Below are 144,179 nucleotides of genomic sequence, written 5' to 3'. Positions count from 1 at the left end.
AGACTGGGATACGCCTTGAGAGGAATATATCGCTCCTAAAAAGAACTTCCGGTGTAAGTAAGAGAGAAAACCTTTTGCTTGGTTCTTTTTCTTCGTTTGATTTGAAAATTTCTGTGTTCCAGCTCCTATCCTGATTTGATGTGAAACATCTTACCGCAAGTCATCTGATCTTCCGTTTGGATTCTAGCTTCAAAGCGATTTCTATCTGCTACTGTGATACTACACTTTGTGTCTCACTATCGGTTCCTTTTGGGACATTTATCTACCTTGGTTTTATTTTATTTTCGATTTTACTTTGTTTTATGCCTTTTGTCTAAATATACGTCTGATCAGCGTATTCTTTGTAATAAATTGTGCTTTTTGATACTTTTCATACTTGATAGTTAGCCGTATTTCTTGATTTGCAACATATTGCTACTATTTAAGCTTTTAGCGCTGTGGTTAGAGTCATCTATTACTTTGTAGTAGTTTTCTCATTAACAAGCAGAGAAATATGCAAGACAATTATCTAAAACTCTATGGAATGTTCTAATAAATGTTGCCAGTGTTATGAAGTCCTTGTCCTAATCCTCTAAAAGCAATTTTTACTTTGAGAACAGTGTGTCTCACAATGGGGTATTCCCTACTTTTAAAGGGACACTGAACCCAAATTTTTTCTTTCGTGATTCAGATAGAGCATGCAATTTTAAGCAACTTTCTAATTTACTCCTATTATCAATTTTTCTTTGTTCACTTGCTATCTTTATTTGAAAAAGAAGGCATGCCATCTAAGCTTCTTTTTTTGGTTCAGGTTATTCACCAAAAATGGGTCAGCATCTAAACTAAAAGTAAAGATACCAAGAGAATGAAGAAAATTTGACAATAGGAGTAAATTAGAAAGTTGTTTAAAATTGGATGCTCTGGCAAGAATACAGTTCTGATAACTGTCTTTATTTAGACAAACCCGAAATTTTCTGGGAAGCCGCAAAGGCTTTTTTTAGAGGGCAGATTAAAGCCTATATGATTATAGCTAAAAAGAAGTATAAAGCACGCGAATTGCAATTAGCAAGCACTGTTACGAACACTTATAGAAAATATGTGAATACTCCGCTAAAAAAATTATGGGATAAATATAATTTAGCTAGACAAGACAGGGATCTTTTTTTAAAATCCAAATTGTCCTATGAAGAAATGCGAATGAATGCCCTTTTCACCGGTCACTATGGTAAATCTACCAAATATCTTGCCAGGCTTGACAAAGTTAGAAAGAGGAATAATACGATCGAGCAGATTGTAGTTGGAGATAAGAACTATACTTCATTAGAAGATATCAAGAGTGTTTTTTTTAACTTTTATCAAAAAATCTATGCAGGGAAAACTATAGATGCAGAGGATAACGTGAGGTTCTGGAATAATATCAATTGTCCAGTAATCTCCTCTGAGGAGATTGAAATAGTAAACCTCCCTATAACAATAATCGAAGTCATTAAAGCTATAGAAGAATCCAAACTTGGTAAGGCTCCAGGTCCAGACCAGCTACCTGTTGAGTTCTACAGACTGCTCAAGCTTGAGATAGCCCCTATCTTGACCATGTTGTTCAATGAGTATTTCATTAAAAAAAAGGCCATGTCTAGATTCTTCTCAGCGTCAGTCATCACTTTGCTACTTAAAAAAAATAAAGAGCCAACAGATCCGGGATCATATAGACCGATTTCCCTACTAAACGTAGATTATAAATTACTTACTAATATCATTGCGAACAGACTTAAAAACGTTTTACAGGGAATTATCCACACAGACCAATCAGGTTTTATGATAGGTAGATCCCCTACAAAAAATATCCGTAGAACGTATATGATTCTTGAATACTTCTGGAACAAACTGCATAGGGACAAAGCAACTTGTAAACAGGACTTTGCTTTGGTGATGATTGATGCTGAGAAGGCCTTTGACTCTATTATATGGCAACATCTTTATAATTCTTTGTCTAATTTTGGCTTTTCCGGGAATATAATACACTTTGTCAAATCTATATATAATTTTCCTATTTCGTCCATTTTGATTAACGGTAGTCAAACGCTGTATTTCAAATTAGAAAAAGGGACACGACAGGGATGTCCTCTCTCTCCCCTCCTGTTTAACATTTCCATAGAACCCCTGGCAATTTATCTTAGACAGGAACTGTCTGGAATAAAGTTTGGATTGCAATCCTGTGTTCTTTCACTATATGCCGATGACCTGTTACTGTATTTTAAAAATACTAAAAGAAGCATACCTAAAGCACTAAAAATTTTAGAACAGTTTAGTCTAATTTCCGGTTACAAAGTGAATGCTCTCAAATCAGAGATATTATGGATCCACAAACACCAGGAGAGCTTTACGCAGCATAACTTCAGAGAAGTAGAGAGTTTTAGATATTTAGGGATACAATTGCATAAAGACCCTAAGCTATGGTATAAACTCAACTATACTGTATTTTTCTCTAATATTACTTCTAAATTTCATCGCTGGAATCTCTTTCCACTCTCAGCAACCGCTAAGATTATGCTCATTAAATCTATACTCTTTCCCCAATTACTATATATTATGAATAATTTGCCGTTATTTATTCCGGACAAGAACATTAAGTTATTCAATCGAGCCTGTGCGAATCTTATCTGGAATAAAGGTAGATATATGCTCTCTATTAGAAAGCTTTGCCAAGCTAAGGAGTTTGGAGGTCTAGCGCTTCCGGATATTAAGACATACAATATAGCTATTCTCGCATGGTTTGGAGTAGATTGGTTACTTTCTTCTGATTATCTGACAAACAGTAAATCAGAGGAAAATCTTATAAAGCCCTTCTCCATTATAGCGGCTCTACACTGTCCTCATAAGCGACTTCCTGGAAAAATTAAAATATTGACTAGTATATATAATGTTGTTAAAGCCTGGCAACAATTCTGTCTTCGATTTAAGATTAATTTTCATTTATCCACCTTTCTCCCAGTTAGAGGTAACCCGGAATTCCAGCCGGGACTCCAAAGTGCAATATTCAGTGGGTGGGCCAGCAAGGGTCTAACCCTGATAGCACAGCTACTAGATGATGGCCTTGGGGTGCGCACCTTTGAGAGTATAGCCACGCAGTATAATCTCTCGAACAAATCCTTTTATGCCTATCTCCAGATACGGCACTTTATACAGGAAAAGTTACAATTGGGGCCCTGGCATGGGAAATATGATAGAGTTGGCGACTATATCAATCTCTACAGTCAGGGGAATCATTCAATCTCGCTACTCTATAAAATCTTGCTTGCAAAACAGGGCCAGTTAATTTTGGATCTATGTCTAGTATACTGGACCAAATACTTTGACGGGATGGATGTTGAAACAATTAGTAGAAGTATTAAGTGGGTAAACAATGCTCTCCTTCCCTCCTCCTGGAAAGAATCTCACTTAAAACTTCTTAATAAACGTATATTTCACCAAAAAGGCTTATACGCTGGTCTCCAGAAACGCAAGGCCAGTGCTATAAATGCCATTTTCCTGCAGCAGATCTACTCCACTGTTTTTGGTTTTGTCCGAAAATAAATCAACTATGGTGTAAGGTAAATCACTGGTTAAATAAAAATACAAAGGAGAATCTAGTGCTTGACCCAAAGTCCATAGTATTCTTAGTATCGGATGTAGCATCTCATAATTTAGCGAACACTATTATCCTTATAGTTCGGAACTTAATTCTGAAGAACTGGAAAAATAATAAACCTCCTCTTTTTAGTATATTTTTAAATGCGGTTAAAACACAGATTATGTTTGAGCAATACAATATATGTAGTACATGTGATAAACAAATACAAAGTTTCTTTAACAAATGGCTGAAAATCATAAAGTCATATCCTCTCTCCACACAATATATACTCACTAAATCATTCCATAAGTCTACATATTTCGAAGGCTTAATCCTACGTGATATTTTTCCAGTAGCATGGTATTAATAGGGGGAAGGAGTGGAGGGAGATGGTGGAGTGGAGGAGACATTTTTACTTTCCCCTTCTTTCCTGTTCCCTCTTTTTTTTTTTTTTTTATTATTAGGATTTTGATAGAGAAATGATGTTGGTAATATTTCTTTTCTTTCTTTTTCTTTTTTTCTTTTTTTCTTCTCTTCTTCTTTTCGACCTCAAAGTAAGAGGCTTATAATTATGTTTAGTATTAGGGGTTAGTCCAGTATTTAAAAAGTTAAAATAAGAGAGATTGGGTATCAATCAAGTGAGAAAAGATCCGATGTCTGAGCGGGTCAAGTATAGGCCGTAATTAACTGTACTATTATGGAATTCACTGATTGACAACTTAACACCTGCTGTGAAGATATTCTGTATCATTATATTTAATTTTGAATTATATGCATGTAACTGTTAATATGTTGTAAACCTGAACTCTCTGTAATAAAAATATATTTAAAAAAAAAAAAAAATTGGATGCTCTATCTGAATCTGGAAAGAAAAACATTTGGGTTCAGTGTCCTTTTAAGTATGTGATACATACTTTAAAATAGGGCTCATAAAAAAACGTAATTTAAAAATGCTCTAAAACTAATCAATTAAATAATTAAATAAAGATATGCAGTATAAAAGGGCGCCGTCCATCACAATCTATTGGCTATTTCCTCCTGAAATAGCTTTTTTGCTTTACATCCAAATTGGTCAGTGTGTTTGTCAAGCGATTACGATCCAAAATGGTTCCGTGCGTAAAAAGCCTGAAGTCGCAAACATGTTCTTTCACTAGAAAAGTTCTTGAAAAAATATTTTCATGTGTTGAGTACTTGATATCAGGATAGAAACTGAGAAGCCAAATGAAACTGACATATACAATAGCCCTTTCACACCTCTAAAGGTTACAGTAAAATACTTATGAATTAACCCCTTTGTTCAGTGTGTAAAACAAATACTCATTTACATGTGTGAGATTAACCTATTGCAATCCAAATCCATCCTCACTACTAGTAAGCAATCTAAATGCCGTTTCTATCTAGGCATGATAAGAATACTGGGCATGTTTGATTAGTCACAATATTAAAGGGACAGTATACTGTAAAATTGTTTTCCGTTTACAATTGCTTTTTTTACCAACTGCAGAGTATAAAATGTATGAAAATTAGCTTTTTAAGGATAATATGTGTATATTAAAGCTGTGATTTTGTGTTTTGAAGCCACAACCTAATAAAATGGGTTGAGCTTGTAGGTATAATCAGATCTCATTACTTTATCACATTGTGTACATAAACATGCTTCTTTATCTTATATCTGTCCATAAATCAATCACCAATACTTGGAGAGAACAATGGAAAATTAAAATTTTATTACCTTATATCTGCTATATCCCACTGGGAATGTAATTTCTTCCGCTGGCTGTGTTTACAAAGCTTATCTATAGCTTGGACCAGCGGCCACAAACTTTCAGCATAGGTGGGGATAACAAATGCTAAATCAACTATTTCAAATGCCAATATAAGGGTAAAGGAGCTATTTGTAAACAATTTAATACACTCCAGCAGGTAAAGTGGATAATTGGGAACAAATTAAAGGGGAGAGAAATTTTGAGTAAACTGTCCCTTTAACACTTAATTTTTTTTTTCTTCTTCTTAAACTGGATTTTAACAGTGCTGAATCTGTGAAACCACTCCACTGCAATGTTGTAGCTGCAAAGAATATGACACACAATAATGTTTTTTAAATGAAATATGCCTTGGTGTGCGGGCTTTCAAAGGCGATTGCATCTTTGTGGACGCAAAGTCCAAATATGTTTGTAACAGTTCATTTTACAGGGCTTGTGCCTACATTATTGAACTTCAAAATGAGATTGCCAATTTGTGAGCAGGAGTTCAACAATGCAAGTGCATGTAGTGAATGTTTTTAGACTTTGTGACTTCAGGAAATAGATGGAAATGCACTATAGCACTTGTTTTCAAACCTGCCTTCAGGCCTCCCCAACAGGCCAGGTTTTCAGGATTACCTTTGGTGAGAGCAGGTAAAATAACCATGTTTACTAATCAGCTGATTATTTCACCTATGTTCCAGTTCAGATATCGTCAAAATGTGACCTGTTAGGGAAGCCTGAGGACAGGGTTGAAAACCAGTGCACTATAGTGATCATGTTGAAACTAAAAGTGGCCTTTTCAGTCGGAAAAATAGAGATAAAAGGCTCCAGCTAATAGAATGTGATTGACCCCTGTATTGTTTAACTGAATAAAAAATCTTAATGAAATAGTTCTGTAAATATATTATTTTTTAAAATATTATAAATCATATTGAAATCATGTAGGATTTTTTTTTTTTAAAGTAGCACAGTAAAAATAGTAATACAACTATACTGCACATGCAAAAATATAATTATAATAGACAATTCAAAGGGTTTTGTTTTCCTTATAAAAAAACGAGTTTCCTGTTTTGCTAGTGGGCTAAACATGAGCGTTCCATGGTAGTTACTGAAATTGCTATGTCAGGTCTAGTGTATTCTGTGAACATTCTCCCCCTGCATATCTTGCTGTTTTCTTGTAAACTGAAAGGTGGCAAGATTGTGTAAAAATAGCCAAAACCCATATTACCTAAGTAGAAAAACACATACATATGAAAAAGAGGTGATTGTAAGGTACTATACGCTGCAAGCTAAGTAACCTGATTTTCATTGGCTACAGTATTTTATTTTTAAATTGTGCCCCCCCCCCTGCTAACTTCTCTCTCTCCAGTGTATTTTCCCTTTCCAGTGAGCAACATTACTTTCTATTGAAGACATCTTGCAACTCGCAGGGACAAACTCTTTTTGGATTATTCCCTGCGAATGTCAGCTTGGATTTCCCATCTGGCCCAGCAAAGTTTTGACCATCATAGCCTTAGTAAGAAAAACCTTGTAGATTAACTTAATCACATATTGCTATGAAAATAAAGGGGCCTATTGATTAATGTGGGAGTGGACATGATCTGATATTGTGGCTCATGTCAGCTTTACATTGATAAATGCCGACAGCATACGCTCTCTGCATTTATCATTGCACCAGCAGTTCTTGTGAACTGCTGGTGCAATGCCGCCCCCTGCATATTCGCGGCCAATCGGCCGCTAGCAGGGGATGTCAATAAACCTGATCGTATTTGATCAGGTATATTTCTGGCGATGTCTGTCCACTGCCTCAGAGCAGGACGGACAGGTTATGGAGCAGCGTTCTTTAGACCGCTGCTTCATATCTTCTGTTTCCAGAATGCCTGAAGGCTCGCCGGAAACACGGGGCATCAAGCTCCGTATGGAGCTTGATAATTATGCCCCAAAGACTGGGCATTTATCCCAATTCATCTCCCTACAAAAAGTAGAGTAACGTAAAGTAAAATAATTTATGCTATAAAAAGATTTTGGTTTTTTTTCTTATCTGCAAGTTTTCATATTTGCCTATAGGTCTGCTTAATGCAGAATTTTATTAAAGGGATATGAAACCCAAAAATGTGCTTTTGCGAATCAGACAAATCATACAATTTAAAAACAGTTTCCAATTTACTTCTATTATCAAATTTGCTTTGTTCCCATGATATTCTTTGTTGAAGAGAGACCTAGTTAGGTGTCTGGAGCACTACATGAAAGGAAATAGTGCTCTTGCAAATGGATAACATTTTTGCAAAACTGCTGCAATATAGTGCCCCAAAATGGGCTCCTAAACGTACTTCCCTGCTTTTCAACAAATGATTCCAAGAGAACAAAAATGATAATAGAAGTAAATTAGAAAGTTTTTTTATTATCTAATGCTCTATCAGAATCAAGAAAGAAAAAGTTTGGGTTTTATATCATTTTCTTAAGAAGATCTTTATATCTTTATATCAGATATGTGGGCATATGTATCATGCTCCGAATGGAGCTTGATGCCCCGTGTTTCTAGCGAGCCTGCAAAGACCGCTGCTCCATAACACTGTCCGTCTGCTCTGAGCGGACAGTACGATCGGGTTGATTGACACCCCCCTGCTGCCGGCCTATTGCCCACGAGTCTGCAGGGGGCGGCATTGCACCAGCACCTGCTGGTGCAATGCTGAATATGGCGAGCGTATTGCTCGCCGTATTCAGCAAGGTCTGGCGGACCTGATCCACAGTGTCAGATCAGGTCCGCCAGACCTTGATACATATGCCCCATGGACTAATAGGGCATCTTCATCCAAATGGGTCATAATATAAAGGCTGGTGGTGGAGTTGTGCAGGATAAAAAGTGAATACATTTCTAAAACTAAACAAAATGCAGCATGTTTTCATCCAGGGTAAAAAGTAGCAGACATTTGCTGTATATCATATTCTATACCTGAGATGTTGTCACAAAAAAATGTAAATCTCATGTAATATTAAAATATATTCATTTACATGACTGATGGACATTTTGGGAAATCTGTGCAACTTTACAGTTGATTCATTGTCAAAACTCGATTATTTGAGTAGTATGAACACGCACAGCAACTTGATTTACATCTGGAATAATGAGATGTCACAGATATTTAATCAAACATAAACTATTTCATTAGCGATAAAAGCTTACATCGGTTCTGATTTATTGCTTCCATATTTACAACTAAATGCTATGTATTTGACCAATGTCTATAGGGCTTGATTTTCCTATTCACCAGCACAGCATGATATGTTATGACACATGCTGTATACAGCTAATTATGTAAGTATTTCTATTGAACCTAAATTATTCTGCAAGATGAAGTGTTATTAGTATTATAATTATAGCCAATGCCAGCATAATAATTTATAGGCTTTGATTTCTATTTCACAACTTGCTATGATGCTGTAGAACATTTTGTATGTTATTGTTTGGTATAATATTCTTGCCATACTTCTATTAAAATATCATTTAATCAAGGTATGGTTAATGTTTATATGTGTAATATCTGTACATTATATGGAAGAGTAATTTGTTTTTAATTTCTTTGTGCTGCAATTTGCAATATTTTAATGTCCAATTAGGAAATTCCCTTTTATTCCAAAACAAAATATTTTGTTTCAGATGTAATAAGAATACATTTTAGATTTCAGTATGCAGTGATTACTTTCTTATTATTCAGATTCCTTATTGAAAGCATTTCTTGAAGGTTCATGAAACACAAAAGTCTCTTTCATGTTTCAGAGCATACAATTTTAAGCAACTTTCCAATTTACTTTTAATTTCAACTTTGCTTCATTCTCTTTGTCTCCTTTTTTGAAGGAGCAACAATCTACTACTGGGAGCTAGGTGAACAGAACACATTGGTAAGCCAAAGATCAGAGGTATATGTGTGCAGCCACCAATCAGCAGCGAGCAGCTCCCAAGCTACTGAGCATACCTAGGTATGCTTTTTAACAAAGGAAACTAGGAGAATGAAGCAGTCTCTTTTACTGAAAAATAATCTTAATGAAGTTCCCAACTCTATAAAAAATAATTATGTTAAGACAACAACCTATATTTGTTCAACTTGTACTTTGCTTTTTAAATTTTATATAGCTTCATATGCTATTCAGTTCTTTTTTTAAAAAGTATAAAGTGGCTCATTTCATATTTTAATGAGCCTCCTCATTACGGGCCGGATTTACAATTTATAGACAAAGAAAGTGGTGCTTACCCTCAGGCTATCCGGCGAATGGCTTTCTTCAGCGACCCTCCAGCGCGTCTTCAGCGTGTGCACTCACAACACTCCTACGGACCGGATTTACAATTGATGTGGTATTTGGTGCTTCCGCTCAAGCATTAATTCCGCTAAAAGTATTTTGCGTGCGTTGGGTAACGCTCGTATTACAAGTTGAAAGTAAACTGTTTTCGCTCGCGCGCTAACCCGATGTGTGTATGCGATAACGTATGCCCCTATAGAAGTCAATGGAGTAAAAAAAAGTAAAAAAAAGTCTAAAAAAAACTAGCACCCTACAAACCTGATAGCATATTCCTAAGTGCTCTAACCGACATGAAAATATTAATATTTCACATTCCAATGTTCTTCACATAGAATAATAGGTTCTATTTATCCAGAAATACATATTTCTACATATATCTATATTTCCACATATATCTGATGGTATTTTGGTACAATATATATTTTATACCTATATGTATATATAATGTATACCCCCTTAAGGACCAGCGACGTACCCTGTATGTCGCTGGCCTTTTTTTGGGACTTGATTGTTTTATAGCGCGGTCTTGCCACCAGCTTTAAGACTGCTCTATTCCACAAAGCATGCTGGAGGGAGGGCATTAATAGTGTGTTCTTGCTAGACTTGTGCTATTATGTCCTGAAAAAACCCTTAACGACCAGTGACATACAGGGTACATTGTGGTCATTAAGGGGATACTTAGAACATATTCTGCTATGTGCAGAATATTGGAATGTAACTTATTTACAGTAAATGCACACTAATAACACTTTATTAAAATTGAATATTGCATAAATATGAATTTTCATGTTTTCATCTACTTAACAGCAAAGGTCTCTAACATACTTTTATATATATATATATATATATATATATATATATATATATATATATATATATATATATATATATATATATATATGTGTATACATATGCATTTATGTGTATATATCTCTGTAAATACATATATACACATAAATACATCTGTATACATATGTAGACATATAGATTTACATCTTTAGACATGTATATATGTGTATCTCTATGATTAAGCCCTTTGCCTGTTTTTTTTTTCTTTGAGTCCTTATAACATTTTTGTGCAATATATTTTTTTTTAAAATAACATTAGATGGTGTTATTATGAGTGTAACTATACTTTGTAATGTATTATTGATATGTTTTGTGACACTTTTTTGTTTTGCGAAACAGCTAACCACAGCTCTGAGGATGCGCTAACCTGACAAGCGTTAACTTGAATTGCGTTCAAGCAATCTCATTTACTTTCAGCTTGTAATACCAGCGCAATATAACCTGAGCGCAAACGATCGCTAAAACCTGATATCGCTTGCGCACAAATGTTTGCGCTCCACTTGGAATCTAGCCCAAAATGTCTACACAACTGTTTTCAAACAATCATTTCCATGCCACATCAGTAACATGTGTTACATGTATGTGAAACTTTTTACTCCATAAATAGCAATTTCCAAAAGTTGTGTTTCTTTTTATTTTATTTTTTTATTTTTTTTTTATAACTGACTCTGGTTTAAGAAAGATACAAAGATAGAAAAAATACTGTTCATAAAATAGACACATTTTAATGCCACCTGCTATCCTTCTGCTAGCCAGACGTTCTTGATATGTCTCACTGCTGCCAGTGCTATCAACAATGTCTATTTCAATTACAGCTTCTTAGACATAAAATGCCATTTGCAAAATATAAAAATAGGATTTATTTAGGTGGCCAGACTGGTTGTAGTCCTTGTCAAATCTTCATTTTGAAATCTTACTTTTTTTAAAAGCATTTTTTCTATGGCTAAACTAATATTTCCTTTTTTTTGTAAAAAAAAAAATATTTAAAGTTCCTTGTGGTATATCTGTTTTTTTTTTCTTCCTTGCATATATTTATTATTAATTTGTTTTTACTTTAGTATTTTCCCATCAGTCATGATTCTGATAGACCTAACAATAATAAAAAAAATAAAAAATACAATTTTCTTTCAGTCATCAAATTTATCTTTTTTGTTAAAACTAAGCTTTTTTTCCATGAAATAATACTAAGTTAGACCCCTGAGCATTCATGTCTTTTACAATATAGGGCAACAGTGTTTGCAATAATCTTTTTAACAATGTTTTTCATATATTACTCAAGTTGTGTGCATGCTCCTGAGCCTACTTCAGTATGTTGCCATGGAAATGAGAACGTTTAATGTTGACACCCATGCATGTCTATTAAGTGAATGGTATATATATATATATATATATATATATATATAATATAGGGGTAGATTTACCAAAGGTCGAGCGGACATGATTCAGTGTAGCAAATCATGTCTGCTCGACCTCGCTAAATGCAGACAGCATACGCTGTCAGCATTTAACATTGCACAAGCATTTCTGGTGAAATGCTCATGTAATGCTCCCCCTGCTCACTCCCGGCCAATCGGCCGCTAGCAGGGTCTGTCAATCATCCCAGTCGGATCGGTATGATTTCAGTCCACCACCTTTTACGACCGTTGCTTCTTAACTTCCGTTTCTGGCGGACCAGAAATGACGGGGCGTCGATGCATCATCCACTGCTTAATAAATCGACCCGATACTTTGAGTTAACCTTGCCTTTCAATTATACATTTGATTTTTCAAATTTAACTTGGGTAGGTAGTAGATTTTGAGATATATTGGGGCTGATTTATCAAGGACCGAATGGCCCCTGATGCCCCTGTTTCTGCGCGAACCTTCAGGCTCGCCGTAAACAGTAGTTATGAAGCAGTGGTCTTAAAAGGAAATTAAACCCAAATTTTTTCTTTCATGATTCAGATAGAGAATACAATTTTAAACAACTTTCTAATTTACTTCTATTATCTACTCTGTTTCATTCTCTTGGTATCATTTGTTGAAGGAGCAACAATCCACCAATGGTTTCTAACTGACTGCATGGGTGAGCCAATCACAATCGATATATATATATACAGACACTAATCAACAGCTAGAACATAGGCTCTCTGCTGCTCCTGAGCTTGCTTAGATAAACCTTTCAACAACAAATAGCAAGAAAAGGAAGCAAATTAAATAATAGAAGTAAATTAGAAAGTAGTTTAAAATGTTATTCTCTATCTGAATCATTAAAGAAAAATTTTGGGTTTCATGTCCCTTTAAGACCGCTGCTGCTTAACTGGTCCGCTGCCTATGAGGCTGTGTACATCAATCCACCCGATCCTATATGATGGAGTTTATTGACACCCCCTGCTAGTGGCCGATTGTCTGCAAATCTGCAGGGGGCAGCATTGCACAAGCAGTTCACTAGAACTGCTTGTGTAATGTAAAATGCCGACAGCGTATGCTGTCGGCATTCAGCGATGTCTGGCGGACATGATACGCTACAGCGTATCATGTCCGCCAGACTTTGATAAATCGACCCCATTAAGTGATTTCATCACAGATGAGGATGCAGTATCTGCGTAAGCTCGGTTGGAACATTTTGAGTTACTGTGCCCTTTGGCCAAAAGATACTGTGACAAAGCATCTTGTGAATTGCCTAACTGCCAATAGGACAAGATCGTGTCAGCCTAAGGAGGGAAGATTAATGGTTTGGGGGTGTAAATATTTATCTGTGCAGTTTGAAATATCTAATGTGTGACACATGGTCAAGAAACACGGTTGTATTTTTATTTCTTATGTATTTTTTTGAATCTATGTTAATTGTTTTAGTATTAAAACTTGTCTGCATTTTTATTGAAAGTGTAGGGAATCTATGAAAAGGGGGACATTGTTCCTTATTAAAGGACATAATACTCATATGCTAAATCACTGATGCAGTATAACTGTAAAAAGTTGACAGGAAAATACCACCTTAACATCTCTATGTAAAAAAGGAAGATATTTTACCTTGCAATCTCCTCATCTCAGCAGAGTAAGCCCTGTGTAAAAAGTTATACTCAGCTGATGCCCAGCTGCAGGTAAAAAAATAAATAAAAAAAAAATGAAGAAATGAACAGCAGCCAATCAGCTTCAACTTTGCTAAGGTTATTAACTCTTTAACTGTGATCTCATGAGATTTCACTTAACTCTCATGAAATTTTATAGTAAACTTCCTTAAACTGAATAGGGAAATAAGATGAGTGTGCATGAGGTTCACTCCCTTGCTTGTCCCAGGAGAGGCATACTGATTTGCTGCTTAACTTCCTTTACAATGGGGTGTGAATACTTAGGACAAATTTTGAGGTAAAATATCTTTCTTTTTTACATAGAGATGTTCAGGTGATATTTTCTAGTCAGCTTTTTACAGTTATGCTGCATCACTTTCAAGTGTTTCAACATTTGGGTATCATGGCCCTTTAATACATTTGTGAAATGTATTTAGAGCAAAGATTTAATGTGCAAAATGTATCCTTTTTCTCTTCCTTCTCTCTCCTATGAAGAATTAGCAGCCTGCTTTTATTAGAAGGTATTGCTCTACATTTAAAGTGAGTTTAAATTTTAATGAATAAGTGCCCGTTTTTTAAAAATACTATTAAAAACAGGGGCACTTTTATTTATTTTACATTGAAGTGTTTTTTTAAAAAAAAAAAAAATACTTACCTTTTTCTTTAGGAAAACCAGAACGGCGATCCTCCGCCTGCTTCTCATGCTGTAGTTAACATATGGATGGCGAAACCGTCTTCCTCTAATAGCTCATGAGCTTGACGCCTTGGGGTGCTCACAACAATTGTAGGAAGCCGGTTTCGTCATTGCGGTGCTAAGTACAAAGGAGCTGCGGGCAGAGGATTGCTGGTCTGGTTTACCTAAAGAAAAAGGTATTTAAAAAAAAAAACGCTTCAATGTAAATTTTAATGAATGAAAGTGCTCCTGTTAGTATTTAAAAAAAAACGGGCCCTTATTTGTTCAAATTTACATTCACTTTAAGGTAGGTTTTGCTCTTTTAGTATTATTACTTATTAGGAAACAATGTTGTTGCTTTCTTAATAAATATTTTATCTCCACTGCTCTGTCTACATGCACAGTGCAAGTCTGGTGCGTTGAGCATAACATAGTAACATAGCAGGTGTGGTTGAAAGAAGACAACATTTAATTGAGTTCAACCTATACAGATTGTACCTTATTTACAATAAAGAAGCTGCCAATTGCACTTACATTAATACAAAGCCAACCCATTTTGTATCTAAGTTATTGACATTTACTACCTCCTTATATAAGGCATTCCACAATTTGATTGCTCTTACAGTGAAAAAACATTTATGCTGCTGGAGAATAAATATCCTTTACTCTAGTGTAAAATATGACCTCTTGCCACTAATACTTGCCTTGGAATAAACAGCGCTTCTTCCAATGCTGTATGTGGGCCTTGAATATATTTGTATAAGGTAATCATATCATCTCTCTACAGTAAACAGACCCATTTTGCCTAACCTTTCAACTTTTTCTAATTCTGCACTCCATACTCAAGGTGAGGTCTTATTATGCTTTCTTGCCTTGCATCTGTTGGCGCTCTACAAATAACCGATAATAATAATCTTTGCCTCATTTAAGACATGCTAGTATATTATTTGCCTTAGAAGCTGCTGTCTTGAAATGTGCACTTCTGTTTTGCTTTATATTTACAGATACACCTAAATCCTCTTCCTCCACTGTTTTGCAAAGTCTTCACTCATTTAAATAATAGGAAGCCTGCATATTTTGCTTCCAAAATAAGGAACCTTACATTTAAGAGTATTACATTTTTAGGATATTCTTCCAATTTTTGTAAATCTTTTTGCAGGGCAATTACACCCTGCTCTGATCTAGTAACCTCACACAACTTTATATCATCTACAAAAATAGAGATGTTGCTATTTAACCATTCCTCCAAGCCTTTTATAAAAAAATATTGAAAAGAACAAGGCCAAGTTCTGATCCTTGTGGGAGCCTACTAAATAATTACTTTTATACAGTCTGAGTATGCTCAATTTACTACAACTCGTTGTGCTCTGTTATCCAGTTGTTTATCCATGGGCTAACATTATCAGCTATGCTCAGTCCCTTAATTTTGGGCTATAATCTCTCATGTGGCTGATTCATCTTTATCTATATTCTTCCTTCCTTCCTTCCTCATAAAATCTAATTAAATTAATTTGACATGGTCTATTTTTCATAAAACATACTGGTTTTTAACTCGTAATTGTATATTTACAAATATACTCTTGAACATAATACCATTATAATCCTCTCCATTATCTTCCCCATTACTGATGTCAAGATTACTGGTTTATAGTTTTCTGGATCATCCCTGCTTCTCTTTTTAAAAAGTGGCACCACATCAGCTTTACTCCAGTCCAAAGTAAAGGTTTGACTATGAGAGTGTTAAGTTCCAGATCACATCATCAATTGATTTATCTAGTCTGGGAACTTCAGTACATTCTAAATATTCATACATAGCACAGCTTTTGAGTTACATCCCCAGTGTTGAACGCTCATTGATTGTCTTCTCCTGTCACTCAGGTCTATGCTTCTCTCTAGGATATTATTTTTTTCTACCTGTGCTTACAGCCCCAGTCTGCTGTATAGTACAGTGTTAGATAACTGCACTCGTCTACAGGCATAAATATTATGAAAAGGGTCCCTTTAAAAGAATATTAAAAAAGAATGAAAGGTTTGTAAAACACATTTCTGTAGTCTTGGAACAAATAAACATATCAAGATAGTGGGGATAACTTTATGAATACATTAAAACATATAGAGGGGGCTACAAGGGTGAGCAATAGCTGGTACAAATGAGTAAGGGGGTGATGAGGGTGTTGTGTGTGAGGGAGAGAATGAGAAAATAAAGGGTGAGGTGGAGACTACTCACTTTGTCAACTTCCCTCTCTCTTGCACACAGTTTTCTCCTCATACTCTTATACCCTCTCCCTCTACCCTGTGCTAACACATTTATCTTTTGGAATCAAATATACTATTAAAAAAGTTCTGAGTGTTTTGTTTAAAATATATCACATAGGCTTCTGCACAAACCTTTATATATATATCAAGGATGGTGCCACTAGTGATGTCACTGATGTTATAGGTGATGTAATTAGTAATGCCATTGATAGTATCATACAAAGATCCTAATGGAGGAGTGAGGGCAGTGAGAGAGACCTCTAATGCACTTATCTGATGACAAAGGCAGTGGAGGGACCAGCATGGGACTGAAACAAGCTAAGGGTTAATGCTGAAAGGAGTGAGATAGGAGAAGAGGCAGTGTGGGGTTAGTTGCAACAATGTTGCTAGTGTAGGGAGGAGCTCCCCTTCTTACCTTAAAAGTGTGCAACACAGATCACTGGCCCTCTTCTTCCTGGATCCTGAGCAGAGACGTTTTTGCAGTACTTGCTGATTCAAAACTTCTTCATGCAGCGTCCTAGAAGAACCAGACTCCCTCCTCAAAGATTCCATGCACTGACTTTTGCAAGACCTGGAAAGGAAAAGCAGATAAGTGACATGGATAATGGGGAGGATTTAGATGATTTTGTTCCTGAAACACAACCTGATAGCTTAGTTGTTACAGCTCCTAGCCATTTACACACATCAGTTACTACAGTTGCTGAAGTGCATGACTTTAGCTGCACCGGATCGGCCTATGCCACTGAGGCACTGGTCAGGGCCCCTAGCATAGAGGCCTTAGGTGCAGAGGCTGATGGGACAGGGGTAGAGCAGGGAGATTTTGTTTTGTAATCTAATAACTGAAAAACAGTTTATTTAGTTATGAGGTTAACAATGTTTTCTGTAGTGATAGTATTGGTAGTTTAGTGTAGTGGTATTTGTCATCCATTTCCCAAATTGTGGGATGTTCCCATTTTTATGTTGTAATAGAACACTGTCAACAGCAGTCTTTACTCAAACATAAAGAACAACAGGAGAACAATATGAACAACTAATTTTCTTTACTTCCTTATGATGTATTTTTTGTTTTAATTATTAAATCCATTATCTAGCATTATATAACATTTCTCTGTAGAAGTCATCTTTGACCATGGCCAGCTATCTGTTCTCATTCTAAAAAAATAAATAAAATTGCTTTATGCTCAATAGCATGAACAAAAAAAATAAAAAGAGTAAATCAAAATTTTATCTGACTCATTCATAACAGAATACTGTGATTACTACAGCTTCCTTCTAACAACCTCCTCAATCAACTGTCATCACTCTAATTAAAACAACAATCTATCAACTGACTCATCTAAATCAACCAGTGATCTTGATCAATTGCTGCAAATCCTTGTACTGCTTTCAAGGACATTAAGAATTGTTTTCAAAGGGGCTTTAGTGTTTTAGCTAACATCACCCTATATATATTTTTTTTTCAGAAATTTGTGGCTGTTTTCTTAATGTATAAAGTGTGATTCCCCCATCAGATGGGGATTTGAGGACACCCAACTGCAGCTGGAAAGGAGACCTATTGCTGGTTGCAGTGCGAACGCTCTGTGACATTACCATATGCATGGAAATAATCATCATCAGCATTTAAAGTGCTGTTTTCCGTGTGCAATAGGGACAAGTGATGTCTCATTTGAAGTGGCAGACTACCCTCTTTAAAATTAATTATTTTGACCCCCCAGTATGCAAAAGACCATTCTGGTTTAATTGTATTAGATCCCTCGAGAAAGAGATAATTCCTCTCTTTATAATGATGGTTCATATCTGCTGTGATTCTCAGGAGATCAGTGTGGTAATGGTGAACACTGGCACAAATAAAGCACCCATGCAGTGCCTTATAGTGGAAGGGGCACTTTTAAAGGTATGAGAGCCCTTTTTTTAAAAGAGGAGAGTCTGTCTCTCCAATGTGATCTCTCATACAGCGGCCATTATTAGGTGATCCCCTACCTAATATATATATACCTAATATATGTACTATATGAGGTGCAGTAGCTCAAATGGAGCCCATGTCTTTTAAAGGCAGCATACAACACATGCACAAAACTCCTAACATGAAAGTGTGGATTATCTATTTTCAAATGAGTCATAACATTTTCAAAACCCTGCCTAATAGATGACGTTTACAGTGATCTGTGCTATTAAAGAGAATAATTTTTGGCTTAATAGGACGAGTTCCAGCCCATGTAAACATAACACATACCAATAGGTGTTTTGTTCAAGACTTTTTCACATGGTGAATGTGGCAGGATAGAAGCTGACACACCTCTTAGTCTATGTTCTAGATGTCTGATAGTTTTTACCACATTGCTAAGCCACTATTTATATGAGGCTTTAATTCTTTTTGTGAAAGACAGATAACAGACCAAGTTTTGTTGGTTACAACAGTTACAACACAGTCCCTAAAGTCCCCACATGATAAGGAGATAATTGCCATTTTGGGGGCATCAGACCTTGGGGCATATTTATCAAGGTCTGGTGGACCTGATCCGACACTGCAGATCAGGTCCACCAGACCTCGCTGAATACGGCGAGCAATACACTCGCCGTATTCAGCATTGCACCAGCAGGTCACAAGAGCTGCTGGTGCAACGCCGCCCCCTGCAGACTCGCGGCCAACGGGCCGCCAGCAGGGGGTGTCAATCAACCCGATCGGGTTGTATTGTGGCGATGTCTGTCCGCCTGCTCAGAGCAGGCGGACAGATAATGGAGCAGTGGTCTTTGTGACCGCTGCTGCATAACTGCTGTTTCTGGCGAGTCTGAAGACTCGCCAGAAACAGGGGCCATCAAGCTCGATCTGGAGCTTGTTAAATAGAGCCCCTTGTGTATACCTAGTTTTAGTTTCATTGGTCTAAGGCGTATTTTATTATTAAATATCAAGTAAAATATGTTACTGACCTATCGGCCATATTATATCTTGAGGGTCTTGTGAGAAATGTACAATCTCCTTAGCCATTTTATAGCTCTGATCTTTGTGTCTAGTGAGTAAATATTTACTGTCATGGTTCTGATGTATAAATATGAGCAGTAGTAAGGAGCTGGAGACCCTGACCCTTGACCCAGGAATCAGGATTGTGGACAAAAATTGTAGTTATGTTGCAGCTTAATTGCATTAGTTAGTATCGGACACTGGAACTGAAAATGAAGCATGAATATGAGTAATGCAAGAATATATTTAGAGTCCATAGAAAACACAGTAATGGATTAATAACAGAATATTGTACTTACAAACTGAAAAACTCAGCAGATAAGTAGTTCTTAAGAAATTGGCAGAATTTCATAGATACTAGAGTATGTAGCAAATACTAAGTTCTTAGGTAACTGTAATACGTTGCAGAGTTCCAAATACAGCAGTTCATAGATTTTGGCAGTCATGATAATTGTATGTCTAAAAGAGTGATTTCTGTTCCTGCTGCTGTTGTGCATACTGTACCTTTAAGGAGGCCTAGAAGATTAATTAAGCCTTAATTGCAGTAGTATATATTAGATCTGTGTTTGTAGCATTTTGTTGCTTGTGTATGAATTTTCTGAACCTCTCTTGCAATTACTACTTGCACATACTAGTCTGACTTTCTGCTTTCCCTGACTAGTGACTACCCTTTTGTATTAACCCCTTGTTTGTGACTGACTTGGTATTCGACTTTGGCTTATTTGTGGACACGACATTTGTAAAATGATTTTGTGCTACTTTTTCCTGAGAGGCCTAGACCTGGACTGTCTGACCTAGTTTACCTTTACCCTGGATTTCTCTGCTATCAGGAGAACTGTGTAAAAGTATCTTATGCAAGTTTATACTCTGGATAGCGAGACTAAATTTATACAAAATGTATGCCCTTCTTTGAGATTCAAAGTTTTAAACTTACAGTTATATCCAAGAACTTAAGTGGTTTGTTTTGTTTGAGGTGATTAAAGTACCAGAGAGAGTTCAGCTACATAATTTTGTCTAATAGCTCTCTTACCTATGGCCCCTATTGAAACACTGTGTTAACCTTCAGAGCATCAATAAGGGTATGTGGTGAGCTGAATCTCTAAGCCATTGATTCCATTTTGTTACAGTCGAAACAACAGCACTCCACCTGACACTGACAAGTTGTGTGCTCAGACAGGAAAGCGGTTTGCTGTTTGTTACATAATGCACAAGCCATAAAATAGAATCAGCAGAGATGGCTCAGACTATTAAATCCCATGCTATGCAAATGGAATCTGTTGCTAAATCTGTGCAAGGTTTGCAAGTATTTTTCAGTACTTTAATTTCAATCCTTATGTGTCTTTGAAAGCAACACCTCCTCTGCCTCATCCTGCTGGAAACATTTACAATTCCTATAAATTAGCCTCCATTATTATAGAACCTAATTTGCCTATGCCACTTCAATTTAAAGGGGACCGGCAACAGGCTAAAACATTTATTAGGGCCTGTAAGGTAACATTTTCTTTGAAACCCAAAACTTTTTGTTCAGGTTTTGTGAAAGTTAGAACTGCTATTTCTTTGTTATCAGATGAGCCTCTGAAATGGGCCCATACTTTGTTGTTTATTGGAGATAAAGGCCGTGATACATGGGATTCTTTTGTGGATGCAATAAGGCTTATTTATGATGATTCATTCTCTGTTGCAACAGCCCAGATTTCTGTTAGAGATCTTTCTCAAGGAAAAATGCTAGGATTGGTTTGTTATCTATTGATACAGGGTGAGGTGAGGCTGCATTAGCTAATCAGTTTAGAATCGAATTGTCAGAATAACTTAAAGGGACGTTAAACACTAAATACATGCTAGATAGAATGATGCATTCAAAGAAAAGATTAGTCCATGACTAACATGTAGATGTATTTTTTAAAGTTTCATTAGTTGTTTAAAAAGTGACAAAATAAGTATAAAGTTTTAGTGTCTATAAAACACTGGGAGCTGCCATGTTGTAATTTGTTAATTCATATAATCCACCAACACTTATGGGTATAAAACTTTCATCTTTTATTGAAGGACCAAGTTAAAATAAGCAACGTTTCGTGACCTTCTGTCACTTAATCATGCTCTCTGTTACATACTAACAAAATTCCTTTTTAAACATTTAAAAAGGAATTTTGTTAGTATGTAACAGAGAGCATGATTAAGTGACAGAAGGTCACGAAACGTTGCTTATTTTAACTTGGTCCTTCAATAAAAGATGAAAGTTTTATACCCATAAGTGCTGGTGGATTATATGAATTATTAAGTGATTTAGAGGAGTTGCAGTTTTTCCTCTACACTGTGCACATTCAGTGGTGCTGTATTCACACTAGCAGGCCCATTTATCAAGCTCCGTATGGAGCTTGAAGGGCCGTGTTTCTGGCGAGTCTTCAGACTCGCCAGAAACACAAGTTATGAAGCAGCGGTCTAAAGACCGCTGCTTCATAACCCTGTCCGCCTGCTCTGAGCAGGCGGACAGGAACCGCCGGAAATCAACCCGATCGAATACGATCGGGTTGATTGACAGCTCCCTGCTGGCGGCCGATTGGCCGCGAGTCAGCAGGGGGCGGCGTTGCACCAGCAGCTCTTGTGAGCTGCTGGTGCAATGTTAAATGTGGAGAGCGTATTGCTCTCCGCATTTAGCGAGGTCTTGCGGACCTGATCCGCAGTGTCGGATCAGGTCCGCAAGCCCTTTGATAAATGGGCCCCATGGTGTTGGATGTTGTAACTTGTGTTACCTTCTCTGCTGTGGCCAATTAGGGTCAGTTATAAATAGGTCACTAGAGTGTGCAGCCAATGGTTGTGCTGGATTTAACAGTGTTCTGCACTTCCATTTCTAACAGGAACTGAAAAGCTCACAATTTCAGAATGGAATTACAGGCAAAGAGGACAAAATAAATAATGAAAGTATATTGCAGAGCTGTTTTATTATATACAATTTATAATTTTATATTACCATCTCAAAGTGTTTAATGTCCCTTTAAGGATAAATTAGTCCATATTAATATTCATAGATCTCTTACTGATTTGATAAGGCTAGTTATACAACTTGATCACAGATTTTGTGAAAGAAAGAGAAGGGAATTAGGCAGGCTTTATTAAAGGAACCCTCTCTTGATTTGGTTTCCTGTTTCTAGTGAACCTAAGTCTGAGGTAACAATTTCTATGGAGCCTTTTGAATCAGTATGTGAATCTATGCAAACAGGGTTAATAAAAACGTCATTAGCCCTAGATGAACGCCAACGCTAAACTTTGTTTCTATTGTGGTAAAGCGGGACATAGGCTTAAGAATTGACCTGTTTTGTTGAAAGAAGACCCCAGCAAAAGAATAAAATCCCTAGGGCCATATATATGTATATATATATATATATATATATACATACATATATACTGTATATATATATATATATAAAAAGAAAGAGATGGTCTAGCGCAAAGCAAAATATTAGCCAAAACCACAATTATAGCAAAGGGATAACTTGTATGATATACAGTACCTGACTAAATATCAAACACCCCTAAAATAAATTTGTAAAATATTCACAGTATATTCAGTGTACACAGAATTAGATATGTACTATATGAATATTGTAGAAAGGGTGCAGGATATTAGAATGCAACTATAACAAATACATAAATAACCACCAAGAGACTAAGCAAGCTTTATGTCTTTTCCTATATATGGACGAGATAACTCTGTACATTTATCTTAAGATTGTAAATCTTTGAACCCAAATATTGTTTCGCAAGTCTATAAATGTACTATGTAATGTTTGTCAGTGTTTCTGGAGATAATAAATAAATAATTAAAAAAAAAATACATAAATAGTGGTATGCACATGAAAAAATATAATAATATAATAAAATAATATAATAATATAATAAAATAATATAATAATATAATAATTTTAAAATAAAAAAAGATTTCATGGCATATGACAACGAGTACATGCAAAGAGAAGAGCAAAACTGCAAATATCTGCCTAAAGTCCCAAATAAGTAGACACGCAATCAGGAAGGGTTTGAGAGTGGTGTTATAGTTGTTATACGAAAGGTCAATATAGCCCGGAATCCTCCCCCTACTGGTGAATCTCACTTACTAGAGGTAACCTCAATCATATGATGTAAGTAGAGGCCCACAGAGAAGCAAAGATGACCACATGTACGTCTGCAAAGAACCCCCAGGAAAGGAAAGGAGTCTGGAGCCAGGAGGATGATTTCTTGGAGCTGGCTGTGAATCTTATTCCCAGGAGGATTTCGCTTACACGTCCGGATGTATAAGAAAAAACAAGAAATACACACTGATAGTGCATTATTGTTTATTAAACACAAAGAGGATAAAAAAGGAGATCCTTACATAAAATAACCTCAATCATATGAGGTAAGAAAACTGCTGCACCATAGGTAATGCGTCTGTAAATTGCGAGGTAGAACCGGGAAGCCCACCAAAAACCTTACGCATTTCAAAGAACTACATCTTCTTCATCAGAACATCCGGACTCGTAAGTGAGATTCACCAGGAGGGGGAGGATTCCGGGCTATATTGACCTTTTGTATAACATCTATAACACCACTCTTAAACCCTTCCTGATTGCGTGTCTACTTATTTGGGACTTTTTGCAGATATTTACAGTTTTGCTCTTCTCTTTGCATGTACTGATCGTCATATGCCATGAACTCTTTTTTATTTTAAAATTATTATTATATTATTATATATTTTTTATGTGCGTACCGCTATTTATGTATTTGTTATAGTTGCATTCTTCTATCCTGCACCCTTTGAACACTATTCATATAGTACATCTCTAATTCTGTGTACACTAAATATACTGTGAATATTTAGGGGTGTTTGGTATTTAGTCAGGTATATCATACAAGTTATACCTTTGCTAGAATTGTGGTTATGAATAATATTTTGATTTGCGCTAGACCATCTCTTTCTTTTTTTACATTTTGTTCTATATTCACTGTGGGTTGTTCTGTCCCCAGTGAAGGTCTCCTGTAGCTGCATTTCTTCAGTATTAGTCACACCTTATAGGGTCTTAGCGCTCCTTTTTCTTTTGTTTGTTCATATATATATTTATATGTATGTATCTCTAAGTTAAAGCCCTTTGCATGCCTTTGTTTTCTAACACGATCCGACTATCTACTACTATCTGGGATAGCAAGGAGAGGGGAAAAAAGGCAGCACAGACACAGCTTATTTTTATTAACAACAAACTCTGAATCAACATTAACACAGCAAAACCCTTTGCTTCAATCTTTGTATTGCAATCTGCCAGTTCTTTTTCTATCAAAATACATATTCATTGCAGTACAAAGTAATGATATGCTTTCAATTTATTTTTTCAAGATGATAATTTAAAAAATTTTCAACACTACTAACACAAAACCTTTCAAAGATGAGCTTCTAGAAAGTATAAATTGGAAGCATAACATTACTTTGTACACCGACCAAACACCTAAGCACTGCAATCTATAGGCCACATTACAAGTGGAGCGTTAAATATCGCTTTTGTGATATATATGAGTAATACCAGCGCATGCTAATGTGCACTGGTATTACAAGTTGACAGCAATGTGAACGCAAACTCACGTTCATATTGCTGGTAAGCATTGCGCTCATGAGAGCGTGCTTCCATAGACTTCAATGAGAGTCTCATTCTGATGCCGTTAGAGACAGCACAGAACCTAAGAGAAGCAAAGGCGGTAAGTTGCACAGCGATGGCAGCAATATCAAATATATATGTATATGATTATATAAATATATATTTATGTTTTAATATGTGTGTATACACATATTAACACATACATATACAGGGAGTGCAGAATTATTAGGCAAGTTGTATTTTTGAGGATTAATTTTATTATTGAACAACAACCATGTTCTCAATGAACCCAAAAAACTCATTAATATCAAAGCTGAATAGTTTTGGAAGTAGTTTTTAGTTTGTTTTTAGTTATAGCTATTTTAGGGGGATATCTGTGTGTGCAGGTGACTATTACTGTGCATAATTATTAGGCAACTTAACAAAAAACAAATATATACCCATTTCAATTATTTATTTTTACCAGTGAAACCAATATAACATCTCAACATTCACAAATATACATTTCTGACATTCAAAAACAAAACAAAAACAAATCAGTGATCAATATAGCCACCTTTCTTTGCAAGGACACTCAAAAGCCTGCCATCCATGGATTCTGTCAGTGTTTTGATCTGTTCACCATCAACATTGCGTGCAGCAGCAACCACAGCCTCCCAGACACTGTTCAGAGAGTTGTACTGTTTTCCCTCCTTGTAAATCTCACATTTGATGATGGACCACAGGTTCTCAATGGGGTTCAGATCAGGTGAACAAGGAGGCCATGTCATTAGATTTTCTTCTTTTATACCCTTTCTTGCCAGCCACGCTGTGGAGTACTTGGACGCGTGTGATGGAGCATTGTCCTGCATGAAAATCATGTTTTTCTTGAAGGATGCAGACTTCTTCCTGTACCACTGCTTGAAGAAGGTGTCTTCCAGAAACTGGCAGTAGGACTGGGAGTTGAGCTTGACTCCATCCTCAACCCGAAAAGGCCCCATAAGCTCATCTTTGATGATACCAGCCCAAACCAGTACTCCACCTCCACCTTGCTGGCGTCTGAGTCGGACTGGAGCTCTCTGCCCTTTACCAATCCAGCCACGGGCCCATCCATCTGGCCCATCTAGACTCACTCTCATTTCATCAGTCCATAAAACCTTACAAAAATCAGTCTTGAGATATATTCTTGGCCCAGTCTTGACGTTTCAGCTTGTGTGTCTTGTTCAGAGGTGGTCGTCTTTCAGCCTTTCTTACCTTGGCCATGTCTCTGAGTATTGCACACCTTGTGCTTTTGGGCACTCCAGTGATGTTGCAGCTCTGAAATATGGCCAAACTGGTGGCAAGTGGCATCTTGGCAGCTGCACGCTTGACTTTTCTCAGTTCATGGGCAGTTATTTTGCACCTTGGTTTTTCCACACGCTTCTTACGACCCTGTTGACTATTTTGAATGAAACGCTTGATTGTTTGATGATCACGCTTCAGAAGCTTTGCAATTTTAAGAGTGCTGCATCCCTCTGCAAGATATTTCACTATTTTTGACTTTTCTGAGCCTGTCAAGTCCTTCTTTTGACCCATTTTGCCAAAGGAAAGGAAGTTGCCTAATAATTATATAGGGTGTTGATGTCATTAGACCACACCCCTTCTCATTTCAGAGATGCACATCACCTAATATGCTTAATTGGTAGTAGGCTTTCGAGCCTATACAGCTTGGAGTAAGACAACATGCATAAAGAGGATGATGTGGTCAAAATACTCATTTGCCTAATAATTCTGCACTGCCTGTATATGTATATAAGCATTTACATATATTTTTACTGGGAACACACCGTTCCCATAGACCTCAATGTAAAGGCACTTTTCAGTGCCGTATTTTTTCTAACACTCCACTCCCATCAAATTTACCCCCAAAACACTGCCTAGTGCAGTTATTTATTAAATACAAACCACTGTATTTTGGGGACATTTGGGGCACATTTATAAAATTAACCAGAGGTCTGATCTCTGGTTAATTTTATAAGCGCTAATTGCTACCGAGAACTCTTTATTTATTGCGTTTGTGAGTGCGCGATAAATTAATGCTCCACTTGTTCTCTAGCCCAATATGTTTTTCTCTATATAGTTTAACAAAAACTTTTTTTTTTAATAGAAGCATTTCATTACTGTATACACCAACAAGACACCAATGTACTGCAATTTTTGCTTCCAATGTATTTTAATTTGAAAAATGTTCAACACTACTACTAACACAAAGCCTTTCATAGATGAACTGCTAAAAAAAAAAAATTGGAAGCATATAATTACTTTGTATACCACCAACCAAATGCTAAAGTATTGCTATCTAAACATCTTTTTCTAAAATAGATAAACACTAATGAAAAGATGAGCCTCTATAAAAAAATACATTTGAAGAATTTCATTAATTTCTACCAAATACCAAAGTACTATAAGCAATCTGTAAATAGCTTTCTAAATTACACTAACTAATACAAAACCTTTTTTTTTAAAATGAACTACTATTTTAATTTTGGTACACCAAACACCAAAGTACTGAAGTCTTTCTGAGTCTTTTTCTAGGTCTAAGGTATTTTTTGTAGGATTGGAGTAGTGTACTGATTGTTTTTTATTATATATTTCTACTTCAAATGAATCACCATCCATGGTGCACTCGATAACATATACAATTAAATCACTTTCTCTCCAGACACTCGCCGATTAATATTTTTATTAGAGATGTGCAAGAAAGAAAATGTAATTTTGGATGAAGAAAGAGAGGAGGGGGATACTGGGCCCAGGATTGACTCAGACTGAAGGGACCACAAACGCAGGTAGAAGGAACCTGTGTGGTTTCCAGGCAGGCCCGGGTCCCACCTCTCTGTCAGACTGGCTCAGTGAGGGAACTGAGTAGAACAGAGGCAGAGGCCAGAAGACAGCAATAATGAGTCTGCTGAGGGTGGTGTCCAGAATGTACAGCTGCTGGACTGGTACATCAGAAAAAGGGTGAGTAGGGGCCCGAGGAGACCCGGAGGTCAGTGATGAGTTGCCTGAGGGTAGAGGATGGGGATTTCTTCATCTGACATTGTGGATTGTACAACAGGCCTGTCCATCCAAGTTCAACCCCTTATGCCACACACTGTGTGCAGCAGTTATGAACAATAGTAGTTTGATTTTTTCCCGCCCTTTCATTTAGTATGGCAGGAAAATCAACTGCCAGTAAATAGTTAGCTGTAACGTGATGAACCAGCAGGGCAGCCCAGGCAGTGCTCTATTATTATCTCTAAGCCAGTCCCACCGACTGCTAAAGTATTTTTATTAGCTAGGGGGCCATGGTTGAATTTACTGGCAGAGCGGGAACTGTGGCACTACATCCTCTGGTTCCTGAGCCCTTCACCTCCCGCTCCTTCCACTGACCCCCCCATGCCCCTACTCACCCACTTCCAGTCCTCTCCTAAGCAGCAGTAAGCACACTCCACTACTCTAAGTCTCTCCCCTACTAGGCCTGGTAATCCTGCCCCCTGCAGACTTTTAGCTCTGGCAACACTATCCACTTAAAGAAAATAAATGTAGCCACACCAGATACTTATAACTAGTAAAGAAGGCTTTTATTCCCAGGCTATGAAAAAAATACAATGTTTCAGGAGTTACCCCTTAATCATGTTGCACTATCCACTTACCTTGCATTAGTCTGAGAATCACTACTCAGTGGCGGTCATGGCTGGGTGGGCTCCTGACTGCAGTCCCCCCTGAGGCCCCTAATGGCAGCACTGCTGTGAGTTAGACAAAGTTTCAGCATCCTCACCCTTTTAAAGCTATAAACCTAGTTATCATGTTTTGATTTTTAGAACAGAATAAACTATGGCCTAGATTTAGAGTTTGGCTTTAGCCGTCAAAAGCAGCGTTAAGGGGTCCTAACGCTGCTTTTTACAGCCCGCTGGTATTTAGAGTCAGGCAGGAAAGGGTCTACCTCTCACTTTCTTTCCGCGACTCCAGGCTACCGCAGATCCCCTTACGTCAATTGCGTATCCTATATTTTCAATGGGATTTGCCTAACGCTGGTATTTGGAGTCTTGGAAGAAGACCCTCTACCGACAAGACTCCTACCGCCAAAAAAAGTCAGTAGTTAAGAGCTTTATGGGCTAACGCCGGAACATAAAGCTCTTAACTACTGTGCTATAAAGTACACTAACACCCATAAACTACCTATGTACACCTAAACCGAGGCCCCCCCCACATCGAAAACCCTATAATAAAAATTTTTAACCCCTAATCTGCCGACCGGACACCGCCGCCACCTACATTATAGCTATGAACCCCTAATCTGCTGCCCCTAACATCACCAACACCTACACTATAGTTATTAACCCCTAATCTGCCCCCCCAACGTCGCCGCTACCTAACTACACTTATTAACCCCTAATCTGCTGACCGGACCTCGCCACCACTATAATAAATGTATTAACCCCTAAACCGCCGCACTCCGCCTCGCAAACACTATAATAAATGTTATTAACCCCTAATCTGCCCTCCCTAACATCGCTGCCACCTACCTACAATTATTAACCCCTAATCTGCCACCCCCAACGTTGCCGCTACTATAATAAAGTTATTAACCCCTAAACCTAATTGGAACAGCCAATAGAATGTGAGCTCAATCCGATTGGCTGATTGGATCAGCCAATCGGATTGAACTTCAATCTGATTGGCTGATTGAATCAGCCAATCAGATTTTTCCTACCTTAATTCCGATTGGCTGATAGAATCCTATCAGCCAATCGGAATTGAAGGGACGACATAAAGACTCCGGATGAAGAGGATGGCTCCGCGTCGGCTCCTTGGAAGATGGCTCCGCTCCGCTCCGGATGGATGAAGATTGAAGATGCCGTCTGGATGAAGACTTCTACCGGATGAAGGACCTCTTCTGCGCACCTTGGATGAAGATTTTGGCCCGGTTCGGTAAAGACGACTCAAGGTAGGGAGATCTTCAGGGGGTTAGTGATAGGTTTTTTTAAGGGGGGTTTGGGTGGGTTAGAGTAGGGGTATATGGGTGGTGGGTTTTAATGTTGGGGGGTTGTATTTTTTTTTACAGGTAAAAGAGCTGATTACTTTGGGGCAATGCCCCGCAAAAAGCCCTTTTTAGAGCTGGTAAAAGAGCTGATTACTTTTGTAATTTAGAATAGGGTAGGGCATTTTATTATTTTGGGGGGCTTTTTTTTATTAGGGGGCTTAGATTAGGTGTAATTAGTTTAAACTTTAGTGGGTTTTTTTGTATCATGGATTAGTTTATTTAATTAAATTTAATTGTAGGTAATTGTAGTTAATTTATTTAATTAATTTAATGATAGTGTAGTGTTAGGTTTAATTATAACTTAGGTTAGGATTTATTTTACAGGTGAGTTTGTAATTATTTTAACTAGGTAGCTATTAAATAGTTATTAACTATTTAATAGCTATTGTACCTAGTTAAAATAAATACAAAGTTGCCTGTAAAATAAATATAAATACTAAAATAGATACAATGTAATTATTAGTTATATTGTAGCTATATTAGGGTTTATTTTATAGGTAAGTATTTAGTTTTAAATAGGAATAATTTATTTAATTTTAGGAATATTGTTTTGTTTTATTTAAATTATATTTATGTTAGGGGGGTGTTAGGGTTAGGGTTAGACTTAGGTTTAGGGGTTAATAACTTTATTATAGTAGCGGCGATGTTGGGGGTGGCAGATTAGGGGTTAATAATTGTAGGTAGGTAGCGGCGATGTTAAGGATGGCAGATTAGGGGTTAATAACATTTATTATAGTGTTTGTGAGGCGGGAGTGCAGCGGTTTAAGGGTTAATACATTTATTATAGTGGCGGCGAGGTCCAGTTGGCAGATTAGGGGTTAATAAGTGTAGTTAGTTAGCGGCGACGTTGGGGGGGGGCAGATTATCTGGTAATAAATATAATATAGGTGTCGGCGATGTTAGGGACAGCAGATTAGGGGTTCATAGGGATAATGTAGGTTGCGGCGGTGTCCGGAGCGGCAGATTAGGGTTAATAATATAATGCAGGTGTCAGCGATAGCGGGGGCAGCAGATTAGGGGTTAATAAGTGTAAGGTTAGGGGTGTTTAGACTCGGGTTCATGTTAGGGTGTTAGGTGCAGACTTAGAAAGTGTTTCCCCATAGGAAACAATGGGGCTGCGTTAGGAGCTGAATGCTGCTTTTTTGCAGGTGTTAGGTTTTCTTTAAGTCAGCTAAGCCCCATTGTTTCCTATGGGGATATCGTGCACGAGCATGTTTTTCCAGCTTACCGCTACCGTAGGCAAAGCTGGTATTGAGGGTTGAAGTGGAGCTAAATTATGCTCAACGCTCCCTTTTCTGAGCCTAACGCAGCCACTCAAACAACTCTAAATACCAGCATTGTCTTAAGGGTGCGCTGGAAAAAAAAGCAGGGTTAGCACCGCGGGTCTTTACCGACAAAACTCTAAATCTAGGCAAATATTTTTACACCAACATGTTATCTAGAAGTTTAACAATCATTTAAAAGAGGGGACATTCCTATGCAAATAAAAAAGGGCTATCTAGCTCCAGATTAATTTGTAGAAACCTTAAGAATAAGCATGGTTGGAATAAAGCTAGTGCATGCTTCTAATACTTTTTTATTTAATTAAATTTATTTTTATTGAGGTAACAGTAATATTACAGGGTAAACAGTAGCAAGTTCTTCTAAATCAGAGTTTCAAACAACAATATTAACATCAACACATACCACTGTAGTGAAGGTTCAACTCAGTAGAGCTAACAAGGTATCAATCCATAAATGGCAGTCCTCTGTACCTCATTTTGCATTTAGTTACATGTAAGTTTCGTTGTGTCTTCAATGCCTTCCCGGTCCGCTGGTAGGACCAAGTTTCCAAAGTCCAGTGGAAGACACAAAATGGTTCCTTGACACATGTACTAGTTGAAATTTTAACATAAAGCAATTGGATGCCAGTGCATAAATACAAACTCTAGACATTAACACAAACATAATATGGCATACATAGTGAATTGCATATAAGAAAGAAAAGGAAACATAACAGTTCTTTTTATAAACACATCTATAGTATCTGTATAAGGGCCCGAAGAGCTCTCTCAAAAGACACAAGAGAGGAAAAGAAAAAGCTTATTGAAAGGAATAAGAAGGGAGGGGTTGATGATTCAATACACTAGATATTCAAGTAAGTAGCCTCTCCAGCTGAACTTGCTAACCCTTCATCCCCCCTTACTCGCCCCTCCAGTGTTCTAACTCTTAAATACTCATCCCACAGACTCCATATAGAACAGTAGAAGTCCAGACGTCCCTCAGTTCGCTGCACATACTCTTCCATTTTCTGTCTGTATGAAACTATGTCTAAAACCATTGTTATAGTGATGGGGGTGTCTTTTGCCCACTATCTAGCTATCTCAATTTCTAATACTTTTTGTATACTTTTTAAAAGGAAATTGTCTTACTTTAAATGAAGGGTCACATTCCTTTCTAAGTAGAATTGGGTTGGAGTTAAAGGGACATAAAACAAGTTGGGATAGAGACAAAATAATATAATATGTACTTTAATTACTTTACCTGCAAATTTATACTGCAGTGCCTCGCCATTAAACCTTTCTTTTTAGTTTCTGAATTGTAAAGCTCTAACTCCCCCCACACAATTCCATTTACGGCTGTATCTATGTTTATTGTTCTATTGGTAAAATGCAAAAGGGAATAGGGATTATTTGCTGGAGCATGCCTAGAAGCTGTGAACTCAGTTGAAATACAATGCCTGTGTCTAAACACTGATAAGAGGGGTGGAGTTAGCTGCTCCAGGCAGTTTCGCTATGTAATTAATTTTGCTTATTTTTGAAAATTATTTTAAAATACTTGCCAGCTATTTTTAAACATTTTTTTATGCAAACTATTTAAATTAATTAGCCCTTTAGGATATGCACAGATCTCAACCTGTTTTATGGCACTTTAAGGGCTCTTTCACTGTCTATTATCTGGATACGACTTTAAAAATGTACCCCCTGTGGACACCTTTATCTTTTTCACAATACTCCCAGGCAACATAAATATTTTAAGTTACAGACATCTTCCATTTATAAAGAACAAATAAAAAAGAAGGTGTGTTGAAGCTAATATGACAAGGGGAGATGTTAAATTCTATGCTTATATTCTGGGGTTCTCTAGATGCATTTCGTGTATGTTTATTATTGTTGGTTGAATTATGTAACTAAAACCTTCAGCTTGATTCTGATATTAAAATATATGCACTTGCAAAACCTATATAGCAATATAAGCTAAAAATCAGGGTCTGACAAATTTATCTTAAATTTAGGTGCCAAGCATGTCCTTATAGACTAGCAAGTTTATCTGTGTATATGTTTTGAGTAACAGAAGTTTGGAGCTATTATTATTAATTGTTACACTTCAATAATATTACATTTGATCTGAATTATTACTTATTAATAAATGTAATAATTTCATACAAGAATAAATTATATATATTAATAATAATTATTAAATTATATAAAGCCAGGGGTCCACAAACTCATCTAACATTTATAATATTGAATAACCATTAACACATTTGATGCACTATGGAGTATTCATGATATATATTTAAATACATGCATTCACTTGATGCAAATACCTATTGTAAACCTTACTTGGCTTGTGTAACCAATTATCACATATAACACAGTTACTATAAATTATATGTAGACCAGTCTTTGGGTATATAAACAACTACAGATTTCAACTTTTTATAACTTAGTATCAACATCTGCATGACAGCAGTTCATGGGTTATTAAGCAATTGTAAATTTGAGCTATTGGTTTTCACAAAAAAAACATTTAAGAAAGAAACCCAAAATGCTGGTAATGACCTTACTTAAGGCCATGACCACCTTATCATCAATCATTTGAGCTACAAATGTCCCATCTTGAATGGTGACAATAAGCTAAAGAAAACGTACCATAAAGTGGGATAAAGGGGAAAAACTTACCTCACATAGAGTAGCCACACTAGAAGAAACTGATTCATCCTGATCACTGTTAAAAAGCTCTATGTTGTACCACATGGTATAAAAATGGAGGACTGACTACTGTTATAATTTCCATAATCCTACACCAAAGGAACATACGATTTAAAATACACCAAAAATGACCAATGCAATGTTGTCTGAAATGGTCTTCTTTCATAAGCCTAGTAAGAGGTTAAAACTAGATGATAGCTGAAGCAGGAGCCCTCTTCATTCCCCATATATGGACAAATAAAAATATAGATGCATCCAGCAGACATTTTTTTACCACTGCTAAAAGGCTGTAACCATGCTGATGGGAAAAATAGATATTGTGTACACTGTGTCACGAGAAGGGTTAACTATATTCCTCACTTGTTTCCAGAGAACATTGCTGTGTCCCTAAATTTAAATCTTGGGGGGAAAAAATGATGGAATGGGAGGGCCTTGTTACAGTGAGAAAGCTGAAGATGCCATCCATGATACAGGATATATTAGGCCTTCTGTGCTTTAAATATTTCCTCAAAGCCTGATATCTCAGAGAAAACAAATTGTAAAATGTTTCCTTATTCTTTAAAATCAATATAAAATAAACAGAAATAATAATACTCATAGTTGATTGCATATTTCATAAATATTAGGGTACAATATGAAATAATTGCTTTTCATTTCCAAACTACACAAGATGGATATTGATGAATCTAAAAATAAATAACATTTTGCATAGCTTGCTTCACAAAAATGCCTATAATAATGCTTTCCTTAAAGACTGCTCAAATGTCAATACAATAAGGAGACAGATGTGGTTTCCTAATACTGGTCACTGTGTTTAAGACGTTTTAATTGAAATACTGAATGTAACTATGCCCTTAGTTTGATGTGATCTGACAAAAATGATCATAGGATAAAATTGCTTCTTGCTGATCCCAAACTATCTAAAATCTTTACTTGTTGGAAGATTGAGGCAAACTGCACCAATTTTCTGCTCCCAACTGCTGGATAATGGACACTTTGCTGTGCTCTTTCCCTTCATTATAGCACAGGTCATGGCTGTTAACAGGGGCTCTTGCCACTTTTGACAGATAGTCAGTCACTGCTAAGATGAATGGCACTAGCCACATGACCACTTAGTAATATGTCTTTTTTTCCCCAAGAACCTATAAAAGCTATTATCGTTAAAAAAAGAATCACTTTATTATTTAACTCTTTCAGAGTCAAGATTGTATGGAGTGTATAATATTGTCATACAATTTACTTCAAATGGAACTTATTTTTAGGATATTTTTACTTGTATAAAATTATTAAAATTGATAAAACCTAAAGAGAATAACAACACCAATGTTATTTTTTTTCATGTATATATTATTTATAAATATGAACCAGTATAAATAAATAGATGTTGTATTTCATCAAACTATAATACAAAGGGGTACTAGAATATGTATAACAAGCATCTGACCTTCCCAAATGCACATCCCATCATTAACATTTTAAAAATGATAATGCTGATAATTATAAGTTGCCTAAATATTTTTAGGTAAATATTACTATTAACTAGCACTTAAAATATAAAGAAAATAAAAAATAATGTAACTAAATTAAACAGCACTCTTGAATCTTCCTGCTAAATTAAACAGTACTCTTGAAGCAATCAATATAAATTTGGACCCAAAAGTAGCTTCTAAGCACCTATAATAATAATAAAAAAAATTGAAAAAGTATTCTGTGCCACATTTATCAATCCATCAGCCAATAGAATCCCAAGATCGGAAAAGACCCAATGGGCTCCAATTTTGAAGCAAGCTCGTCTGAAACGGACGTTAAGAAGCAGCGGTCATAAGACTGCTGCTCCTTAACATGTCTGCCTGCCACAATCCGGTCTGGATGATTCACAGTCCCTGCCAGTGGCCGATTGGCCACCCATGAGCAGGGGGTAGCATTGCAGAAGCATTTCACCAGAAATTCTTGTGCATTGATAAATGCGGACAGCGTATGCTGTCTGCATTTAGAGATGTCAAGTGGACATGATTCGCTATAGCGAATCATGTCAGCTCGACATATGATAAATCAACTCCAATGTGCCTAGTAAGCAATCCATGACCAAAGTTATAACACATTGCTGTCTATGACTGTCAAGCTGATTGTTAAGACTTAAGACTAATGACTGGATGATAACTTTCAAGGCACAGTGATTGTATCTACAAATTAAACAGAAAATTCCATTCCACTGCAAAACATAGGGAAACACGAGTTATATGAACAAGTGGAGTGCCCATAAATATTTCCTTTGTGACTAAAGCTGATGTTTCTCTTATTAAATGTGCCATTTTTTCCATTATATATGGTCAGGATAAATGTACTGTTCTGCAATAATCTCTTGTACCTTCTCTTCCAGGAAGCTAGGTCCAATTGATGGTTTGCTTTTTCCTACCTCCCGGAGCATCTCAGTAGAGTAGTTGAAGGAAACCAGAGACACTAACACAATGATTACAACTGGTCAGCAGAATCAACACATTAAGAGGGTGCAAATTGAATGTAAAAAGCTACTTGGGATGTGGTTTAGGACGTCTTGAAGAAATGCAAACTTTGAAAGTGGTTGCCACACAAGGGCATATCAACATGAAAAACGTGTCATTGGTATACCTCAAATGACACTCACATGACTACACGGAAACTCAAATGTAAGCTTATTTTATACTGAGATGACAGCCTCATAAATTTGAATTATCTTACAAGCATGAACTCTGACTCTTGAGTGGAACTGAACTGCCTTCTGTTCAAAACACGGTTGAAAATGAAATAGAGTACAATTAAATTTTCAGAATTTGGCATTACTAGTTGGCACTTCTACCAGCCATTACTACAGCATTCAACATCAACAAAAGCAAAAAAGGAAAGTTTACTTAAATTATTAACAGAAGTAACCTCCCAATGTTTCCAAAAGCTTCTTGGCACTCTGGTATTCAATACTTTCAAGAGAGACACAAAAGTAAATAAGCATTCAAATTACTTTAGAGGGTCTCTTCAATGTGATTCATTAGTAATCTGTTTCATTTGTAAAGATTTCTGGCCCTACCTATACCTATGACACACCCACAGGAACTCTACAAAGTCTCCCACACAGGCCTAAGTTACTACCTTAAAAACACCCTTAGGTCCTTATATGCTCTCTTACATTTATGCACAATGTGACCGTTATTTACCAAATTTAAAAGGACATTCAAGTAAAAACTAAACTTTTATGATTCAGCTAGAACATGCAATTTTAAGTGAATTCCCAATACATTTTTTTTTTAAAGCAAGCTTTATTGAAAAATGAAAGCTGACAATACAATGCAAATAAATCAGTAACACAGTACAACTTTAATAACATAATCATAAATTATATATATTTATAAAAAGAGTCTTCATAATCTCTCTTCTGAGGCGGGGCGCAGGAGCAATTTTAGTTTGCAGCCATCTGCCGGTGTGGCTTAACTCCGCGCCCCCAATGCATTTTCATTTTAAAATTGGGCTCTTCCCTTAAAATCTTCTGCCTGATTCCAGTTCATCTTCTCTGATGAGTCCAATTTTCAGCTTTATTGATGTTGAGAGTGTGGTATAACCCAGCATAAACCACACCATTAGGGGGCGCCTTCAAACACAAATGACAAAAAAAAATAATAGTGTAAAAGAAAAAAGAAAAATGGATATACAACTCTATAAGCACTATATCTACCAAACAATGTCCATAGGAGATATGTGAAAAACAAGTTCCAATGTACAATAGTCCATAAAAGTGTGGCAGCTCTCGGTTATAGGATGGTCTTCCTATGATGTTAGATAACTGAAAAAAGAAAAAACAGAGGCGCCAACATGGCCTAGTAATGCAAAGATAAGTGGCTCCAATAAACACAAATCCAGATGTATACTCACAAGAGCAGAGCACCCTGTGGTGCTATTGGTGCAGGCCGGAACCTCGCAGTGGTCCAGCTCACTGTGGGATTGAAGTAGATACCCAGGAGATGTCCCTAAGGGGCTTGATAGTAGATATCAAGATCCAATGCACCTCCAGGTGCATTAACAGCAGACTGGGACCTAACAGTCGCCCAGCAGACTGGAAAACTGCCAACAGGTCCTGGTCTTCCTCAGGTGGCTAGTAGCAGCACAGCCCAATTATGTACTCACAAAAAATACACCAAAGGGCAAGCAAGTGTATTAAAATGTATAAAACTTTAATAAAAAGCGACGCGTTTCTCAGCTGACTAAGAGCTGTTTCCTCAGGCTAAAAAATATATTTCATAATAAAAATACACTTGCTATTTAACAGGATATGCATAATGAGAACACAATCTGATAGGTGCAACAATTAAGACAATTCATTAGTCACAACTGTGTATAAATAGTTGGTATGGTAACCTTTGTAAACAATCTATTCACTGCAGTCTTCTAAAACATATAAGCAGACAAAAGTTTTCCCATTTAAATGCACACAATTATTCAGAGATGACATAAATAACTAACATTTGGTAGGTGTGCAGAGCCCCACTACCAATGCTATTCTGAGAGCAAATCAAACAAATATTTTTGTACATAATAAAGGTAAATATATACATAGGAGTGAATATATAAAAATAAATACAAGTGTAAATACACAGTACCAAAATGTGATGTAACATAACATCACTAGAAACTCATAATGTGCTTGATGTTAAAACAATGAATTAATACAATATATTTGAAAACATAGTAAAAGAATCCTAATAGAGATCCAAAGCATGATGAGACCAAACAAACTATAACACTGACCTTGCTTTTCAGCTTGCAAATGACAAGCCCTATGAAGAGACGCTGGTATGTGTGCATCCCAGCTGCTTGACTATAAATAGTGCAGTAACTGCACATTTTTTTCATATGTATTATTATTATTAGCCCTGTATTGATAGCTATATAGCAATAGATGTTATATGTTATAACTTTTTTTGTTTGATATTAAAATACGATACAATGGCTCAATTTATTTCAACTAATATATTTAATAGCCATCAGAACCAACCTAATGATATGGTTATGCTCTAGATAATGAGCTCCTCTCATAGGTTGTATGTGGGTGGGTGGATGACCATCCACCAATCAGAACCTTATGTATGCTGTTGTCATGGAATAAAGAGGCTAAATGTGATAAAAATATACTAAATATGAGACACTTAATGTTCAAAGTGAGCTCACATTATGCTGTGTACGTATGTGACAATAAAGACATGGAAAATCCAATAATCAGATAGTGTGAGATAGTTGGTCTCCCCCCTATTGCAGCATCGTGATTAATAGACTGCCGGTAGGCAGTCGTGAAATTGTTAAATAATGTGCGTATAGTGAATGAGAGTAAAAATGTGTTGACTAAAAAGATAAGATGAGAATGTTCATAAAATAAATATGCAATGTGAGCTAGCTGATCGTGATCATTATTTAGTGGTCAATATTTGAACAATTGTGTAACAATAATGGAAAGAAAGTGTTAACGATGCAGAGGAATGTATTAACATTTCCTAATCTCATGAGAAAATATGAGAATGTGCATATAATATGCAGTGTGAGCTAGCTGATCAGTGTGAGCTAGCTGATCGTGATCATTATTTGGTGATCAATATTTGAACATTTGTGTAGCAATGATGGAAAGAAAGTGTTGAAAATGCAGAGGAATGTATTAACATTTCCTAATCTCATGAGAAAAGATGAGAATGTTCATATGATATACAGTGTGAGCTAGCTGCTCAGTGTGAGCTAGCTGATCGTAATCATTATTTAGTGATCCATATTTGAACAATTGTGTAACAGTAATGAAAAGAAAATGTTAAAGATGCAGAGGAGTGTATTAACATTTCCTAATCTCATGAGAAAAGATGAGAATGTCCATATAATATGTAGTGTGAGCTAGTTGATCTGTGTGCGCTAGCTGATCGTGATCATTATTTAGTGATCAATATTTGAACAATTGTGTAACAATAATGGAAAGAAAGTGTTAAAGATGCAGAGGAATGTCTTAACATTTCCTAATCTCATGAGAAGAGATGAGGATATTCATATAATATGCAGTGTGAGCTAGCTGATCAGTGTGAGCTAGCTGATCATGATCATTCTTTAATGGTCAATATTTAGACAATTGTGTAACAATAATAGAAAGAAAGTGTTAAAGATGCAGAGGAATGTATTAACATTTCCTAATCTCATATGAACTAATAGATTCTGATTCAAATAGTGTGAGATAGTTAGTCTCACCATATTACAGCATCATTATTAAGGGACTGCCAATGAGCAGTCGGGAAATTATAAAATAATATGTATATTGAGAATAGAGGTAAAAGTGTGTTAACTAAAAAGAAGAAAGTGTTCACATAAAAATACACAGTGTGAGCTAACTAATCAGTGTGAGCTAGCTGATCGTGATCATTATTTGATGGTCAATATTTAAACAATTGTGTAATAATAATAGAAGTATAGTGTTAAAGATGCAGAAGAATTTATTAACATTTCCTAATCTAATATGCACTGATGGATTAAGTAATATTTAATGTTACCATCTCCAGGTATTCTTAAAAATAGCTAATACAAGAGAATAGTGAGAAGATAAATGGAAGTCTCACACCCCATGTGATTAAGAGACACATGCCGAAAGGACGGCATCAATATTCCCAAAGTACTGATAGTACCAGGACTTGTCACATCAAAATGATGCCATGTCCATATTCTCGTTTAGCCCTCTAGGTTGGAGGGTTCTCAACTGCTTGATCCAGAAGGATTCTCTCCTCCTAAGGGTGACAAACGCATCCCTATTAAGTCTAGAGACCATTTCAATTGGTAGTATACTCATAGGGTTCTTCTGGGTCCTATGGTGATGCCGACAGTGTCTAGATACACTATGGGATTTGGAAAGTTTGTTGATATTGTAAGAGTGTTCACCCCATCTTTTCTTGACCTTACGGCAGGTATGGCCCACATATTGGACCCCACAGCTGCAATTTAATAACCTAGTCCTTGAAGATTTAGAGAAATTGGCTAAGAAACAGAAAAAACTAAAATATAAGACTAATCTAAATTATAAAGAACAGAAAGCTTTGGCTAACCTTATCAAGAGATCAGACCTGGTCATCAGACAGGCTGACAAGGGTGGGGGCGGGGTTGTCTTGCAAGATATGCAGGACTATCTGATGGAAGCAGATCTGATTCTTAACGATAGGGTCTATTATAAAACTCTGTGTGGTGACACAATCAGATTTCAAAATCAACTTCAAGATCTCCTGCAAAAAGGTTTAGATATGGGCATCATGACAAAATCAGAAAGAGACTATTGTCTCCCAAAATACCCCTGTACGGCCTTTTATTACCACCTGCCCAAGGTCCACAAGGACCCCCTGAAACCCCAAGGGAGACCGATTATAGCAGGGATTGGAAGCCTCACAGACTCTTTATCTGCCTACATTGACCCATTTCTTCAAAAATTTGTAATCTCTTTACCTTCCTATATAAGAGATTCCTCTGATCTATTGACCAAACTAAATGATTGCACTTTGGATGAACATTGCTGGTGGGTGACCTGCGATGTTGGAGCATTATACTCCAACATCCAACATGAGTTGGGGACCAGAGCAGTGCGGTCCTATCTTGTGCAAGATCAATACATGCAATCATCACAAATGGATTTTCTTATTGATCTCATTAGTTTTATATTAACACACAACTACTTTCTGTATCAGAGTAAATATTATTTGCTGATCAAGGGAACGGCCATGGGCACCAGGTTCGCTCCAAGCTTTGCTAACCTGTTTATGGGTAGCTTTGAAAACACATATCTACAACTCTCAGTTTGCAGTGAGCCTGGTGTTCTATGGCTGTTACATTGACAATCTCCTCTTTATCTTTAAAGGATCTAAAGAAGATATTTCTTCATTTATTGATCACCTTAATAATAACAATTTTGGAATCTCTTTTACACATAACATTCAACAGGACCAAATTGAATTTCTAGATCTGGTTTTGGGCAAAACCTCAGATGGTCGGGTTTCATTGAAAACCTTTTTCAAGACTGTCGATTGAAACAGTTTCCTTCACTACCAAAGTAATCATTATAAGTGTTGGAAAACTAATGTCCCTTACTGACAATTTAGGAGAATCAGGAGGAACTGTTCCTCAATTGAAGATTATGATGCACAAGCATTGGTAATTGGAAATAGATTTCTTGAGAAGGGTTATCCTCTGGACCTTATTACCCGTGAGATCAAAAGAGTAAGAGATGAGGATAGGTCTAATTACTTTAAGAAAAAAAGTAAAGATCAAGGTGTGTTCAAAGAATTAAATCCTCCTTTGTTTATTACCATATTCAATTCAAATCATCTTGAAGTGAACAAAATCCTTCACAAGCATTGGTCTATCCTTACCAATGATCCGGTCTTGAAGGGAATTTTGGGTGATAGGAGAGCACCCACTCTGAAAATGGCTTTAGCCCCCAGTAAAATTGTCAGAGACAAATATTCCAATAGAAAGATTCCAATACCTAACCTTATGGGCTGTAACAAACAGCAGAATATGATCTCTAAATGCTATAAGAAACGATGTGGGATGTGTAGTTTCATTTAACATAACATAGTAACATGGTAGATAAGGTTGAAAAAAGACTGAAGTCCATCGAGTTCAACCTATACAAATCTAAAATACTTACAAAAAGCTCCAGTTAAGCTTAAATAACCCCATTAAAATGTGACCCATTTAATACTAGCAATCATATCCATGAATTTTGTTTATATACAGAAATTTATCCAGACTATTTTTAAATGAATCTATGGTATTGGCATTCACTACCTCCTTTGGTAATGAGTTCCACAATTTTATTGCTCTTACAGTGAAAAAACGTTTCCGTTGCAGGAGATTAAATCTCCTTTCCTCCAACCTTAAATTATGACCTCTTGTCAGAAACAATTTTCTTGGAATAAAAAGAGCTTCTGCCATCTCTGTATATGGGCCTTGAATATATTTATATAAAGTAATCATGTCACCTCTCAAGCGCCTTTTTTCTAAAGAGAACAGACCCAGTTTGGCTAGCCTCTCCTCATAGGTTAATTTCTCCAATCCCCTTATTAGCTTTGTGGCCCTTCTCTGAACTTTTTCTAGTTCTGCAATATCTTTTTTAGCAATCGGTCCCCAGAACTGCACTCCAAACTCAAGGTGAGGTCTTACCAGGGCTTTATATAATGACAGAATTATGCTTTCCTCCCTTGAATCAATGCCTCTTTTAATACATGCTAATATCTTATTAGCCTTTGAAGCCGCTGCCCTGCATTGTGCATTTCCCATAGAACTTCCAATTTTACATCTTTCGCGACTGGTGAAATCTTTACGATTAAAAGACACATGACATGTGAAACTTCCTTTGTAATTTACTTATTAAATTGCAGCTGTGGGGTCCAATATGTGGGCCGTACCTGCCGTAAGGTCAAGAAAAGATGGGGTGAACACTGTTACAATATCAACAAACTTTCCAAATCCCATAGTGTATCTAGACACTGTCGGCATCACCATAGGACCCAGAAGAACCCTATGAGTATACTACCAATTGAAATGGTCTCTAGACTTAATAAGGATGCGTTTGTCACCCTTAGGAGGAGAGAATCCTTCTGGATCAAGCAGTTGGGAACCCTCCAACCTAGAGGGCTAAACAAAAATATGGACATGGCATCATTTTGATGTGACAAGTCCTGGTACTATCAGTACTTTGGGAATATTGATGCCGTCCTTTTGGCATGTGTCTCTTAATCACATGGGGTGTGAGACATCCTTTTATCTTCTCACTATTCTCTTGTATTAGCTATTTTTAAGAATACCTGGAGATGGTAACATTAAATATTACTTAATCCATCAGTGCATATTAGATTAGGAAATGTTAATAAATTCTTCTGCATCTTTAACACTATACTTCTATTATTATTACACAATTGTTTAAATATTGACCATCAAATAATGATCACGATCAGCTAGCTCACACTGATTAGCTAGCTCACACTGTGTATTTTTATATGAACACTTTCATCTTTTTAGTTAACACACTTTTACCTCTATTCTCAATATACATATTATTTTATAATTTCACGACTGCTCACTGGCAGTCCCTTAATAATGATGCTGCAATATGGTGAGACTAACTATTTCACACTATTTGAATCAGAATCTATTAGTTCATATGAGATTAGGAAATGTTAATACATTCCTCTGCATCTTTAACACTTTCTTTCTATTATTGTTACACAATTGTCTAAATATTGACCATTAAAGAATGATCATGATCAGCTAGCTCACACTGATCAGCTAGCTCACACTGCATATTATATGAATATTCTCATCTCTTCTCATGAGATTAGGAAATGTTAATACATTCCTCTGCATCTTTAACACTTTCTTTCCATTATTGTTACACAATTGTTCAAATATTGATCACTAAATAATGATCACGATCAGCTAGCTCACACTGATCAGCTAGCTCACACTGCATATTATATGGACATTCTCATCTTTTCTCATGAGATTAGGAAATGTTAATACACTCCTCTGCATCTTTAACATTTTCTTTTCATTACTGTTACACAATGGTTTAAATATGGATCCCTAAATAATGATTACGATCAGCTAGCTCACACTGATCAGCTAGCTCACACTGTATATCATATGAACATTCTCATCTTTTCTCATGAGATTAGGAAATGTTAATACATTCCTCTGCATTTTCAACACTTTCTTTCCATCATTGCTACACAAATGTTCAAATATTGATCTCCAAATAATGATCACGATCAGCTAGCTCACACTGATCAGCTAGCTCACACTGCATATTATATGCACATTCTCATATTTTCTCATGAGATTAGGAAATGTTAATACATTCCTCTGCATCTTTAACACTTTCTTTCCATTATTGTTACACAATTGTTCAAATATTGACCACTAAATAATGATCACGATCAGCTAGCTCACACTGATCAGCTAGCACACATTGCATATTTATTTTATGAACATTCTCATCTTATCTTTTTAGTCAACACATTTTTACTCTCATTCACTATACACACATTATTTAACAATTTTACGTCTGCCTACCGGCAGTCTATTAATCACGATGCTGCAATAGGTGGGAGACCAACTATCTCACACTATCTGATTATTGGATTTTCCATGTCTTTATTGTCACATACGTACACAGCATAATGTGAGCTCACTTTGAACATTAAGTGTCTCATATTTAGTATATTTTTATCACATTTAGCCTCTTTATTTAGTTGCACAAATTACTGAATATATCCCCACGATGATTATGAGAGTAACACTTAGGGAGAGGCCCATGTATGATTAATCTATTGGGCACCTATATCAATACATACCTGTCAAGTGTTATGTGGGGGCAGATTCATTCCATGACAACAGCATACATAAGGTTCTGATTGGTGGATGGTCATCCACCCACCCACATACAACCTATGAGAGGAGCTCATTATCTAGAGCATAACCATATCATTAGGTTGGTTCTGATGGCTATTAAATATATTAGTTGAAATAAATAGAGCCATTGTATCGTATTTTAATATCAAACAAAAAAAGTTATATAACATATAACATCTATTGCTATATAGCTATCAATACAGGGCTAATAATAATAATACATATGAAAAAAATGTGCAGTTACTGCACTATTTATAGTCAAGCAGCTGGGATGCACACATACCAGCGTCTCTTCATAGGGCTTGTCATTTGCAAGCTGAAAAGCAAGGTCAGTGTTATAGTTTGTTTGGTCTCATCATGCTTTGGATCTCTATTAGGATTCTTTTACTATGTTTTCAAATATATTGTATTAATTCATTGTTTTAACATCAAGCACATTATGAGTTTCTAGTGATGTTATGTTACATCACATTTTGGTACTGTGTATTTACACTTGTATTTATTTTTATATATTCACTCCTATGTATATATTTACCTTTATTATGTACAAAAATATTTGTTTGATTTGCTCTCAGAATAGCATTGGTAGTGGGGCTCTGCACACCTACCAAATGTTAGTTATTTATGTCATCTCTGAATAATTGTGTGCATTTAAATGGGAAAACTTTTAACTGCTTATATGTTTTGGAAGACTGCAGTGAATGTATTGTTTACAAAGGTTACCATACCAACTAATTATACACAGTTGTGACTAATGAATTGTCTTAATTGTTGCACCTATCAGATTATGTTCTCATTATGGATATCCTGTTAAATAGCAAGTGTATTTTTATTATGAAATATATTTTTTAGCCTGAGGAAACAGCTCTTAGTCAGCTGAGAAACGCATCGCTTTTTATTAAAGTTTTATACATTTTAATACACTTGCTTGCCCTTTGGTGTATTTTTTGTGAGTACATAATTGGGCTGTGCTGCTACTAGCCACCTGAGGAAGACTAGGACCTGTTGGGAGTTTTCCAGTCTGCTGGGCGACTGTTAGGTCCCAGCCTGCTGTTAATGCAACTGGAGGTGCATTGGATCTTGATATCTACTATCAATCCCCTTAGGGACATCTCCTGGGTATCTACTTCAGTCCCACAGTGAGCTGGACCACTGCGAGGTTCCGGCCTGCACTAATAGCACCACAGGGTGCGCTGCTCTTGTGAGTATACATCTGGATTTGTGTTTATTGGAGCCACTTATCTTTGCATTTCTAGGCCATGTTGGCACCTCTGTTTTTTCTTTTTTCAATTTTCAGCTTTGCCCAACACCTTTTAATCTAATGGTTAGACGGAGACCTTTTGAAGCCTACAAGCCACTGTGTCTTGCACCCACTGTGAAATTTGGTGGAGGATCACTAATGATCTGTGGGTGCTTCCACAAGGCTAGAATCAGGCAGATTTATCTTTGTGAAGGACGCATGAATCAAGCCATGTACAAGGTTATCATAGAAGAAAACTTACTTCTTTTTGCTCTGACAATGTTCCCCAACTCTGAGGATTGTTTTTTTTTCCACCAGGACAATGCTCCATGCCACACAGACAGGTTAATCAATGTGTGGATGGAGGACCACCATATCAATAACCTGTCATGGTCAGCCAATTCTACAAACCTGAACCCCATTGAAAACCTCTAGAATGTGATCAAGTGCAAGATGGATGATCACAGGCCATCAAACAAAGCCTAGCTGCTTGAAATTTTGTGCCAGAAGTGGCTTAATGTCACCCAACAGCAATGTGAAAGACTGGTGGAGAGCATGCCAAGATGTATGAAAGCTGTGATTGAAAGCCAGGGTTATTGATTTGTGAACTTTTGCTAAGTTAAAACATTTGTATTGTGTTGTTTAAAAAGAAATGTGTACTTGTTTTCTTTGCATTATTCGAGGTCTGAAAACACTGCATCTTTTTTTTTTTTTTTGACAAGTCATCATATTCTACAAATAAATTATCTAAATCACAATATTTGTATTTGGAATTTGGGAGAAATGGTGCAAGTAGGTTATAGACATACACATCAAGTAGTGCTGTATATATAGTGTATAATAGATATATGCAACAAAAGGGAAACCCAAGGGGGTATCCTATGGGGGAGAAAACCCCCATAGGATACCCCAAACAAAAAAAGAACACTAGAGAAAACCTCTAGTGTTTAGTGTAACACAACAAAATGCAATATAATATAATACAAAAGATGGTTGCAAAAATGTGTTCAAATGTTAGAATCAGAATAGAATCTTATATGCTTATAGTGATCTTGAATCCGATTTGTAGTCGCTGGCAAAGGAGGTGATGTCTTGTTCTAGATGTAAGACGAGTTGAAACGAGGCTGCTCTGCTTAAAATCCAGTGTGTTGGGCAATCTGTAAAGTTGAAGAAAAAAGAAGAGGGCGTCTCATAGTGTATTTCATACAAATGAATATGTAAGCATATGGATAATATAAGGCTCACCAGATAGTGTTGCACCGTACTGTGACCGGTGCTTACGATCAGGCTAGCACTTTCCAGCGGCTAGTACACTGGTTGTGGATCCCAAGGCTGCAATCCAGTAGAGAGTTCAGCAATCTTCTATTGTTCTACCAGCATGGGAAAGATTGTTCAGCACAATTTGTTGAAAAACAAAGCTGAACCAGGTCAGCATATAAACAACTTCCCAAGGATAAAATATAAAAACAATGCAACAGAAAAAAAGAAAAAAAAAAACGGATACAAAGTAACTTCATTAGCAGCATTAAATACACTTGTTGTGATTAAAACAGGAAGTTGTCATTTTAAAAAACACCAATCGGCATACAATATGTCAATCATGTGTAATTTGTTTACTTTGTCAAAAAATCTTTATATAATAGATAAAAAGTTTTGTTTACATATGATCGTATTTGCATCATATTAGCGGTTTATATTCTAAACACATCATTGTGTATAACATGTACTTTATATAGAACGATGTTAACATACATATTGGTAAGTGCATTTCTGAAAATACATTTTATGATTCAGTATATAATGTAAATCACTGGTTTGTTTTGTTTACTCGGTAAAGAAAAAATAAAAGAAGATAAGCACAATAATTTAATGTACATACGGTATGTTTACTTCATGTAAGCAGTCTTTGGGGCATATTTATCAAGCTCCGTATGGAGCTTGATGCCCCGTGTTTCTGGCGAGCCTTCAGGCTCGCCAGAAACAGCAGTTATGAAGCAGTGGTCACAAAGACCGCTGCTCCATAACCTGTCCGCCTGCTCTGAGCAGGCGGACAGACATCGCCGGAAATCAACCCAATCGAGTACGATCGGTTGATTGACACCCCCCTGCTGGCGGCCGATTGGCCACGAGTCTGCAGGGGGCGGCGTTGCACCAGCAGCTCTTGTGAGCTGCTTGTGCAATGCTGAATACGGCGAGCGTATTGCTCGCCGTATTCAGCGAGGTCTGTTGGACCTGATCCGCACTATTGGATCAGGTCCGACAGACCTTGATAAATTGGGGCCTTTGTATACTAGACAAAGGTTTGCTCGTATTTGCATCATGTTATTTATTTGTGTTTAAAGGCACATCATTATTTGTAACTTATATGTGTCAAAAATTGATAAGATGTGATTTCCGAACCTGCATTGTGCAATGATAAATGCCGACTGCGTATGCTCTCGACATTTATCGATGTCCGCCCACACATTGATAAATCTACCCTACAGTATATAATAACAAAATAAAAACCACAAATTTAGACAATTTCAAGGAAGACATATATATATATTTATTTATATACACGTATATATATCTATATCTATCTACCTTCCTATCTATCATCTATCTATATATCTATCTATCTATCTATCTATCTATCATCTATCTATTTATCTAGAAAGATATCAACTATTTGATTAGAAAAGAAGAATATATATAGTATATTCACAACGATAGGGGTTTTAGCACTCTTTACGTTAGCTCTATTAGTCACCAGGAGGAGAGTTGCACCCACCACACACTGTTTAAAAAACGGTAGTCAAAACATTGCTATAATGTAGAGACATTTATTCACGTCACAATGAAATATATAGGATTACTAAGTGATGCATCACTACATACTAAAAGCATGACTATACAACAATTTCTAAGCAACCAAATAATGTAAGGTTGGGCATTTGGCCCCTAACATAGAAATGTGATAGCCTCATATAAACATGACCTAAAATGATTAGCATTTATATTTAGCAGAAAGTAGCCATTAAATCAGCCAATTTGAAACTTATGTGGCAAACTAATGAAAGTTCGACAATGTAGCAGACAGCCTCACCACAGATTAACTATAATGGAGGCTTACTAGGTAAAAACGTCCTCTTAAATCTTACTACAAATGTTACTTATAGGCCTCAAAGAGAGAAATATAGAGCTGATAGTTCAAACTGCTGAAAGTTCGACAATGTAGCAGACAGCCTCACCACAGATTAACTGTAATATAGGCTTACGAGGTAAAAGCGTCCTCTTAAATTCTACTACAAATGTTACTTTTAGGCCTCAAAGAGAGAATTACAGAGCTGATAGTTCATCATGTAATGCAAATCAAAGTAGTGTTGTTCAGCATCAACAAAAAGTATCCTGATGTTTTGATGTGTACTGTTCAGCAACACAGTTTCCATCATGCTATCAAGAACTCCATGCGAGGAAATGACATTTAGGGTAAATGGTACCTTGTAAACGATCTGTCCCGGTCTGTTCCGGTTTATGCTGTATCTTCTAGCGTGTTACCTTAACCACTTAACCACTGCTGCCTTTGAATGCTCTTTCCCATGAGCCCGTTTACCGGTGTCCACCGGGTTGGAGTGTCTTCAAACTCTTTGCTTGTAAACTTCACGAGGACGGAACATCAGGTTGCTGAAACAGGTGTGCTCTGTCTTTTGCACAGTCGACGTACGTTTTGCCCCACAATGCTTTGCAATTATCCGGGGCCTCGTCAGTAAAGATATATATATATATATATATATAGCGAGAGAGAGAAAGAGAGAGATGGAGAGAGAGAGAAAGAGAGATAGAGAGACATAAAGTATATCATAACAAAATAAAGACCACTGATTTAGACAATTTCATGAATAAAAGGAAGACAAATTCTTATTCCTTAACCCCTTCACATCTAAGCCTTGGCTTTTTCACACCCCTGTGCTAGGCTGATTTTTTGTTGTTAAATTGAAACACTATTGTAAAGTGATATTACAGTGAGTGACCCACACAAATGATACATTGTTTTTGTTTCAGCCTGCCCAGTAAATTCAGAATATACCATTATTATATTTATATTTGACTGCATCTAAGGCGGCTGCATAAAAAAAATATATTTTTATTAAGATGTTTGTTAATAACATTGAAAATAAGAAGGTGAACACTGTTACTACTGTGATCATCTTTCTAAATTGTTATCAAGGGTATTCAAATAAAAAAGAGGGGGCCATACAGGCTTTGGGGGTTGTAATAAAAACTAGAGTAGAAATATAAGCACATATTTTGCCAGGTGATTACTGTCCACACAGTAATCACCTAACTATAAGGCAAAATATGCATATTTAAAAAAAAAAACTTTATTGGGGGTATTTATGTATTTCATAATTTTTTTATATGTCCTTAAAGGTGCCCTGCCAATAAAAACTCCATGTTTAGACTTCTATAAACTTTTTATTTTTTTGAAAAGCAGATGATTCTCTTCCAGATGATAGGTCTTGATCATCTGTAACTGCTAATGGTTCTGTGATTGAGGGGTTTGAATAATTTTCCATGCAACAACATTGTCACCACAACTTTGTGATATTTGTGGCAATTTCACCGGAACTCCCATTTAATGCTTGAGAGTGCCTTCCACTAGACCACAAATGATCCCCGGCCTGTAGTGCTTCTGACTGGCGATTCCCCTGCAAGACAAGAACGACTCGTCATGTGCACACTGGGCATTATTCACATGAAAAGGATGGCTTGTCATGTGCATTGAACCAGTTAAAGTGTTTTTGGAAATATATAAATGTATGTGGCTACATTGGGTATCTAAAGGAGGGCATTTTTAGTTTTGTCATGAGTATTCCATGCTTTCTATGATATGTTGCAAGTTTTTGGTTGTGCCAGCCATGAGATTAAGAAAACATATATATATGTTTGAGGCAAGGGGTATTCATATCTACATATTTTTTATTTTGACTACCTTCATGTGCTTGAGAATCTAAAAAAAAAATTAAAAAAAAGACAGTTCCTTGGCAAATATTAGTATGGGTAATGGCTTTGCCTGTTGGTTATTTTGCCATAATTGATAAAAAAAAATGGAATTTTGAAGATCTATGATAAAAATGTTGCCTTTTTTGCAGGCTGTAACATATTGCTTATTATGACTAGTACTAGCCATGGGGTTAATAAAGCATATGCATATTTAAAGGGACATTTAAACACTAACTACATTTTATAACCTTGTGTGCAATTTTCCTGCATTTATTAAAAAACAGATCTGTGTTAAGGAAGCAGAAAAAATAGTTTTTAGCCCTTAATAATTTTGGGTCAACTTTGTCCCTAAAATTGTGTATTCCTGTGTCTAATTGGCACTGTAATATTGAGAGGAGCTAGTATTTGCATAAAAACACTTACATCTAGTGGCAGGATTGTTTTCATAACATATGGCACATCATGGAAAAATATTTGTTTTCTTTTTTTTCAGATTTATTGGATAATTTCTTAACTCAAAAATGAAAAATACAGTAAAAATGTATCAGATTGGTGCTGAAAAAAAGCAATATATATTTTTTGCCTCGGCACATATAAATCTACACTCTGCAAATTAACTTTTAATAGATATCAACCAAAAAATTAACATCTAGTTTGTTGCATTTTCCCCTAAATCTCCACCCACCCCTTGCCTTATTTGGAAAAGATAATCCAGGCTTCATTATAGAGAAAAGGGTATCCATAGTCATTATGTTAGAATAAACAATATTGCTGTGTAGTTGTTATCCACTGAAACCAAAGATGTGTAGCAGGTTAAGCCTTGAGAAATCTGCAGTATGCATTTCCAGTTCTGATAATTTGAAAATCCACAATTGTCAGAGCTAAATTACATAAAAAGGATGCAAAATTAATGATGAAAGTATATTGCAAAGATGTTTTACTATGCATAAATAGTAATTGTCTAGTAAAATGTCAAGTTGTTTACTGTCCCTTTAATACCTAAAAAAAAAAGTATGACTAGGAAAGTAAAGTAAGGCATCTTTTAAATACAGCTTTAGAGATTTACTAGGTGATTATTCATGTTAGAGCTTACAAGCTGTTTCACATGCATGTCTGTTAATACCTGACAGGTTCTATTTTTTATAAAGGCACAATAATGAAAGATATGTAGAATAATTATATTAATATGTTTTAACATAACTAGACAATCAGGGCTGAAATATTATTTACGGAGTCTGTATCTCAAGTAATATTTGAGGATTACAACTAATAAACTTTTAATTGTTAATTGTACAGACCTCTACCAAACCTCAAGCCCCTCCCTTTTAGCAGCTTTATTAAAGATCAGGCACTGAACAAAATGAGCTTGAGTAGTGAGTTGTCTGTGACATTAAACCTGATAGTTGATAGCTGCATAGAAAATCAATGAAACCAACTCATTACTTATTATATGTTACTAGCCCATTTCTCCATAAATTAAGGAATTTTCTCCAGATTCTTATCTTCATCTATCATGATAATTAAAAGGAAGATACAACCATGTTTAGTGTTTATTACCTTGATCAGAGAAAATGTCCAGTGGAGGACTTTGCTGTCTAGTTATCTTGCTGATCAGTTTACAAATGTGCAAGTTGTTTTTTTTTAAAATAAGTTCTTTCTGTGGCTCTCTGACCTTCTGAACAATCTTTTCATTCAAATGGGGATTTCTAACTTATTAAAAAGCCTTGCTGTAGCTGGTAGACAAACAACAGGTATTCTAACAACTATGGTGAGTAAATGATCCTCAAAGTTACCTGTTATGCCAATGCTAAGAGCATTATTTTTGTTCTAACAGAATAGCAAACATATCAGATCAGCAAACGGAAGTGACGTTCTATCAGATTCCATGTTGTTAGTGTGGTCGTGTGCACTAACAATATAGCAATCAGATTGTTGGACACTTGTTAAAGCGCATGCATCTACAAACACACACACACACACATATATGCCATATATTATACCTGCCACAAACTGCAGCTACTGGGCATGTTTTTTTTTATAAATTATATATAAATGGGCATTATGCTCCTCCGTGTAATCACATTTATTCCAAAAAATAAAAAGTGTCCAACAATTTTATGGCTATGTTTGTAGTATACACAGATGCAAATTAAATAAAATGTAATATGGATAACTTATTAGTCAGGCTAAGTTCACTGTCACTTAAAGGCCTGATTAAACACGACAGACATGTAAAGAGCTTTATTGTTCTAAAGTTCATTTTTATATTGTTTTTATATGCTTACTGTGACGGATACCCCAGCTACCCCAACTGGTAGCTCCGCCAAACGGATCCTGCTTCCTCCCTGCCAACTGCAGCTATGTAGCTGGCAAGTGACCACAGCCTGTAGCCACCCCTGATGTCCTGTCAGCACCAGTATTTAGGGTCCAACCCTGTGGCAGACTCCGGCTACCCAGACTAGGTAGCTCTGCAATAGGGTCCTTCCTCTGCCTGGAACAGGCTGCTATGTAGCCCAGGAAAGTGATTTTAGCTAGAGCCCTCCCAAATAACTAGACATACTAGCATTCAGGTGAAACAGGAACTGATTTTATTGTAAAACATACACTACTTTTATACACAAAGCTCTTCTTGATAAGACACTGGACAATCCAACAATTTTCCCGCCATTCCCGCCCCTCCAGGCAGACCGGCGCCTCCATAGCAGTCATAATCCCACTGAATCCCAGGACCCAGGGGTGACGGTTTCGGGGTGATCCTGGGGGAGCAGCGGCACTTCCTGTCATTTGAAAGTTCTTGGTCCCCAGATGCCACAGTCCAAAAGTGGTGTGATTCGTTACTGGACCGGAGTTACAGCCCAGTAAAGATTGGGGGTAGGGGTTTCCTAAACCCCCAGTTCCCCAAGTAGCTCCCCTCCGGTAATTCTCCCACCTCTTGTCCTCCCTAGGGGCTACCAATCCCCAAAAGAGCAGAGCACTTGAGCAAAGGGCTGCTGGAGCGACCAGGGGTAAAGTTAGCAGGTGTCCTGCTGTTCTGTGGCTGACCAGGAGTTCAAGGAGCCAGCCAGCCTGAGAGGTGTTAGGCGGGTGTCCGTTGTAAGGCAACCGACTGTGAGTTCCAGTAGCCTGGCCAGCCTAGGAGGGTTTTTCCCAGTCATAGATCAGCTCTTCCATGACCAAGTGTACACAGCAAAATAACACATAGCACACATCTGGGAGATCCCATAAGCCATGAAATGGCCAAATCTAATGTAACAGGGAGTGAGCCATGTAGTAGGAGGGTGGGGGGTAGTTTTAGCTGTCTGGTATCTGTGACATCTCCCCCCCTCCAGTTCGGCAGACCCAGCTAGACCCTTAACGGGTCGGCCTGGGGCTGTCCGACGGTGGCCCTCCACTTCTTGGTCACTGGGAGAGGTTATTCCATCTCTCCTGGGCTTGGGGCATCCTGGGGGGTTCCTGCTGGCATCTATCCCCTGCGCCCTAGGTGCAGGGACAGTTACACAATGCAATGTCCCAAACAAGTTTGCCAAGGCCGGCTCCCAAACAGTTGTTCTCTCACAAGTTCCAGTGTCCTTAAGTTCCATGGCCACACTGCCTCCCTCTGTGACACTCTGTTGAGTACCGGCTGACCCACCCACAAGCAAAGCCAGTGCCGGTTTCCCAGCTGTATTCCCACCTCAGACTGGTGGGGCAGGCAAGACTCGGGTGCCCAAACTTGTGGCACCAACTGCAGGGGCGGGTATCCAACAAAGCCATGGCTGGTTTCCCGGCTGTAGGTGGAAGTTGCTCCTTGGTGGGGCAGGCAAACCTCGGGTGCCCAAACTTGTGGCACCAACTGCATGAGTGGGTACCCCCCTGGCCTGCCCTCTGTATGAAATACTCCAGTACAAGAAAAGGGTAGAGACCCTGCCAAGCTACTGAGGGGAGAGACCATCTGTCTCTTCTCCCAAGAAGGAGATCTACCACTGGGGAGCCGACCACCACTCCATGGGAAACTGCTCTGCCAATGGGGAGGGAGACCGACTGTCTCCTCCCCTGGGAATGGGTTCTGCTGCTGGGGAGAGTTATTGACATCCATCTCTCCCTGCCAGGTGTTCTGTGTAAGGGGAGGGAGGACGACTTCCTCCATTCCCAGGGGATGGATCTGCCACTGGGGAGAGAGACCGACTGTCTTCTCTCCTGGCTCTGCCACTAGGGAGAGAGACTGACTGTCTCCTCTCCCAGGAAGGGGTTCTGCGTAAGGGGAGGGAGGACGACTACCTCCTCTCCCAGGGGATGGCTCTGCCGCTGGGGAGAAAGACTGACTGTCTCCTCTCCCTGCTCCTGTCTCTGCTGCTGGGGAGAGAGACTGACTGTCTCCTCTCCCAGGAAGGGGTTCTGCTTACGGGGAGGGAGGACGACTACCTCCGCTCCCAGGGCATGGCTCTGCCGCTGGGGAGAGAGACCGACTGTCTCCTTTCCTGGCTCTGCCACTGGGGAGAGAGACTAACTGTCTCCAGTCCCAGGAAGGGGTTCTGCTTACGGGGAGGAAGGATTACTACCTTAGCTCCCAGGGGATGGTTCTGCTGCTGGGGAGAGAAACCGACTGTCTCTTCTCCTGGCTCCTGGCTCAGCCGCTGGGGAGAGAGACCGACTGTCTCCTCTCCCAGGAAGGGGTTCTGCATAAGGGGAGGATGACTACCTCTGCTCCCAGGGGATGGCTCTGCCGCTGGGGAGAGAGACTGGCTGTCTCCTCTCCCTGCTCCTGGCTCTGCCACTTGGGAGAGAGATCAACTGTATCCTCTCCCGGGAAGGGGTTCTGCTGCTGGGGAGAGTTATCAACATACGTCTCTCCCTGCAAGGGGTTCTGTGTAAGGGGAGGGATGATAACTACCTCCGCTCCCAGGGGATGGCTCTGCCTCTGGGGAGAGAGACCGACTGTCTCCTCTCCCTGCTCCTGGCTCTGCCACTGGGGAGAGAGACCAACTGTCTCCTCTCCCTGCTCCTGGCTCTTCCACTGGGGAGAGAGACCAGGTAGGGGTTCTTCTTAAGGGGGTGGGGGGGCGATGACTACCTTCACTGCCAGGGGATGGCTCTGCTGCTGGGGAGAGAGACTGGCTGTCTCTGCTCCCTGCAAGGGGTTCTGCCGCTGGGGAGAGAGACCAACCATATCCTTTCCCAGGAAGGGGTTCTGCCTCTGGGGAGAGAGACTGACTTTCTCCTCTCCCTACTCCTGGCTCTGCCGCTAGGGAAAGAGAGACTAGCACGCATCTGGGAGATCCCATAAGCCATGAAATGGCCAAATCTAATGTAACAGGGAGTGAGCCATGTAGTAGGAGGGTGGGGGGTAGCCTTAGCTGTCTGGTATCTGTGACACTTACCAATTTAATCATAGTACAATAATAATAATTCACTCTACATGTGATACACTTGATTCTGGGTGATATAGCCCCATCATTCTTAATATAAAACAACCAAAACAAAAAGTTTAGATCAGAATTGTACAAGCATTTCAAATGAGGAGCTGGAAATGTTTTATTTATTATAAAAACAAGCAATCATGTATTGCATATAAGGTAAGCGGAGAGCAGATGGAAAGTGCTGAAAATCTGTATTGAGGCCTCTTGGCCCTAGACTGGACCAGCTTTGTCTGCATAACAATGCTTTTAACTAAAACAAAATATGTAGGAAGGAATTAATAAAGGGTTGTTTGTCTCACTATGGGGTCTAGTCCAATAGTTCCTACATTGGCTTCAGATAACTTGGCTATGGCTAATAAGGGAAGTATGTTTTGAGTGATTAAAACCCAAAATGGATTTCCCTAGAAAAGTTCCAGAAAACTTTTTTTTTTTTCGGGTTGTTAGTACTTCTTAATTGGGATCCAAACTGTGAATCCAACTGAAACTAACATATACAAGAGCCCTTCCCCACCTCTTATAATATTTTTTTTAATTACCCGCTTTGTATAATGTGTAAGGAAAATCATAATTTACATGTGTTAAATTAACCTAGTGTAATCCAAATCCATCCTGATAATTGGTAAACAACATGAATGCCATTTGTATATAGGTATGATGGGTGTACTGGGCATGTTTGCAAACTGATTATATTAACACTTGTAAAAAAATAAATTAAAAGTATTTTTTTATTTCCAATTATTGCTTGAGAAAGCACAGTTTTCTGGCTTGGTGAGATATACATCTGACATCAAGAACACTACTACAGGTTTGAATTAGAACGAAGTGGTTTGAACTTATCTTCTAAAACAGGATTTTAACAGTTCTCACACTTTAAAGTTTCTAATGGTTTCCTCCATTGCAATAATGTAGCTGCAAAAATGGCATCAAAATTGGAAAACTGGACTGTCATGAATAGATTTTGTCTTTGTGCTAAATGTATTACTGTATCTGGATTGTGACAAAAGGTTGTGGTAAGTAGTTTATTGAAAAAGATGATTGTTAACTTGTAATTTTTTAAAACAAACAAGACGGAATGTTTTGAATTCATGGTCATGAGGTCACAATCCCATTTAAAATCATGGTCATGAAGTCACAATCCCATTTGAAATCATGGTTATGAAGATGCAGTTCTGTTTGAAAGCCAGGCCATGAAGTTGTGGCTCAGTTTGAAATCCATTTCATGCAGACAACTGTACTGAAACTTAAAATCATGACAATAATCACAACATGATTGCTACATGTCATCTCTAGATTTTGCAGTCGTGATTTACATTTTCTCACTTTTCCTGCAAAGCCAGTTGGCTGTATGGGATGTTATACCTTAAATACATATACCTTATATACCTATGTAAATTAGTGTTCTGCCCAATTCAGATGAACTATACAATAGCAAACTTTTGAATTTAGAGCATGTATACAAATACACCTCTACATTGTCTTCTGTGGCCATTTCAGAGTGTCTTACACATGTGTAACATCATAGAATTATTCTGAAATTAATTATTGAAAAAATTACAAACATGTCAAAAAGGCTAGTTCAAGACTTTATCAATGGCCTTTAGGTGTTAAAGGGACAGTCTAGTCAAAAGTAAACTTTCATTATTCAGATAGGACATGTAATTTTAATAAACTTTCCAATTTACTTTTATCATCAAATTTGCTTTTTTCTCTTAGTATTCTTAGTTGAAACTAAACCTAGGCAGACTCATATGCTAATTTCTAAACCTTTGAGGGCTGCCTCTTATCACAGGCTTTTTAAATTCCTTTTCAACACAAAGAGACTAAAAGTACACGTGGGCCATATAGATAACACTGTGTACAGGCACAGGGAGTTATTTAAGATTTAGCCCAAAACAATGCTAACTGCAAGACAATAGATAATAAACAGTCACAGTCATGTGATCAGGGGGCTGGAAGAAGGTTCTTAGATACAAGGTAATCACAGAGGTAAAAAGTGTATTAATATAACAGTGTTGGTTGTGCAAAACTGGGGAATGGGTAATAAAGGGATTATCTATCTTTTAAAACAATAACAATTCTATGGTAGACTGTCCCTTTAAATTCAATAAGTGTAAAATGGTCTTAAAACCTGTTGAAAAGTATCAAGAAAATGGATTTGTCTTTTTGTTGCCAAGTAAAAAATAGGGCTTTTTCAGCATGCCAAAGATGCATTTTCAGCTCTGACAAACACCCCAAAAAAACCAAACAATTGTAATTGCGTCAAAATGAAAAGTGCCCATTTTCTGCTGAAAAAAATCCCAAAAACAAATGGACTGGTAATACAAGCTTGAATCGCTGAGTGCAAACTACCGCCCCACATGAGACAAAAAATCACAAGAGCACAGCCCTCAGAAATGCATGAAACAGAAGTTTTGTGTAGAAAAGTTTCATTATAAAATGTGCTTTGTTCAGTATATATATATACTGTATATATTACATGATACACATTAAAAAAGTAATCTGTTGAAATCAATTTCGTTTTAAATGTATTTTTGCCTTTTGTTCTTTGGTTTTGTTCTTGTTCATATGTTTACTTTAATTTCTTCTCTCTAGAAGCTCTGTTTATAATTTTCCTTCTTAATTACAATGAATTGTCCTTGCATTTCCCTTGTATTGGCCAATTTGCACTGCTGCTGCAATTGTTAAGAAGTGACATACTTGTTTCTAGCAGTCCTCCTGCGATGCAAGGTCAATTGTAAGTCTTTATTCTTCAAACAGCTCCATTGCTTCATGCATCACAATGCAAAAAAAAAAAAAAAAAATCACTTTTAATACTATGAATGCAATTCTTAACCCAACCAGTGGCACTGGAATTAAACAGCAGTCTCTAGAGTATAGAATGTTCACAATAGCTTCCTACGGTTCAGCGAAAACCATTAATTTCACCTTTCAATAGGGATAAAGCACTTGCAAATTTGATGCAACCCAACAGTGCCTCAGCTTTTGGAAGTCCCTATGATTTAGACTGAACACATTTTATATGTCTGGTTTTCATTTTATGCATATGATTACTATTTACCAGAACAGACGAAACAATATTTATTGTTACCTTTTAATCATTCTGATTTAAAGCATGGTATTATTATTATTTTTAATTTAGCCTTGTAGTGTATAGTCGGTGTAAGTTTTCATTTTATCTAATTGTATAATCTGTCAAATGTGTCCCAATGGTTGAGTCATCATAACTAAATAGCTTATATTGTTTGAACAGCAAACTATGTTAAGCAAATGTATAAGTTAAATTACACTGAAAAATACAACGTATTTACCAGAAAACGCAGGGCACTTTTCAGGTTAAGTTTCTCTGTACAGCTTGTATTTCTATTTCTAATATGAGCAAGAGTTGCAGCGTGTTGTGTTGTAGTGTTGGGTAACTAGTAGTATGTATTGACATTTTACAATAAAATAAGAAATAAAGGGTTCCTTGAACATATGCAGAGATTTTATTTGATGTTTTATGTATTGCAAAAAGATGGCAGAAATTATTTGCATCATCAAAAACTTGTTCATTTCAAAGTTTTCTTTAAGATTATATTTTGCAAGTAAGTTATTCTTTAAACAGGAAACAGAAATGGAGAGGGATTTTTCAAAAGGCTTCTAAATTCTTTTTTTTTTAAGTGGTATTCATGTTTTCTAAAAAACCAAATAAAAATTAAATCAAAGCATATCATATATTTACTAAGCATAATTTGCAAATATTTTATAGGTAATTCAATTCTGAGCTTAATATATTTTAAAATAGACATGTGTGTTTCGTTTTGTTCCGAATTTAAATTCGGACGAATTTGTCAAATTCAGCGATTCGGATCAATTCGAATTTCCGAATTACCATAGCACCGAATCTAATGAATACATCCAAATTTGTTCGGATTTATTCGTAACATTCGGATGGCCATGGACTAATCACAATTACACTAGTATTGTACTGTATATTAGGTTATATCACTCTGCTATGGGTTACACCTAATATTACAGTACATAATACTAGTCTAATACACAGCACATCCCACTAAACACATACCGAACTTCCGAATTTACGAATCGAATCCAAACCGAATACATCCGAATTTATTCGAATGCGAACGAATCCGAACGAATCCGAAACGAATGCATTCTAATGTATCCGAATTTGAATCCATCCGAAAACGAAATTCGAAAACATCGGAATCGATCCGAAACGAACCGAAACAATTTTTTTTCTCTGCGCACAAGTCTATTTTCAAATCCACTTAAATAAATGAAAAGATTAACAAACATTAGAGATACCCAATTTTCCTAACGTCTCTGATGTATTGAATTTTTTATTAGGCATTGTTTTCGATGCATAATTTTCAATCAATATACCGGTAAATCATTTTTGATCTTTTCCCTGTTTTTTTTTTTACAGTAGTGTATGTGTATTACAGATAGGATCTACTTTGTAAAATACTTCTGTTTTTTGCCAAAACTTCTTCTTTTAAAGAGACATTATAGTAAAAAAAAAATGCATGCTCTCATTTCTTTGATGTTTGAAAGAAATAGTAGCGAATTATCGCTTGGTGCTAAATATTTTCTAAACCCTAAAGTATGAAGTCTAATATATGAAGCAATCTGTGTTTGTATAAATGATTGTCTTGAGTGACTGTGTCCTCAGATGGATTTTCTATTTACATTTTTTTACCTCAATCTGTATGAGGTAAGTGCTGCAGATGTGGTAGACAAATCCTTTCCCAGGTTTTGTGTTGCTTTGTGTCTCCTGGAATAAGGCTCTCAGGAGGCTAGATGGAGGGAGACACAAAAACAATATTGAATAATAGTGCAACTCCATTTAATAAAAATGCCAATAATCTGTTGTCTAAAAGTTATAAAGCTATCACACTCATATACTCTGCCCCAATGAATTGAGGTAACACAAGTGAATTGACATGTAAAGTATGTGTCAAAGTGTCCTGTAGAACTTCCTTAAAGATACTCAGGGATTGGATTTCTCAATCTGCCTGGATCACTAGACTGTTTATAGTATATATATATAAAAAAATCAGTCTTAAGTGGATAGTGCTTATGCATTTAGAAAATCATACCTTATTCGTCAGAGGAAAATTACCAACTTATTGTCTGTGATCCTCCATTTCTAATGTGGCAGCAGCATACCCGTTCTGTAGTGCTTTACTATGATTCGGCTGATCGGTAACGTGGCCGTATCACATCACAGTGTGCTCTCGAGTAGAAATAGAGAATAATTGATTCTGGCTTATACATTTATAATATGGCAATAAATACTTAAAATGTTTCTATTACAATTATTTAATTGCCATATTATGATATTACATTATTACAAATAATTGATTCTAGAATAAAAGTTATTGTATCACAGAATCTTGTAACAAGTGATAAATTGGGTCTTATATCACTTAGTATTTACTGTTGGTATCATGTGATCACTCCATTTTCCCATGGTAATGGTAAACATGAGAAACTCCTCTTTTGCAGTGTTTCTCAAGTTGGTACTAAGAGCTGTTATTCTTTTCAGTACAATAATAATAATAATAACACTAATAATAGCAATAACAGTTTGACCATTCATATCTTATTAACAACCTCATTGTTATAATGGTAAACTCCTACATCCCCCCGTAGTCTATTTGCCTCCACCAGATAGTTTTTTTGTCTTGTACCACTACAAAACAAAAAAAGATCGAATTGGCTTAAAGGTAGTGTGTTAGCTATAGGTTAATTTTGTAAAGTTATTTGTGTTCATGTTTGTTAATGTCAATGTTTCCAATTATATTCCAGTCTGTATATGGGTATCTGGGAAGAAAAAGCTATCTGGAATGATAATCCTTTTGAATCTAATATTGTATTATGGGACAGATTTATAGATAACATCATAATGATCTGGAAAGGGTGACGAGGTTAAGTTTATCTCATATGTTAGCACCAACAATTTTAACTTGAAATTCACACAAAAATGTAATGAAAAATAAATTGAATTTATAGATCTAGAACTGTCTAATGAAAGGGAGCACATTGTAACATGATTATATAAAAAAGAAACCAATAGTAACTGATATTTACATGCAAGAAGTAGTCATCATCCAAATTGGATAAAAATTATTCCTTTTGGACACTTTCAATGGATTCATAGGAGCTGCACAAAGATAGAAGACTTTATAACAGAGTCTGAAACCCTAAAAAATAGATTCCTGACAAAGGGATATCTAGAATGGGATATCAATGGGATATCAATTAAGCATATGAAAGAGCTAAAAAACTGGATAGGAAAGAACTTTTACATTCTAAACCATTTAAACAAGATACAAAACAGGATAAGGTTAAATTTGTAACTACAAACAATCAGGGAACAAGTGGAGTGCTAAATTATCACTCTCCCGCAAACGGCAAATTAACGAGCGAAAATTAACCAGCCAATACAAGTGGCTGATTAATGCTACCACAAGCTTGTGGTAGCAACTAGCGCTCCGAAAATTAATCAGACGTCATACCTCTGATTAATTTTCTAAAAGTGCCCCAAATGCCCTCAAAATAGAAGGCATAATAGTTTTTTATTTAAAAAATGTAGTATTTATTTTAATAAATAAAAACTGCACTAGGCAATTTTGGGGCTTTAAGGTTGGTGGGTGTGGGGTGTAAGAAAAAAATTGGCACTGAAAAGTGCCTTTCCATTGTGGTCTATGGGAATGTACAACAGGTTATTATTATTATCCCTTATTTCTCTAACAGTGATTTCATATTTCATATATGTGTATAATTTTATAATATATAAAGACAGTGATTTTATAATGTATAAGACAGTTATTGTGATTTATATTATTTATTTTATATGTATATTTTTTACTTAAAGTGACCATATAGATAGCAATAATTTCCAAAGGGTATACCACTATTTCCTATTGATATATTCTTCTTCAACATATTTAAAATCAAATTTCTTTGAACATATAATTTTATCACTGTCGACCCTACAAATCTATGTATTTAACTCTAGCAAAAGGGGTTAAACATGTAATTAAAGTACCGATAGGGAGCCTCAGAATGCTGCTTGTCCCAAGTGTGAACTGCTGCAATCAGCAGTGCTAATAGCATGGACCAACAGTAGGCTATAACCGCTGATCAGCAGCAGTTTCCGTTATGGAAGTTCTCATTCCTTGAGTAAACACATTAACCACTGCACATTTGCTCTCCGCTTATGTCAGTGTGCCACTGACATGCTGAGACATTACTTTTTTCAAAGCATGTGCTGTAGGCAAATATGTATGAACAGAACTTTCTGCTGTATTTTCTGCAACATGTGTTATGCATTAAAAAAGTTATCTTTTTTTAAGGATGTGAATGAAAGTGCAAGCCGTTATCTGGAATGCCTTAAGGGATAACTTACCCTAAGAGCAAGGCCGAGCCAGAGTGGAGAGATTTTTGCAATGTAGGGGGGAGGGTTTGTCTTACCTTATAAAAGCAAGTGTAGGGAATTCTTCTTCCTCTTTTCCTGTTGATTCTACTTGTTTTTTGTGATGCATTGCTCATGTCATGCTCCTGTTGCCCCAAAATGTTACAGGACTGCGTCTCCTTGGAAAAGAGATAGGCAACGTTATACCTCCTACACCTAGACTACAGAGAACTTCCTGTGTTCCTTGCCTTTCTGCCTCCCCTGGGGTCTCTGTAGCTGGGGTGCCCACCCCTGCCTCTGTGGGTTCTTCTGGGGTTGTTGCTGGCCGGGTGGTGAGGGGGAAAGGGCAGCTGATGGTAGAAAATAACAAAAAGAAGAAGGCGCCACAATAGTGCACAATCAGTGTGATTAAAAACGTACACATGCAGATACCAATAAACTCACAAAGTATCAAGCACTTGAGAAGTGCTACAAAAGCCTTCTGGACCCTTAAAAGCCGTCCAAGATGGCTCTTTCTCTGGCAAGGAACTCAGTCAGTGGACCAACCTCACTCGAAATTCAGGTCTCTCAGGGTTAGAGTCTCTGGAAGTAGCCTCTTGAGGTGGTAAGAGTTACTATTTGATGAGAGCACCCTAGTGTGCTAGTAGATGCAGACTGATAGATTAGGGCCTATCAGCTCATCTACACCAGGTATAAGGAACAGGCTGGATAATGTTATGTGTCCAGAGATGCTGTTTATATAGCAGGAGCTAAACTCTCCAAAAAGTTGTGTACAAATTATTCTTGTATTACTCCAGCTGATGGGTAGGCTTTTGGGTGGCCATAAACACCTTGTAATTACAACACATTTCTGTTATGTTGCTTTAGAATTACAACAATGAAAATATTTCTGACTTGGAAATACTTCTAACTAATTCCCGCATGCAAAAAATTAATATGACATTTAAATCTCTCACAGCTATATTAAGAGTTATGCGCGCTATATGGAGATTAACAAACACAACAAAAGTTGTGTTATTTAACACTCTATAGCTTTGCTAAAAGTTTTCAAACAGCCGGCTTGTGTGTGCAATATAGTGGTTTTAAGCTCCATATTGCACACAATTCAAGTGCTGTTTTGACATGCTTGTTCACGCTTTCCCCATAGACATCAATGGGGAGAAGGTGTCAGAAAAAAAACCTAACACCTAAGGCGCAGAATGGAAAGCTCCGTAACGCAGCCACATAAACCCTAAGTCTAAACACCCCTAATCTGCCACCCCCAACATCGCTGACATCTACATAAAGTTATTAACCCCTAATCTGCCGCTCCCGATATTGTCGCCATCTAAATAAATCGATTAACCCCTAATCTGCCGCTCCTAATATCGCGGCCACTATACTAAAGTTATTAACCCCTATTCCCCTGTACCCCAACATTGCCCACACTATAATAAATATATTAACCCCTATTCCGCCGCCCCCAACATCACTGCCAATAAATAAAGTTATTAACCCCTAAACCCACATCACTACCACTAAATAAACCTATTAACCCCTAAACCGCCAGCCCCCCACATCACAACAACCTAAATTAAACTAAAAACCCCTAAACCTAACCCTAAAACTAACATAACCCTAATCTTAACGTAACCCTAACCTTAACACCCCCTAACTTTAACATAATTAAAATAGAGCTAAATTAAAGTTAGTTATTAACTAAATAATACCTCAAAATCAAAAAGTCTAATCTAGAATAATCTACCAAGGGCCCTTAAAAGGGCCTTTTGTAGGGCATTGTCCCAAAGTTAACAGCTCTTTTGCTACAAAACAAAACAAACACCACCTAATAGTATACAACCCCCCACCCCCCAAACCCACAAAAAATAAAAAATAAAACCTAATCTATCCATTGCCCTGAAAGGGGCATTTGTATGGGCATTGCCCTTAAAAGGGCATTTAGCTTGTTTATGAAATGCCCAAGCCCTAATTAAAAATAAAAAAACAACCCCAAAACAAAAAAAATACATTACACAAAATAAACAAATTATCAAAAATAATAAAAATTATTCCTATTCTTATACCCATTTAAAAACAAAACAAAAAAAAAAACCTAATCTAGAGTAAACTACAAATAGCCCTTAAGAGGGCCTTTTGTAGGGCATTTACCGTAAATTAAACTGCTCTTTTACCTGAAAAAAAATATACAAAGACCCACTAACATTACAAACCCCCACCCCCAAACTCACAAAATAAAAAAAAACTATCCAAAAAACCTAAGCTACCCGTTGCCCTGAAAAGGGAATTTGTATGGGCATTACCCTTAAAAGGGCATTTAGCTTGTTTAAGAATATCTCAAACCCTAAACTAAAAAAACCCTTACCCAAAAACCCTTAAAAAAATCACTAACCCCCCGAAGATTCATTTACAGTTTTTGAAGTCCCGCTGGAATGATCTTCATCTTCTGGCTGTTCAAATCATCCAATAGAATTTCAGTAGCTCTCATTCTATTGGCTGATTTGAACAGGCAATAGGATTTCAGTAGCTCTCATCCTATTGGCTGATTTGAATTTCCAAAATCAAATCAGCCAATAGGAATGCAAGGGACGCCATTTGAATTGAGTACCTTGCAATGAAGATACAGTATACGGCGGCGATCGTATGAAGAAGATGCTCCACGCCGGATGTCTTCAGGATGGACCTGCTCCGCACCGCTGGGATGAAGATAGAAGATGCCACCTGGATGAAGATAGAAGAGGCCGCCTGGATGAAGACTTCTCACCGCCTGGATGAGGACTTCGCCGCCTGGATGAAGATAGAAGAGGCTGCCTGAATGAAGACGTCTCGCCGCCTGGATGAGGACTTTGTCGCCTGGATGAAGATCGTTCAAGCGGGACTTCAAAAACTGTAAGTGGATCTTCAGGGGTTAGTGAATGTTTTTTTAAGGGTTTTTGGGTGTTTTTTTTTTTAGTTTAGGGTTTGGGCTATTCTTAAACAAGCTAAATGTCTTTTTAAGGGCAATGCCCATACAAATGCCCTTTTCAGGGCAATGGGTAGCTTAGGTTTTTGTTAGAGTTAGGTTTTTTATTTTGTGGGGTTGGTTGGGTGGTGGGTTTTACTGTTGTGGGGGCCTTTGTATTTTCTTTTCAGGTAAAAGAGCTTTTTAACTTAGGTCAATGCCCTACAAAAGGCCCTTTTAACGGCTTTTGGTAGTTTATCGTAGGCTAGGGTTTTTTTTTATTTTGTGGGGGCTTTTTTTATTTTGATAGGGCTATTAGATTAGGTGTAATTCTTTTTTATTTCTTTCATGTAATTGGCAAGAGTCCATGAGCGAGTGACATATGGGATATACAATCCTACAAGGAGGGGCAAAGTTTCCCAAATCTCAAAATGCCTATAAAAAAAACCCCTCACCACACCCACACTTCAGTTTTACAAACTTTGCCTCCTATAGAGGTGGTGAAGTAAGTTTGTGCTAGATGTTGAAATGCGCTTCTCAGCATTATAAAGACCGATTCCTCTCAGTGTAATGTGAATGTCAGAGGGATGTGAAGGGAGTATCACCTATTGAATGGTTTTGGTTTTCCTCACGGGAAATCTATTTAATAGGTTCTCTGTTATCGGTCGTAGAGATTCATCTCCTACCTCCTTTTTTCAGATCGACGATATACTATCATATTCCATTACCTCTACTGATAACTGTTTCAGTACTGGTTTGGCTATCTACTACATGTGGATGGGTATCTTTCGGTTAGTATGTTTTCATTACTTAATACACTCTCAGCAATGGTTTGGAACTTTATGTATTAATATAAAGTTCTAAATATATTTATTGTACTTATATTTGCCATGAGTCAGGTTTATGTATATTTCCTTTTGCAGAATATTCAGTTTCATATTTGGGAAAAAACATACGCCTAGATTATGAGTTTTTGTCAGTAATGGTGTGTGCATTTTTTTCTCACCGCTCACTTAAGACAATTTTAATTTTTTAAACCCGGCGTTAGCCTCAGAAAAGTGAGCAGAGAGCAAAATTTAGCTCCACATCTCACTGTAATACCAGCGCTGCTTACGGTAGCGGTGAGCTGGCTAAACGTGCTTGTGCACGATTTCCCCATACGAATCAATGGGGGAGAGCCAGCTGAAAAAAAGTCTAACCCCTGCAAAAAAGCAGCGTTCAGCTCCTAACGCAGCCCCATTGATTCCTATGGGGAAAATAAATTTATGTCTACACCTAACACCCTAACATGAACCCCGAGTCTAAACACCCCTAATCTTACACTTATTAACCCCTAATCTGCCGCCCCCGACATCGCCGACACCTGCATTATATTATTAACCCCTAATCTGCCGCTCTGGACACCGCCGCCACCTACATTATCCCTATGAACCCCTAATCTGCTGCCCCCAACATCGCCGACACCTACTTTTTATTTATTAACCCCTACTCTGCTGCCCCCAATGTCACCGCCACCTAACTACACTTATTAACCCCTAATTTGCCGCCACCAACGTCGCTGCCACTATAATAAATATATTAACCCCTAAATCTACGTCTAACCCTAACCCTAACACCCCCCTAACTTAAATATAATTTAAATACATCTAAATAAAATTACTATTATTAATTAAATTATTCCTATTTAAAACTAAATACATACTTATAAAATAAACCCTAAGCTAGCTACAATATAACTAATAGTTACATTGTAGCTATCTCAGGGTTTATTTTTATTTTACAGGCAAGTTTGTATTTATTTAAACTAGGTTCAATAGTTATTAAATAGTTATTAACTATTTAATAACTTCCTAGTTAAAATAAATACAAATTTACCTGTAAAATAAACCCTAACCTAAGTTACAATTACACCTAACACTACACCATAATTAAATTAATTACCTAAACTAACTACATAAAATTACAATTAAATTAAATAAACTAAAGTACAAAAAAACAAACACTAAATTACAGAAAATAATAAAATAATTACAAGAATTTTAAACTAATTACACCTAATCTAATTCCCCTAATAAAATAAAAAAGCCCCCCAAAATAATAAAAATCCCTACCCAATACTAAATTACAAATAGCCCTTAAAAGGGCTTTTTGCGGGGCATTGCCTCAAAGTAATCAGCTCTTTTACCTGTAAAAAAAAATACAATAACCCCAACATTAAAACCCATCACCCACACACCCAACCCTACTCTAAAACCCACCCAATCCCCCCTTAATAAAACCTAACACAAACCCCTTGAAGATCACCCTACCTTGAGACGTCTTCACCCAACCGGGCAGAAGTGGTCCTCCAGACGGGCAGAAGTCTTCATCCAATCAGGGCAGAAGAGGACCTCCAGAATGCCAGAAGTCTTCATCCAGGCGGCATCTTCTATCTTCATTAATCCGGAGCGGAGCGGGTCCATCTTGCAGACATCCGACGCGGAGCATCCTTTTCCATCCAATGACTAACACTAAATGACGGTACCTTTAAGTGATGTCCCATGGAAAAGATAGGATACGCAATTGACGTAGACGGATTTGCGGTATGCTCGAGTTGCGGAAAAAAAGTGAGCGGTACACCTGTACCTGCCAGACTCGTAATACCAGTGGGTGTTAAAGATCAGCATTGGGACCTCTCAACGCTGCTTTTTAACCCTAACGCAAGACTCGTAATCTAGCTGATATTTAGGAAAATATTTTTTCTTACCTGGGGTTTAGTCTCTTTTTCAAATTGACTGCTTTTTCATTAAATTTTCTCGGGCAAAAATAGGCTTGCAATGATGTTTATTGCGTCATTCTTGGCGCAATAATTTTTTGGCACGAAGGTATGTCCGGTGACGCAAGTTCGTCATTTCCGAGTCTTAATTGATGCCGAGTTCTTTGCACAAGGTTGGGTCTGCAATGATGCAATTGTGTCATTTCTGGATGTTGTTAGCGCAAAAAAAAATTCATTTTGTGTTGTGCGTCATACTTTTTTTCTCTCACGCATCCAAGCAAATCCAGTAAAGGCTCAGACTTTTCTGAAATGTGTTTCAGACCTGGAGCTTTCAGGGGTAAACATACCAGTTCAGTTTCAGGAACAGGGTCTGTGGTTTTATTCAAATCTATTCATTGTCCCAAAGAAAGAAAATTTTGAATCGTTTTGTAAGAGTGCCAACTTTCAAAATGGTGACAATAAGGACTATTCTGCCTTTTATTCAGCAAGGGCATTATATGTCCACGATAGACTTACAGGATGCATATCTTTATATTCCGATTCATCCAGACCACTATCAGTTTCTGAGATTCTCTTTTCTAGACAAGCATTACAAATTTGTCGCTTTTCCATTTGGCCTAGCGACAGCTCCAAGAATCTTTTCAAAGGTTCTCGGTGCCCTACTCTCTGTAATCAGAGAACGGGGTATTGTGGTGTTTCCTTATTTGGACGATATCTTGGTACTAGCTCAGTCTTTACATTCTGCAGAATCTCACACAAATCAGCTAGTGTTGTTTCTTCAAAGACATGGTTGGAGGATCAATTTACCAAAAAGTTCCTTGATTCCTCAGACAAGGGTCACCTTTTTAGGTGTCAATGACTCTGTCTCTAACAGACAAGAGATGATTACATTTGGTTTCAGCTTGTCGGAACCTTCAGTCTCAATTATTCCCTTCAGTAGCTATGTGCATGGAAGTTTTAGGTCTCATGACTGCAGCATCGGACGCAATCCCCTTTGCTCGTTTTCATATGAGACCTCTCTAGAATTGTATGCTGAATCAATGGTGGAGGGATTATACAAAGATATCACAATTAATATCCTTAAATCCCAATTTATGACTCTCTCTGACTTGGTGGTTAGATCACCATTGTATAGTTCAAGTGGCCTCTTTTGTTCGTCCAACCTGGACTGTGATCACAACAGATGCAAGTCTTTCAGGTTGGGGAGCTGTCTGGTGATCTCTGACAGCACAAGGGGTTTGGAAATCTCAAGAGGCGAGGTTACCAATCAATATTTTAGAACTCCGTGCTATTTTCAGGGCTCTTCAGGTTTGGCTTCTGTTGAAGAGAGAATGGTTCATTTGTTTTCAAACAGACAATATCACAACTGGGGCATATGTCAATCATCAGGGTGGGACTCAAAGTCCCCAAGCTATGAAAAAAGTATCTCAGATACTTTCTTGGGCGGAATCCAGCTCCTGTCTAATTTCTGTGGTTCATATCCCAGGTGTAGACAATTGGGAAGCGGATTATCTCAGCCGTCAAACTTTACATCCAGGGGAGTGGTCGCTCCATCCAGATGTGTTTTTTCAGATTGTTCAGATGTGGGGTCTTCCAGAAATAGATCTGATGGCTTCCCATCTAGACAAGAAACTTCCCAGGTACCTGTACAGGTCCAGGGATCCTCATGCGGAGGCGGTGGATGCGTTAGCAGTTCCTTGGTGTTACCAACCTGCTTATATCTTCTCGCCTCTAGTTCTTCTTTCAAGAGTGATTTCCAAGATCATCATGGAACAATTGTTTGTGTTGCTGGTAGCTCCAGCATGGCCTCTAAGGTTTTTCCATCAGGATCTCAAATCATTAAATTTGAAGGTATGGAAATTGAATGCCTAGTGCTTAGTCATAGAGGTTTCTCTGACTCAGTGATTAATACAGGCTTGTAAATCTGTTTCTAGGAAGATTTATTATTGAGTTTGGAAGACTTATATTTCATGGTGTTCTCATAAATTCTCCTGGCATTCTTTTATAATTCCTAGAATTTTACAGTTTCTTCAGGATGATTTGGATAAAGGTTTGCCTGCAAGTTCCTTGAAGGGACAAATCTCTGCTCTTTCTGTTTTATTTCACAGAAAGATTGCTAAGCTTCCTGATATTCACTGTTTTTTACAGGCTTTGGTCTGTATCAAGCCTGTCATTAAATCAATCTCTCCTCCTTGGAGTCTTAATTTGGTTTTGAAGGCTTTACAGGCTCCTCCTTTTGAGCCTATGCATTCTTTGGACATTAAACTACTTTCTTGGAAAGTGTTGTTTCTTTTGGCAATCTCTTCTGCTAGAAAAGTTTCAGAATTATCTGCTCTTTCTTGTGAATCTCCTTTTCTGATTTTCCATCAGGATTAGGCAGTTTTGCGGACTTCATTTAAATATCTGCCTAAGGTTGTGAATTCTAACAACATTAATAGAGAAATTGTTGTTCCTTCTTTGTGTCCTAATCCTAAGAAATCTTTGGAGAGATCCTTACATTCTTTGGATGTTGTAAGCTTTGAAATATTATGTTTAAACTACTAAAGATTTCAGGAAGACTTCTAGTCTATTTGTTGTCTTTTCTGGTTCTAGGAAAGGTCAGAAGGCTTCTGCCATTTCCTTGGCATCTTGGTTAAAGCTTTTGATTCATCAGGCTTATTTGGAGTCGGGTCAAGCCCCGCCTCACAGAATTACAGCTCATTCTACTAGATCAGTCTTCACTTTGTGTGCTTTTAAGAATGAAGCTTCAGTTGATCAGATTTGCAAAGCAGCAACTTGGTCTTCTTTGCATACATTTACTAAATTCTACAGTTTTTATGTATTTGCTTCCTCGGAAGCAGTTTTTGGTAGAAAAGTTCTTCAGGTAGCTGTTTCAGTTTGATTCCTCTTCTTATGTTTAAGTTTTTTCTTTTCATTTATGAGAATAAACTTATATTTTGGGTTGTGGATTATTTTTTTCAGTGGAAAATGGCTGTTATTATTTTTATCCCTCCCTCTCTAGTTCCACATCTTGGGTATTAATATCCCATACGTCACTAGCTCATGGACTCTTGCCAATTACATGAAAGAAAACATAATTTATGTAAGAACTTACCTGATAAATTAATTTCTTTCATATTGGCAAGAGTCCATGAGACCCACACTTTTTACCGTGGTTATGATTTTTTGTATACAGCACAATTATTTCCAAATTCCTTTTTTTTATGCTTTTTACTCCTTTCTTTATCACCCCACTACTTGGCTATTCGTTAAACTTAATTGTGGGTATGGTGAGGGGTGTATTTATAGGCATTTTGAGGTTTGGGAAACTTTGCCCCTGCTGGTAGGATTGTATATCCCATACGTCACTAGCTCATGGACACTTGCCAATATGAAAGAAATGAATTTATCAGGTAAGTTCTTACATAAATTATGTTTTTTTATAATTTTGTTTGTTATTTTTCGTAATTTAGTCTTTTTTATGTTTTTTAATTAGATACTTTGTACTTTTTAGAGTAGTGTTAGGATTTTTTTAACGTGTAATATAGTTTATTTAATTGGTAGTTAGTTTAATTTTAATTTAATAGTTATATTAGTTTAATTTTTAGATTAAACTTACGCCTAGATTTAGAGTTCTGCGTTAGCCGTCCAAACCAGTGTTAGGGGGTCCTAACGCTGGTTTCGGCCGCCCGCTGGTATTTAGAGTCATTCAGGAAAGGGTCTAACGCTCACTTTCCAGCCGCGACTTTTCCATACCGCAGATCCCCCTACACCAATTGCGTATCCTATCTTTTCAATGGGATCTTTCTAACGCTGGTATTTAGAGTCTTGGCTGAAGTGAGCGTTAGAAATCTAACGACAAGACTCCAGCCGCAGAGAAAAGCCAGGAGTTAAGAGCTTTCTGGGCTAACGCCGGTTCATAAAGCTCTTAACTACTGTGCTCTAAAGTACACTAACACCCATAAACTACCTATGCACCCCTAAACCGAGGTCCCCCCACATCGCCGCCACTCTATTAAATTTTTTTAACCCCTAATCTGCCGACCGCACACTGCCGCCACCTACATTATCCCTATGTACCCCTAATCTGCTGCCCCTAACACCGCCGACACCTACATAATATTTATTACCCCCTAATCTGCCCCCCCCAACGTCGCCGCTACCTACCTACAATTATTAACCCCTAATCTGCCGACCGGACCTCACCGCTACTCTAATAAATGTATTAACCCCTAAACCGCCTCACTCCCGCCTCAAAAAACCCTATAATAAATTTTATTAACCCCTAATCTGCCCTCCCTAACATCGCCGACACCTAACTTCAAGTATTAACCCCTAATCTGCCGACCGGACCTCACCGCTACTCTAATAAATGTATTAACCCCTAAAGCTAAGTCTAACCCTAACACTAACACCCCCCTAAGTTAAATATAATTTTTATCTAACAAAATAAAATAAATCTTATTAAATAAATTAATCCTATTTAAAGCTAAATAATTATCTATAAATATAAAGTAATACTTACTTAAAATAAACCCTAATATAGCTACAATATAAATAATAATTATATTGTAGCTATTTTAGGATTAATATTTATTTTACAGGCAACTTTGTATTTATTTTAACCAGGTACAAATAGCTATTAAATAGTTAATAACTATTTAATAGCTATCTAGTTAAAATAATTACCAAATTACCTGTAAAATAAATCCGAACCTAAGTTACAATTAAACCTAACACTACACTATCAATAAATTAATTAAATAAACTAACTTCTATTATCTACAATTAAATCAACTAAACTAAATCACAAAAAAACCAAAACACTAAATTACAAAAAAAAACAAGCTCTAAATTACAAAAAATAAAAAAAGATTACAAGAATTTTAAACTAATTACACCTACACCCCCTAAAAAAATAACAAAGCCCCCCAAAATAAAAAAAATGCCCTACCCTATTCTACAATAAAAATTGTAAAGCTCTTTTACCTTACCAGCCCTTAAAAGGGCCTTTTGCGGGGCATGCCCCAAAGAATTCTGCTCTTTTGCCTGTAAAAAAACCCATACAATACCCCCCCAAAATTACAACCCACCACCCACATACCCCTAATCTAACCCAAGCCCCCCTTAAATAAACCTAACACTACCCCCCTGAAGATCTCCCTACCTTGTCTTCACCACGCCGGGTATCACCGATCCATCCAGAAGAGGGTCCGAAGTCTTCATCCAATCCGGGCGATGTCTTCATCCAAGCGGGGGCTGAAGAGGTCCATCATCCGGCTGAAGTCTTCTATCAAGTGGCATCTTCAATCTTCTTTCTTCCGGCTCCATCTTCATCCCGTCGACGCGGAACATCCTTCCTCCACGACGAACTCCCGACGAATGAAGGTTCCTTTAAGGGACGTCATCCAAGATGGCATCCCTCGAATTCCGATTGGCTGATAGGATTCTATCAGCCAATCGGAATTAAGGTAGGAATAATCTGATTGGCTGATGGAATCAGCCAATCAGATTCAAGTTCAATCCGATTGGCTGATTGGATCCTATCAGCCAATCGGAATTCGAGGGACGCCATCTTGGATGATGTCCCTTAAAGGAACCTTCATTCGTCGGGAGTTCGTCGTGGAGGAAGGATGTTCCGCGTCGGCGGGATGAAGATGGAGCCGGAAGAAAGAAGATTCAAGATGCTGCTTGATAGAAGACTTCAGCCGGATGATGGACCTCTTCAGCCCCCGCTTGGATGAAGACTTCAGCCGGATGATGGACCTCTTCAGCGCCGGATAGGAGGAAGACTTCGGACCCTCTTCTGGATGGATCGGTGATACCCGGCGTGGTGAAGATAAGGTAGGAAGATCTTCAGGGGCTTAGTGTTAGGTTTATTTAAGGGGGGTTTGGGTTAGATTAGGGGTATGTGGGTGGTGGGTTGTAATGTTGGGGGGGTATTGTATGTTTTTTTTTACAGGCAAAAGAGCAGAATTCTTTGGGGCATGCCCCGCAAAAGGCCCTTTTAAGGGCTGGTAAGGTAAAAGAGCTTTCAATTTTTATTTTAGAATAGGGTAGGGCATTTTTTTTATTTTGGGGGGCTTTGTTATTTTTTTAGGGGGCTTAGAGTAGGTGTAATTAGCTTAAAATTGTTGTAATATTTTTATAATGTTTGTAAATTATTTTTTTATTTTTTGTAACTTAGTTCTTTTTTTATTTTTTGTACTTTAGTTAGTGTATTTATTTGTATGTATTTGTATTTAATTAATTTATTGATAGTGTAGTGTTAGGTTTAATTGTAACTTAGGTTAGAATTTATTTTATAGGTAATTTTGTAATTATTTTAACTAGGTAGCTATTAAATAGTTATTAACTATTTAATAGCTATTGTACCTGGTTAAAATAAATACAAAGTTGCCTGTAAAATAAATATTAATCCTAAAATAGCTACAATATAATTATTATTTATATTGTAGCTATATTAGGGTTTATTTTACAGGTAAGTATTTAGCTTTAAATAGGAATAATTTATTTAATAAGATTTATTTTATTTCGTTAGATAAAAATTATATTTAACTTAGGGGGGTGTTAGGGTTAGACTTAGCTTTAGGGGTTAATACATTTATTAGAGTAGCGGTGAGGTCCGGTCGGCAGATTAGGGGTTAATAATTGTAGGTAGGTAGCGGCGATGTTGGGGGGGCAGATTAGGGGGTAATAAATATAATATAGGGGTCGGCGGGGGTTAGGGGCAGCAGGTTAGGGGTTCATAGGGATAACGTAAGTTGCGGCGGTGTCTGGAGCGGCAGATTAGGGGTTAATAATAATATGCAGGGGTCAGCGATAGCGGGGGCGGCAGATTAGGGGTTAATAAGTGTAAGGTTAGGGGTGTTTAGACTCGGGGTACATGTTAGGGTGTTAGGTGCAGACTTAGGAAGTGTTTCCCCATAAGAAACAATGAGGCTGCGTTAGGAGCTGAACGCTGCTTTTTTGCAGGTGTTAGGTTTTTTTCAGCTCAAACGGCCCCATTGTTTCCTATGGGGGAATAGCGCACGAGCACATTTTTGAAGCTGGCCGCGTCTGTAAGCACCGCTGGTATTGAGAGTTGCAGTGGCGGTAAATTATGCTCTACGCTCCCTTTTTGGAGCCTAACCCAGCCCTTCTGTGAACTCTAAATACCAGCGGTATTTAAAAGGTGCGGGGGGAAAAAAGCACGCGTAGCTAACGCACCCCTTTGGCCGCAGAACTCTAAATCTAGGCGTTAGTTTTTTTAATTTGACAGTTACGTTTTAATTTAATCTAAGATAGGGAAACTGTAATTTTAATATAAAGTTAGGGGTGCGTTGGGTTTAGGGGTAACTATTTTAATTTAGTATATTTCGATGTGGGGGGCTTTCGATTTTGGGGTTAAAAGGTTTATTTAGTATATTTCGTTGTGGGGGATTTTCAGTTTATGGGTTAATAGGTTTATTATAGTGACGGAAGAATTAGGGGTTAATAACTTTAGTATAGTGGCTGCAATGTCGGGGAGCTACAGAATAGGGGTTAATAAATTTTATTAGTGGCGACGATGTCAGGAGCGGCAGATTTGGGGTTAATAAGTTTATTGTAGTGTTTGCAATGCGGGAGGGCCTCGGTTTAGGGGTTAATAGGTAGTTTATGGGTGTTAGTGTACTTTGTAACACTTTAGTTATGAGTTTTATGTAACAGTTTTGTAAAACTCATAACTACTGCTTTTAGATTGCGGAACGGATCTTGTCGGTATAGGCTGGAACGTAAGCTTTTTAGCCTCACTGCAAAACTCGTAATGGCTGCACTATGGATGTCCCATGAAAAAACGTAATAACGTGCGGGACTGACCTTTGCGTTACAGGCTAAAATGCTTGTGGTACAGCTATACCAACAAGACTTGTAATGGCTGCAGTGCTGTTTTAATGCTGAAATTAGAATTTTTTCAGCGTTAAAACACAAACGCATAACTTGTAATCTAGGTGTCAGTTAGCTCTCAGTTCCAAGATATAGCCCATTTATGATGATGTAGGATACGGATATAGAGTAAACGGTGTTGTGCTTTTAGCAGCCTAGTAAGGAACTAGGTAAACCTGAGTGCAGGACAGATGAGTCACTGTAGGCCTTGTTTTGTTTATTGTCTGACTTGCATGAAGTGAAGGTTAGAGTGTTGTTCCTTTCATTGTTTTCAGTTTTGTGATTATGCTTTACATTAAAAGCCAGGATGCCACGTAAATGGTGATGAACAAGGATGGAAAAGCAGTACCTGAGAGGATAATTTCCAATGCCAAGTGAGGCTAAAGTTAAGGAAGGAATTTTTGTTGGTCTGCAAATTCGTAAACTTATTACTAATGAAAACTTTGGGCGAATCCTCAAGGGTAAGAGAAAGCAGCTTGGGAAGTTGTTATGCATGGCTTCTTGGGTAACTGAAGAGCTGGAAACTATGTTGAACTTGTGAACAACCTTCTAGAAATCTGGGCTTTAGTCTACAGAAGTCACATTCCGTGTATATGCCTTTAAAAACCAATTACATTTTCCTTTATACTTCCTATTTAAGGGCCATCTAGTGTTCAATACCTTGCTTGGTATTGAAGTTTTACATGTTTCTCCTCCTGAGCTTTTCACCACTGTGAATTGTTTGTTTCCTCTCAGCCTGTCAGTTCAGCTGACTCCTGTGACATCACCCGACTTCCACTCTTCATTCCAGAACGCTGTGTCTCCATCAGCCGTGCTCCACGCTGAAGCTCTGAGCATTTAATTACCTAAAGTCTACAAACTTTACTACCTTTTCCAAAACAGATTTTTTTTCTCCTTTTATACTCTGCTCCTTTCCCTACAGATCGGTAGAGGTGAGTCCTATCCGTGACATTTCCTGTTACTTTTTATCATAAGTAATTTCACTGACTTACTACCGGTTACTAACTTCTATATATATATATATATATATATATATATATATATAAATATATATATATATATATATATATATATATATATATATATATATATATATATATATATACTTACTGCAGTATAATGATATGGTGCTTTCTAGTGATCTCTACAAGAATTACACTCAATATTCTACACACTGCTGGTTACTAACAAATTGCCTACTGACATCTGCTAAGAAATGCTGAGTTAAACTATTGTCTCCTCTGCTTTCAGGTATGTGAATTAAGGCCCTGCATTGAAATCCTGCTATTCCCTGCTTTTCTGTCATTTTACTCTGTCTCTCTTTTTGGTATGTGAATTAAGGCCCTGCATTGAAATCCTGCTATTCCCTGCTTTTCTGTCATTTTACTCTAAGTCTCTCTTTTTGGTATGTGAATTAAGGCCCTGCATTGAAATCCTGCTATTCCCTGCTTTTCTGTCATTTTACTCTAAGTCTCTCTTTTTGGTATGTGAATTAAGGCCCTGCATTGAAATCCTGCTATTTCCTGCTTTTCTGTCATTTTACTCCAAGTCTCTCTTTTTGGTACGTGAATTAAGGCCCTGCATTGAAATCTTGCTATTCCCTGCTTTTCTGTCATTTTACTCCAAGTCTCTCTGTGTATATGTATATTGAGCACATGAATTTAGGCTGTTTAAATTAAGTCCTGCATTTATTGTAATGATTTTTCCCAATGTCTCAATTCTAATGTCTAGTTAATTGCCATGTGATGCTCAATCCTTATCAATACTTGCTATAACTCTTAAATTTATAGTTGTCTTATGTCACAGTTTTAACCCCCTCCAAATTTTATTGTCTGTTTACTTAACTCATCTCACCCTGACCAGATTCTAACATTCCAATTGGCCTTACCAACTGTCTTTGATTAGCAATCAACTAAATTTAGTAGACTCAGCTGACTGCCCTACCTGTATATATTTCAGACTAGTTTGGGGATGTGCATTGTACAGGGGTGTGTGCATTGGTAACAGGGCTGTGTACTTTTTAACAATTGCATATGTTCACATTTTCACAGTGAACATTTTATAAGTGAGGCACTCATTTTTAAGAATTATACAAGAATTGAACAAGGATTGGGCAAGGGGCAAGACACAAGGCAAGTACTCTTGTGATACTGTGTTTTATGTATCTCATTGTATTCTTTTGCAAGTGCTGCTGTAACACTGTGTCTTATGTGTTTACTTGGTTCCCACTTCCATAATAATGCTAAATATCTTCATATTCCTTTTTGCTACCTCTTGTCTCTATAACAAACTACATTACTCAATTACTCCTTCTCCCTCTCAACCTGCACTGTTCATTAGCCCATCTCTCTTATACTCACCTTACTTTTGTACTCATGAACTTTACCTATTCCTAAACACTCTCTCTCCCCCCCTGCACTTCAGCCAAAAAACAGTCTCATTACTGCAAATCTGCTTTTCATCTCATGTCACTCTCCCTCTTGCTCATACTAGCTGCTGGCGACATCTCCCCTAATCCTGGTCCCTCACAACCTCCTAGCCTTTCACATCCTTGTGTGCCTTTCAATAAACTTCATAAACTAAACTCTGGTAACCTTAATTGCACTCCTCTTACATCTAAAAACCCATCCCCCTTCACTTGTGCACTTTGGAACTCTTGCTCTGTTTGCAACAAGCTCACTTCTATCCATGATCTCTTTATCTCCCACTCTCTTAACCTTCTGGCTCTTACAGAAACCTGGCTCTCTGCTTCAGACACAACATCCACTGCTGCACTGTCACATGGGGGTCTCCATTTCAGCCACACTCCTAGGTCCTGTAATAGACAAGGAGGTGGTGTGGGTATTTTACTTTCCTCTTGTTGCACCTTCCAACAAATACAGCCCTTCTCTTCACTCACATTTTCTTCATTTGAAGCACACGTGATTCGGTTATTCTCCCCCCTCTCTATATGTGTTGCAGTCATATACTGCCCCCTGGCTCCCCAACTCAATTTTTAGATCACTTTGCTGCCTGGCTTCCTTATTTCATTTCCTCAGACACCCCTGCCCTCATTCTTGGAGACTTTAACATCCCTCTTGACAATCCCACTGCCTCCGCTGCAAAACAACTTCTTCAACTGACTTCCTCTTTTGGCCTGTCACAATGGACTGACTTTCCCACTCACAAAGCTGGTCATTCCCTTGATCTGACTTTCACCTATCGATGCACTCTTTCAAATTTAACAAACTCCCCTTTTCCTCTCTCTGACCATCATCTCCTAACGTGCAACATAACTTCCCTACCTACAACTCCCCCTCCCTCTACCCCTCACACCAAACTTCACAGAAGCACTAAGTCACTAGATCTGCATCAGCTCGCTAGCTCTCTCAAACCTCTCCTTTCATCCATCACCTCCTTTTCCTGCCCTGACCAATCTATCTGCCAGTATAATTCCACCCTTACATCGGTTATTGACACTCTGGCCCCTCCAACCTTAGCTCATAAACCACACTCTCATCCTCAGCCCTGGCATACTCCTCTGACACGATACCTACGCAGAGGCTCCCGTACTGCTGAGCGACATTGGAGGAAATCTCGGAGTTCAGCTGACTTTCTTCACTACAAGTTCATCCTGAACTCCTACTATTCTGCCCTTAATCTTTACAAGCAACAATATTTTTCTAATCTCATTTCTACTCTTTCCTCTAACCCTAAATGTCTGTTCTCCACGTTCAACACTCTTCTCCGCCCACCCCACCTCCTAACACAACCTCTCTCTCAGCTCAAGATTTTGCCAGCCAAATATCCAAAATTGCAGCTCTTTTTCCCCTGTTAATGAGGATGAAGTTTCTGCCCTTATACTGCCCTCTGCGTAGAATCATGTCTTGGAGCTTTCTCACAAAGTGGATCAGCTTACGCAAGGTCTTAGAGACCTCCGGGTTGAAAACCAAACATTAAGAAATATTATAAAAGAAGGTCTTGGCACCTCTCCTGAATCTCCTGAACCACCTATTAGTCCCCCAGAGAAATTTTCAGGAGACAGAAAAATATTCAGGCAGTTTTACAATGCATGTAAAATGTTTAGCACACTAAAACCCAAAATGTTCCCTACTGAAAGAATAAAAATTCTAACTATAATTTCCTATTTGAGAGGGGAACCCTGTGCCTGGGCAGACACATTATATGAAACTGATGACCCAATACTTAATTCTGTCGGCAAATTTTTAAAGGTATGTCAAATCTATATGAAGATCCCCACATACAACTAACAGCTGAGGCCACTTTACGTGGCCTGAAGCAAAACAAAAGACCTGTGGGGATTATATTTCAGAATTCAGAATTTGGCAGAAAGATACCCAATGGAACCAAATATCATTGAGGAATCAATTCAGGTAAGGACTTTCTGATCCTATAAAGGATAAATTGGTCAGAATTGAACCCCCTGAATCTCTTGAAGCTCTCATGGCACTTACCATTAAAATATATAGAGGGATACGTGAACAGAGATTAGAAAAACATAGTTATGATTCCACCATTAGGCATTATCAGCCAAGAACAACAACCAATACTATTAAAAATAATGAAAAAGCCATAGACATTGGATTCATAAAAGGGCCACTATCCCCAGAAGAGAAACACCACCAAAAAGAAATTGCACTATGTATGTATTATGCCTCTAAGGAACATCTAGTCAGTGAATGTCCTTCCTTAAAAAGGCAAAAACCTGGTAAGTCATCTTCTTATCATCATTGTCTTACCTTAACCACTCATAACCCATCATATTTACTTATTGCCGTTTCATTACAGTGGGAACGCCACAGACTAAACCTTGAGTCAGTTCTGGACTCTGGGCTTACGCTAACTACATTGATCTGTCTGTAGTTAATCAAAATAAAATACCACTTGTTGGAAAGAAACATCCAGTTGTTGTACAGCTTATTGATGGTAATAACATAACTAATGGCCCCATTACCCACCAAACCATACCCATACTTGTTAACATACAAGACACTCATCAGGAATTTGTTTCATTTGATGTTATAACTTCTCCTATATTTCCACTTATTCTAGGGTTACATTGGTTAAGACAACACCAGCCATATGTTCATTGGAAACAAAATAAGTTAGAATTCTTATCACCTTATTGTTCATCAACATGTTTATTACCCCCAAACTATTCTTAATATTAACCAAGATACTGATTTAATTCCTTCACACTATAAAGATATTTCATTAGTTTTTGGCAAAGTAGAGGCAGAAACTCTCCCCCCACATAGAGAGTACGACTGTCCCATCAAACTAAAACCTGGGTCTGATATTCCATACGGACATATCTTCCCATTATCACAGACTGAATTAGAAAGACTAAAAGAATATATCACTGAAAACCTTAGAAAAGGGTTTATAAGGCCATCGACTTCTCCAGCTGGGGCTGGAATATTCTTTGTTACAAATAAGGATAAAACCATCAGCCCTATAGTGGATTACCGTGAACTCAACAAACGCACTGTCAAAGACAGATATCCTCTACCACTCATCCCTGAGCTTATAGAAAGATTGCATGGGTCAACTATTTTCACCAAACTCGATCTAAGAGGTGCATACAATCTGATTCGTATGCGCTCAGGGGATGAGTGGTTAACAGCGTTTCGTACCTGTTATGGCCTCTTCGAGTACACAGTAATGCCATTTGGGCTGTGTAATTCCCCTGCTACTTTTCAGCGATATATAAATGATATATTCGTGATCTTTTAGACACGTTTGTTGTAATATATCTAGATGATAACCCTTATTTATTCCAATTCAATCACTGAACATATTAAACATGTCAGACTAGTCCTCTCACAATAACAAGCACATAAACTCTATATAAAACCAGAAGAATGTATTTTTCATAGTACTGTTATTACCTTTTTAGGATACCATATATCATCGAAAGGTATCAAAATGGAAGAAACTAAGGTTAAAGCAATCCTAGATTGGCACATACCCACGACCAAAAAACAGGTACAAAAATTCTTAGGATTCTCACATTTTTATCGAAAATTTATCAAAGGTTTCTCTCTGATTACAAAACCTCTCACAAATTTAATGAAAAATGATACACCTTTCGTTTGGAATATTTCAGCTAATGAAGCCTTTACTTATCTAAAAAAGGCTTTCACTACTGCTCCCATACTCTCATATCCAAACTCCCAGCTCCAATATACACTAGAGGTTGATGCATCTGAGTATGCAGTAGGAGCTGTGCTTTCCCAAAAATCTCCTACCACATCCCATAGCCTTTTACTCTTGTGTCCTCACACCATCCGAGCTTAACTACCATATTGGTGAGAAGGAATTGCTTGCTATGAAAAGTGCTTTGGTGAATTGAAGGCATTTGCTAGAAGGTACTATTGAACCAATAGTAATATACACAGACCACCGCAATTTACAGTATCTTAAAACTAACCGTACTCTAACATCCAGACAGGTTATGTGGAGTCTGTTTTTTTCAAGGTTTAATTGAATTATAACAAAAAGAGTATAAAGAGTCCATAGTCCGAATCCACTGAATGTAAAAAATAATTTTATTGAGAATAATATTAAAAAAAGGAGGATAGGAATCCAGAAAAAGTAAAGAGCCAGCACAAAGTCTGACCGGTTTCGGTCAAAAGACCGCAATCATAGACATAGTTTAAAACAGCTGATTACACCTAAAAAGGAAGTGAAACAAACTGATTGGTTAAAACCACTAAGTGGCTCAATGCTTTACATAATGGATGAGGACATACACATACAAGTTAACTGTTGATGTACTGGGAAAGTGGAAAGCTATGTTAAGGGGCCCAAAGTTTACTGATACAAATCAGCTGATTAACCCAAACAGTTAAAACATCACCTCATAAGTATCATGTATGGCACAATGAAGGAACTTGTCTAACATTAGTAAATTATAAACAATGTTTAAATAATTATAGGAGCATATCCAATTTAATCATCTGTGTCTAATGCCAATAAACGTAGGATATAGAGAATAATAAATATAAGGACATGCTTAAAGTATGCGTGGCCAACCCTTAAAGCCATATACAGCCTCTCTTTAAATTAAAGATAATATAAACTAAGGTTTACTAAGAATACTCATTCACAATGGAGAGCTAATTGTAAATGGTACATTGCAAAAGTTACTCCAGTATGTAGAGCTAAAGTGCAGCAGTACATATAACCAAAAATGTACTAAAAAGTGTATTAATTTAAGACCATTAATAATTACTTCAGATTGCCTTATTTAGCCAATACTGTCTATATGTAAATTTGACACTGATGATAAAGATCAATATTGTATGCCCTATATGAGCATGTCCAATTACTCCTTATATATAAGGCATGCTACTCTCTGCCGCTTGAACATAGATAAGCATACAGTATAACCCCATAACTCGTACCATACTCAATAATTATTTACATTCATAGTACAGTAGTTCAGAGTAAAGCCACTCAGCATGCATAGTTAGATAATATAAACAAAAATAGCCGCATATCCAATTACTGTTTAGATATAACCCAGGTATCCACCTAGTTTGATGTACCAATCTCAAGTAGGGAGTAATAATAACTGTTTCCATTCTTGTGCCCCAACTAAAATCAGTATAATAGGTGGTCAGACAGATAAAAACCATATTGGGGACAAATGTTTACAACTAATGGAGTTATCCAGGATTAAAAACTAATAAACAAACATCCCCATAAAAGATGAAACATTCAAATGATCCCAGTATAATTATATTAGGGTATTACCGGTTGTATAGATAATCAAGTTAAGGATTACCTGTGCCAGTAGTTAATGATGTCGTGCTCAGAATTAAATCCCACTGGTATCAAACTCTTAAGTTTGAAAATCCAGTAGGTTTCCTGCCTACTGAGAACAGAAAGTTTGTCTCCTTAATTGTATTATAACATATAGACCAGCTTCCATGAACACCAAAGCAGATATTTTGTCTAAAAATAAACCATCAGAATCAAAAGGATCTCTTATTCCTCCTAACTGTATAATAGGAAACATTACAGATTTCACGAACAGTTAAAAGCTCTAAACAGACATATGACTTAACGCACCACCAGAATGGAATATTTTATCATCAAGATAAACTTTATATCCCTCCAAACCTTAGAATTAAAATTCTTGAACTTACCCATGATTCAAAATTGGCTGGACACGCAGGTATCAATAAAACATACCATCTAATCAAAAACTCATACTGGTGGCCGGGAATGTTTCAGGACGTTCAATCACATATTTCCTCTTGCAAAATATGCACTACCTGTAAAATCGATAGGAAACATTCACCAGGATATTTATTATCCTTTCCCATACCTATGAGGCATTGGAGTGATATAGCAATCGACTTTATTGTTGACCTTCCTAAATCAGATGGAAAAAATACCATTATTGTCATAGTCGACCTCTTCACAAAAATGTTGCATTTTGTACCTTTCCATAAGCTTCCCAGTAGTATGGAAACTGTGACATTGTTGTTTAATAACGTGATTAAGTTACATGGAATTCCAGCATCTATCACTACTGATAGAGGGACCCAATTTACTTCCAAACTTTGGAGACAACTTTGCAACACACTTAATATTGACCAAAGATTATCATCCTTCTTTGACCCCCAGAATAATGGTCAGACTGAGTGCACCAATCAGTGGTTAGAGGAATACATCCGTTGTTTCACAACACAACAACATGATAATTGGTCCCAACTGCTATCCTTTGCTGAGTTTACTCATAACAATATCTATCACACCTCTATAAAAGATACACCATTTCATGCTAATTATGGGTTTCACCCCACTTTCCACCTGTTCCCTGATAGACAAAGTGATTGCTCTATAGTTAATGATTTCACTAATACCATCTCAGAAACATTCTCACTACTTTTGGATAATATCAAACAGGCTCAATCACGGCACAAAAAATACTATGACCTCAGGAGGGCGGAGCTGACCGCAGCTAAGATGGCTGCATAACACCAATGCTCCGGAGATCAACTCCATAGAAATTGCCAATATATACCTTAAAAAGTCCCACAACAGAAAGCGGAACAGAGCGCTAACATGCCCTGCAACTGAGGCGTTTAAACAGTATCGCTGAAAAGACCGGCGTCCGAGGTGTGGAGAGGAAAAGCGGTAAACTCCGGATCGCTTCACAGTGCTCACGCACATAGAACACCAGACATCATGCGCTAGTAGGCCAGAGAACCCGGACAGATTGACACGCTGCATCCCTGGGTAAGCCTGACAAGACAACTCCACACGGCAAGCCAATTAAATGCTCCTTTATCGTAGCACAAGCCCTAGCACAGTATCTGGACACATCTAGGTATAAATTAGAGACACAATAGAATGCGGCAGATAACGGTCCCAAAAGCATAACACAGTGCTAGCGAAGTAAAGGGAGACAATTACCGTTAATCACACAGTGTGATCCAGTCTGGACTGTAGCCTTGGATCCCACCGCATACCAGTCTCTTGAAGGCCAGATAAAGGGAAATCAGACGGCAATACGCAGAGAGGCCTGTATATAAACTGAGGGCCTAAAGTATACAAAAACAGGCAGCAGCCATCAGCGTCACTGCCTTCAGGGATAAGCAAGCATAAACTACCTGCAACTTCTCATAACCTAACAGCTTGCTAAGACTCTATTTAGACATCCAGGGATCTGGGCGGACATCTAGGCCTGGAAGCAGGAAATAAACTACAGAATTTGCCCGCATAGAGACGGCCTAGACCAACTAATAAATAACAGACCCTGACTCCCCTGGAAATCTGAGCTGTGTAAACAGTGTGGTAGTACATCAACAAAACATCCAAAGCACAATATGAATACTAAACGACTCCCAAAATCCACTAAAACTCATAAATCATTAAGCCAAAAAGATAGCTCAGTGGACCAGTTTTTTTCTCCTACAGGATTGAAACCCAGACTGAGTGACGAAGCAAGTGGTCTATCACAGCATAAGGAATCCAATATAACACAAAAAAACATGAGACATTCAGAAGAGAGCACACCTGTACCAAATACACTCCTATCCACGCTAGCTTCTAAGCAAGACATAGCAGATATCATCAGATCCTGTATAAGAGAGGAAATAGCAGAGATCAAACAGGATCTCCACACTGTGGGCACTAGAGTAGAGGCGTTGGAAGAATTTACAGATCAACTACAAGATGAAGTTAACACTATTCAAGATACAACTACACATCATACAACCATGATGGCTGAATTGTATGATAAAATAGAAGACCTTGAGAACCGGAGCCGCAGGAAGAATCTAAGAATAAGGGGAGTGCCCGAGTCTGTACTCCCCAAAGACTTTCCTATCTATCTACCTGCTCTCTTTGCTCACCTAAGGAACACTGCACCAACTACTGATATCCCATGGGTCAGAGCACACAGAGCACTTAGGCCCAAGCCACCTGACACAGCACCCCCAAGAGACATCATCATGAAGTTTAAGGAATTCCTGGTTAAGGAAGAAATCCTCAACCTCTCACGTAAAAGCCAACCAGTAAAATTCAGAGGGGTAGTGCTTCAATTCTTCCAAGATCTATCACAGCAGACTCTGCAGAGGAGAAGAGAGCTGGCCCCTCTCACTTCTCTACTACGCCAGAAAAAAATCCTTTATAGATGGGGATTCCCCTTTCACTTATATGTATTACATGGTAATAGGAAAGTCATCTGCAGAAGCATAGAGGACTCTAGTGACTTTTGTTCAGCACTAGACCTGGAACCTCCTAGATTCCTGGATACTGAAGACCCACAAGAACCTCCAAAGAAGAAGTCAATACAAGGAGATCCTAGCAGGTGGCAAAGGGTCGTTACAAAGCCGGGAAGTCAGACACTTGCCAGAAGGTCCCGCTCACCACTAAAAGACACTGATTAAACTAAAAAATAATGTGTGGACTTTTAATAACCTGAAACAATGTGCAGATAGAGTTGCAGGACCTTGAAATGTGAAGAATGGGAAGTGGTAATGTATTAACACTGATCACCACACCATATTGAATGTTAGGAGTTAAGAGTTGTTATATGTTGTTTAAATAAGTTTGTAGATTAGAAATATAATTGTACTGGTCAAAAGTATATGAGGGTGTATCAAACATGAGTATCAAAACAAGCTCTCCGTGATAATTGTGTTAGATAGGCAATAGTTAGACCTAGACACAAATGCATGATATGGAGTTGGTTACTACCTCCACGCTATTTCTTACCGTCATATGACTTTAAGATTACAGAAAGACATACCGTTAGGGTATCAGTTATACAATTTAATTCAATCTTGTTTATTTTTAATTTCTATGTTTTATGTGTTATTGTTTATTATCTGGAAAGCATGTCAACAGGAATGTGAGGAAAATTACACGGTTACACAATCCACCCCAAAGAGCAACAGATGCTGGTCTCAATACCATAGTATAAATACTCACAGGAAACATGGCTACGAAAGATAAGGTTATAGTCTTGCTAAGTCAGAACACTAAAGGCCTAAATTCACCACAGAAACGGTCCATAGCACTCCAAGACTTACGACGAAAAAAGGGGGATATTCTCTTTTTACAAGAGACACACTTCCTAAAAAATAGGGAACCCAAGTACTTAGGATCACACTATACACAACACTTCCACAGTTCATTTGATCGCAAACGAAATGGTGTAAGCATCCTCATAAGTAAGCACATGTCATTTACCCACATCCAAACTCACACTGATGCCGAGGGTAGATTTTTATGTGTATTTGGCTTACTATATGGCACTCCGGTGACATTGGTGAACTTATACGCTCCAAATTCCAAACAGCTACCCTTCCTAAAAAAATACTTCACTCAAATACTTGATCATACTAAAGGCGCCCTCTACATAGGAGGTGATCTAAATGTTCCGTTGCAGCCAGATCTATATACCACAAACCCCAAACCTTCTATATCCAGGAATATGGTCAAACAGTTATGGAAACTAATGAGGGACCAAACATTGTTTGATATATGGAGGTTTAAGCATCCCACGCAAAAAGATTACACCTTTTTCTCCTCCCCACACCGATCCTATAGTAGAATTGACTACCATATAACTAACCAAAAGGGGTTATCTAATGTGCTTTCATCTAGACTCTCCCACACCGTATGGTCAGATCACTCGGCAGTACTCACACAGCTTAAATGGTCCACTGCACCTAAAAGTGCCTTTAATTGGAAACTAGATGAGAGTTTATTGGCCTCCCCCGACTTTAAATCTAAAATAGAGAAATTACTCCCAGAGTATTTCCAGTTCAATACTCTCCCCGAGACAGATTTCTTCACGGTTTGGGAAGCACACAAGTGTTTTATTAGAGGCGAGTTTATTAAGCAGCAGGCACACATTAGAAAGAGAGTGCGCATACACTATCAGCAGTCGACAGAATTATTATCTAAACTGGAATATGCCCATAAGCAAAATCCATTGGATACTCAAGTCCTAGAAGACTTGAATAAAGCTAGAAAGGAGGTCTATGACCACCTACTCAGGGAAGCCAATGCGCTTGCGTTGAAAACCAAACAAAAATTCTACTTTGAAAGCAATAGATCTGGGAAATACTTGGCTCGGGCTCTCAAACTAAGGAAACTAAAAACCTTCATCCACGACTTCCTGTGGGAGTGGCGTGAGAAGGTGCGCGCCAAGAGCTCTGTGAGAGAGAGACGGTTTTCCACCATACCCCGCTAAAACTGCTCCTATTGCTGGGGGTGAGAGCCCTGCCTGGGGAAGAAAGAACACATCTAGCTGGAAGTCGAAAACTGACTGAATCTGTGGCCGATCGGTCCCGGCCCGGGACAAGCATCACAGCGCTCTGAAAACTGGGGATCAGACAGCAGAAAACGAGCGGTTCTGAGACCACTGTATACACGAAAATTGTCTGGGCAGTGAAAGAGACTGCCACCGTAAAACAGCATCAGAGCACGTAACCTGCACGCATCACCCGGCGTAGACGGGAGGTATCTCAGCTGGTGCCGGGAAGGTGGAGTAGCAGGAAAGGTGCCTGGAAACAGCGGCCTGGTACGCTGAACAAAGTTTGCTGCCGACACGCAAGTATAGTTTTCTACTACACTAATGACATTTTAAACCTGAGTTATATGCGATAAAGGCTGTTATATCTTGCATGATTGGGTTCATTGGAGATATGCTAGTATGGTTTTTACATGAGGGTCATACTAGTGTAAAAAAGGTCATTACACCTTACTGGTCCCTACTTTCAAAAGAGACAATAAATATATGGTAAAGCTCAGTAAAAGGGGCTGCAGTGGCAGTAAGCGGCCAGTTTCACGGTGGTGGAATAACTATAAAGGGAGCGCTGTGATGTGATGTGGGCGAATAGGCTGTAATCTTGCTGGTCTTAGTCAAGCTACAAAACTTTGGGAAAAGTGGAAACACCCTTCTGATTTGCACTAGTTAGTGTGAATGAATATATTGGTCTGAGCCTTTTAAAGGAGAAAAGAGAAAAAAGGAGAAAAGTCTGTGCTGGGGTACAGAAGGGCAAAAAAGAGTAAAGCGAAAGGAAATATAAGTACTGTTGAAATCTGACGTGAATCTGGTTCATTGGGAGAAGAGAAGGTGGAAGGAAAAGATATAGAAACGGGGAAAGAACTCTCGATTAGGTGGCTATAGAGCTAAATATCAGAAGACAGGTGGTATTTGTGAAATCAAAATATCAATCTGGAAAGAGGAAGAAAGAGATAAGGAGAAGGAGAGAGAAGGAAAAAAAGTCTAATATATTAATCTCTGGGGGAACCTCAAGAACATTATTCATAGTATTAAAAGCATTAGCTGGTGAGAGCTGAAAGATTAAAGTCGTTGAAAGGCTAATGGTTATGTCTTGAGAGATGTTTGGTTTGCCCCAACATCGATAGAAGCGGAGGAGTAAAGACTATGTTTTGGTGAAATCTTATCAACTAAGGACTACAAATATTGAGGGACTGCTGGACTGTCTTTTTTTTTTTTTTGCATTTGCATTTGCATTTTTTTGCATTTGCTGGTTCATCTTTGCTTTTTTTTCCTTTTTGTTTTCTTTGCTGATTTTGGCTCTTTTTTTTCTTTTTTTTTTTTTTGCAATGATTTATGAAATACTTGATTTAGGTATTTGGGTATAGCTCCCAGAGTGATATAGTGTGTGTCAGACCTTCTGTGTATATTGACTGATATTGATAGTGAACAATTTAAGTTAAACACATTGAGCGCTGATATACACTCACTGATGCCATATATTGCATGCAACGTTATTAAGACTTTTAGATTGCTTTGATACGAGATGGGGTATAAGCTCTAATGGCCGATTCAAATTAATAAGGCTGAAAAACAGGTTATAAATATACACGTGCAGAGTATCAAACCAAAAAACAAAAGCAAAATAAGCAGAACTTATACTGAAGGTAGAATTACAACAATATCTATTCAGGTAGGGCGATCTTTTTAACATACAATTATATAGGTATATAGTAGCCTACTCAGATAGCTCAAGATTTTTAGGGAGCGTTTCTACATACCCTTTTTTTTTTTTTTTTTGTGTGTTTTTGTCAGCACATGTTACACATAGGCACTTTCTATTAAGTAGTATTATACACAGCGGCACATCACTACAATATATTACAGACACCCAATCTTGTCTGATCTTGGAAAATAGGGAGAGTCACAGCACTTGCTCTCCTGCTTACACGATTTTCACTATATAGAAGTCTACTCATATAGTGGCACTCATCGACCAAGTTGGACTTATAGCTAATTTGGTAGATCACCTACACAACTGTTTTTCTCCTTTTTTTTTTTTTGCACGGTTTTCTCGGGTTCACATGACTTTCACGATATAGAAGGCTATATACACAGTAGTATACACAGACCAAGCTAGGCTTCCAACCAGCTTGGCAGATTATTTGCACACCGTTTTTCTTTTTGTTCTTTCTTCCCTTCACCCTTTCACGGTTTTCTCCCCCGCCACTCTTTTCACTTTTTTTTTTTTTTTTTTTTTTTTTTTTTCTTAGACCCAGTAGAGCCTTATGGAAAAATTTATACCGAACCTTAAAATAAGGTCTCCTGCCATGCCCCCCAAAAGAGATAAGAGAACCAAGACGTTGTCAGAAATAGGAACAGAGTCCCTTAATGAAGATCAGGGGGCCTGTCAGGAAAAGCAATTAACATTAAACCAACTAGCCGATATGATACTACCCCAATTTGAAGCTGTAAAAAGTGAAATTGCCTCCCTATCAGTAGAAATTAGATCATTCTCCAATAGAATATTGGAAGTAGAGGAGAGAGTATCAGACATAGAGGACAGATTAAATGTGAGAGAAGCAAATTGGTCAAATTATGAAGATAAAATAAAAATAATGCAATTAAAAATAGACGATCTTGAAGATAGATCGCGCAGGAATAATATACGAATTGTAGGGCTACCAGAAGGGAGAGACTATGATGATCTGATACTTTTTGGCGCAAATACGTTACCACAAGCTCTAGGGATGGAAGTGACAGGAAATATTCAGGTTGAAAGGGCACACAGAATAGGCAATATTAAAAAATTTCCTGATGGCAGTGTAAGACCGAGGATGGTACTCATAAAATATCTTAATTTTCAGGACAAATTGCAGTTAATGAAATGCTACAGGAAAACATCAGCGCTTATGATTGCCACAAAACAAATATATATATTCCAGGACTTCTCAGTAGAGACCTCCTCAAAAAAGGAAAATGATGGCACCTTTTTGTACAGGCTTAATCAAAGCTGGAATTAGGGTGAACTTGAGATACCCGGCTAAACTTGTAGTGATGAATTCAGATGGAAATATGACTGTGTTGAATACAGTAGAAGAAGCCAAAAAATACTGCTTAGAGAAAGGAGTAGAGGTGCAATGATAGAAAGATTAGTACCTTTTTTTTATTTGTTATTAACAAGCAAGTTTATGATGAAGTTTTTAGTTGTTACTGTTACCTTTTTTTTTTTTTTTTTTTTTTTTTTTTTTTTTTTTGTTTTTGTTTTTTTTTTTTTTTTTTTTTTTGTTATTACAGTTTTCTGGCAGACAGGACGCTACGGCAATGGAATGAGTATAGATAAATTTTTTAACACAAGATTTTATATCATTAAAGGAGAAAGATGTTGAAACTAATTTCATGGAATGTGGGTGGGATCACATCCCCCATTAAAAGGAAAAATATTTTAAAAATGTTGAAACGCCATAAGGCTGATATCATGTTTTTGCAGGAATTACATCTTAAAGAGGTAGAAATATCCAAATTAAGGGCCAACTGGATTGCAGAAGTTGTGGCTACACCATGTAATAGCAGGAAATGTGAAGTGGCGATATTATTTAATAAGGCTTTGGGATATAAGATTATAAAGCAGGTGAGAGATCCACAAGGGAGATTTTTGATTGTGCAAATAGAAATTAATAAGGTAATTTGGACGTTCTGTAATATCTATGTTGAAACGCCATAAGGCTGATATCATGTTTTTGCAGGAATTACATCTTAAAGAGGTAGAAATATCCAAATTAAGGGCCAACTGGATTGCAGAAGTTGTGGCTACACCATGTAATAGCAGGAAATGTGGAGTGGCGATATTATTTAATAAGGCTTTGGGATATAAGATTATAAAGCAGGTGAGAGATCCACAAGGGAGATTTTTGATTGTGCAAATAGAAATTAATAAGGTAATTTGGACGTTGTGTAATATCTATGGCCCGAATGAAATCAATATAGAATTTTGGGGAAAAATTAAACATAAACTGGCATCATATCTGGGGCAAAATATAATCATGGCGGGAGATTTTAACGCTACTATGTGTCCAACAATTGATAGGTTCAAGTCTAGAGCCATAAATAAGCACAACAAAGAGGCAAAACTATTTAGAGAATTTGCAAAGTCATTAAAACTAAATGATATATGGCGATGTCAGCATCCTGATCAACGCGAATTCTCGTGTGAATCCAAATCACATAGAAATTTTTCGCGGATTGACATGTTCCTGATAGAAGAGAGTCTAATGGCCCTAGAATTGGAGACGCATATAGCAGAGATAACAATATCTGATCATCCGATAGTTAGCCTCAAGATAGAAGCAGGGATTAAAATAGACCCGAAAACCAATTCATTTAGTTTTCCTAAACATATGATACATGATGGCAAATTTTACAATTTTCTGACGAATAGTTGGAAAGATTATCATAGGCAGAATAGTTCCTACAAGGGTCAACCCGAAATACTCTGGGAAGCGGGCAAAGCAGTTATAAGGGGTCAAATAAAATGTTATATGGTCCGAAGAAAACGTAAATATAAGGAGAGAGAGATTCATTTGGCAAATCAACTTAAAAATGCTTATACCAGATATATGAGTACTCCTAATACTCTTAATTGGAACAGATACAGGACAGCGAAAGCAGAAAGAGAAAGTTTTATGCGGGAAAATTGGGCGAGGGAGGACATGAGAATTAGAGCGTATTGTGCAGGTTATCAGGGGATCTCGGCGAAATATTTAGCAAAAATAATTAAATTCAGGAAAAAGAATAACATGATTTGTTCAATCAGAGAAGGTAATAAAACATACATTAAGTCCGCAGAGATACGGGATGCCTTCTATAGGTATTATCAGAACCTATATACCGGAGAAAAGATAGATGAGATTAGGAAGAGAGAATTCTGGCAAAAAATTAAGGTACCTAAAATAACTCAAAGCGAGCAAGAGCAGATCAATTTACCGATTACAGAGGAGGAAGTTAAAAAAATGATAGACCGTAGTAAAACTAATAAAGCTGCAGGACCAGACGGCCTGCCGGCGGAATTTTATAAGATTATTAAAGAGGAGATTACGGGCACACTGGTTGAGTTATATAACAGCTATTATGTTCAGGGGAAATCCAATTCATGCTATTTCACAGACTCCGTTGTATCCTTAATACATAAGAAAGGTAAAGATCCGGAAGAAATGGGATCGTATAGACCGATCTCGCTTTTAAATCAAGACTATAAAATATTCACGGCAATAATAGCAGATAGAATGAAGAAAGTAATCGGGAAGTTGGTCCACGAGGACCAAACTGGATTTATCCCGGGCAGGAATCCGGTACGGAATATGCGGAGGGTCATTGTGGCACTAGATTACCATTATAATAAAATACAAGATTCAAATAGTAAAAGTCTACCTGATCTGGCGCTACTCACATTAGATGCTGAAAAGGCGTTTGACGCCATCATATGGGATCACTTATTTACAACGCTTAGGGAATTCGGTTTTGAGGGGAATATATTGGCCATGATTAAAAGGATCTATAGCTTTCCGAGATCCCAATTACTGATAAATGGTGAATTATCCCAACATATAACATTACAAAGAGGGACAAGGCAAGGTTGTCCGTTATCCCCGCTTCTGTTTGACATTGCCCTGGAACCTCTTGCGATTATACTGAGACAGGAAGTTGAGGGGATGAAAATCGGAGATCAAAAATTCCTGGTTTCACTTTATGCAGACGACCTTATGTTATTTTTACAGGATACTAGGACTAGCATCCCCAAAAGCTTAGAGATGATCAAAAATTATAGTCTTTTTACGGGATATAAAATTAATGCACAGAAGTCTGAGCTACTGTGGGTTAATAAAACACCATCTAGCACATGTAACCATGGGCTAAGGGAAGTGAAGGCCCTCAATTATCTGGGAATAAAACTAGGGAACGACCCTAAAGACTGGTACCATCTTAATTATGCAGAGTTCTTTGAGAATATGGAAGGGATGCTAGGAAAGTGGAATATTCACTATCTATCAATATCGGCCAAAATTATGTTGATCAAAACAATCATTTTTCCCAAACTATTGTTTTTAATGCAGAATTTACCATTGTTCATTACTAAGCGAGATGTCAGAAGGTATAACAGAGCCTGTACTTTTTTTATATGGGGTAAAAAAAGACCGAGAATAGCATTAGATAAACTCACACAGAATAAAAGATTTGGAGGCTTTGCATTACCGAATATTGTTAAATACAATATCGTTTCAATAGTCAAGTTTGGCATAGACTGGCTCACGGAGATTAATTATGTGACGTATTTTGAGTTAGAATCAGAAATAGTTAAGCCTTTTGACCTTAAAGCAATCTTGCATTATCCGTATGGGAAACTACCGAGCAATGTTAGTTCCCTACTATCCTTTCTAAATGTGGTAAGGGCATGGCAGGTGTATTGTGGCCTTTTAGGCCAAGAATTTTGCTTAACTAAATTTCTACCGATTGCAGGCACACCAGACTTCCTGCCTGGGTTAAACAATCCGGTCTTCAAAGAGTGGAAATTGAAAGGGATAATTTACTTTGCACAATTATTAGAGCCAGACGGACAAGTGGTACAGGTATATGAGAGACTGGCTAATCAATATAACCTATCGGCAAAACATTTTTTTGCATATTTGCAGGTCAGAAGTTATATAACGAAGCTATTGAAACTGCAGAGGATGGTATGGGATCCGGGAATTGACTCAGGAGTGAAACTATATAGTGCGGGCAAAAGGGCCATATCTTATTGGTATGGATTATTACAAACTATTTCTGGGAAAGAACATTTGAACAAAATAGAAGAGGCACTCAGGAAAAACCATATTGTTTCCCAGGTAGAGGAAATAGAAAAGAGTTTTAAACTAGTAGAGGGGGCGACAGTATTAGTGAATTGGAAGGAATCTCAAATTAAATTAGTAAACAATTTCTATTTAACCCCGATGAGGATTAGGAAATGGTCACAAGTTGGGGACAAAGGAAACTGTTTCAAATGTAAGAGAGAAATGGCAGATTTGAGTCACTGTTTATGGGAATGCCCAAAAATTAGACAATTTTGGAGCAAAATTCAGTATTGGATTAATAAATATATACAAGAAAAATGCTCTTTACAGTGGAGGAATATTCTCCTCTTGAAAGATGACGGTGGCTCAAAAGCAGATAGACAATTAACAAGTATGGCTATTCTAGCGGCCAGGTTCCTGATCTTCCTGAAATGGAGATCCCCTGCAGTGCCCAGTATATCGGAGTTTATAAACAATATAAAAATGCAAATGTGCATAGAAAGGCAATATTTAGTATGGGCCTCAGAAAGAGAGTGCAGAATGTTTATTAATAAATGGAAGAGAGTAATATTGGCCTGGCCCAGGGCAGAACAGATCCAATTTGTGGCTCCCTTAAAAAATATGCCTTTCCTGTTAACGATGGTAGGAGAAAACGCGGTTCCCCCTCACTGGGTATGAGTAACTCGTAGACTCCGTGCCAAGGCGTCTTGGCTGTCAGAGTTTTAGTTTTTTTTTTTTTTTTTTTGTTTGATTAGTCTATAATAAATACAATGGTAGAGGAACAGAATATCATTGGCAAAAAGATACGTAAATGAAGGAAAAGTAGTATTATGAGTAAAAACAAAATATGCAGTCGATTAGGTAGAAGGAGATTTATTCTACTGTTTAGCATAGTTTGTTATTTCTATCATGTAGGTAAGATAAGGGGAATTCTATCCCCAGTACAGATTATAACCAAAGGAGAAGCTGTGTCTTCTAAGGGAGGCTCGTTTGTTATTTCTTAGTTTTAGAATAGGATGAGCAGGTAGTATACGGAAACAATAAAAATGAAGAGAGAAGGGGGAAAAAGAAAGGGGGAAAAAGGAGAAGGGAAAGAAAAAAAAATTAAAAACTAGGGAACACAGGTGCAATAGGAGATAACCAGCAACTAAGTATGACATAATCTTCACTGTAGGGATTAGCCCACGTCAACATAAGGTTCTGATCACCAAATGGGCAGCTGGTATATGGATACTGTATTGTAAATTAATCTATATGTGATATTTAATCCACGATATGAAATGTAATGTTACTATGACTTGATATGTCTATACTCACAACTGATTAACTGTACCTGTGTTTCCTTAATAAAAAGATTTATAAAAAAAAAAAAAAAAAAAAACCTTCATCCACGAAATTAAAACACCCACAAAAGAAAAGGTTAACACCACACCAGAAATTTTATCCCAATTTTTGACATACTACGCTAGACTATATAGGATACATAAAGAAAGCCCCTCAGCGGACACAGAAGAGAATATTAAATCTTATCTATTAAGTACTCCCTTACCCCAACTGTCTGAGGCTCAATCAGATGAACTAGATGTTCCGATCTCAGCAGCAGAAATCTTATTAGCCCTTAAACAAATGCCCACTGGAAAAAGCCCGGGTCCTGACGGATTTATGGTCCAATACTATAAGAAATTTGCCCCTATTCTAGTTCCACATTTATGCACACTCTTTAACAAAACAAATTGGCAGCACCCCTTCCCTCCTGCAATGTTAGAAGCCCACATTTCTGTAATCCCAAAACCAGGAAAAAATCCTATTGGCTGATAATAATAACCAAGAACTGTGGGATAAGGAAAATATTATATTGACGATCCCTAGACTTATGGACTAGTGTATAAGAAGAGAATATTTTAGAATAAATAATGTTGTTAAACCCATAGGACCAATTAGGAATGAGCAGAGGATCTATAACCATCAGGTCTCCCTCTTTCTGGATAACCTTGTATTAATCCTAATAGGGGTTTTTCTTTACCCAACTGAGGCAGAAAACACCCAATAAACGTATAGGTAGTGGATAACAACCTTATTGGCCACAGGTACAGAGAACACCTAAAAGCAATCACTAAATATATCAAGTACCATAAGGAACAAGGACCCTCCTAGCATATAGATTAACGTCCCCATATTAGGTCTTCCCCTGGAATTTGGTAAGAGGTTCATCACAGGAGCTCTCTCAGAAACATATGGAGGGTAGGTCGGGAAAAATGCACCTTTTTATATGCACTTATTACTGTTGTTTATTTTTTCAAAGGAAAATATATGTAGCGTAAGTAGGCGGGGAACACTACCCCTGCTTTTGTTGTTTATTATTGTTATCTGTTCTTTACTAGACGGATTGGTTTCTGCACAATATCAGTTACAGTTTCTTCCTATAACAAAGAGTCTGTTACACAGAGTGCTTCACATTTAAGCTTTCCTCACTGTGACGTGACTCATTCTCCCCTATCTCCCGCTAGTATTTCTTTGTTTTCCTAACTTTCATCTATCCTCTTCTACTCTTTCTCTATCCCCCGCTACCCCTTCCCTCCCTTTGCACCCCTTCCCCCCCCCCTTTTTTTTTTTTTTTTTTTCTTCTCTTCAAAAATAATAAGAAAAACATGACGAACCCACGCTTGGGAATTGTGTCCCGTCCCATAGAATTAATCTCGATAAATGTAAAAGGCCTGAATAGCCCAGCTAAGCGATCTATGGTATTGAGAGACTTGCATAGACAGGGGGGTAACATCATCTACCTACAAGAAACACACTTTGCTATAGGCCATGAACCCCGCTGGTATAGCCGACAGTACCCACTGGCCTTTTTTGCCTCAGGCCCCCAGAAAAAAAACGGGGTGGGTGTCCTTTTCAGTGCAGATTTACCATTCAAACTTGCAGAAATATATAGAGACCCAGAGGGTAGATACCTGATCCTCACAGGTTCACTATACAATAGACCCATAACATTAGTTAATGTTTATTCCCCTAATCAATCTCAGCAGGTCTTCTTTCAGAAGGTAATTCACAAAATGCACGAGATCCAATCTGGTATTCTGTTCTTTATGCGTCCCCCATAAATCGCTTAAACGTATACTGACCACCCTCAGGGACACAGCACTACATGATATCTGGCGGTTGCATCACCCCGCATCTAAGAATTACACATTTTACTCTCACCCGCATAGAAAATACTCCAGAATTGATTACTGGTTTACGGACACTGTCGGACTCACACTCTCCACGAACAGTAACATACTCCCCATTACATGGTCAGATCAAGCTCCGGTCACTTGCACCGTATTGTGGTCTAATGTACCAGCCACACCATACATCTGGAAGATGGACGACCTCCTCCTGGAGGATCCAGTATTTAAACTGGAAATAGAAAGGGCTCTGATGGAATATTTCCAAATACACAGAGACTCGGATTCCCAGGCCTCAGTGGTCTGGGAGGCTCATAAATGCACAATCAGAGGCCTCTTTCTCAAGCGAAAGGCTGGACTAATTAGGGGAAGGAGAGAGAAATATCGCAGCTTGCTCGCTGATGTAGAATTAGCGGAACAAGCACATAAAAGAATACCAGCTGATATTACATTAACCAAGAGTTTGGCTCAAGCGAGATCGGAACTCATGAAGTTCCTTCAAGTAGACTATCAAAAAGCTGCCTTAATCTTGAGGCAACAATTTTACGAACAAGGAGATAAAGCTGGATGTCTACTAGCCAGAGCAATAGCGAGGAAAAAAACCAAACATTATGTATATAGCATGATTCACCCAGACGGGGGATCGAAAGAAGATGGTAAATCAATTGCTGAGATCTTCGGATCTTACTATGAGAGCCTATATAACATACAGAGAGTAGATGATGTAAGAGATGAGCCCCCCTCTCGGGCACGAGAAATGCAACAGATATTGGAATATCTAGAAGGGGTGGAGGTCCCTAAGCTCTCTGACCAAGACTCCGAGGCGTTGGAGTCTCCGATCACACTATCAGAAATTAAACAAGCCATTAAACATCTAGCAACCGGGAAAAGCCCAGGTCCGGATGGATTTGGAACTAAATACTATAAAACATTCTGTGACATTTTGGCACCAGAAATGTTGATTCTTTTTAATCGGCTGTCCGACTCTCCGGTCCTGCCTCATTCGATGCTCGAAGCACATATCACAGTGATCCCTAAACCCAATAAACCAGACAATAGACCAGAGAACTACCGACCTATATCGTTACTAAATTCGGATATCAAGATTCTGGCGAAAGTTATAGCTAACCGCCTCAACAAATATCTACCACAACTGATCTCTACTGATCAAGTGGGTTTTATTCCGAAACGTGAGGCAAGGGATAATACCCTAAAGGTCCTCCAGATTATAACACATGCCCATAACACTACAACCCCACTGGCCCTGGTCTCCACAGACGCAGAAAAAGCGTTTGACCGGGTCAGCTGGGAGTTTATGCGACACACCCTGGAGAAATTTGGACTGGGTTCTAAATTTATAAATAAGATCATGTCCTTGTACTCGTCGCCGAACGCTAGAGTTAGGGTGAACGGAGTACTCTCTAATGCCTTTACAATTCGCAATGGGACCAGGCAGGGATGTCCCCTGTCTCCGCTCTTATTCGCATTGACAATTGAAGTCTTGGCGAGTAGGATCCGGACAAACCCAGAAGTACATGGTATCCCTGTGGGAAGTGATGAACACAAGCTTGCCATGTACGCAGACGATGTCTTACTTATGATATCGGATGTGAAAGGGTCCTTGACGGCGGCCCTAGAGGAGTTCACACTCTTTGGCACAGTATCGAACTTTCTCTTAAACCCTTCCAAATCAGAGATTATGAATGTCTCGATCCCCCACATCGACTTTCAGACCCTGGAAGGTGCATGCCCGATAAAAATAGCACATGGCAAACTAAAATATCTTGGTATTCACCTAACTCCATGCATAAAGGAGACAGTGGACATGAACTATAAAGGCATTAGAGACGAGATCCTTAAAGACCTATAGTCCTGGAGAAATAAAACCATCTCTTGGCTGGGCCGCATCGGAGTGGTCAAGATGAATGTGCTACCACGAGTGTTATATGTCATGCAGACTATCCCTCTATCGGCGGCCTCGCACATTATTCATCAAATACAGTCTGCTCTAGAGTCCTATATTTGGAGAGATTTGAAGCCGAGAATCAACAGGAAAACTACCTTCCTTCCTCGGAATAGAGGCAGGTTGGGTATACCAGACCTGAGAATGTATCATACGGCAATATCCCTTCAATGATTGGTAGAATGGTGTCATAACTCGGCCCAAAAGGCTTGGGTTCAGATCGATGGCGTGCTTCTGAAGAGGGGCAATGTGGGAGCTCTCGTGTGGACCCCCTCCAAGGACAGACCTCCTGTGGTCAGACTCTACCCAATGATCGAGGAAGTATTCTCGATTTGGGATAAACTGATTAAAACAGCCGCCTACGTATCGACGCAATCCTCACCAATTACATCTATCAGAGAAAATCCTGATATGGAATTTCTATCAAGACTCAATTTCCCGAACAAGACTTACAGCCTTGGCGACTCTGCAATGTATAATATACTCTGTCAGGGTAAATTGAAGACACAAGCGGCATTAGTTGAGTGGAACAGGGGGGCTTTTGCCTCATGGTTCACGGTGACACAGACACTGCACTACCTTGACACTCATAAAGCCAAACCAGACTTAACTAGACGCAGAACTTACTTTGAAACCCTGTGCACAATGACCGCTCCTCCGTCTCATTTGATCTCCCAGATTTATAGACTGTTACAACAAGGCAGGGACGGTTACCTTCCGGGTTACACACAGACATGGCAAAATGAGCTGGGCCTAGAAATTGGACCCAAAGAATGGAACAAGATATTTGACAAGACAAGGAGAGCCTCAATCTCAGCTAGGGTTCAGGAAACACAATATAAATTGCTGAGCAGGTGGTATCTGACCCCCCAAAGGTTAAAACACATATACCCCCACACAAATGGGGGATGCTGGAGAGGATGCGGAGAAAATGGCACCCTATTGCATATTTGGTGGACCTGTCCCCTACTAACACCATATTGGAATGACATAATGGCCGAAATGAGTAGGGTTCTTGAGGTGATCATTCCTCCTAATCCAAGTTCCTTACTATATCATCAGCTACCTAAGATCACAAGGGAAGATAAGTCTAGGCTTTTTCTGGTGATGCTCAATGGAACAAAAAGCTTGATTCCCGTGTATTGGAAAAAACAGGCCACCCCTAGTGTTCAGGATTGGAAAACTAAAGTGGCAGACCTGCTGAGACTTGAAAGATATCATTACCTTAAAATTGGAAAACTGGGCACACACGAGATGATGCTGCTGACCTGGGAGGGACGAGGACTGTGAGTTAATAGCGTGCTGAAACGTTTGGTTTTGGGACGCGGTTGCAGGGAGAGAGGTTCACTTCCACCCAACCCCCTTTTTTTTTTTTTTTTTTCTCCCCCTTCCTTCTCCCCCTCCCTTCTTTATGCCCTGTAGCCCTATTCTACTATTTCTTTCTTCCTAGAGAATTATCTTTAAACCGAGTGCAGTATTATAAGCAGCTGTGTAATGTGTGTAAGCTGCTAAAAAGCTATAAATACCGTATGATCTGTACCCGAGGATTTACACCTTTACTTTTTTCCTATGTCTTTTCTGTTAATATAACTGGTATCACTAAACAGCTGATGTTGGATGTTTGTGTAATATAGTCGGTACACATTTCTGCAGTATCTGACGAAGTTTTTTATGCTGTTTGAATTGAACTAATTCCTATCTGCGAAATGATACAAACAAACTTTAATTGTACAGATGTTTGCAATTATGTACAACTGACATTGTATTGTATTCATATTAATGCTCTGTATTTTTCACATTTCGCCAATAAAGTTTTTTTTGAAAACTAAAATAGCATACTACAGTAAGAGCTGGAGCACTCTTACAAATTTAAAAATTTCCTTGTATCATGTGACAGCCATCAGTGAACGACAGACACATAAATGTATACACTGGAAACTCCTGGACGTGCTAAGAATTAAGCTAACTCAGTAATTGTGTGTATAAAATACTGTGCACAGGGGGGCTGAATGCTAAATAAGAAGCTCCAACTATTCTACAGATAATCCGCCGGTTATCTGGGAAACTACAAAGCATTCTGACACTTATCAAACAGATCCTATACTGAGAAACTGAGCTGTATCAATAGATATCTATTTTAAGGAGTTCGCACTATCAGAAGCCCTATATCGGACCAACAGCTAGGAGAGGCGGCAGCCTTACAACATTATTCCTACCCCCCGGATAGCCGGGTTAAACAGATTTCCTTAGTCTACTAGATGGTAGGAGATATCTATCTAAATATGGATGAGAATCATGATCATACAATTCAAGACCTCTTGGCCAATTTGGCTCAACAAATGGACAGCAACTATACCCATTTACGATCTCTAATTAAACTCCAGCCTTAGGAATGTGGAAAATCGGAACCTAATATGGCGGCTGTTACAGAGCAAGAAAAGCTAAGCTCTAACCAGATAGGTTCACAGGTTAATAGATCTATAAAGCACAATAAAAAAGAAAACAAACATCTAAACATTTCAGAGCAGCCTAGGGGACAATACCAAACATAAGATGTAAGAAAAGCACATTTCAAGGGAGAGTTGGTGAGCTTACTAATGTCCTGTATACTGGGGTTTACCACACACTGACAAAGCGAGTCTATTAGTATTGTGAAAAGTTTCTATAATATTTTATCACATTCATTCTAGAGAAGATATTATAGAAACTTTTCACAATCGGATTGAAAAAGATCTCATGAACTTAAAACATCAGGGACCCCTACAAAACATAATATAACTAGTAGGGAGAGGATAGCCATAAAACAATTACAAGATGACAGTATTGTAATTAAGAATGCAGACAAGGGGGGCACCATTGTTATAATGGACAAAAATACATACATCGAAGAGGCCCTCAGACAACTAGGTAACACCAACAACTACAGTGTATTACCAGGAGATCCCACATCCAAATTCAAACATGAATTATGTCACCATATTGATGATGGGATGGAACAGGGGTTTCTAGATGACAAAACAGCAGAGTATTTACTGGTGGAGAAAACAAGGATACCCCTGTTCCATCACTTTAACTTTACCGGCACCTGTAAATAGTAATATGAGGAGATCTTTGTATTATCCAATCATTTTACCTTTTTGAGCCTTTTTAAACACAGGGGTACTGCATCTAATCAGGCTATGACTACGGCACTCTGCCAAAACGTGTAAGTCTGTTTGCTACGCTCCTCTCACTACTAATGTTTTCAGTGCTTGCTGTTCATTAATATCTTTTTAAATTTTTTTTTAAATAAAGTCTTGATTTTTACTTAGAGCAATGGTATCTCCTTTTTTTCTTTTGAACTAATTCCTATATATAATCCACATGGAAAGGACTATGTAGAATTTGTATACCCTATTTACACCTCCCAATGATGACTTTTTAGTCTGAAATGTATGTGTTTGGGAGTACTAATAGACTTGCATAGTCGTTGTGTGGTAAAGCCCAGTATACAGGACATTAGTAAGTTCACCAACTCAACCTTGAAATGTGCTTTTCTTACATCTTATGTTTAGTATTGTCCCCTAGGCTGCTCTGAAATGTTTAGATGCTTGTTCTCTTTTTTATTGTGCTTTATAGATCTATTAACCTGTGAACCTATCTGGTTAGCGCTTATACAGTTCAACCTTAGAGCTGGCTAATTACAATAGCTTTCATCCTAAATTTAATCTATATGCATAACATTGTAAGATTAGCTCTTGTTTAATTTTAGAGAACACTATATTCTTAGAGTGACCAGAGTTGGGGTCCCAATAGAGAGGCAGATTACCCCTTTCAGCCCCTTTCTTAAGCTGTTAGAACCATACTGACCCACCACAGGTTAACTACATGAAATCCCATAGCATGGGAAAAGTACTTGAGGACCTGCATAGTCAGACAGCACTAAATGTACGTTCTCCAGAGAGGGAAACCCTCTAGCTCACCCATTATCACAATCCTAAATGGGAGATCGTATTGCTTACCCCATTATAGAACATAGGGTTATATTCCCTCACTATTGAAGACATTGGCCTCTAGTTGTCAAGGTCTGTCGGACCTGATCCGACAGTGCGGATCAGGTCCGACAGACCTTGCTGAATAAGAGCTGCTGGTGCAACGCCGCCCCCTGCAGACTCACTGCCAATAGGCCGCCAGCAAGGGGTGTCAATCAACCCGATCGTACTTGATCAGATTGATTTCCGCCGATGTCTGTCCGCCTGCTCAGAGCAGGTGGACAGGTTATGGAGCAGCGGTCTTTTTGACCGCTGCTTCATAACTGCTGTTTCTGGTGAGCATGCAGGCTCGCCAGAAACACGGGTATCAAGCTCCATTCGGAGCTTGATACATATGCCCCATTACCTCTATCCCCATCTAATAATAAGATTGATGATAGAGCTAAAAAAACAGTCAGAATTACACTACAAAGCTGTAATCCCCAAGAGAGGTCTCCAAACAGGCAATTCCATTAGGAGTAAGTGTAACACCTACCATCTAGTCAAAACCTATAATTGATTTAGTACGCACCTCCATAAAATTATCCTTTTTCGTATTTAATTGTGCCATGGTTAGGAGGGACCAAATATCATCTATAATACTAAATTAGCTCCATAATTAACCTCAACCCCCCATATTTTTATATCATTTTATATTTGACAATATCTGCCTAACAGTACTACGGTTGGTCCATAAGTGACCACTTCAGCTCAAACGGTGCTTACCGCTGAAAAACTATTTTGATCCTGATATAAGTTTATGTCCTACTACTATATTTTTAATTCTAATAAGTGTCATTGGGCCCAATAGGTTCCTTGATATGACTACCATGGCCTATCAGTTTTTCTTACATCAAAGGGTCCATGAGTGACAGACTAACTAGTTTTTCATGAAAACTATTAAGTGTATAAAATAGAGGTTTCAGTTAATATTTTACTATTTATTATGTTTATTGTTTTTTCTTTTACCCATCTCATTGTAACTGATGTCACTTACGACATGTGTCATTAAGTCTCTGTTTTCTTTTCTGCAAAACCTCAATGACAGATTATTAAAAAGAAAAAAAAATACTGTGCGCAATTGTATAATAGAAGTAAGTTGGAAAGTTTTTTTTTATTTTAAACTGTTCTCTCTGAATCATGACATTTTAATTAATTCTGACTTTAGTGTCCCTTTGTTTGTGAGCATGCTGTCTGCCAATACATAACTGATACAGCAACATGGTACATGTATTTAGAAAGCAGTGGGATATCTCTGTGTGGGAAAATCTAAGTACCTGAGCCACAAATTGACTCCTCTGTGCTCTCATAGGGGCATCTGTCTCAAGCCCTGGAGGATAAACAATTCATAATCCTCTAATATATAGGTATCTTAGTGGTGTAGATCTATATTAAATAAATACTAGGTTGGTCTATGAAACATAACATCTTGTAAACTACAGAGAAGCATAAAGAATATCCTTACATGGATAAAATTAGCTTAGCTGTGGTACCCTTGGTCAGAAGTAAAGAAAATGTAAATGTTGCCATCTACATCTCTTCATTATTGCACATTTTATTGATGGAATTATTGGGGTTTAAGATAAGTAAATACAGCTGAATAGAATATACAGAGCTCAGAACCATATCAATCTTGTCGTAATCGGTCTTCAGTTTTGAAATTGTCTGTATCTTTTCCACTATATTGCTGAAGCATTTTATAGGTTTATATATAGTTCTATATCACTTTTAAACTCACTGGTGACCTTATACTAGGTCAGCAAATCTTTGAGCTTTAGAAAGATTTAACACTATTATAAATGGACGTTTAAACTTGGTGTGTGAATGCCTTGCTTTCAAGACAAAAATACCTTTAGATATTCTTTATCTTATGAAATAGCAGGTGTATTGTGCTCATAAATGCTCATGGTTTTTAACATGCACTCTCTAAGCGCTCTTTGTATTGTCAACCTTTCAATAGAGAGGATTACAGTGTCTTATATTTTCACAGTGTTATGACAGGTAAAAGAGACTTTATGTTTTCCCTCAATTTGTAAGTGCGCCAAGCAGGGAAGCACAATTGTGACAAAAGCAGTACCACAATTCAACATTTGAAATATTAAATAAATAAAAAACATTCATATGACAAATATGAAGTCTTACAATAAAAGCATTTTAAGCTGTAAGTTGTTAACCTCAGAATGTTACTATAGATTATCCATCACTCTACGATAAATTTGAAATAAAACAAAAAACAAGTTATTACATAGAACAATCTAAAGTAACATTTTGTGCTAGTTGTCTCTCTAAAATGTAAGTTACAGAGCAATATACTGTACTGTAAACTGAAATGCTATGTAAAAAAACACACTACAATACATTTATCTCTAGCTATTACACTACAATGATTCTGTTCCAGCTTGAAATCTTATCAACATTTTTCTCCTACTAAGGTTACGTTCACGTGTCTTGAGAATTATATGTATTACATTGTTACAAACATTGCTGCATACACTGCTGCCATAAAGTGCTCAAGTTAATTTGAAAGAATATTAGTTAACACAACATCATTTATTGTCATAGGCAACTATAGAGGGACTCTCTTAAAGGGGCATAATACCTACGCTTGAGTGTTAGTTGCGCTAGATGTAAGCTTTTTGCGCTTGTCAGGTTTGAGCTAATATTATGAGTTGAAAGTAAACTGTTTTAGCTTGCACACTAACCAGACAAGCGTAAAAATCTGAAATTAGAATATTACATGCACATTCATGTATTGCTCCATAGAAGTGAATGGAGACAAAAAAGTGGAAAAAACACACCCCAACTCTCATATTCTCATATGCGCTTACCTGACATGAAAATATAAATATTTCACATTTCAGTGTTCTGCACATAACAGAATATGTTTTATTTATCCATAAATAAATATTTATATATATGTGTTTTTTTTTGTACAATATATATCTATACCAATAGACAAATGAATATATATATAAGTATAGATATATACAGATAAATACAAGCATATCTATTTAGAAATACATAGAACATTGGAATGTGAAATATTTACAGTAAATACACACTATAACACTTTATTAAAAGTATGAATATTGCATAAATATGCTTTTACATGTTTTCATCTATTTAACTGTAAATGCACTTATATTTATATGTCTATATAACAGTTTTCTGGGCGAAGTGGTGCATTATCTGACAGAAATTCAAAGTGACAATATTTTTGGCCATAACTGTATTTGTGTTTATATATGTGTGCATATTAGCGCTGCCAAATCTGTTGGCGCTCTACAAATAAACAATAATAATAATGTATTTATGTGTATATATGTCTGTAAATACATATATACACATATAAATACATAAATACATATGTACACATACTGTATATAAACACACATACAGTTATGGCCAAAAATATTGTCATTCTGCATTTCTGTCAGATAATGCACCACTTTGCCCAGAAAATTGTTGCAATTAGAAATGTTTAGGCATTCTCATGTTTATTTATTTTGTTTGTATTGGTATGACACAAAAAAGTGGGAAAAAAGCCAAATCTCACACATTCCACACAAAACTTCAAAATGGACTGGACAGAATTATTGGAACCCTTAATTTAATATTTGGTAGCACACTCCTTGGAAAAAATAACTGAAATCAATCGCTTCCTGTAACAATCAATGAGTTTCTTAACCTCTCTACTAGAATTTTGGCATTTGGCATTCTTTCGCCAACTGCTCCAGGTCTCTCAGATTGGAAGGGTTCCTTTTCCCAACTGCTGTTTTGAGATCTTTCCACAGGTGCTCTATGGGATTAAGATCTGGATTCATTGCTAGTCAGTTCAGTAATCTCCAGCGCTTTGTCTTAAAACATTTCTGGGTGCTTTTTGACGTGTGCTTTGGGTCATTGTCCTGCTGTAAGACCCATGACCTCTGATAGAGACCAAACTTTCTGACACTGGGCCCTACATTGCATCACAGAATTCTTTGGTAGACTTCAGATTTCATAATGCCATGCACACAGTCAAGACATCCAGTGACGGAAGCAGCAAAGCAACCCCAAAACATCAGTGAACCTCCACCTTGTTTGACTGTAGGGACTGTATTCTTTTCTTTAAAAGAATCATTTCTTTTTCTGAAAACAGTAGACTGGTTAGCTGTACCAAAAAACTAATTTTGTTTTGTCTGTCCACAGCACATTCTCCCAAAGGGATTTTGGCTTCCTCAGGTAACTTTTGGCAAACTCCAATCTGGCTTTTTTATGTTTCTGTGTCAGCAGTGGGGTCCTCCTGGGTATCCTACCATAGCGGCCCTTTCATTCAGATGGCGACGTTTAGTACCTTGTGCCTAAAGGACAGCTTGAATTTGTCTGGAAGTCGATAGAGGTTCTTTATCTACCATTCGAACAATCCTTTAGTTGCAATCTTTGATCAATTTTTCTCTTTTTTCCACGTCCAGAGAGATTAGCTACAGTCTATGAGTAAGGCGTTGATTTGCTGAAACGCGTAAGTCTGCTTGGTCTGTTCACTATGTTTTTAACCCTATTTGGGAACATTGCTGTAGCACAATAAAGTTTGCTTTTATTCCATCTACCTCATCATTCTGTTTAGATTAGCTACAGTGCCATGGGCTGTGAACTTATTGACAATGTTGCACACAGTGGACACAGGAATATTAAGATCTCTGGAGATGGACTTGTAACCTTGAGATTGTCCATGCTTTTCCACAATTTTTGTTCTCAAATCCTTAGACAATTCTTTGCTGCTCTTTCTCTTCTCCATGTGCAGTGTGGTACACAGAGACACACAACAGAAAGGTTGAGTCAATTTCTCACCTTTTAAACTGGTTGCCGTTAGGATTTTTATATTGTCAGCACCTGTTAATTGATACAGGTGAGTTTAATTACAAATTACAGGAGCATCACAAACTTGAAATGCAATTATTTCTTACAATTTTGAGAAGGTGCCAATAATTTTATCAAATCCATTTTTGAAGTTTTGCGTGTAATGTGTCAGATTTGGCTCTTTTTTCTCCACTTTTTTTTTTTTTTTTTTTAATTTTTATGCAAATCTTTATTGAAAGTCAAGTAAATAGAGGTTACAATCATTGACAATCTGTAAGTACATTAGCGACTCAAACAGTCGGGTCTCGGTTGGATCAGAGATACAAGTGTGTTTCAGGCATTACAAAGTCTCACCTCAGATGATAAGGGTCTGTTAGTTGGACCCCTATTGCTATCAGTCTTTGAAAAAGATTTGCCTTTATTTTAACATTTTATAAGTTTTATATCTGAACAGTAATAGTTGAGCATTTAGAGGAAGCACAATCTGTTTCAATTAAATAAAATAAAATAAATAAAATACAAAATACAAAAAAAAGGGGGGAAAGGGAGGAGAGGTGAAGAGGGAAAAGGGGGGGGGGGGCAAGAGGCAGGCCAGAAAAGGATATAAAGAGGGGATCTAGGTCAGGCGTTGCGAGCAGTTTCACAATATTATATTGGCTTTTCAAACAAGGGAGTTTCCCTCCCAGGTCAAGAGCATGAGTTCATGTAGATAAAATTTACCTACTTTAAGATAGTTGTATCTTTTGAGTTGAAGCTGTGTGGAAACTAGCGCGCTCCATTCTGAGAGACTGGGAATTGTATCAGTTTTCCATTTTTGGGGAATTAGTGTCTTAGCCCCATTTAACATGACAATGAGGAGAGCCTTATCATGTGTGCTAGTAAGTCTTGGAAGATCATGGTAAAGTAGTAGCATAGGGTTTGAGTGGATTGTTATTGCCAGTTTTTGGCTAATTTCAGCGAAGACCTCCCTCCAGAAACCCTCCAGTTTAGGACAATTCCACCAGATTTGTATCATGGACCCCACCTGTCCACAGCCCCTCCAGCACCTATCCGATGTATAAGGATATATTTTTTTTAACTCTTTTTGGGATTCAAATACCACCTGCTCAGGAACTTGTATTGTGTTTCTTGGGTTCCGGTGGATATGGAGCATTTTTTCTCCACTTTTTTGTGTCATACCAATACAAAGTAATAAACATGAGAATGCCTACAAATTTGTAATTGCAACTATTTTCTGGGTGAAGTGGTGCATTATCTGACCAAATATTTTTGGCCATGACTATATATATATATATATATATATATATATATAAACAAATCCAAAAGTAAGACGTCAGCACCCACAGTTCATCAAAGTGTTGTATTTATTTACAGTGACATAAAGACAGAAAGCGGCAATGTTTAGGATCCATCCGATCCTTAGTCATGCTTAGCATGACTAAAGATCGGATGGATCCGAAAACATTGCTGCTTTCTGTCTTCATGGAGTGCAGTCTCAGGACTGCAGTTTTACCTGAGCTGATGATAGCTCAGTTTTATGTGAGTAGTCATTTGACATGTATATATTATAATTAAGTTTGTTTAACAATATCACACTATTTGTGACTTTTCTCTTTTTCTTTTGAGGAATTGAGGATCGTCCACACGATATCCTTTTTTATCACATTAATTTGTATTACTATTTTTGTTTGTGATATGTTATTTGTTTTACCATGCGTTGTATAAGCTTGTACCACAAGCAGGCTTTTGTACACAGAAGGAGTAGGTTGGTGGAGCAGGCAGTGATGCTGGTATACTTGATCATTGTACCAGGTAAGAACTCCTAGGATATGGCTAACACTGCAACATCACTAGGAACTCCAGTTGCAACAGCATGACTGGCACAGATTGCTCATACTAAAAGTGAAGGTAAACTTTGATGAATGAAAGCCCGGTTTTTAAAAATACTATTAAAAACAGGGGCACTTTTTATTCATCAAAGTTTAGAAAGCAGCCGTTTTGTTTAAAAACGTACCTTCTTTTCACAGCCAGAGCAATGACTCCCCTGGGGGGAAAGCCGTGATTGTAGAAAGCCGGATTAGTCATTGCTGACATGTGAAGAGAGGATCTCTAGGTGGGGGAAGCTGCTTCAGCTGTGAAAAGAAGAAAGGTACGGTTTTAAACAAAACGGCTGCTTTCTAAACTTTGATGAATGAAAGTGCCCCTGTTTTTAATAGTATTTTTAAAAACTGTGCTTTCATTCATCAAAGTTTACCTTCACTTTAAGCTGCTGGCTAATCTAGCAGGTCTGTTGTATAGTGATATAAGGTGACTGCACTGTAGGTACTGAGTTTAGCACCCGGGATGGTTGGTGACTGTGCTGGGATTACTATGATTAGGACACTAGATGATAGGTGACACTGCTATATTTTTTGCTGCATGATAAGTGACAGTGCTGTAATGCATTTAGGACCCTTGATGTGTGGGTGACAGTTCTATAGGTAGCATGTAGGATGTTTTGTCCTTTAATGGTTGCAGATAGTGCTGTGGTTATTATATTTAGACCCTGGAAGGTATATGGTAGCATTGTGGTCATTATATAACAGTTCTGTAGCTGCTTCATTTAGGACCATAGACTGTAGGTGAGAGTACTATGGTTAATAAATTTAGATAACAATACTATGGTTAGTACGGTTAGGACCCTGAATGGAGCTATGGTTAGGTTATTATATATAATATAGATTTTCCACAGAATTATTAAGCCCTGTATTATATACTTTATAGACTGGCCTATTTGGCCATGTTAAAATACACCTGTATGTATGTATATATGCACATATGAATGTATTTATGTATGTATATATGTATGTATGGATGGATGTATATATGTTTTTAGAAAAAATACAAAAATTCCGGCTAATACACTAGTTCAAAACAATAATATTGCAAAAATGATAAATGCTGTAATAAACAAAACTTCCCTTTTGATAGAAAATGAAACCAGCCCTGGTTTCTCTTAGACAATTTCAAACCAGTAGAAAAGGAATATGGCAGCGCTGTATTCCCTCAGGGATATATATTGATCAGGCTTCTCTCCTCTGCTTCTTCTTGAAACATGTAACCTCAGGAAAGGAGAACTAATATAGGGCCAGATTACAAGTGGAGTGCTAAATATTGTGCGGGTATTACAAGTTAATTGCTGGGAAGCATTGTGCTTTTGAGAGAGCGCTTCCATAGGGTTCAATGGGAGCCTAGTTCTCATGCCGTGACACACAGTGAAGGGGGTGAGTAGGGCAGCGAAGGGGGCGAGTAGCGCAGTGATGGCAGCAAAGTGTAAATATATAAGTATATGATTATATACATATATGTTTATGTGTTAATATGTGTATATGTGTTAATATGTGTACAGTATATACACATATTAACACAAAAATATATATGTATATAAGCATATACATATATATTTACTGGGAACACAAAGTTTTCAGTGCTGTTTTTTTTTCTAACACACTTCTTTACCCCCAAAATACTGATTTGAACAGCCAATAGGATTTCAGTAGCTCTCATACTATTGGCTGATTTGAAAATGTCCGCCAATAGGAATGCAAGATACCCCATTTTTAAACGGGTACCTTGCATTCAAGCTTCAGTGTACGGCGGCAACCGTATGAAGAGGATCCTCCACACTGGATGTCTGCGCCACCGGCAAAGAAGCTTCACAGCTTCGTGCCTCCACAGCTCAGTGACACCGGGATGAAGAAAGAAGATGGCCCAGCGATGGATGAAGATGTTGCCACCTGGATGAAGACTTCTCGCCGCCTGGATGAAGATGGATGTCCGGACTTCAGGAACCATGAGTAGATTTTATGGGGTTAGTGTTAATTTTTTTTTGTGCGGGCTTTTTTTTTTTATTAGGGATGGGCACTGTAAAAGAGCTGAATGCCCTTTTAAGGGCAGTAAAAGAGCGGAATGCCCTTTAAAGGGCATTTTCCATACAAAGTCCCTTTAGGGGCAATGGGTAGCTTAGGTTTTACTTAGACTTAGGTTTTTTATTTTGGGTGGTTGGTTGGGTCGTGGTTTTACTGTGCGGGGGCTTTGTAATTTTTATCAGTAAAATGCCCTATTAAGGGCTCATGGTAGTTTATTGTAGGTTAAGGGTTGTTTTTATTTGGGGGTGGCTTTTTTATTTTTTATAAGGCTATTAGATTAGGTGTAATTGTTTTTATTTTTGATAATTTCGTTTATTATTTTTTGTAATCTTAGAGTTTTTTATTTTTGTAATTTTAGTCTTTATTATTTTTTGTAATCTTAGATTGTTTTAATTTTTTTATAGTATTAGGTTTTTTAAATTTGTAATTTAGGTTTTTTTATTTTTTGAAGTGTTAGTTGTTTTTTTATCATGTAATTTAAGTTTTTTAATTGGTAATCTTAGTTTTTTTTTTTTATTTCACAGCTAAGTTTTTATTTATTTTAAGATAGTTATATTGTAACTTTTAATTTAAAGTTAGTGGGGTGTTAGGTTTAGGGGTTAATAGTTTTGTGTTTTGTGATGTGGGGGGTCGGCAGTTTAGGGGTTAGTAGGTTTAGTTTATTAGTTTCAATGTGGGGACTGGTGGTTTAGGGCTTAATAGTTTTATTTAGTGTCGGCGATGTTGGGGAGCGGCGGATTAGGGGTTATTAGGTTTTGTTTATTAGTTGCAATGTGGGGGGCTGACGGTTTAGGGGTTAATAGCTTTATTTAGTGTTGGCGATGTGGGGGGCTGGCGGTTTAGAGGTTAATAGGTTTATTTAGTGTCAGCGATGTCGGGCAGTGGAAGGTTAGGGGTTAATAGGTTTAGTTTATTAGTTACGATGTGGGGGGCCGGCGGGGTTAATAGGTTTATTTTTGTGTTGACGATGTGGGTAGGCTTTAGATTAGGGGTTATAAGGTTTAATATAGTATTTGCGATGCGGGAGGGTGGCGGTCGGGGTTAATTAGTAGTTTATGGGTGTTAGTGTACTTTGTAACATTTTAGTTATAAGTTTTGTGAAACATTTTTGTTTTGTAAAATCCATTACTACTGGTCTCAGATAGTGGAATGGATCGTGTTGGTATAGGCTGTAACGCTAGTATTTTATCTGGAACGGCAACTTGTATTACGGCGCTATGGAAAATCCCGCACTTTTTGAATGCGGAATGTATGTTTTGCGTTAAGGCTAAAATGCTTGTGTTACACCCTATATCGCCGCAACTTGTAATATGCGTTACCGGCCATTCCACGCGCAATATCCTATTTTTACAGCGGTATAGCCGTACAGTAAAACTGGTAATCTAGGTGTTTGTGCTGATTTTCAGACTACTAAGTAAGCCCCAAAGTTATAGATTTATACTGATTACCGTAAAACTGGTAATCTAGGTGTTTGTGCTGATTTTCAGACTACTAAGAAAGCCCCAAAGTTATAGCTTTCCACCTAGCACAAGGCATATACATTTACCAGGAGTTGAGAGTGACCGCTTCCCATATGGTCACCAAAATCCCTGTGATAATTTACTGGATAAGTACAAAGTTTAACTGTGCCAAGTAATAGTTATTGGCTTTAACACTGATACGTGGTGTAGTATATATATGCCACAATTAGCTCATGGATTTAGCACTGATATATGGAGCAGTATATATTTATGCCACAATTAGCTCATGGATTTAGCACTGATATATGGTGCAGTATATATATATACCACAATTAGCTCATGGATTTAGCACTGATATATGGCCATTAAAACCAACACTCCTGTTTTATATTGTTGCGGTATGTTGCTACAATGTATTATTATAGTGAATAAATGCAAAGTTTAACTATGCCAAGTATAGTTGTTAGCTTTAACATTGATACGTAGTGCAGTATATATATGTCACAATTAGCACAATACGATTGGGATGATTGACACCCCCTGTCAATTGGCCACAAATGTGCAGGGGGAGGCAATGCATATGCATTTAGCGATGCAGGGCGCGAATCATGTCCGCCCAGGGTATGATAAATCTACCCTTAAATGTGTACCTTTTTTAAAAAATCTATCCATGAAAAGGGTTAAATCCATGCCTATAGTAATGCTTCTATTATAATGTTATGCCAGTCCACTGGGATGAACTCTTTTTTTATGACAATTCTAATGAACATCTAATCAGTGTGTGTGTCATATGACACTTATTACGTCCAGCCCTTTGAAAGCCCATAGGAAGCCTATATAGAGAGTAGGTGGGACTCCTCGTTATGTGGCAGTCCAGCCAAAAGAGGATATGAAGGGGGCGTAGGAACAGAAGATACCAAGTAGAATTATACATTTTTATTAAAAAAATATATATACACTTTTAAAAAAAATGCAGTTTTGATTATACACTCATATATTTTTATACACTCATATATTTTTATACACTCATATATTTTTAAGTCTGAAATTTACCATCACTTTAATAATGATTATTTTACTATTTGAAACTCTGTATCATTCTATTATATTTACTTCTTATTTATTGTGAAATAATACAATTATATTTACTTATTTTCCATTATGTGAAAGAAAGAAAAAATCACTGTCCACCTAGTATTAGAATGACATTCATCCAAAGCTTTTAAAACCCATGGATACATTATGAATATTATAAAACCCATGGATACATTATGGGAAATTTGGTGCTAATTTCTGATTAATTGATGTCACACTGATTTGCTTATATTATTGTGTCAAAGAAAAAAATGAATGTCCATTTATGTAGAGACGATTATTGCTACTAACAGCTGAACATGACTTTTGACTCCTGTAGGTACATTGTGAGAAAGGTGGTGCTGATTACTCATAATTGATTTCCTGCTGATTTGCTGATATAGTGTGCTCTGATAAGGTACTGTGAAAGAGTTTCAAAAACATGCCTTAGATTCCATTTAAATTGAAGCACAAAAAGTACCTGTATTTCTAATTGCAGTCTGTAATTACATTATACATAATATTTCCCTTGCCTTTAAGCAATAAGCAGTGACTAAATTGACTAAAAATGGAAAATTGCAACATTTGTATTATTTCTATAAACTCACAATATGTCTACAAAAGAACCAATGTGAGTTTTATTTTAAATTTCAACAAGCAAGAGTTTGAAAACATGTATACTTACAGTATATAATTTTTCTACCTGCTGATGCAGCGTCTCAGCTCTTGTGGTGAAGGCTCATTCATGCATTCCTAGCAGACCGCTGCTTCTAAGCTTTTTGCCACTTCAGAGGTGGTAATATTAAGCCATCCTGAACTTCTTCGTCTAGTAGGATTTATAAGCCATGCTTCTCAATAAGAGCAGGGTGTGAGGTTACACAAGCCATTGCTTAAAATATCCTGGACTCATTTGTTTATGATTGACATGTCGTGCTCTTGTGCCAGGGGCTACCCAAGGGATTGCTTTTGCAATCATATATTCCAGCACTGGAAACGTCCTCATTTCGTTTAGATATGGATGGACTGGTTCCCTGTTTGGGAACTTTGTCTGCTTGCAGTATAATAGGAGATTGCAACTGTGTAGGTTCTTCGAGTATTAGGATAGCACATGCGTGATACATACACACTAATGATGATTTAATAACGGTAAATAACCATTTGGATCTATCTAATAATGGAAAAAATATATACTATGCTCAGTAACTTTGAGAAGAGCAAAGGGACAAAGTTATTTACAATGCTTGATATGTTTTGCAGCAGCCTCTTATGAACACTAGAGTATATACAGTACAAATGCAAATATTACCTGTTATGAGATACCAGAGGTTGTGAAACTGGTGAGTACCCACTCAAAAAAGCCACATATATATATTTTACAATTTATTTTTAAAATGCGTCTTCCAGAGACTTCAAGAACTTTATAAAATGTATTTTGTCAAGCCATATATTTTTAGCGGCACATAATAGTACCTATTACCCTTAGACCTCTAAGTTTGAAGGAGGGCATAACAGAATATTATATTTTTAACAACTAAAGGAAAGTAAACAAAAGTATGTATAGAGTAGTGCCCCTCACAAAGGGTAGTATTAGAAAAATACAAATATTTCTAGTTATTGAAAAAGTTTACTAAAAACCTTGGAAAGATTTACCAAAACCACATCTAGAAAATATACTGGATATCACACATACATGCTATTAAAAACATACATTGAGGTGGTGTATACTTGAATACTATATGGCAGATAAGTAAGCTTTTAAACACAGGATCTATGTGGGACAGATATAGCTCCCACTTGCACGCTAGAAGTATGCATTAGCATGCTTGGGTAGTGCTTATATTACAAAGTGAAAGTAAAACGTTTTCGCTTGCACAAAACCGAGCAAAAATGAAGTTAGAAGTTAGAATATTGCAACCAACTTATTCCCCCATAGAAGTCAATGGAGCAAAACATGTGGAAAAAAACACCATACTCACTGAGCAAACCTGATCAAATATTCTCAAGCCGACATGGAAATATGAATATTTCACTTTCAAATGTTCTTTAAATAGCAGAATATGTTCTATGTATTCATAAATACACATTTCTACATTATCTCATGATATTTTGCTAAAATATATATCTATACCTATATATCTATACCTATATATATATATATATATATATATATATATATATACACATATATATATATATATATATATATATAATTATATATACATATATATATATATATATATATATATATATATATATAACTATTTATTATGCATAGAATAAAATACATAGAACACAAGAACACATAAGCTCTGTTAGTGGACAATAACATACTGCACAGCCATAAAAGCAAAAAGTATTATTTCAGCAAAGGAATGTTTTTTTCTTTTTGTTTCATATGCTGGCTATAGTATAGCTAAAATGTATGCTATCTTAAAGAATTTAAACTGATTAAAAATAACATATATTTCGGGGGCAAAGCCAACAGCCCATCATGGTGGACGTGATTGTGTGAGCTCCGCTGTCAGCAAGGCTGGAAAAGCTTCCATGTGAGATGCACAGCACTATCCTGTGTTATCCACATACCAGGGAATATCTGCACTGGTCGTGTAGCTACCAGAGACGGACGGTAATCTGTTATGTTTGCCTACCGCATTACGTTTCCCTATCTATGTAATGCTTACGGCCACGCCTACAATAAACTTGCTAACAACCTTTGCACGCATGCGCTCACTGCCACAGTCTGCAAAAATTAGAGCATGACGCTTATAATAAACTTGCAAATACCCCCTGCACGCATGCGCTAACTGCCGCAGTCGGCAAATATTATAGTACACCTTCCACAATTTTGTCACTAGCTGGGGACATTAAAATACTGTATCAGTGCCAAAAAAGGCGTGAACGTATTTAAATAAAGCAGACATAATATAATAGTTAAAAAAACGGGCATGTAGTAGCGTTTCATTTTGAAAAGGGAATGTTTGTAACTATTTATATTATGTCTGCTTTATTGAAATATATTGACTCCTTTAATCAAATACATCAGTATAATAATATTCAATAAACTGAATAAAAGAACACATTGTCTTTTTTTTTGCACTGATATTTTCATGTCCCCAGCTAGTGCCAAAATTGTGGATGGTGTTCTGTAATATTTGCCAACTGCGGCAGTGAGCGCATGCGTGCACAGAGTATTTGCAAGTTTATTGTAGGTGTGACAGTAGGTAGGCAAATGTAACGCAGTAGGCAAACATAACAAAACACCGGCCGGACAGAACTAATGCTGAATCCAGGCTCCAAAGGAACACCAGCAGAAGCACAGGATGCCACGCCATTGCGGCCTACTAAAATAAAGAGTCATTTGCTGTACTGCCTACAGCATCAGGAGCAGGTCTTTAGCGGATATGTCCTGACATTTAGGGGCCCATTTATCAAGCTCCAAACAGAGCTTGTGGGCCCGTGTTTCTGGCGAGTCTTCAGACTCGCCAGAAACACCAGTTATGAAGCAGCGGTCTAAAGACCGCTGCTCCATAACCATGTCCGTCTGCTCTGATGAGACGGACAGGAATCACTGGAAATCAACCCGATCAAGTACGATCAGTTGATTGACACCTCCCTGCTGGCGAGTCAGCAGGGGGTAGTGTTGCACCAGCAGCTCAATGTTAAATGCGGAGAGCATATTGCTCTCCGCATTCAGCAAGGTCTTGCAGACCTGATCCGCATAGAGTCATCCTTTAACACTACTGACCGTCTCCCAAACGAAGGCCTAGATTTGGAGTTTAGGGTTAGCCGTGAAAACCAGCGTTAGAGGCTCCTAACGCTGGTTTTAGGCTACCGCCGGTATTTGGAGTCACTCAAAATAGGGTCTAACGCTCACTTTTCAGCCGCGACTTTTCCATACCGCAGATCCCCTTACGTAAATTGCGTATCCTATCTTTTCAATGGGATCTTTCTAACTCCAGTATTTAGAGTCGTGGCTGAAGTGAGCGTTAGACATCTAACGACAAAACTCCAGCCGCAGGAAAAAAGTCAGTAGTTAAGAGCTTTCTGGGCTAACGCCGGTTTATAAAACTCTTAACTACTGTACTCTAAAGTACACTAACACCCATAAACTACCTATGTACCCCTAAACCGAGGTCCCCCCACATCGCCGCAACTCGATTACATTTTTTTAACCCCTAATCTGCCGACCGCCACCTACGTTATACTTATGTACCCCTAATCTGCTGCCCGTAACACCGCCGACCCCTGTATTATATTTATTAACCCCTAACCTGCCCCCCACAACGTCGCCTCCACCAACCTACACTTATTAACCCCTAATCTGCCGACCGCAAAGCGCCGCCACCTACGTTATCCTTATGTACCCCTAATCTGCTGCCCCTAACACCGCCGACCCCTATATTATATTTATTAACCCCTAATCTGCCCCCCACAACGTCGCCTCCACCTGCCTACACTTATTAACCCCTAATCTGCCGACCGGAGCTCACCGCTATTCTAATAAATGTATTAACCCCTAAAGCTAAGTCTAACACTAACACCCCCCTAAATTAAATATAATTTACATCTAACGAAATTAATTAACTCTTATTAAATAAATTATTCCTATTTAAAGATAAATACTTACCTGTAAAATAAATCCTAATATAGCTACAATATAAATTATATTTATATTATAGCTATTTTAGGATTTATATTTATTTTACAGGTAACTTTGTATTTATTTTAACCAGGTACAATAGCTATTAAATAGTTAAGAACTATTTAATAGCTACCTAGTTAAAATAATTACAAAATTACCTGTAAAATAAATCCTAACCTAAGTTACAATTAAACCTAACACTACACTATCAATAAATTAATTAAATAAACTACCTACAATTGCCTACAATTAACCTAACACTACACTATCAATAAATTAATTAAATACAATTCCTACAAATAAATACAATTAAATAAACTAGCTAAAGTACAAAAAATAAAAAAGAACTAAGTTACAAAAAATAAAAAAATATTTACAAACATAATAAAAATATTACAACAATTTTAAACTAATTACACCTACTCTAAGCCCCCTAATAAAATAACAAAGCCCCCAAAATAAAAAAATGCCCTACCCTATTCTAAATTACTAAAGTTCAAAGCTCTTTTACCTTACCAGCCCTGAACAGGGCCCTTTGCGGGGCATGCCCCAAAGAATTCAGCTCTTTTACCTGTAAAAAAAAACATACAATACCCCCCCCAACATTACAACCCACCACCCACATACCCCTAATCTAACCCAAACCCCCCTTAAATAAACCTAACACTAAGCCCCTGAAGATCTTCCTACCTTATCTTCACCCTGCCAGGTTCACCGATCCGTCCTGAAGAGCTCCTCCGATGTCCTGATCCAAGCCCAAGCGGGGGGCTGAAGAGGTCCATGATCCGGCTGAAGTCTTCATCCAAGCGGGAGCTGAAGAGGTCCATGATCTGGATGAAGTCTTCATCCAAGCGGGAGCTGAAGAGGTCCATGATCCGGATGAAGTCTTCTATCAACGGCATCTTCAATCTTCTTTCTTCCGGATCCATCTTGCAGACCTCCGACGAGGAACATCCTCTTCTCCCGACGCCTACTAGCCGAATGACGGTTCCTTTAAGGGACATCATCCAAGATGGCGTCCCTCGAATTCCGATTGGCTGATAGGATTCTATCAGCCAATTGGAATTAAGGTAGGAATATTCTGATTGGCTGATGGAATCAGCCAATCAGAATCAAGTTCAATACGATTGGCTGATCCAATCAGCCAATCAGATTGAGCTCGCATTCTATTGGCTGATCGGAACAGCCAATAGATGCAAGCTCAATCTGATTGGCTGATTGGATCAGCCAATCGGATTGAACTTGATTCTGATTGGCTGATTCCATCAGCCGATCAGAATATTCCTACCTTAATTCCGATTGGCTGATAGAATCGGAATTCGAGCCAATCGGAATTCGAGGGACGCCATCTTGGATGACGTCCCTTAAAGGAACCGTCATTCGGCTAGTAGGCATCGGGAGAAGAGGATGTTCCGCGTCGGAGGTCTGCAAGATGGATCCGGAAGAAAGAAGATTGAAGATGCCGTTGATAGAAGACTTCATCCGGATCATGGACCTCTTCAGCTCCCGCTTGGATGAAGACTTCATCTGGATCATGGACCTCTTCAGCTCCCGCTTGGATGAAGACTTCAGCCGGATCATGGACCTCTTCAGCCCCCCGCTTGGGCTTGGATCAGGACATCGGAGGAGCTCTTCAGGACGGATCGGTGAACCTGGCAGGGTGAAGATAAGGTAGGAAGATCTTCAGGGGCTTAGTGTTAGGTTTATTTAAGGGGGGTTTGGGTTAGATTAGGGGTATGTGGGTGGTGGGTTGTAATGTTGGGGGGGGTATTGTATGTTTTTTTTTACAGGCAAAAGAGCTGAATTCTTTGGGGCATGCCCCGCAAAGGGCCCTGTTCAGGGCTGGTAAGGTAAAAGAGCTTTGAACTTTAGTAATTTAGAATAGGGTAGGGCATTTTTTTATTTTGGGGGGCTTTGTTATTTTATTAGGGGGCTTAGAGTAGGTGTAATTAGTTTAAAATTGTTGTAATATTTTTATTATGTTTGTAAATATTTTTTTATTTTTTGTACTTTAGCTAGTTTATTTAATTGTATTTATTTGTAGGAATTGTATTTAATTAATTTATTGATAGTGTAGTGTTAGGTTAATTGTAGGTAATTGTAGGTAGTTTATTTAATTAATTTATTGATAGTGTAGTGTTAGGTTTAATTGTAACTTAGGTTAGGATTTATTTTACAGGTAATTTTGTAATTATTTTAACTATTTTAGCTATTAAATAGTTCTTAACTATTTAATAGCTATTGTACCTGGTTAAAATAAATACAAAGTTACCTGTAAAATAAATATAAATCCTAAAATAGCTATAATATAATTAAAATTTATATTGTAGCTATATTAGGATTTATTTTACAGGTAAGTATTTATCTTTAAATAGGAATAATTTATTTAATAAGAGTTAATTAATTTCGTTAGATGTAAATTATATTTAATTTAGGAGGGTGTTAGTGTTAGACTTAGCTTTAGGGGTTAATACATTTATTAGAATAGCGGTGAGCTCCAGTCGGCAGATTAGGGGTTAATAATTGAAGTTAGGTGTCGGCGATGTTAGGGAGGGCAGATTAGGGGTTAATACTATTTATTATAGGGTTAGTGAGGCGGATTAGGGGTTAATAACTTTATTATAGTAGCGCTCAGGTCCGGTCGGCAGATTAGGGGTTAATAAGTGTAGGCAGGTGGAGGCGACGTTGTGGGGAGCAGATTAGGGGTTAATAAATATAATATAGGGGTCGGCGATGTTAGGGCAGCAGATTAGGGGTACATAGGGATAATGTAAGTAGCGGCGGTTTATGGAGCGGCAGATTAGGGGTTAATAATAATATGCAGGGGTCAGCGATAGCGGGGGCGGCAGATTAGGGGTTAATAAGTGTAAGGTTAGGGGTGTTTAGACTCGGGGTACATGTTAGGGTGTTAGGTGCAGACGTAGGAAGTGTTTCCACATAGCAAACAATGGGGCTGCGTTAGAAGCTGAACGCGGCTTTTTTGCAGGTGTTAGGTTTTTTTTCAGCTCAAACAGCCCCATTGTTTCCTATGGGAGAATCGTGCACGAGCACGTTTTTGAGGCTGGCCGCTTGCGTAAGCAACTCTGGTATTGAGAGTTGAAGCTGCGTTAAAAATGCTCTACGCTCCTTTTTTGGAGCCTAACGCAGCCTTTATGTGGACTCTCAATACCAGAGTTATTTTTATGGTGCGGCCAGAAAAAAGCCGACGTTAGTTTTTTGGGTCGTTACCGACAAAACTCCAAATCTAGCCGATAGCATTAACTGTTTTTAACCTGACTATGCTTTTCCTTTGCTGGGCCCCATATTGCCTCTGAACCGGCATAAAGCCACATATGAAAAAATATTCCTGAGCACCATTCTAATATGCCCATATTTTTGGATGCACTATAAACTATAAATCCAGCAATACTGCATACTGCAGAAACAAATAGTCAAACTTTTCTCTCCTGTCCTGGGTTGCTAATAACTACAGGAATGAACCACCAATCATAACAGTTCTGCATGGGAGGGTTTGCTCACTTTATACTTTAATAAGCCTCTCAGCTTAATATATCTACTTTTATATCCAGGTGAACAGCCAGTGGTCTCGGCTGATTTCTACAAATAACTGAGTCTTCTGCTTTGTCACTATGTCTACTAAAAAAAACAGAATTTATGTAACAACTTACCTGATAAATTCATTTCTTTCATATTGGCAAGAGTCCTTGAGCTAGTGACGTATGGGATATACAATCCTACCAGGAGGGGCAAAGTTTCCCAAACCTCAAAATGCCTATAAATACACCCCTCACCACACCCACAATTCAGCTTAACGAATAGCCAAGTAGTGGGGTGATAGAAAAAGGAGTAGAAAGCATCAAAAAAGGAACTGGAAATATAATTGTGCTTTATACAAAAAATAATAACCACCATAAACAGGGTGGGTCTCATGGACTCTTGCCAATATGAAAGAAATGAATTATCAGGTAAGTTTACATAAATTATGTTTTCTTTCATGTAATTGGCAAGAGTCCATGAGCTAGTGACGTATGGGATAGTAATACTCAAGATGTGGCACTCCACAGAAGAGTCACTAGAGAGGGAGGGATACAAATAAAAACAGCCATTTTCAGCTGAAAAAATTAAATCCACATACAAAAAAAGTTTTTCTCATAGTTGAAAAGAAAAAACTTAAAACATAAGCAGAGGAATCAAACTGAAACAGCTGCCTGAAGAACTTTTCTACCAAAAACTGCTTCCGAAGAGGCAAATACATAAAAACGGTAGAATTTAGTAAATGTATGCAAAGAAGACTAAGTTGCTGCTTTGCAAATCTGATCAACTGAAGCTTCATTCTTAAAAGCCCATGAAGTGGAAACTGATCTAGTAAAATTAGCTGTGATTCTCTGAGGCGGGGCCTGACCCAACTCAAATAAGCCTGATGAATCAAAAGCTTTAACCAGGATGCCAAGGAAATGGGAGAAGCTTTCTGACCTTTCCTAGGACCAGAAAAGATAACAAATAGACTAGAAGTCTTCCTGAAATCTTTAATAGCTTCAACATAATATTTCAAAGCTCTTACAACATTCAGAGAATGTAAGGATCTCTCTAAATAATTCTAAGGATTAGGATACAAAGAGGGAACAACAATTTCTCTATTAATGTTATTAGAATTCACAACTTTAGGTAAAAACTTAAATGAAGTCCACAAAACTGCCTTATCCTGATGGAAAATCAGAAAAAGTAGTCTCACAAGAAAGAGCAGATAACTCCGAAACTCTTCTAGCAGAAAAGATAGCCAAAAGGAACAACACTTTCCAAGAAAGTAGTTTAATATCCAAAGAATGCATAGGCTCAGCCTGTAAAGCCTTCAAAACCAAATTAAGACTCCAAGGAGGAGAGATTGATTTAATGACAGACTTGATATGGACCAAAGCCTGCACAAAACTGTGAATATCAGGCAGCTTAGCAATCTTTGTGTGAAATAAAACAGAAAGAGCAGAGATTTGTCCCTTCAAGGAACTTGCAGACAAACCTTTATCCAAACCATCTTGAAGAAACTGTAAAATTCTAGGAATTCTAAATGAATGCCAGGAGAATTTATGAGAAGAACACCATGAAATATAAGTCTTCCAAACTCAATAATAAATCTTCCTAGAAACAGATTTACGAGCCTGTAACATAATATCTATCGCCGAATCAGAGAAACCTCTATGACTAAACACTAAGCATTCAATTTCCATACCTTCAAATTTAACGATTTGAGATCATGATGGAAAAATGGTCCTTGAGACAGAAGGTCTGGTCTTAAAGGAAGTGGCCAAGGTTGGCAACTGGACATCTGGACAAGATCCACATACCAGAACCTGTGAGGCCATGCTGGTGCTACCAGAAACACAAACAATTGTTCCATGATGATCTTGGAGATCACTCTTGGAAAAAGAAATAGAGGGGGGAAGATATAAGGAGGTTGGTAAAACCAAGGAACTGCTAACGCATCCACCAACTCTGCCTGAGTATCCCTGGACCTGGAAAAGTACCTGGGAAGTTTCTTGTTTAGATGGGAAGTCATCAGATCTATTTCTGGAAGACCCCACATCTGAACAATCTGAAAAAAAAACACATCTGGATAGAGAGACCACTCCCCCGGATGTAAAGTCTGAAGGCTGAGATAATCCGCTTCCCAATTGTCTACACCTGGGATGTGTACCGCAGAAATTAGACAAGGGCTGGATTCTGCCCAAGAAAGTATTCAAGAAACTTCTTTCATAGCTAGGGGACTGTGAGTCCTAACTCTGATGATTGACATATGACACAGTTGTGATATTGTCTGTCTGAAAACAAATGAATGGTTCTCTCTTCAACAGAGGCCAAACCTGAAGAGAACTGAAAATAGCACAGAGTTCTAAAATATTGATTGTTATTCTCGCCTCTTGAGATTTCCAAACCCCTTGTGCTGTCAGAGGTCCCCAGACAGCTCCCCAACCTGAAAGACTTGTATATGTTGTTATTACAGTCCAGGATGGACGAACAAAAGAGGCCCCTTGAGCTATATGATGGTGATCTAACCACCAAGTTAGAGAGAGTCGAACATTGGGATTTAAGGATATTAATTGTGATATCCTTGTATAATACCTGCACCAATGATTCAGCATACAAAGCTGAAGAGGTCTCATATGAAAACGAGCAAAGGGGATCGCGTCCGATGCTGCAGCCATGAGACCTAAAACTTCCATGCACATAGCAACTGAAGGGAATGATTGAGACTGAAGGTTTCGACAAGTTGAAACCAATTTTATTTGTCTCTTGTCTGCTAGAGACAAAGTCATGGACACTGAATCTATCTGGAAACCTAAAAAGGTGACCCTTGTCTGAGGAATCAAGGAAATTTTTGGTAAATTGATCCTCCAACCATGTCTTTGAAGAAACAACACTAGTTGATTCGTGAGAGATTCGGCAGAATGTAAGCTAGTACTAAGATATCGTCCAAATCAGGAAACACCGCAATACCCTGTTCTCTGATTACAGAGAGCAGGGCACCGAGAACCTTTGAAAAAATTCTTGGAGCTGTCGCTAATCTAAATGGAAAAGCGACAAATTGGTAATGCTTGTCTAGAAAATAGAATCTCAGAAACTGATAGTGGTCTGAATGAATCGGAATATGAAGATATGCATCCTGTAAGTCTATTGTGGACATATAATAACCTTGCTGAACAAAAGGCAGAATAGTCTTTATTGTCACCATTTTGAAAGTTGGCACTCTTACAAAATGATTAAAAATGTTCAGATCCAGAACTGGCCTGAATTAATTTTCTTTTTTTGGGACAATGAATAGATTTGACTAAAACCCCAGACCCTGTTCCTGAAACGGAACTGGTATGATTACCCCTGAAAGCTCTATATCTGAAACACACTTCAGAAAAGGCTGAGCCTTTACTGGATTTGCTGGGACGTGTGAGAGAAAGAATCTTCTCACAGGAGGTCTTACTCTGAAACCTATTCAATACCCTTGAGAGACAATACTCTGAATCCATTGATTTTGGACAGAAACTGCCCAAATGTTTTGGGAAAAAAAAATTAATCTGACCCCCACCAGCTGAGCTGGAATGAGGACCACATCTTCATGCGGACTTGGGGGCTGGCTTGGGTTTCTTAAAAGGCTTGGATTTATTCCAACTTGAAGAAGGTTTACAACTGGAACCAGATTCTTTGGGGGAAGGATTGGCTTTCTGTTCCTTATTCTGTCGAAAAGAACGAAAATGATTAGAAGATTTACATTTACCCTTAGAGTAAAAAAACTCCGACCGCCCCCAGTGACAGTTGAAATAATTGAATCCAACTGAGAACCAAATAAATTGTTACCTTGGAAAGAAAGAGATAGTAATCTAGACTTAGATACCATGTCAGCATTCCAATATTTGAGCCACAAAGCTCTTCTAGCTAAAATAGCTAAAGCCATAGCTTTACCATCAATATTGATGATATAAAAAATAGCATCACAGATAAAATGATTAGCATGATGAAGCAAGCGAACAATGCTAGACAAATCAGTATCCGTTTCCTGTTGCGCTAAGCTTTCCAACCAAAAAGTTGATGCAGCTACAACATCAGCCATGGATATAGCAGATCTAAGAATGTAGCCAGAAAATAAATAAGCTTTCCTTAGATAATATTCAAGTTTCCTATCTAAAGGGTCTTTAAAAGAAGTACTATCTCCCATAGGAATAGTAGTACGTTTGGCAAGAGTAGAAATAGCCCAAGCAACTTTGGGGATTTTTTTCCAAAACTCCAGTCTAGCTGCTGGCAAAGGATACAACTTTTTAAACCTAGAAGAAGGAATAAAATAAGTACCAGGCCTATTCCATTCCTTTGAAATCATATCAGAAATAGCAACAGGAACTGGAAAAACCTCTGGAGTAACCACAGGAAGTTTATAAACAGAATTTAACTGTTTACTAGTTTTAGAGGCCGATTTACCAAATGTCTGTCAAACCTGATCCGACAGTGCGGATCAGGTCCGACAGACATCACTGAATGCGGAGAGCAATACGCTCTCCGTATTCAGCATTGCACCAGCAGCTCACAATGCCGCCCTCTGCAGACTGCCAGCAGGGGTTGTCAATCAACCCGATCGGGTTGAATTGTGGCGATTCCTGTCCACCTCATCAGAGCAGGCGGACAGGGTTATGGAGCAGCAGTCTTTAGACTGCTGCTTCATAACTGCTGTTTCGGGTGAGTCTGAAGACTCGCCAGAAATACAGGCCCTCAAGCTCCATCCGGAGCTTGATAAATGGGTCTCTATGTATCAAGAGGACTAGTTTCCTCAATATTTAAAGTAATCAACACCTATTTTAACAAGGAACGAATATACTCCATCTTAAAGAGATAAGTAGATTTGTCAGTGTCAATATCCGAGGTAGGATCTTCTGAACCATATAGATCCTCATTAGAGGAGGATAATTCAGTATGTTGTCAGTCATTTGAAATTTCATCAACCTTATGAGAAGTTTTAAAAGACCTTTTACGTTTATTAGAAGGCGGAATAGCAGACAAAGCCTTCTGAATCGCATCAGCAATAAAATCTTTTATATTTACAGGAATATCATGTACATTAGATGTTGAAGGAACAACAGGCATTGTACTAGTACTTATGGATACATTCTCTGCATGTAAAGCTTATCATGACAACTGTTACATACTACAGCTGGAGATATAATCTCCACTAATTTACAACAGATACACTTAGCTTTGGTAGAACTGTTGTCAGGCAGCAGGGTTCCAACAGTGATTTCTGAGACAGGATCAGATTGAGACATCTTGCAAATGTAAGAGAAAAAAAACAACATATAAAGCAAAATTATCAATTTCCTTATATGGCAGTTTCAGGAATGGGAAAAAAAATGCAAACAGCATAACCATCTAAGCATAAAAAAAGGCAAGAGGCACCACCAAGAATAACGCACAATGCAAAATGATATTTTTTGGCGCAAACAACGTCTGGAAATGATGCAACTCGCGTCATGGCAGACGCAACCTTGTGCAAGGAAACCTGGGGTCAACTAAGACGCCGGAAATGATGAATTTACGTCACCAAACGTACCTTCGCACCAAAAAATTACACAATAAATATCAGCATTTTGCGACCTCGTGAGCCTAATTTTGCCAGCAAAATTAGAGAAAAAGCAGTCAATTTAAAGAAAAGACTATACCCCAGGTAAAAAATATAACTTCCTAAATATGTTTCCCAAATTTGAAACTAATAGTCTGCAAAAAGGAAATATACATAAACCTGACTCATGGCAAATATAAGTACAATAAATATATTTAAAACTTTATATTAATACATAAAGTGCCAAACCATAGCTGAGAATGTCTTAAGTAATGAAAACATACTTACCAAAAGACACCCATCCACATATAGCAGATAGCCAAACCAGTACTGAAACAGTAGCAGTAGAGGTAATGGAATATGAGAGTGTATCATCGATCTGAAAAGGGAGGTAGGAGATGAATCTCTACGACTGATAACAGAGAACCTTTGAAAAGATTTCCCACGAGGAAAATCATAGAATCAATAGGTGATACTCTCTTCACATCCCTCTGACAAACACTGTACTCTGAGAGGAATCAGGCTTCAAAATGCTGAGAAGCGCATATCAACGAAGAAAATCAATCACAAACTTACTTCACCACCTCCATAGCGAGGCAAAGTTTGTAAAACTGAATTGTAGGTGTGGTGAGGGGTGTATTTATAGGCATTTTGAGGTTTGGGAAACTTTGCCCCTCCTGGTTGCCAGCAATTCAGACGACTCATCTGTGCTAGATGAAACTTTCAGACCCCTGACAAAAGCTGACAAAACTTGTAATCTATGTGTATGGTACTTAGAAAAATCCCAAGTGTACAAGATGTTTTCTAAAGTTAATAGCCTTGAACCCAGCTCTCGTTTAATTGAGCTATTTACACCTCCCGTACTTTCCTCTCAGTTTAGGATATTATCTAAAATAGTAACTCTACATTAGATTTAATCCCTGTCATGTATGACTCTTTTACTTATATTCTCCTCTCTCCTGTCCCTTTTTCTTCCCCCTAATGCAAGACTAGCCCTAATTCTCTGGGCATTTCATGATTCAGTGTTCGGTATGCCTAGCGACATCGATCACAACTAGCTTATCTCCTTTTAGCATGCATTCTCACTCTAATCCTTTTTTTAGTATTGTACCAAATGCTTTAGGAGATCTGTTTGTTTTGATACCTGACACTGAATATGATGTTTTCGAGCAACAGTATCATATTAATAACCTTTTAGTTATTAACTTATTTTTTACCTTTTTATTATTATTTAGTTACAATTGATATGGTTTTATGCAATTTCTTGACATTTTATATTCATTTTCATTCACTTTTATTTTTTATTATTTTTCATTCTATATCATTTGTTAGCACTGTTTAATTATGTGTTGTAAAATTCTAAATATTTTCTATTTTTGTTAGGACCCTCTCTGGAATTCACATTTATATGATTTAGTAATTACTAATATTTATAATGTATTTTATTTATGCTATCTATGTTATGTTAACTGGATGTAGGGTTTCCATCTAACATCAATTGACATTTGTTGCTTTGTTACAATGTTATATTACTCATGATTGGCTCCTCTTACACATATAAGCTTGCACACTTTGATTCTAATTAGCCTCCAAAGAAGTGCATGTATGCATGCGTGAAACGCGTCAGGCATTTATTCATGACTATGCCTTGATAAATTTGTAATGAAGGACACCAGGATGATGAGGGCAGACTTCTCATCCTTATAAGCCTCTTATTCAACCAGCTGGTAACCCTTGTTAATATTTATTCCCCAAACAAAAATGATGCCAAATGTTTCTGTAAAACATATGATATGTTACTGACACTGATGCAGGGATTCACCATACTAGATGGAGACTTTAACGTTGCTCTTTCACCAAGATTAGATTGCTCCCATACACGCAGCAGTGTACCCCTATCGATTCTTCAGAGTATCAATTCTAAACTTCAAGCCCTATCCCTAGTAGACGTGTGTAGACTACAACATCCTCAATCACAAGAATATACTTTTTATGCCTGCCCAAATAAAACTTTTTTCAGGATTTACTACATCTTCCTAGATCAGCTTAGCTTACATCTGATGGGCTCTTACATATCACACCTACCTTGTGATCTGATCATTCTATGTCTTCCTTAGAAATCTCCTGGCCTTCCGCCCCATTATCCCAATACTGCTGGAGACTGGATGAATCCCTTATTAAAAACAAAATTATAAAAGAACAAATATCCAGATCCCTAATAGAATTTTTGATAAGGCAGATAAATACCGCTCGACCCCGGCAATTACCGCTCAATTTCACTGAACACAGATGCAAAATTATATGTCAAAATCATAGCTAAAAGAATTAACAAATACCTTCCCCACCTTATACATGTAGACCAGGCTGGATTTGTGTTGCGTCGGGAGGCTGGAGACAACACCATTAAAACTTTAAATCTGATTGACCAAGGGGTGACTTCTGGTCTGGAGGTTGTCTTGGTCTCTCACGACGAGGAAAAAGCCTTTGATAGACTTAACTGGTCAAACTTACATTCTGTCCTGAAAGACTTTGGTTTTGGCTCTACTATGATAAATAGAATCTTTAATCTATAAAACAACCCGGCTGCTAAGATTAAAATCAATGGTATCTTTTCTGATCCCCTTACAATCTGTAATGACACTCGGCAGGGGTGCCCAATTTCTCCTCTATTGTTCGCTCTAGCGATGGAGTCTCTGAAAGCACACATTAGATCAAACAAAGAGATCTGGGGATCCAAGTGGGTCCCAATATTTATAAAATAAGCGTATATGCAGATGATATTCTGATGTCTATTACTGACCCTAACAAATCACTCCCGACCTTACTTAGAGTTGCGTTGCTTTGGTGATCTATCATACTTCCATATCAATAGTCAGAAATCATCTACTCTAAATATTAACATAAATCAGCAGGCATTTGACAAACTCTCTGAGATATGCCCTTAGCAACTGAGAAAGGACCACATAAAGTATCTAGGGACCAACATCACTCCAAAAATCTCTACTCTATTCCAAGCCAATTATGTCACATTACTAAAAACTATCCAGACTGATTGTCAAAACTGGCAATCTTAACCTTTTTCATGGTGGGGTAGAATCCAAGTGGTTTAAGATGTCTATTTTCCCTTTATACTCTATTTCCTCCAAACTATATCTATCAGCCTTTCTAAATAATACCTCCACCAATTACAATCTACCTTAGATAAATGTATTTGGGCCGGCAATAAACCCAGAGTAACCAGGAATGTTTCAGTCCAGACATGGGGGAGGTCTGGGAGTACCCCATATATACAGATACTACAAAGCTAATGTTCTTCAACGTCTATTGAATTGGCACACTAGTTGGATACCACTAGATTCACATATTCTTAGAACTCCCCAGATAGACCCTCTTTGTTGGCTTTTGGCTGCTTGTCGACCCCAGAAAGATAAATCCTCTCCCTTAAATAGACATATCTTCTCTACCTTGGAAAATATTAATAAGCACACATCCTCTAATTTCTCACCTATGTCACCAGTTTATCCAAACACTGAATTACTATTGAATATACATCTCACCACAAGTAGCTCCCACTATAGAGAACTAGGTTTCTCATCTCCACTAGCTGACTTCCTGTACCAGAGAAAATTAAAACCTAGACAAGCAGGATCAGACATATTGGAGGGCACCTTAACCCGCTGGTTGAAATACTCACAACTGCAACACCTTCTGTACTTCTGTACTTTTCTCTGCACAAACTATCACTCATACGCGCCCTCACACGCTTTGAAGAACTATGTAGAAACCGCATTACACTAAGAGGATCCTTAGCCATTTCTAAACGGCTGCTAGATGACTGTATCCATACAACCCTACCCTAAATTTACTCAAAGCAAGCAGAGAGAACCCTAGAAATACCCCCCGAAACAATAAGCTAAATTATTCAAATATACATATAAATCCTCCACTTCCACTCAAATCTTAGAAATGAATTATAAAATTATTTCAAGATGGTACTTCACTCTGTCTAGGCTATGAATGTTATACCCCGGTTATTCTTCTCAGTGCTGGAGGGGATGCGGGGCACAGGCAACATGACCTCCATTTGGTGGTCATACCCCATCTACACAATTTTTGGAATTCCCTAAAACAAACTTTAAGTACTCTCCTCTGCCCTGCATTCCGTCTAACACCCTAGATGGTCCTATTTAATGATAAACCTAAATCAGAATGTAAAATACAACTTCAACTCTTTCAAATTTGCTTGAATGTGGCTAAATCCTTGGTAGCAAGGAAATGGAGATCTGTAAACATACCTACACTAGCTAAATGGAAATCGAGAACACAAGAGCTGATCTCACTAGAGGAATATTTTATTATATAACCACTAGATTGGATATGTTCCATAACATTAAATTCTACTGGGATACTTTATATTTACAAAACGTTCCCCCAGCACACACAGTAGCATCAGCCCAAAATAGCTAGGCTCATGCAAGAACCCAACTGTTCTCCCCTTCTGTCCACCTCTCCCTGTCTCGCCTATTTTACCAATTTCTACCTCTTTCTATATGACCGGCACCCTTTTTCATTCTCACTTCCTTCTTCTTCTTTTTCTTTAGTTGCTACTATTCTTCACAGGGAAGCTCACAGAATCAGTAAAGCATATATGGACTATGTTACAACTGCTACCTACCTGTGTAACCAAAGATTTCTATGCTCTTGATTTTTTTGTTAGATAACACTATCCTGTAATACGAAAACTTATGCTATAGTACTTGTATTTTCCAATCAGCCAATAGAATGCGAGCTCAATCCTATTGGCTGATTGCATCAGCCAATAGTATTTTTTACCCTTTAATTCCAATTGGCTGATAGAATTCTATCAGCCAAGCAGAGTTCAAGGGGCGCCATCTTGGATGACGTCATTTAAAGGAACCTTCATTCTTCAAGAGGATTCGAAAGAAGAGGATGCTCCACGCCGGATGTCTTGAAGATGGAGCTGCTCTGCGTCGGAAGGATGAAGATAGAAGATGCCGTCTGGATGAAGACTTCTGCCCGTCTGTAGGACTACTTCTTGCCACTTGGATGAAGACTTCATCCGGCTTTGTTGAGGACTTCTTGCCGCTTGAATGAAAACTTCTTCCGGCTTCGTTGTGGATGGATGTCCGGTCTTCAAAAACTGTAAGTGGATCTTCGGGGGTTAGTGTTAGTGTTTTTGGCAGTTTAGTTAAGGCTAGGGTTTTTTTTTATTTGGGGGGGGGGCTTTTTTATTTTGATTGGGGTATTAGATTAGGTGTAATTAGTTTAAATATTTGATAATTTCTTTTTTATTTTGTGCAATTTAGTGTTTATTTTTTTTTTTGTAATTTAGTTAATTGTATTTAATTAATGCAATTTATTTAATTTTAGTGTAATGTTAGGTTTTACTGTAAGACAGGTTACTTTTTATTTTACAGGTAAATTTGTATTTATTTTAACTAGGTAGCTAGTAAATAGTTCATAACTATTTACTAGCTATTCTACCTAGTTAAATTAAATACAAACTTAGTTGTGAAATAAAAATAAAACATAAGCTAGATACAATATAACTATTAGTTATATTGTAGCTAGCTTAGGGTTTATTTTACAGGTAAATATTTAGGGGCATATTTATCAAGCTTGATGCCCCTTGTTTCTGGCAAGCCTGCAGGCTCGCCAGAAACAGCAGTTATGAAGCAGCGGTCACAAAGACCGCTGCTCCATAACCTATGCTCTGAACAGGCGGACAGACATCACCGGAAATCAACTCGATCAAGTACGATCAGGTTGATTGACACCCCCTGCTGGCGGCCTATTGGTCGCGAGTCTGCAGGGGGCGGCGTTGCACCAGCAGCTCTTGTGAGCTGCTGGTGCAATGCTGAATACGGCGAGCGTATTGCTCGCCGAATTCAGCGAGGTCTGTCGGACCTGAACCGCACTGTCAGATCAGGTCCGACAGACCTTGATAACTTGGGGCCTTAGTCTTAAATAGGTTTTATTTATGTAATAATGGTAGGTTTTATTTAGATTTATTTTAATTATATTAAAGTTAGGGGTGTTAGGGTTAGACTTAGGGTTAGGGGTTAATATATTTATTTAGTGTTAGTGATGTGAGAGGCCAGAGGTTTAGGGGTTAATAACTTAAGTATAGTGTCGGCGACATTGGGGGCTGCAGATTAGGCGTTAATAATATTTAACTAGTGTTTACGATGCGTGAGAACGACGGTTTAGGCGTTAATATGTTTATTATAGTGGCGGCGATGTCCGGAGTGGCAGATTAGTGGTTAATAATTTTATTTTAGTGTTTGCAATGCGGGAGGGCTTCGGTTTAGGGGTTAATAGGTAGTTTATGGGTGTTAGTGTACTTTGTAGCACTTTAGTTATGAGTTTCTTGTTACAGCTTTGTAGCGTAAAACCCATAACTACTTACTTTCAGTTTACGTTACGGATCTTGTAGTTATGGGCTGTGCCTCTCACTTTTTGGACGGACAGGCAAACTCGTAATACCAGCGCTGTGGAAGTCCCATTGAAAAAGGACTTTTAAAAAGTGAGTTAGTTACGTTGCGTTATGGCCAAAAAGGTGTGCGGTACAGCTATACCTACAAGACTCGTAATAGCAGCGGTAGTGAAAAAGAGCAATAACGCTGATTTTTCAGTCATAACGCAAAACTCGTAATCTAGCCGTATGTTTTTTTATAAAGGTTAAAATGTATATGGCATGGGCTATATGTGTGTGTGTACATATATACCGCAATATAAAAGAGGTACCTTGCATTCAATCTTCAGTGTGTGCGGCAGACGTTTGCATGAAGAGGATCTCCACATCGCAGATGACCACCACCGCTGATGACCGCTCTGCGCCTCCCTAAAGAAGAAAGAAGCCTGCGATGGATAAAGATGGAGCCACCTGGATGAAAACAAAATCTATGCTTATCTGATAAATTTATTTCTTTTTGGATACGATGAGTCCACGGATTTCATCCTTACCTGTGGGATATCACCTCCTGGTCAGCAGGAGGAGGCAAAGAGCACCACAGCAGAGCTGTATATATAGCTCCTCTCTTCCCTCCCACTCCAGTCATTAAACCGAAGTTAGGAAGAGAAAGGAAAAGCCAAGGTGCAGATGTTACTGAAGTTAAACAAAAATAAAGACCTGTCTAATAAAAACAGGGCAGGGCGTGGACTCATCATATCCAAAAAGAAATAAATTTATCAAGTAAGCATAAATTTTGTTTTCTTTTTTAAGATACGATGAGTCCACAGATTTCATCCTTACTTGTGGGATACAATACCAAAGCTATAGTACACTGATGAAAAGGGAGGGACAAGACAGGTAACCTAAACGGAAGGCACCACTGCTTGAAGAACTTCCAAAAGCAGCCTCAGCAGAGGCAAAAGTATCAAATTTGGAAAATTTGGAAAAAGTGTGAAGAGACGACCAAGTTGCAGCTTTACAAATCTGCTTAACAGAAGCATCATGTTTGAGGAAGTCACAGACCTAATGGAATGAACCGTAATTCGTTCAGGAGGCTGCCGTCCAGCAGTCTCATATGCAAAACGGATGATGCTCTTCAACCAAAAAGAAAGAGAAGTAGCCGTAGCTTTCTGACCCCTACATGTCCCTGAAAAAAACAACAAACAAAGAAAATGTTTGACAAAAATCCTTAGTTGCTTGTAAATAAAACTTTAAAGCATGGACTACATCTAAATTATGTAAGAGACGTTCTTTCTTAGAAGAAGGATTAGGACACAAAGAAGGAACAATCTCCTGATTAATATTCTTTGTTAAAAACACTTTAGGAAGAAACCTAGGTTTAGTACGTAACACCACCTTATCCGCATGAAAAATAAGATAAGGAGAATCATATAGTAATGCCGAAAGCTCAGAAACTCTTCGTGCAGAAGAAATAGCAACCAGAAATAACACTTTCCAAGATAAAACCTTAATATCAATGGAATGCATAGGCTCAAACGGAACCCCTTGAAGAACACTAAGAACTAAATTTAAACTCCAAGGAGCAGCAATTGATCTAAATACAGGTCTGATTCTAGTCATAGCCTGACAAAAAGATCGTACATCTGAGATATCTGCTAGACGCTTGTGTAACAAAATAGATAAAGCAGAAATCTGTCTCTTTAAGGAACTCGCTGATAATCCCTTCTCCAATCCATCTTGGAGAAAAGACAAAATCCTGGGAATCCTAACCCTACTCCATGAGTAACCCTTGCACTCACACCAATAAAGATATTTACGCCATATCTTATGGTAAATTTTCCTCGTAACAGGCTTACATGCCTGAATTAAAGTTTCTATAACCGAATCAGAAAAACCTTGCTTAGACAAATCTAAGTGTACAATCTCCAAGCAGTCAGCTGCAGAGAAACTAGATTTGGATTATGGAAGGGACCCTGAATGAGGTCTTTCCTCAATGGGAGCTTCCACGGTGGCTGAGATGACATGTCCACCAGATCGGCATACCAAATCCTGCGAGGCCACGCAGGGGTGATAAGAATTACTGATGCCTTCTCCTGTTTGACTCAAGCAATCACCAGGGGAAGGGGAGCAAACGGAGGGAATACATAAGCTAGGCTGAAAGACCAAGGCACTGCCAAGGCATCTATCAGCTCCGCCTGAGGATCCCTGGACATGGACCCATATCTCAGAAGCTTGGCATTCTGGTGAGATGACATGAGATCCAACTCCGGCCTGCCCCATCTGAGAATCAGATTGGAAAAAACTTCCGGATGGAGTTCCCACTTTCCCGGATGAAATGTCTGTCTGCTCAGAAAATCTGCTTCCCAGTTTTCCACCCCTGGGATGTAGATTGCTTACAGATGGCAGGAGTGAGACTCTGCCCACTGTATTATCTTGGCTACTTCTGTCATTGCTAAAGAACTCCTTGTTCCCTGATGATTGATGTAAGCTACCGTCGTTATGTTGTCTGATTGGAATCTGATTAATTGGGCCAATGCCAACTGAGGCCAAACCTGAAGAGTATTGAAAATTGCTCTCAACTCTAGAATATTGATGGGAAGAAGAGACTCTGTCTGAGTCCATACACCCTGAGCCCTTAGGGAGTTCCAGACTGCTCCCCATCCTAGCAGGCTGGCATCTGTTGTCACTATCACCCATGAGGGTCTGCGGAAGCATGTCCCCTGGGATAGATGATCCAGCGACAACCACCATAGAAGAGAGTCCCTTGTCTCCTGAGCTAGATTTATTTGAGGAGACAAATCTGTATAATCTCCATTCCACTGCCTGAGCATGCTCAATTGCGAAGACCTGATATGAAAATGAGCAAACGGAACGATGTCCATTGCTGCCACCGTCAATCCGATTACCTCCATGCACTGAGCCACTGACGGACAAGGATTGGACTGAATGAGCCGACATGTATTCAGAATCTTTAACTTTCTGACCTCTGTCAGAAAACTCTTAATTGAAATAGAGTCGACTAGAGTTCCCAGAAAGGATACTCTTGTCCAAGGAACTAATGAACTCTTTTCCAAGTTTACCTTCCACCCGTGGGTCCTTAGGAAGGAAAGGACAATGTCGGTATGAGACCTTGCCAGTTGAAATGATGACGCCTGGATCAGTATATTGTCCAGATAAGGAGCCACCACTATCCCCCATGGCCTCAGAACCACCAATAAAGACCCCAGAGCCTTTGTGAAAATTCTGGGTGCTGTGGCAAGACCGAAAAGAAGAGCCGCAAACTGAAAATGTTTGTCCAGAAAGGCAAACCTCAGGAACTTGTAATGATCTCTGTGGATAGGAACATGAAGATAAGCATCCTTTAGACCCACTGTTGACATAAACTGACCCTCCTGTATCAGTGGAAGAATGGTACGAATAATTTCCATCTTGAAAGATGGAACCCTGAGAAACTTGTTTAGACTCTTGAGGTCTAATATAGGTCTGAAAGTTCCCTCTTTTTTGGGAACTACAAATAGATTTGAATAAAACCCCTGTCCCTGCTCCTGAATTGGAATGGGACAAATTACTCCCAAAGAAGAGAGGTCTTTTACACAGCGTAAGAACGCCTCTCTTTTTATCTGGTCTACAGACAATCGAGAAAGAAGAAACCTTCCTCTGAATTCTAGTTGGTATCCCTGGTATAAGAGATCCTGAACATTTCTTATCCAAGCCTGGATGAAGAAAGAATGTCTGCCCCCTATTAGATCCGGTCCCGGATCGGGGGCCAGCCCTTCATGCTGACTTGGGAGCAGCCGCATGCTTCTTAGATTGCTTACCCTTGTTCCAAGACTGGTTGGGTCTCCAGGTAGACTTGGCATGAGGATAGTTCCCTTCCTGTTTAGAGGAAGAGGAAGGGGGGGTTTCCTTGAAATTTTGAAAGGAACAAAAATTACTCTGTCAACCTCTCTGTTTGGATCTTTTATCCTGAGGGAGGAGATGACCCTTGCCTCCCGTTATGTCAGAAATAATTTCCTTCAAGTCCGGACCGAACAGGGTCTTTCCCTTGTAAGGAATAGCCAGAAGCTTAGACTTGGATGACACATCCGCAGACCAAGATTTCAACCATAAAGCTCTGCGTACTAAGATGGAAAAACCCGAACTCTTAGCCGCTAGTTTCGTAATCTGCAGAGAAGCATCCGTAATAAATAATTTAAGAGCTTTAATTCTATCCTGTATCTCCTCCAAATAAGTCTCAGTCTAAAAAGATTCTTCCAGAGCATCAAACCAATAAGCAGCCACACTTGTAACAGTAACAAATGCAGGCTGCTGGCTGTAATAACAACCCCTGCTGAACATATATCTTCTTAAGAAGACCCTCCAATTTTTTATCCATAGGGTCTTTGAAAGCACAACTATCCTCAATAGGAATAGTAGTTCGCCAAGGTGGAGATTGCTCCTTCCACCTAAGGAACCGTCTGCCAAGAATCCCTGATAGCATTTGCTATAGGATACATTTTCTTGAAAATGGGAGAAGGAGAAAATGGAATACCTGGTCTCTCCCATTCCTTAGCAATAATCTCTTGGGAACTGGAAAAACATCAGAATAAGAAGGGACTTGAAGATATCTGTCCAATTTACTCAATTTTTCTGGAGGCACCACGATAGAATCGCAGTAATCCAGAGTCACCAAAACCTCCCTCAATAACAAGCGGAGGTGTTCCAGCTTAAACCTGAAGGAAACCACTTCTGAATCTGTCAATGGTAAGATACTTTCTGAGTCAGACAGTTCGCCTTCAGATAGGACCTCCATACCCTCTAAATTAGCGCCCTGAGAGGGTACATCTGATGTCGCCATCAAAGAATATGAAGCTAAAGTGACCCTGTGGTTATCCTTCCTCTTGCGTTTGCCTTGAAATACGGGAAAGGCAGATAATGCATCTGAAAGAGTAGATGACATAACTGCAGCTATGTCTTTTAATGTAATCGCAGCAGAAGCTGCAGAGGTACCAGGCTGCACCTGAGCAGGCGTTAAGGGCTGGGACACTTGGGGAGAAAGTTGCGGCATACTTAGTATCTCATCAGTAGAACCCTGAGAAGCATCCACTTTTATCAAATCTTTATCAAAGAAAATTTGCTCTCTAAATTGTAATGCCCTCTCAGTGCATGAGGGACAAAAAGTAACAGGAGGTTCCACATTGGCATTCAAACACATGGAATATGTAACATTCTGAAGGTCTTCCATGATAAAAAATTAAGCAAATTTAAACAAAATTAAGCAAATTAATGCAAAGATAAAAATGGTCAAGGTTTGTATTTGAAACACAAAAAAATATGAGCACAGACTAATAAAACTCCTGAAAAACAGAGTGTAACTGTGTCTTTAAATAATAAAATTGCACAATTTTTCTGCATTCATACCAAAAACCGTATTTGGAAAAAACAAGACACATAAATTTACAGCATTCTGTGGATAAACAAAAATGCCTTGAAAATATTACACCTCATTCGCCTCACAGCTCTGCTGAGGCGCCTTCCATCACTCGACCACTGCCTACTGAGTGTCAATGTTCAGTATGTTCACAGGAAACTGATGCCGACACCTGTGGAGAGTTCCAAAGTCAGAACACAACTGCGTGGCTCCTCTTTGAGCGCGCAAAAGATAACCCCACCCATCGTGGGCGTAAATAACATGCAAGCTCTAAACAGAGCATAACCGTACCAGAGATTGATTGTAAAAAACACACAAAATGTCTGAATAAAACTGTATCCCCAACAGAAAACTGATCCTATTACTTAACCGGACATAACGTCCGTAGTAATAAGCATCAGCCCTTACACCAGAGTCTGAATTCACAGAATACCGTATCCCCAACGTTCAGCCCACAGCCAAAAAGTGTCCCAATAGGAGGCTC

This window comes from Bombina bombina, chromosome 5 (assembly GCF_027579735.1).
Source record: "Bombina bombina isolate aBomBom1 chromosome 5, aBomBom1.pri, whole genome shotgun sequence".
Lineage (NCBI taxonomy): Eukaryota > Metazoa > Chordata > Amphibia > Anura > Bombinatoridae > Bombina > Bombina bombina.
Note: the sequence above shows the minus strand (reverse complement) of the source record.